The sequence below is a fragment of the Hyperolius riggenbachi genome, chromosome 4 (assembly GCF_040937935.1).
Source record: "Hyperolius riggenbachi isolate aHypRig1 chromosome 4, aHypRig1.pri, whole genome shotgun sequence".
Classification (NCBI taxonomy): domain Eukaryota; kingdom Metazoa; phylum Chordata; class Amphibia; order Anura; family Hyperoliidae; genus Hyperolius; species Hyperolius riggenbachi.
The window spans coordinates 120,068,750-120,191,886 of NC_090649.1; the positions used below are offsets into that span (position 1 = coordinate 120,068,750).

At 44.5% G+C, this 123,137-nt stretch overlaps 2 protein-coding genes across 4 annotated transcripts; one reads left to right on the forward strand and one right to left on the reverse strand.

The window, feature by feature from the left end:
• The first annotated feature begins 71,145 nt into the window (after window positions 1-71,145).
• LOC137571412 (sialidase-4-like) lies at window positions 71,146-86,230 on the forward strand. 2 transcript variants are annotated; one of them, XM_068280455.1, is made up of 4 exons: window positions 71,146-71,232; window positions 74,163-74,368; window positions 80,296-80,551; window positions 83,940-86,230. In XM_068280455.1, the coding sequence occupies exons 2-4, from the start codon at window positions 74,168-74,170 to the stop codon at window positions 85,040-85,042; spliced, it is 1,560 nt and encodes a 519-aa protein (XP_068136556.1). In that variant the 5' UTR covers window positions 71,146-71,232; window positions 74,163-74,167; the 3' UTR covers window positions 85,043-86,230. The 2 variants fall into 2 exon arrangements, with proteins under 2 accessions (XP_068136556.1, XP_068136558.1); XM_068280457.1 differs by lacking the exon at window positions 71,146-71,232 and having other exon boundaries at window positions 74,286-74,373.
• Window positions 80,269-111,978, reverse strand: TM4SF19 (transmembrane 4 L six family member 19). 2 transcript variants are annotated; one of them, XM_068280459.1, is made up of 6 exons: window positions 111,895-111,978; window positions 105,100-105,319; window positions 100,679-100,756; window positions 98,760-98,935; window positions 96,999-97,188; window positions 80,269-80,543 (listed from the first exon to the last, which is right to left on the reverse strand). In XM_068280459.1, exons 2-6 carry the CDS (start codon window positions 105,274-105,276, stop codon window positions 80,523-80,525), a joined length of 642 nt encoding a protein of 213 aa, XP_068136560.1. In that variant the 5' UTR covers window positions 105,277-105,319; window positions 111,895-111,978; the 3' UTR covers window positions 80,269-80,522. The 2 variants fall into 2 exon arrangements, with proteins under 2 accessions (XP_068136560.1, XP_068136559.1); XM_068280458.1 differs by lacking the exon at window positions 80,269-80,543 and having other exon boundaries at window positions 96,920-97,188.
• Window positions 111,979-123,137: the final 11,159 nt, after the last annotated feature.

The window sequence follows — 123,137 nt, forward strand, 5'->3', positions numbered from 1 at the left end:
CTCCTGTTCGTTATTGCTGTCTGTGTGACCCCTCCTGTCTGTTATTGCTGTCTGTGTGACCCCCCCTGTCTGTTATTGCTGTCTGTGTGACCCCCCCTGTCTGTTATTGCTGTCTGTGTGACCCCTCCTGTCTGTTATTGCTGTCTGTGTGATCCCCCTGTCTGTTATTGCTGTCTGTGTGACCCCCCTGTCTGTTATTGCTGTCTGTGTGACCCTTGCTGTCTGTTATTGCTGTCTGTGTGACACTCCCCCTGTCTGTTATAGCTGTCTGTGTGAACCCCCCCCCCCCCCCCCCTCCATGTCTGTTATTGCTGTCTTCTGGCTGCACTCTGACTCTCACAGGAGGGAAAGATGTTTGATCAGCAGTCACTGTGGGTTCAGGCTTTGCTTCAGTGTAAAGGATGTGGTGTTAGAGGGGGTGTTAGAGGGCAGAGGGGGCTGTAAAGACAGCACTATTGTAATCTAAAAATGGACATTTACAGAAAAATATACTTGGAGAATGATTATCATAAAATTTGCACTATTGTATATAGCAATGGAATACAGTACTATCTCTGGTGTTCCTTCTCTGCCCACTGCTCTCTCACTTTCTCTCCTCCTCTCTTGCTGTCTCTCCCAGCATCTCTCGGACCGCCTGTTCTGTTTTGCTTTTTCTGGCAACAATCTCTGCCCATTCTATCTGTTCACAATCACTTTATTTCACCATCTGCCAATGTATTTATGTAGCAGTAACGTCTTCTGCAGCACTTTACAGAGTACATAGTCATGTCACTGATTGTCCCAATCTAATCCTACCATAGTCATAGTATAATGTCCTACCATATTATTATTATGTATTTATTGATACAGAACTGACAGAGAAAGGGGGGCGCAATTTCAGTGTTTGCCATAGGCGCTTTATTACCAAGATACGCCCCTGCATCTCCCATCCGATTCATTTCTCTGTACAGGAACGACACTAGATGTACAGGAGCAGCCTCCAAGACAAATAACTTTTCAAACTCAGATAGCTCCACTCTATAGTAAGAGGTTCTCTCCTTCTCCGGCAAAAAATGCTTCAACTGTGCATATCTCCAAAAATCAAATGAAAATTGCCCAAATTCCCCCCGCAACTCATTTAAAGATTTAATTTTCCCATTCTTCAAAATATCCCTCAAGATCACCCCTCCTCCATACCCCATAATCCAAAAAACCCTTTCTCCTTACCTGGCGGAAAAAAAGAGAAACCCTCCAATGGTGACAAAAGAGAAATTCCCCCAGACCAACCCCACTTTTTATTAATTCCATCCCAAACCTTAATTATATTTTTAATCCAAAAGGGAGTTAATTTTGGTAACTCAATAGACGCCCCTGGAAGCCAAACAACCTTTGCCAAATCCAATCCAACCAATTTGTTTTCAATATTAACCCAACTTTTCACTCCTCCCCCATACGTCCAATCAAAAAGTCTAACCAGAACACATATATCATAATACAACTTTAGATCAGGAAGCCCCAGTCCCCCTCTTTCTTTAGGACTAACCAAAACTCTACATGCTAATCTCGAAGACTTCCCCTGCCATACAAATCTTATAAAAATTGATTTCAAGGACCTGAAAAAAACTGCAGGCACACAGATCAGAATCATAGACATACAGAAAACTAGCCTAGGTAATACATTCATCTTAATAATATCTATACACCCAAACCATGAGAACCTCTTCCCTCCCCACCCTTCCAAATCTTTTTTAATTGAATTGAGTAATGGGACATAATTAAGGCAATACAATGTTGTCAAATCACTAGGTAACATTATACCCAAATATCTAATTGCATCCGTTCTAAAAGGAAATGGAAAATTACTCTTTACTAAATTCAAAACCACTGGGGCCAATGACACATTAAGCGCCTCAGATTTAGAGACATTAATCTTAAAATTTGAAAAAATTCCATATCTCTCAATTTCCTTAATCAAGTTAGGTAATGACACCAGTGGCTCCGAAATATAAAATAATATGTCATCTGCAAAACCGACATTTTATGTATCTCTTCTCCAACTACTACTTGTAATGATCTGCTTAGCTGGCTGCACAGGCAGACAGTTGTTTGACCATTCCTCTAGTCTGTGGGCTGCAGCTCTCTGGAAGAGAGACCTGTCTTTTCTTTGCAAGTTTCTGACCTGCTCTGCTGCTGAGGAATTTGCATACATTTGTTATGCAAATCGCCTAGCTGCCTCCTTTGAAGGCTGGCAGTATAAAAGCCATGTTCTCCCAAAATCCTTTGCTGGTCATCCTTCATGATTTGTTTCTGATGAACTCTCCTAGAGTATCAGCCCTGTTGGTTTGCTAAAGTTTATCTTAGAGTAATTCTTGGGACTGCACTAGGCAGCTCCTCTAGTACAGTCAGGTTGCTTATCTGTTTTGTCTGTGTTGCCTCTCTGCTGCGATTGTCCTGTCGCCAGCGGTGGTCGACAGGAAATCATTCTGTCTGTCTGGGGGTGCTAACCAGAGCAGCGGTTGCTACTGGTAGCCCCTTCTGTTCATCTGTTTGGATCGCACTAGCCTCTAGCGGTAGCGGCTGTGGATCCTTCTGATCTGTGTTCCTGCTTGTACTTGGATCACACTTGCTCTGGTGGAAAATAGCCGTGGATCCTGCTAGTTCTGTTTCTGTACTTGGATCACACTTGCTCTGGTGGAAAAGAGCAGTGGGTCCTGCTAGCTCTGTTTCTGCACTTGGATCACACTTGCTCTGGTGGAAAAGAGCAGTGGATCCTGCTAGCTCTGTTTCTACACTTGGATCACACTTGCTCTGGTGGAAAAGAGCAGTGGGTCTTGCTAGCTCTGTTTCGGTACTTGGTTCACACTCGCTCTGGCGGAAGAGCGGTGTATCCTATCTACCCTATTCCTGTTTTCCGTTGGTTTGTCTGTCTTGTACGAACGCTTGCTGTAGGCTCGGTGAGGTAACCGTTAAGCAAGCGTTCGCATTCTCTATTTCGTGTTTGTGTGTCGTTGGTTAGTTATGGTGGCGTGCTTGTCTCTGTTGCGCTTTTCGTGCGGAGACCGCGCCGTAAACTCATTCTGTTGCGAATGAGTGTGGTGTTTGCGTTTAGCTAGCGTTTGTTATTTTCCTTGATGTTCTGATCATTGTTGTTTGCTGTGCCTTTGCTACTCTCGTGTTCTGTCCTGCTTGGCCTTGTGTCACTATTTGGCAATCGCCATTCTTGCGGTTGCGTTCTCGCTTTGTTTCTGCTGATGTGTGTTCACCGTCGCTGGGTGGCGACTAGATTGGTGGACACGCATTCGTCCTGTCTCTGTGCTCTTTCTCTTAGAGGGCTATCGTGCCCTACTTTGTCTTTATCTGTACAATTCCCATCTGGCATCTGTGGCCATGCAGAGGCTGTGCTCGTCTGCACTCCATGACTCCATCTGCCGGTGGGAATTGCCCTCTGCTGGTGCATTGCACCTAACCTGGGTTCTCCAAATTACACGTTTGTGGAGGATTTCCGCTGTGTCAGCGCGCATCTTGTGCGCTGACCTCGGAAGTAGAAACCCGCAAACGTTACAGAATGACCAGCCAAACCGAAATTCCCAGGGTAGAGGGAATGCTCGATTTGCTTCAGATTTCATTGCCTAAGGCAAAGGCATATGTGGATCCTATTATAGGTAGGATCATACATTATATTAAAGCAGTTAAAAAATCTGTGCATGTTCCTGAGCCCAACCCATATGAAGATTACCTTGATACAGGTTTGTTTGAACCTCCATTTGCTCCATGGGAGTTGAGAGCTTTGATGGAGGAATTTGAGTTTGATTGGAAGGCCTTTTGCGATTTTTACATCGCAAAAAGCGAAGATATTCTAAATGATTGTCTCGATTCTATGTACATTTTGATTGATTCTGATGAGTGTGATGAGTGTTTTGTGGATCCGGTGATTTGTGTGTGGCAGACGATTTTGGATGAATTGCACACACACCAACCAATTGATTCCAATAAAGAGACACCGTTGTCACATGATTATTCCTGCCTTTCTGGGGTAAAGCAAGTGAGTTTAAACACTGTGCGACCTGAAATGAATGGGTGTGCCTTGTTTGTGGACACCTGTGTGAATTCTGATAGATCCTCTTCTGTTTGTTTGGAGTTTGAATCTGTGCGATCTGATGCCTGTTTTTCACATAATCCTGCTATGGAGAAAATTCCTAAACCATGCAGCCTCAAAAGTAACCCTTTGAAAACCTTGCAGTCTGCTCCACAGATTGCGGAGGCTTGCGCTTTGGAAGCGTCAGTTTCGCAACCTAAAGCGATCTTGGATTTGCAAATTTTGCATTCTGTCTCCTCGGATTCGACATTTTTAGTCGAGTCTAGGGGTGAGACAGCGCTTTGGTTTTGCGAACCTGATACTGAGGAAAGTAATGATTTTCCACCCTGTACTCTGGATGAGTCAATATTGCCTTGTACAATATCTCCTGCAGTGACCCTAGAGGCTCGTCTAGGTGTTGCTACTATTCTCACCTGTTTCTCTGCTATTTTAGAATTGCAGTCTGGTTTGACTGCTATGGAGGATTCTGCCTGCAGTGAAACGAAACTCAGAAAGTCAGAGCTAGTTTCATTAGATAGTCCTGTGTATCCTTGTCTTGATGATGAAATTCAGCCTCAGCTTATGGTGGAACCATTCCTGGGACATCTGCCCTGCCTGCAGGAGGTATTTAATGTTCGGCCCTGTAACATGGATAGTTCAGAATCCTTCTTAGAAAACTTGGAAAATGACACTTCTGAGGTCTTGTTTGATGATTTGGAGGTTTCCAAGTCCCTCCTAAAGGGTGCAGAACTTCTAGGAGATGCCTCTTGCCCCCCAGATCCATCTGAGGTTTTGCCCACTTCAGTAGGCATTGCTGCTGTGCTGACTACCTTTGCAGCTCTTGTGGAGCTTCACTCATGTGTAGTCAATGATGAGTTTTGGTTAGATGATCATGATATTACAGTCACAGACATTTCTGAGTTTAAGTCCGAGTCTTCTTTTGAAAGACCAGTACCTGTGACCTCTACTCGTGATGATTTTCTGCCCGGTCCTGGTTTTGGTCTTGTCATGTCGGACTCTGAGGTTGGCAGTTCCCCGACATGTCCTGAGGTTTCTCCTGTGCTGGTGTACCCCGATGTGCTCTGTGACCCAGAAAGCCCAAGTGTGCCTCGGTTACATGCATGCTCAGATGCTTCCTCGGTGGAGACATCTTCTGATATTGCCTGCCTGCTTGCATGCCCAGAAGTGGTCCCTGAAAGTCCTGATCTTGATGGGTGTCCTGGTAATTCTGAATCCGGAATAATCATAGGTTCCATAGGGGTTCTTGGTAGTTCTCCATGTGAGCCTGGTGAGTGTTCTGGCCTCTTGGGATCTCTGCGGAGCTTCAAAGGGTTCTGGGAGATTCCGGGAGAAATTTTGCTTGGTACCCTGGATAGGATCAACAGTGGCTTTTGTGTTGAAAGGGACACTTCGAACAGGTATTGTGGCAGGTTTGGTATTTTCGGACGCTCCCTGGAAGGTGGTGGGTATTGTCTGGAGGGTGTCGATGGCTTCTTCTCTGGCATTCACAGTCCTGATGGGTGTTACGCTGAGACTTGTACTACTGATGGGCATGTTTCGGTGGCTTCTGCTTCCGATGAGGTCGGTTTCGGGTGGACTGACTCTGGAATTGGGCCTTGTCGGGCTGTCCCGACCTTCATGAGTCTTCAGTTAGAGTTTTTTGGAAACGCCAGTTTTAAGAGACGTCTGGAATCCGTCCCTAGAGGGGGGGGGGGGTACTGTAATGATCCGCTCAGCTGGCTGCACAGGCAGACAGATGTTTGACCATTCCGCTAGTCTGTGGGCTGCCGGTCTCTGGAAGAGAGACCTGTCTTTTCTTTGCAAGTTTCTGACCTGCTCTGCTGCTGAGGAATTTGCATACATTTGTTATGCAAATCGCCTAGCTGCCTCCTTTGAAGGCTGGCAGTATAAAAGCCATATTCTCCCAGAATCCTTTGCTGGTCATCCTTCATGGTTTGTTTCTGATGAACTCCCCTAGAGTATCAGCCCTGTTGGTTTGCTAAAGTTTATCTTAGAGTAATTCTTGGGACTGCACTAGGCAGCTCCTCTAGTACAGTCAGGTTGCTTATCTGTTTTGTCTGTGTTGCCTCTCTGCTGCGATTGTCCTGTCCCCAGCGGTGGTCGACAGGAAATCATTCTGTCTGTCTGGGGGTGCTAACCAGAGCAGCGGTTGCTACTGGTAGCCCCTTCTGTTCATCTGTTTGGATCGCACTAGCCTCTAGTGGTAGCAGCTGTGGATCCTTCTGATCTGTGTTCCTGCTTGTACTCGGATCACACTTGCTCTGGTGGAAAAGAGTAGTGGATACTGCTAGTGCTGTTTCTGTACTTGAATCACACTTGCTCTGGTGGAAAAGAGCAGTGGATCCTGCTAGCTCTGTTTCTGCACTTGGATCACACTTGCTCTGGTGGAAAAGAGCAGTGGATCCTGCTAGTTCTGTTTCTGCACTTGGATCACACTTGCTCTGGTGGAAAAGAGCAGTGGATCTTGCTAGCTCTGTTTCAGTACTTGGTTCACACTCGCTCTGGCGGAAGAGCGGTGGATCCTATCTACCCTATTCCTGTTTTCCATCCGTCTGTCTGTCTTGTATGAACGCTTGCTGTAGGCTCGGTGAGGTAACCGTTAAGCAAGCGTTCGCGTTCTCTATTTCGTGTTTGTGTGTCGTTGGTTAGTTAGGGTGGCGCGCTTGTCTCTGTTGCGCTTATTGTGCGGAGACCGCGACGTAAACTCGTTCGCTGTTGCGAATGAGTGCGGTGTTCGCGTTTAGCTAGCGCTTGTTATTTTCCTTGATGTTCTGATCATTGTTGTTTGCTGTGCCTTTGCTACTCTCGTGTTCTGTTCTACTCGGCCTTGTGTCACTATTTGGCAATCGCCATTCTTGCGATTGCGTTCTCGCTTTGTTTCTGCTGATGTGTGTTCACCGTCGCTGGGTGGCGACTAGATTGGTGGACACACATTCATCCTGTCTCTGTGCTCTTTCTCTTAGAGGGCTATCGTACCCTACTTTGCCTTTATCTGTACAATTCCCATCTGGCATCTGATACCGTGCAGAGGCTGTGCTCGTCTGCACTCCATGACTCCATTTGCCGGTGGGAATTGCCCTCTGCTGGTGCATTGCACCTAACCTGGGTTCTCCAAATTACACGTTTGTGGAGGATTTCCGCTGTGTCAGCAGCCTCGGAAATAGAAACCCGCAAACGTTACACTACTCCATGGATATCCTCAGATTTCCTAACGATACACAAAAAAACCTCTAACGTCAGAATAAAAATAATGGGAGACATAGGGCAACCCTGTCTCGTCCCATTAGACAAGGAGAAGGCATCCGACAGGGCACCATTTGCTCTCACCCTCGCAGTTGGATTAAAGTAGAATGCACCAACCCACCTTAACATATTTTCTCCAAACCCCACAAATCTTAAAGTGGACATGATAAAATCCCAGTTTACCCTGTCGAATGCCTTCTAAAAAAATTTTTTAAATCATGTAGCTAGCCTAGCGCTAGCTACATGATAGCCGCTGTGCAGCGGCATCCCCCCGCCCCTTCTGATCGCCTCCGGCGATCAGAGCAAACAGGAAATCCCGTTCAGAACGGGATTTCCTGTTTGGCTTCCCCCGTCATCCACATCATGGTGCACGGGGGAGTTCCGATCCACCCCTTAGCGCTGCCTGGCGCGTATAGGCCAGGCTGCGCAAGGGGTCTGGGGGGGGGGCAGTGCGGGGCGGCGATCGGTTTGTACACACAGCAAGCAAAGAGCTAGCTGTGTGTACTAAAAAAAATTATGCAAATTGGCCCACCAGGGCCTGAGAAATCCTCTGCGGTGGCTTACCCAAACTCAGTTCGGGCTTACCGCCAGGGAAGTTAATAACTGAACTTAGCCATGGCTTAATTCTTTCCACCAATATTTTTACAAAAACCTTTATGTCCAGATTCAACAATGAAATGGGCCTATAACTTTGACATAAGGCCGGATCTTTTCCATCCTTATGAATAACAGTTATATGCGCCTCTAGCACATCCTTAGGTAACACTTTACCATCTTTAAGAGAATTAAAAAATCTGCACATATGAGGAATAGAGATGGCCCGAACGGTTCGCCGGCAAATGGTTGCCGGCGAACTTCCGTGGTTCTGCGGTTCTGGCACACAGAGTTGGGTCAAAGGTCCATCTGACCACGGATGCCTGGTCTGCAAAGCACGCTCAGGCCTGCCAGAAGACTAAGTCAGTCCCCACACACAGCATCTCTGCCTGCACGCCGTGTGACTGCCTGCCCCAAGACTAAGTCGCTCCCCACACAGCATCTCTGCCCGCAGGTCGGTTGACTGCCTTCTCCGTCACCAACAACAGGGTCCAGGACTCCAGGTGGATTCCTGAATTTTTAAGGCCGCTGCTAGCAGTGGCCGCTATAATAATATTTCTGAAGCGTGTACATGCCTGCCTAATTTTTCTGGCTGCACTGCAGCTGCAACAACAAAACAAAAGGCATGTACATGTGCCAATTCGTGATCATTACCTTGCTGCGGTGAAGGGGCTTGCGTATCACAATGAAGCAATGACCGCCGGCCGTTGCTTCATTGTGGACAGACCTAATTTGATGAGCTGGACAGTCACTGTTCTGTCATTCAGCTACCTCAGCCCGGTGACCATATGGGCTGGAAATCCACCATCACCTGCACTCTTGTCATGGTGCGCACCAGTCCAGCACGGCCGTCACTACACAAACAGCTGTTTGCAGTCATTGCATACCTTTCACTGCATCTTTGACTGCACATTGTATTATACCTGGCAGTCAGTGCATACCTTTCACTTGAATGGATGGCAGACTTGCCCTCCATAACAGATTCTCGTTAAAGGATTTAAAGTTGATTCATCTCATATACAGCAGTGCCTCGAAAGTCCTCCTGTATTGATATTTTTGGTCACTACCTCGGGACGTGCATGCCATTCCTGCTGCCTTCCTTGGATGTGTGGTAGCTGTTCCTGCTCCTTTGCTCACAGCGTGCCTGCTGCCTTCCTTGGATGTGTGGTGGTGGTAGCCGTTTCTTAGGCTCCCACTCCAGACCGGAATCGAACCAGGATTCCCCGGCCATTACCCGTGGTCACCATGGTACTGAGAAAGTACCATCGAAAGATTCACACAGTTGAATGAATGCCTTCCATAACACATTCTTGGCAAATGCTTTCGATTTGGTTCGTCTTGCGCTGGGTCAAGGGTCCATCTGACCACAGATGCCTGGTCTGCAAAGCACGGTCAGGGCAGGTACATTACTTATACAGCAAATGGGTCCTTACTTGGATGTGTGGTGGTGGTGGTAGCCGGTTCTCAGGCTCCCACTCCGGACCAGAATCAAACCCTGATTCCCCGGCCATTACCCGTGGTCACAATGGCAGACTTGCCCTCCATAACAGATTCTCGTTACAGGTACTGAACAGCCAGCAGAAAATGTAATTTAAAAAAAATATATGTAAGCTTTAACAATGGTAGAGAAAGAACCATGGAAAGTTGATAAGGCAGTCAGACATTACCTGATATCACTGAGGAAAAGTAATCTCGCCATGGTTCCCACCAGTCTCACATGGCCATCACAACACAAACAACTGTTTGCGGTGCGTTACACGGTGAGTTTAGTGTGTCAGTGTGAAGCAGTACTCTAATTACACTCCCTGATTGATGTTTACACATGCAAGATGTTTTAAAGCACTTTAGGCCTGCAATTTAGCAATCAATGGGATTTCTGCCCTTAAAACGCTGCTTTGCGTCAAATCCAGAATTTTCCCCGGGACTTTTGGCGACTATCCCACTCATCCATGCAAAAACTCAGATGTCAGACCGCTTGAAACATCTTTTTCATCACTTTTGTGGCCAGCATAAGTGTTTTTAGTTTTTAGTTTTCAAAGTTCACCTCCCCATTGAAGTGTATTGCGGTTCGCGGAAGTTTGCGCGAAGCGAACTTTTGCGGAAGTTCACGTTCGCGGTTCGCGAACCAAAAATCGGAGGTTCTGGCCATCTCTAATGAGGAACCAACACCTCGCCAAAAGTAGAGAAATATTGCTTAGAAAAACCATCTGGGCTAGGTGACTTGCCCAACTTCATAGCTTTAATCATTGCTAATGCTTCATCTTCAGTTATTTCCTGTTCCATTATATACCCATTTTCCTGCGTTATCTTGACCATACCAGATTCTTCTAAATATTCCCACCTGATAACATTTAGTTAAAGCATACCTGAACTAAACATGGGTAATACAGAACTAGTTCTATTCATAACTTGTCTGTGTTTCCTTTTTTATGTTCTTTTTACTGAAGGGGTTATAAAATGCACATCTATGCAATTAAGGTAGTTGAAAAGGAGTCATTTTCAACCACTTCTCAAACTTACTACTCTAGTGCCCTCCACCATAAATAACAGAGGTTCATAAACCTAAGCAAACCCAGATTACAAGGTCAGCAAGTTTACAATGCAAGATCCCATGCTGATGAAACCATAACCAAGGATTGAACTTCATCCCAATCAGTAGCCAATATTGCCTTTCCCACGAGAAATCTTTACCTTTTCTCAAACGGATTATCAGGGGGCTCTGTGTGGCTGATATTGTGGTGAAACCCCTCCCACAGCGTGATGTCAGCACTTAGGTACTGACATCACACTGTGGGAGCCTTGTTGCATTGTGGGAAATAAAAGCTGCTTCCAACGCATACATGCAAAAAAGACGTCGGGAAAAAAGGGTGCGTGGTGTAACCGATAAGCGGTAATAGCGTTTATAAAAATATTGTGTTGTATTTCGTTTACAATAATGTTTTACAAATTAAAAAACGTTTAATTATGTGTATGAAATCAAAAATTGTGAAAACGATAATCTTCCTTGTTTAAAAGTGAAACTTATAATTACGTTTGTTAAAAAACGATAATATATGTATAATCGTTATAATTGTATAATATTGTGAATAACCTTCATTTATCGTTTCTTCATGTAATAAAATCAGAAAATATTGTTTATAATGATGAAAAAAAAATATAAGTACATTCGTAATAACTGTTGTAAAACATTAGTAAATATTACTGACATTTTACTACAACTAAATATAACCCTACTCTCACACAGAACCCTCCCTGTACCTATCCCTAACCCTTAGACCCCGCTGGTGGTGCCTAACCCTAAATCCCCCCTGGTGGTGCCTAACCCTAAGACCCCCCTGGTATTGCCTAACCCTAAATCTCCCCAGGTGGTGCCTAACCCTAAGACTCCCCTGGTCGTGCCTAACCCTAAGACCCCCTGGTGGTGCTTAACCCTTAGACCTCCCTGGTGGTGCCTGACCCTAAGACCTCCCTGGTGGTGCCTAGCCTTAAATCTCCCCGGTGGTGCCTAACACTAGAACCTCCCTAGTGGTGTCTAACCCTAAATACTGGGATTTGATAAAACGCAAGTTTGAAGCCTATTGAATGCCTCCTTCGTATTTACTACATAGAACCGTGTGTGGAGTGGTGACCCACAGAGGGATTGTGCACCGGCAACATAGACCTGACTAGGCCTATTCCACAGGGACTCGCTGCAGTTTGCTTGTTGTAACCCTAAATACCCCCAGGTGGTGCCTAACCCTAAAACCCCCCTTAGTGATCACTTTATTGTGTGGATAATAATTTTTACAAAATAGTGACTGTAAAAATATATTACAATTTACGTAATGAAACGCTTTATTATGTGAATAATAATGTTTTACAAACAGTAAGGGATAAAATTGTAAACAACGTTTTAGTTAAATACGATAAATATGTTTAGTATTTTTGTAATCGTTATTCATCACGGGCGCATTTTGTAAACTTAAATCATCACAAGCGCAGTTTGAAAACATTAATAATCTCTGGGCGCCGTTTGAGAACGTTAATAATCTCCAGGCGCCCTTTTTTCCTGTTCAGCGCCCATCAAACGATATTCATTATGGGAGTGAATGGCGGCGCCCTTTTTATCCACTTGCCTCATGCACCCAAATTAACTGCCACAGCTTCCAACTGCCAAAAAAGCAGCATTTTCTTCCACAAACATTACCTGCCAGCAGTAAAGATGTCACCACCAGTGATACATTTCAGAATGTAAATCAGGGAGAGGAAAGATTGTACAATGGGCAAACACTGACTAAATCATGATAAATTATTATTGTAAATATTAAGCACTTTTTTTTATTATGTTATTTTCACTATAGTTCCTCTTTAAGTGTCTATCTATGAACTCTGAGAGCTAATAGAAGCTGTGAATTACAAAAGGAATACTGCATCTCGGCAAGGCCAGTTAAGCTGCTGACATTTTCAGGGTTTGGAGAGACGGCAGCCATGCAGCATTTATATAACCTCCCCACCTGCCAGCATTCAAAGGTCCACTAGAGAGGTCAAGACCACCATCCCTGTCCCCCCCTTTCCAGTGTGCATCTCCCTGGGAAGTCCTACATCTCTGCCCTGCTTTTGATGCATTAGTGCAACTAGGTTATTTTCTTGGGGTGGGGTGAGACCAATTAACCTAACTATGCATGTGTATGGGTTGCTGTGTCAAGCAGTGCATACTACCACCCCTTACAGAATACCATCCACTGTGCGATATAAGGTCACCCAGTGAGTGGTGAAGGACAGGTAGAATCCTACTCCATTCCTGGTTGTCCAGCTGTCCATGGTCACATGGAGTTAACTAGAAACAGACGCCCGTATGCATAGCTTTTTCTCCAGAGTTTTCTCCAAGGTGATATTTTCACACTTTGTCATAAAATGCCTTTTAAACCACCAGCAAGCAACAAAATACTCAAAATAATTTTGCCAGTACTTTTTTTGACAACTTTTGGGTACTTCTTTAATTGTAAAATGCTTAAAGAGGAACTCCAGTGAAAATAATGTAATAAAAAAGTGCTTCATTTTTACAATAATTATGTATAAATGTTTTAGTCAGTGTTTGCCCACTGTAAAATCTTTTAAATCCCTGATTTATATTCTGACATTTATCACGTGGTGACATCTTTACTGTTGGCAGGTGATGTAGCTGCTGTTTGCTTTTTTGCAGTTGGAAACAGCTGTAAACAGCTATTTCCCACAATGAAACAAGGTTCACAGACAGGAAACTGCCAGGAGTACCACGGTCCTCAGAGTTTACTGTGGGAGGGGTTTAACTACAGTATCAGTCATACAGCGCCCCCTGATGGTCTGCTTGTGAAAAGGAATAGATTTCTCATGTAAAAGGGGGTATCAGCTACTGATTGGGATAAAGTTCAATTCTTGGCTGAGTTTCTCTTTAAGGCCTTGTTCACATTGCGTTCGGCTCGCATGTCCGTCCGTGGTGGGCTTTTCTTTCTGCGTTTGTTTAAGCATTTTCCAACGATTTTCTGCGCATTCGCTCATTTTCGTGGGCGTTTTTGTAAGCGCTTTTGCAGAGTGCTTCCATCTTTTGATCTGGAAAAAAAATCTGCAAAAAATAAATACAATGTATTTTTTTTTAAACGCTCACGCAATCGCTTGCCAAAGCGATTTTGTGAGCGTTTTGAGTTTTTCCTATACCTTCCATTGAGGCAAATCACCTCAAAAATGGCCCAAGCACCCCTATTCTAAGCGGATCGCAAACGAACCGCTGAGATATGAACCCTGTAATAGAGAATCATTGCACAAGCGCTTTCAGGGCGATTTTGAAAATCGCCCACGGTTAAAATTTTACAAAAACGCTTATAGTGTGAACAAGGCCTAAAAGTTATTTTAAAGAGCATTTGAAAATTATCTCCTGGGAAATAACTCAGGAGAAAAAAGTCAATTGCATATGGGCCAGAGAGTCCTAATGCCCGGGAGATGCTCTCCATACCATGTAGACTTAAATTCAAGAACACTTTTGCAAGACTGCCGGAGGCATTCTCGCTCATACCTAGTTATATCTACCAAAGCTGGCTACGCTGATGATTCAAAAAGTTAATACATTTTGTATTATACATGTATTCCGTGATTTTTTGATTTTTTTTTTTTACTTTAGGTTATGTGTTCTATACGTTAATTTCAGAATACAATGATACATTCAAACTCCTTGCAGATGTTGACCTGGCTGGGATTTGGATCGGGGACCCAGCGCTGCAAGGCAAGAGTGCTATCCACTTAGCCACTGTGCTGCCCATATCAGCATCAGCATCAACCTCAACCACAACCACTTCTTATTTATATGACAGATTAGCACTGGTTTTACACTGCTCTACCAGTATGACATTTCTAGAATTCCTGCAAAACTAGTGCAAAAGTCTTCTTATTTTGTACGTAAAAGTTTTACTCTCAGGACACATGCAGATGTTAACTGTGATTAAAGAGAACAAGGAAGTCCAAACGCTCTCCCCCTGAAATAGTACTCACAGGTGCTGGACCTGGTAGGCCACATACATGCAATAAGAGGAGAAGGATTATTATCCGCAGATTCGTGTGAGAACTAAAACCAGCATCTTTACTGGTAAGCAGACAGACATAACCATGAAGACATCCACAGAATAACTGATGCATATCGGGCTCACAGTCTGCCCTTAAGGGATAAGACCCCATTTCTCAAGCATAAAACATATACTCAGATATACCACTCCACCAATTCAGCAGGGAAATCGAAAGGAGTGTCAATACTATTGCACAAGAGGTTGAACTTTGAACTCCTAGATACATTCAAAGATGATGAAGAAAGATTCCTTTTCCTAAAAGGGAAAATACTTGGCGACCTGGTCACAATTGTAAATATTCATGCCCCCAATGTAAAGCAGTGCCATTTCCTGGATTCTACTTTTTTCATGCTTAAAGAGACACTGTAAAAAGAAAAACGTCCCCTGGGGCCTCGGGAGGGGGAAGCGTCCGGATCCTAATGAGGCTTCCCCCATCCTCCTCTGTCCCACAAGGCTCTCACTGCAGCCCTCCGAACAGCGGCCCAACAGACCCGACAGCCTGTTCAATATTTACCTTTCCAGGCTGCGGCGGGGGCGCTGTTGTGGCTCTTCTGACGGAGATAGGCGGAAATAGCCGATCTCCGTCGGGTTCGCTCTACTGCGCAGGCACAGGAGACTTGCGCCTGTGCAGTAGAGCGGCCCGACGGAGATCGGCTATTTCCGCCTATCTCCATGGGAAAGAGTGGATACTGCGCCTGTGCTGGAGCCAAAAGGTAAATATTTACATCGCCGCTGCTCCGGGAGGATTTTCGATGCCACTGTGGGACCGAGGAGGATGGGGGAAGCCTTAATAGGATCCGGAGGCTTCCCCCACCCGAGGTGAGTCCCCCCCAGGGGACGTTTTTTCGTTACAGATTTTCTTTAAGGGATTCATGGAAGGGAGACTGATCTTAGGAGGAGTTCTTAATGTTCCACTAGAACCAGCTTTAGACTCTTCAAATGGTACCTCTTCTTTACCCTTCCAAACACTCCAAAAAATCATAACACACTTACAATCCTTTCAATTAATAGACTCTTGGAGAATGCTAAACCCCTCAGGAAAAGACTATACCTATTATTCAGGCTTACACCAAAAATACACTAGGATTGACTATTTTCTGATTATACAGAGACTTAGAAAGACTCCTGGACTCGGAGATTGGGACACAGACAATATCTGACCATGCCCCAGTACACACAAGACTAAGATGGGGACTTACTACCCCAGCTCAATGGCTCTGGAGATTGAACCCAAGCCTGCTCTCAGACAAGGCCACGATATCCAAGATCAAAGACACCATCTTAAACTACTTTGATGAAAACAAAACAGCAGATCGTAACCCCATGATGGTGTGGGAAGCACATAAACCGGTTGTAATGGGGATATTAGTTAAAATTGGGGCCAGACAAGAGAGGGAGGATGGGATCAACTTCCAGATTGATAAGATCAAAACCTTAGAAAACAACCACAAAAAGACCATGCTCCCCACTGATCTTGAGGAATTGAGGAGGAAAAGAGAACAATTACTAAAATTACTGTATTATAGGGCCCAATATGTTTTTGATGGGGAAGAAGACTCAGTATGAGGAAGGGTACAAACCTGGCAGATTACTTGCTAGACTGTTTTAAGAAACAGGAAGACAGAATTGCAGGTCAACGCGATATGCAAAAAAGATCAGACCAAAACCCATAGATTGTCAGAGATAGCCCAGAGATTAGCAGAATTCTATTCTAATCTTTATAATTTGCCCACCCCTACATCATCTGTAAATAGGCAGGAGAAAATACAAGACTTCTTGAGCAAATACGGATTGCACAAGTTGGAGGCAGAGGACATTACACTTCTAGAGGAACCACTGACAAATGACAAATTCTTAATAGCTCTGAAACAAACAGCCACAGGAAAGAACCCTGGACAGGACGGGTTTACAATAGTGTTGGGCGAACACCTAGATGTTCGGGTTCGCGAACGTTCGCCGAACATCGCCGCGATGTTCGGGTGTTCGCGCCGAACTCCGAACATAATGGAAGTCAATGGGGACCCGAACTTTCGTGCTTTGTAAAGCTTCCTTACATGCTACATAACCCAAATTTGCAGGGTATGTGCACCTTGGGAGTGGGTACAAGAGGAAAAAAATATTTGAAAAAGAGCTTATAGTTTTTGAGAAAATTGATTGTAAAGTTTCAAAGGAAAAACTGTCTTTTAAATGTGGAAAATGTCATGTTTCTTTGCACAGGTAACATGCTTTTTGTCGCCATGCAGTCATAAATGTAATACAGAGAAGAGGTTCCAGGAAAAGGGACCGGTAACGCTAACCCAGCACCAGCAGCAGCACACGTGATGGAACAGGAGGAGGCGCAGGAGGAGAAGGCCACGCTTTTTGAGACACAACAACCCAGGCCTTGCATGAGGACAAGAAGCGTGTGGATAGCATGCTTTTTACCGCCATGCAGTCATAAATGTAATAAAGATGAGAGGTTCCATAAACAGGGACCGGCAACGCTAACCCATCACAGATGGTCATTGTTCATGTTACTTGGTTGGGGTCCGGGAGTGTTGCATAGTCGTTTCCAATCCAGGATTGATTCATTTTAATTTGAGTCAGACGGTCTGCATTTTCTGTGGAGAGGCGGATACGCCGATCTGTGCCGATGCCTCCGGCAGCACTGAAACAGCGTTCCGACATAACGCTGGCTGCCGGCAAGCCTGCACCTCTATTGCGTACATTGCCAGTTCGTGCCAGGTGTCTAGCTTCGATACCCAATAGTTGAAGGGTGCAGATGGATTGTTCAACACAGCTACGCCATCTGACATGTAGTCCTTGACCATCTTCTCCAGGCGATCGGTGTTGGAGGTGGATCTGCACGCTTGCTGTTCTGTGGGCTGCTGCTGCATGGGTGTCAGAAAATTTTCCCACTCCAAGGACACTGCCAATACCATTCCCTTTTGGGCACTAGCTGCGGCTTGTGTTGTTTGCTGCCCTCCTGGTCGTCCTGGGTTTGCGGAAGTCAGTCTGTCGGCGTACAACTGGCTAGAGGAGGGGGAGGATGTCAATCTCCTCTCTAAAGTCTCCACAAGGGCCTGCTGGTATTCTTCCATTTTGACCTGTCTGACTCTTTCTTCAAGCAGTTTTGGAACATTGTGTTTGTACCGTGGATCCAGAAGTGTATAAACCCAGTAATTGGTGTTGTCCAGAATGCGCACAATGCGTGGGTCGCGTTCAATGCAGTCTAGCATGAATTGAGCCATGTGTGCCAGAGTCCTGCCAGAATCCTCATCATCCTCTTGTGAGCGTTGTGATAGTTGTTGTGATGCATCATAGTCGTCACCTTCTTCCTGGTCTGCTTCTGCTGACCATTCGCGCTGAATTGTGGAAGTCCAACGTGCACCGCTCTGGCCCTCGTCAGTGGTGGCATGAAATTCCTGCTCCAACTCCAGCTGTTCCTCCTCCTCTTCTTCGTCATAGCTGCTGGGGCCAGCGTTTCCTGAGGCGGATGGCCTGATGTTGGTACCATCACGCTGATCGTTTTCTCCTTCAGATTCCCCCAGTTGCATCATGACAGCTGTTTCCTTGATTTTCAACATTGACCTCTTCAGTAAACACAGCAGTGGTATGGTAATGCTGACTGAAGAGTTGTCACTGCTCTCAAGCAACGTGGACTGCTCAAAATTTTGGAGGACTTGGCAGAGGTCCAACATGTTGGCCCAATCGGATCCACAGAAGCTTGGCAGCTGTCCAGATGCGCCTCGGTACTGCGCCGTCATGTACTGGACCACTGCACTCTTCTGCTCGCAAAAGCGGGCTAGCATGTGCAGCGTAGAATTCCAGCGCATAGGGACATCACACAGCAAGCGATAGTGGGGGAGATTGAAGCGCTCCTGCATCTTGGCGAGTGCCCCCGAAGCAGTACTGGAATTTCTACAATGTTTGGCCACTCGTCGCACCTTCAACAGAAGATCGGCCACGCCTGGGTATGTCCCCAGGAATCGCTGAACTACTAGGTTCATCACGTGCGCCAGGCAAGGGATGTGTGTCAGCTTAGCCAACCTTAAAGCGCGAATGAGATTACTCCCATTATCACACACAACCATGCCCGGTTTCAGGTCCAGCGGTGCCAGCCACCAATCCGTCTGTTCCTTTATTCCCCTCCAAATTTCCTCCCCTGTGTGCTGCTTATCCCCAAGGCAGATCAGCTTCAGCAACGCTTGCTGACGCATGCCAACAGCTGTGCTGCACTGCTTCCACGATCCTACTGCTGCTGGTGCTGGGTTAGCGTTTCTGGATGAGGTACAGCTTTGAGATGCGTTGGAGGAGAAGGAGTCAGAGAGGTAGGTGCTGCTGTTGTTATCCAGTGGGAGGGACGGCAGTGCAGCTGTTTGCGGCGTGGGCAACACCCGTGCCGTAGCAGGTGAGGAATCGCTGCCAGGCTCCACAAGGTTCACCCAGTGTGCGGTAAGGGAGATGTATCGACCCTGGCCGAACGCACTCGTCCAGGTGTCAGTGGTGAGGTGAACCTTGCAGGCAACGGCATTCTTCAAGCTTCGGGTTATTTTGCTGACCACGTGCTCATGCAACTCAGGCACTGCAGAGCGCGCAAAGTGGTAGCGGCTGGGAACCACGTAACGTGGGATGGCCACTGACATCATGCCCTTGAAGCTGTTTGTCTCCACCACTCGATATGGCAGCATTTCGCAGGCCAGAAGCTTGGCTATGCTGGCTGTTACTGCCATGGCCCGGGGGTCATTTGCTGGCAATTTCCTCTTGCGATCAAACATCTCCGAGACAGACAACTGAATCGTAGGGCTGCACACTGAAGGGCTGTTGGTTGTTGTGTTTGATGAACACTGAGAGACCTCAAGAGCACTACTCCGGAAAGTGACAGTGTCAGCGTCTGATGTTTGTGAATGTTGTGAACCACGCAATGGCTGGGCTACTGCTGCTGCTGAGGCGGGTCTGGTGGTGAGTCTGGTGACCCCAAGGGAGGCAGTGTTGCTGGTACCCTGTCCTGCCGCGTTTGCCCACAGAGTGGGATGTTTGGATAGCATGTGGCGGCTCATGCTGGTGGTGGAGAGGTTGTTAATACTTTCCCCCTGCTCAGGCGGGTCTTGCACACCTTGCAAATCGCCATAGTACCATCCTCAGTGCAGTCTTCAAAGAAAGTCCAGACTTTGGAGCACCTGCCTTGCTGGCGATTTCTGTTTGCGCCTCTTTTGCCTCTCACTTGAACTTCCACGCTTGTGGTGCCTGAAATCGCGCGCCGCCTACCTTGTGGCACAAGGCGAACTCGTGCAGCAGTGGGTTCTTCAACAGACTCATCTGTGCTGCTGCTACGACGGCGATGTTCTCGTTCACAAACAAAATCTGGGTCTATGTCCACATTGTCCATACCCTCCTCTTCCATCTCCTCAAACTCGTCATATGTCATTGTGGGGGCCGCCGCCGTGGAGTAGAGCTCCCCAGAACAACCTCTGCGCAGCTCACTCCAACGTCGTTTTCCAGATCTTGTTGTCGGCCGACCTCCTGCAATTGCAACCCCTCCTGCCCAACTTGCTCTGGGATTTGGGTTTCAAAGTCCTCGGACTCGCCTTGCATTTCAGTGCACGGTGCATTTCCCACAGTTAATGGTTGTGAATCCGGGCACAACATTTCTGGCTGTTCCTTCATTGACCTTTCAAAGGTGGAAGTTTGTTGGGCTGGGAATAGCTCCTGCGAATACCCCATTGTGTCCTGAGGTAATTCATCGGACTGGTTATCTGGCAGTTGTGTGCGAGGTGTCGCTGCCGGTTGTGTCAACTTTGTGCCCACTGGCTCCTTGTAACTGGCTGAGGACTCGGACCTCGTGCGTGATGTGCTGGTGCTGCTTAACCCACTGCTGGACGCTTGAGAGGTCATCCAAGTAATTATCTGGTCCTGTTCTTTTGGATTTGTGAGGGTTGTTGTCCTGGACAACATAGGCGGTATTGAGTGGGTTTTCTTGGGTGCTCCCCTGTGGCCTGTACATGAACCGTCAGGGGAAACACCTCTTCCCTTGCCCCTCCCTCTTTCACCGGATTTCTTCCTCATTTCACTTATCCTTAAAGTACACGCTGACTGGCAGCAGTACAGTGGCAGTACAGAAATGCTATACAGTGGTGGGTGAGCGGTGTACCACTATTCCCAGAGCACAATGCTATACAGTGGTGGGTGAGCGGTGTACCACTATTCCCAGCAGCGACACAGAGCACAATGCTATACAGTGGCGGGTGAGCGGTGTACTACTATTCCCAGCAGACACAGAGTGGCAGTAAACAGAATGCTATATAGTGTGGCTGAGCGAGGTACACAGAGTGGCAGTAAACACAATGCTATATAGTGTGGCTGAGCGAGCGGTGTACTACTATTCCCAGCAGACACAGAGTGGCAGTAAACAGAATGCTATATAGTGTGGCTGAGCGAGGTACACAGAGTGGCAGTAAACACAATGCTATATAGTGTGGCTGAGCGAGCGGTGTACTACTATTCCCAGCAGACACAAAGTGGCAGTAAACACAATGTGGCAGTAAACACAATGCTATATAGTGTGGCTGAGCGAGGTACACAGAGTGGCAGTAAACAGAATGCTATATAGTGTGGCTGAGCGAGCGGTGTACTACTATTCCCAGCAGACACAGAGTGGCAGTAAACACAATGCTATATAGTGTGGCTGAGCGAGGTACACGGAGTGGCAGTAAACAGAATGCTATATAGTGTGGCTGAGCGAGCGGTGTACTACTATTCCCAGCAGACACAGAGTGGCAGTAAACAGAATGCTATATAGTGTGGCTGAGCGAGGTACACAGAGTGGCAGTAAACACAATGCTATATAGTGTGGCTGAGCGAGCGGTGTACTACTATTCCCAGCAGACACAAAGTGGCAGTAAACACAATGCTATATAGTGTGGCTGAGCGAGGTACACAGAGTGGCAGTAAACAGAATGCTATATAGTGTGGCTGAGCGAGGTACACAGAGTGGCAGTAAACACAATGCTATATAGTGTGGCTGAGCGAGCGGTGTACTACTATTCCCAGCAGCGACACAATGACTGGGGGGACCCTGGCTAGCGTGGCTGGAGCGCGAACTACCCTGCCTGCCTACCCAAAGCTAAACCCACAGACAAATGGCGGAGATATGATGTGGTTCGGGTATTTATTTACCCGAACCACGTGACATTTACCCGAACCACGTGACAGTTCGGCCAATCAGAGCGCGTTCGGGTCCGAACCACGTGACCCATTCGGCCAATCACAGCGCTAGCCGAACGTTCGGGGAAAGTTCGGCCATGCGCTCTTAGTTCGGCCATGTGGCCGAACGGTTTGGCCGAACACCATCAGGCCGAACTCGAACATCACCCGAACACTGTTCGCCCAACACTAGTTTACAACACAATATTATAAGACATTCCAAGATGATTTAGCTTCTCACTTCATTGCAGCATTTAATAATATCACTAATGATAAAAAACATTCCTCAGAACTTCTAGCAGTCCACATTACGGTTATACCGAAAGAGGGAAAAGACCCTTTGGCCTGTGAGAGCTATAGACCAATATCTCTGTTAAACGTAGACATTAAATTATTTGCAAAGATATTGGCCAATAGACTTTTGCCACACATCCCGTCCTTAATTACAGTGGGCCAGGTTGGTTTTGTCCCTGGACGTGAGGCCAGAGACAATACTATTAAGATGTTAAATATCCAGCATTGGCTTTCTCGGCATCGGGTCGAGGGAATGCTTCTCTCCACCGATGCCGAGAAGGCGTTTGATTGAATTTCTTGGGACTATATTACATGGCTCTTGGCTGATCTTGGTCTGGGGACCAATATGCTGATTAGTCTGTTGTACAGTGATCCCTCTGCACAGGTTAAAGTCAATTGTGTTCTCTCTGAAATGGGACCAGACAGAGATGCCCCCTGTCTCCAATTATTTTTATCCTATCTCTGGAGCCATTTTTGAACGCGAAATGGGCAAATCCATCTATTCACGGAGTGCAGATTGGGGAAAAGGAGTATAAGATGGCAGCATTTGCTGATGATATGCCATTTTTTATCACTCAGCCCTTAATCTCAATACCTAATTTGCTAATGGAATTAAAAAATTTGTGGCTATCTCTAACCTAAAAATTAATTTCACAAAATCATTTGGGTGAAATATTACCCTTCTCCCCAATGTTTACACTCTATGTCAACAAAACTTTCCCTTTAAATGGGCGTCAGAAAGTTTTACATATCTTGGCGTGCAGATCCCTTCGAAAATGTTAGATGTATTTAGATTGAACTTTGACAAACTCATGCGTACTACTAAGCATACTCTTGAGCATTGGGTTGGAAAACCCTCTCCTGGTTTGGCCGAATAGGGAGTATCAAAATTACTATACTTCCTCGCATACTGTATTACTTAGTTACTTTACCGATTTTTATTCCCAAAAAATGGTTTCTTTCTCTGCAAAGTCTTATCTCCAAATTCATCTGGGTAAATAAACCTCCCCATCTCAAGCGTGAAAAACTGACTTACCCCAAAGATAGTGGTGGAGCGGGTCTTCCAGATTTTTGGCGTTACTATCAAGCGACTCTATTGACCAGAATAGTCGACTGGCATTGTAATGAAACTAATATGGACTGGGTGCAGCTTGAGAGACATTTCTTTAACTTTGATATAGCCTGGCTACCCTGGAATTCTGAGAGCGATCAACAGCTTTTTACACCAATTTAAAAATGCACCCTCTTATTTGGCCGACTCTCTCTGGGTTTGGAAAATGTTGTAGTGAGACTAAGCTCTTCTCTGTATCGGGCCCTCTTTCTTCAGCAAGGCTCAGGAAAACCTTCCCACCGGGGAATGCTGTAGATTTTTTGCCATACCTCCAAAATCTACATGCATTGATGGTGAAAGATTTATGGGTTAATAACAAACCTATCACCTTTGATTCATTATCCAAAGACTCCTCTCAAGCTCCTCCATTTTGGCAATATTTGCAACTTAAGAGTTTTAATGCGTAAATCCATAAACTTCACTAGGAGACTTACTGACTTTGAAAAAATAATTCTACAAAAGACCCCACAAATCCATGTGGTTTCCAAAATGTATTATCTCCTCTTAGACCGGGTTCAGGGACAGAATGTGTTGTTTAAAGATGCCTGGGAAAACCGCTTGCAGATCACAATTGAGGAAGAGGATTGGGAGAAGGTTTGCATTATAATAATAATAATAATAATAATCTGAACATTTGTATAGCGCTTTTCTCCTGTCGGACTCAAAGCGCTCAAGAGCTGCAGCCGCTGGGACGCGCTCAAGAGGCCACCCTGCAGTGTTAGGGAGTCTTGCCTTGAACTCCTTACTGAATAGGTACTTGACCTAGCCCGGATTTGAACCCTGGTCTCCCACGTCAAAGGCAGTGCCCTTAACCAGTACACTATCCAGCCACTGCCATTATGACACATAAAAGTTCTCTTAGCGTACTGATTCAAGAAATTAATTTCAAATTACTATCCCATTGGTATAGAACCCCGGCCCTCCTCCACCGGTTCCTTCCTTCGATTCCAAATCTTTGTTGGAGATGTGGAGAATCACATGGTGATCTACTCCACATTTGTGGCACTGTAGTAAAATTATCCCATTTTGGAGACAGATACATGCCCTCATTAAAGAAATTGCTAGTGAAAATTTGGAATGGAAACCTGAAGTTTTCCTTTTACATTTATCTAGAGAAAGCCTTAGAGCTTATAAGAAATCCTTGGTTAACTACCCTGGCGTTCTATTAAGATCGCCAGGGTGGCTGCTGCGCAGTATGTTTTGATTTTTTTTTTAAATCATGTAGCTAGCCTAGCGCTAGCTACATGATTCCCCCCTCCCTGCGGCGTCCCTCCCTGTCCTCCGATCGCCGCCGGCGCTTATGCCCGTCCGGAAATCCCATCTCTGAGCTCGTCAATACCGCTAAGATGGTTAAACATTTGCTACACGCAGCCAAGACATGTATCCCTCTGAAATGGAGAGCTTCTGAACCTCCCTCAATCTCTCTCTGGTTCAAAAAAATAGAACAAATTGCCAAAATGGAGGAGCTGATACATTCTAAAGAGGAAAAGTCGGAGAAATATATAATTATGTGGACACAATGGACCATTGTCAATGGTTTGTCTTCCAGGATAGCAATACTTACCAAGCCATTATTCCTTCTCCAGTACAGCGGCCCATTCTCCATGCCATTAGAACTTTAGGTCCTTTCCAATCCGCTGTAGCTAACTGATTGTCCCCTGGTTCAGAATATTACACTTCCTATCCTCTTCCTATAAGAGTATGATAACTAGGATTAGACTTACCTATAACTCTTCTTGAATCAATTCTGAGGCTCCCCAGAATTGGTGACATGTTTGACCTTTGGATCTGGCATCAATATTTCATTCTGGTTCTTTCTCAATCTCACATATATTAATGTTTGATACTACACCTTACTGGTTTTATAGGATCTCTCATGAAAATTGTGTTTCCTGCTTTACCCTATGCTATGTTGATAAGCTTGTTTATGGTGGACCACATGATGTGTACTATGCGGTCATATGTTTCATTCTATGTGAAATTGACGTTGATGGATACTTGACTTTGTTATCAATGAAGATAGTTTGAAAAAAAAATCTAAGAGATCTTTGAGCAAGATGAACATCCTTTTTTTGGAATCAACCAATGAAATGTGCAACTATACAGTACCATCTTAACCACTTAAGCCCAACTGGACGAGATTTCTCGTCCAGTTGGGCTGCGCGCACTCCCGCGGGTCGCGCGCGCTCCCGCGGGCCCCCCCGTGCGCACCCCCGCTGCTGGCCGCTAGATTACCGATCAGTGAAAGGGATTATAAATCCCTTTCGCTGATCGGACCCCCCCGGAGAAAAGCCGACAGCGTCTCTTCAGATGCTGCGGCTTTTCTGACCTCTGGGCTCCTTTCTTCTGCCTGGGAGCGAGATCGATCGCTCCCAGGACTTTTTGATTCTGGCCATCTTGTGGCCAAATAGCAAATTACACCTGTAAAAAAAAAATTTCAAATTAAACATATAAATATATTAAAAAAAAAACCTGTTTACCTCCCACACCAAAAAATACCCACATACAAGTTTAAATAAAAAAAAAAAAAAAATTACAATAATAAAAAAAAAAAAAAAAACATAAATAGTTACCTAAGGGTCTGAACTTTTTAAACATGCATGTCAAAGGAGTATATCAATATGATTTAATAAATTATGGGCTTCTAAACAGTGATGGATGCAAAACGGAAAAAATGCACCTTTATTTCCAAATAAAATATTGTCGCCATACATTGTGATAGGGACATAATTTTAACGGTGAAATACCCGGGGCATATGGGCAAATACAATACGTGAGTTTTAATTATGGAGGCATGTATTATTTTAAAACTATAATGGCTGAAAACTGAGAAATAATGAATTTTTTCCATTTTTTTCTTATTCTTCCTGTTAAAATGCATTTACAGTAAAGTGGCTCTTAGCAAAATGTACCACCCACAGAAAGCCTAATTGGTGGCGGAAAAAACAAGATATAGATCAATTAATTGTGATGAGTAGTGATAAAGTTATTGGCAAATGAATGGGGGGTGAAAGTTGCTCGGATGTAAAAAAATGTCAACCCTTCGGGCTTAAGTGGTTAAAGGACTTTCGAGGCCAAAACGAAAAAAAAGTTAAATACCTGCATCGCATATGAAGGCACAGAGGACGCCGTCCGCGCCCTCCGTGCTGTTCCGCCGGGTCCCTGCTCAATAGCCCCCCGGGCCGGCTCCTGACCCCACGGCCCGGGTCGGGCTCTCCTGCCTCCACAAACATGGCCGCATGAGCTGGCCGCGCAGCTCTAGGGCCAACTCCCCAATCCATGCTACAGGAAACAGCCTGTAGCGTGGATCAGGGGGTTGGCCCTAGAGCTGCGCAGCCGCACTCGCGGCTATGCGGACTGCGCAGCCGCGGCCAGCTCATTAAAGCTCAGGGGTGCCTCCCACGCATCGCACCCGGGGGGGGGGGGGGAGGAAAGGCGCAGATGGCTCACCCAGAGAGGACCATCCACCACCCACCCACCTCCAAAGGAGAGAAATGCAACGTTGCCAACAACAAGAGGATGTGTGCATCACCAAGTGAAACCTGACTCATCTGGCTGCAAACTCCCTGTTTCATGGGGGCATAAGGGGCCTAACGGTAGTGCCCCTGTTAATGTGCAGTATGTTTTGCGTGGACTAATCCCCACAACTCCCTCGATTAATAGTACATTCCAACATCATCTAAACGATCACAGGAATACTAGATCCATATGTTTTCCATCAAGATAAACAAACATTAGAGCAGCACCTAATGAGTGAGTATTGCTCAGGAATATTGTCCATAATCATAATCGGAATCTTTATTTCCCCAAGCACGACTGGGTCGTGCCCGGAATTGGGCTTGGCACATACAAGATTCAAGTATAGGATAGGATACACAAAACGTCAAAAGGAACAGAGAACCAGTGTGGCATAATTCACAAAAACACATCAATTTAAAAAACACAAAACAAATTTAACACAGGAACTTGAGCGCTGCTATTTACAATGTGCATCAGTGCAATCATGATATTATTTGACCTAAAGTGTGGGGGGCACTGTGGCGGAGGGAGTCAAAAGAAGAAGCGGTGTCCTGGGTGTAAAGGATCGTTGGCGATCCTCAGTGCTCTGGAGCTCAGCTTGGAGTTGTAGAGGAGGTCCAGAGTGGGAAGTGTTTTCCTGAATATACTCTCCACTGATCGGATGACTCTCTGTAGTTTGAGTCTATCACTGGCGGAGGAGATTGCATACCGGATCAAGATGGAGGAGCAAAGGACAGATTCAATTGTGGCGGAGTAGAAGCTCATCAGAAGTTTTTGGGTTATACCAAACTTCTTCAGTTGTTGGAGGAAGAATGGCCTCTGCTGGGCTATAGCCATATGATAAACTGCAATTCAATAGTCCCTGTAGATGCACATAGATGTCTGGCAAACAGTATGACAAAAAAAAAGTCTAGCAAGATGCCATGTTACCAACAGCAAGGGACAGACACTACTCTGTGTGCATGGGTAAGAGACTTCCTAACAGGCAGGACACAAAGGGTTAAGCTTGGAAGCTGCTCACCTGACGTGAGAACCACTGACGTAGGAGCTCCGCAAGGGTGTGTTCTGTCCCTACTCTGTTCTCACTCTAAACAAACCTTTGTACCTCATCCATGGACTCTGTCAAGGTTATCAAGTTCGCAAACAACACAACCATCATCTGCCTCATTGATGGAAATGATGAGAGCGCCTACCGCAGTGAGATTGGAAAAATATGCAGCTGGTGCAGGGACAACAAGCTTGTCCAAAATGCGTCAAAAACTGTTGAGCTAATCATAGACTTCCGGAAAAACCCCTCCAGTCCACACTCCACCCCATTCTCGTTGATGGGACAGAAGTTTCTAGGGTATCGGACGTACGTTTCCTTGTCACAACTATTTCCGCCGAATGGGGGCATAACAACACCAAGATCCAGAAGAGGACACAGCAGCGGTTATTCTTCCTGCAACAACTGAAGAAATTTGGGATGTCACAGGAACTTCTCACCAGCTTCTACACCACCACCATACAATCAATCCTCTGCTCGTCCATCATCATGTGGTATACAGGCGCCACCTCCAGTGACAGGTACAAACTCAAAAGAGTGAATGGCACTGCGGAAGGAGTCATTGGATCTACCCTGCCACCTCTCGACCTCCACCATTTGACCAGAGTGTAGACAAGAGCCACAAAGATCTCACCGGCCCCCTTCAACCTGGGCAACCAGTTCTTTGAGCTCCTCCCATTGGGCCACCACTACAGGACCATCCCCTCTAGAACCACCAGGCGCAGGAAACACCTTCTTCCCCCAGGCTCTCCTCTGGCTGAACTCCAGCCCTCCCCATCAGCCCCCCTTGCAGATCCCATCGACTGAGCAGTTATGTCTCCCCCGCGATCGCCCTGACACTCCAAGCACCGCATGGGTTCAGTTCTCTTCTTCAGCACTCTCCTAACTTCTCCTGCAATTTTTTTTTCCCTGCCTGATTATCCTCAAATGATGTGAATGACTACCTACATGTACTAGTTTTTTTACTTTTATTGCTATTGTGTTGCTGTCCTGTTTCTGTTTTGTATTTTTTGTGATTGCTTGTTCTGTTGCCAATGCCATGTATACCACAACCAATTCTGGGTATGACAACCATAGTACTCAGTGAATAAAGGATTTCTGATTCTTGATAAGTTAATTGGCTTTCCCTTAAAGAGACTCTGTAACAAAATGGTGAGCCTTATTTCTTCTATCCTATAAAACAAAAGAAAAAACAGGGCACCGAGAGCCCAATAGTGCAATATAGTTTTAACAGAGAAAATCTGTCTAGATAGTTCGTGCAGAAATATACTCACAAAAAAGGGTCACCAGCAGGCAACCACTTGAAAGGCAGGTGGGGAGAATTGGTACCCGACCCCACTCGGGTATAAAAGTCGCTCTCTGTAGACAGGAGAAAAAAGGGGGCGTACCCCTCCACCAAGGGTGGATAAGTAATATGTATCAAACGCAGATAGAACAGAGGCGCCAAAAAGAGTAAAAACACTATTATTTAAAAACAGTAAAAAGAGGGAAGGTAAGGTGGACTTACCTCCCTCTAGCAGTGGAAAACAAAACTCTGAGGCAGAGTAGAATGCATTTATTAAACAGTGTAACTCCTAAAGATGCAACGCGTTTCGCGGGCCACAGCACCGCTTCCTCAGGCCATACAGGAGTTCAAAAAAGCTGTATCCAATCCAAGTATTGAATGAGCAGAGGTGCTCATTCAATACTTGGATTGGATACAGCTTTTTTGAACTCCTGTATGGCCTGAGGAAGCGGTGCTGTGGCCCGCGAAACGCGTTGCATCTTTAGGAGTTACACTGTTTAATAAATGCATTCTACTCTGCCTCAGAGTTTTGTTTTCCACTGCTAGAGGGAGGTAAGTCCACCTTACCTTCCCTCTTTTTACTGTTTTTAAATAATAGTGTTTTTACTCTTTTTGGCGCCTCACTTCTATCCTATAAGTTCCTATAGCTGTTCTAATGTGCTCTGTCTTACTGCAGCCTTTTCTAGTTGCACAGTGGCTGTGTTATCTCTGTTATATGATCTAATCTTCTCTCCTCTGTCGGGCTCAGGCAGTCAGGCTGGAATGTGCTGTGCTGCTTGTGATTCGATAGAAGCTATGCACACCCTCTCCAGGCCCCCCTGCACACTCTGTATGACTCACACACTGAGCTACTCTCTTGCTATGTCTTTTGTTTGTAAACACTGCCTAAAACTGGCAATTACAAGCCAGGATTGCAGCAGGGAGTGGCAGAAACAGCACAGAGGGGCCCAGGAGAACATAATGAATAGAATGGTATGCTTTTTATTGTAAGAATTTTACAGTACAGATTCTCTTTAAATTGGCCTTAGACCACAATACATACTCTAAACTATACATACATAGACATATGACTATGATAGGGATTAGATTGTGAGCCCCTCTGAGGTACAGTTAAATGACAAGACTATCTACTCTGCATTGAAGATATCAGAGCTATATACAGTAAATACCAAACAATAATAGAAAACATAATGTTCATTTACCTTCTTTTCATTGCTAAGTCACATCTAATAGTTACATCTCCATGAGAATTGCTGTTGACGGTTTTGGATAAAAACCTTACCCTCCTGTCAATCCTTACCCTCCTCTTATAATGGTGAAAAGTCTCTTCATCTGTAACTAACGTATGTCCCCAATTAAGTGACAATAAAGCCACTGATGACTGGATAAACCAGTTTAAAAAAAAAAGGAACGGATATGTTCACTTTGTTCCATATCATTCATGTAAATATGCAGCACACAAGAGAACCATTCATATCTGCATATGGGGCAAACAAGAGAACCATTCATATCTGTGCATTTAGCTTGGAAGGTTGTTTATTGGCATTACCTGAGTTTCATTGTTCAACTCTGTGTCACTGTTGCATCCTCTTATGAGAAATCGCCTCTACTGTTTTGTAGGCAATGGACGGGTCCTTCTGGCATTTCTCTCCTTTATTTTGTAGAAAACCTCCATACATTCCATTATTCTCTACCTTCTAATGCTCCTTAGCGTATTTCTCTCCACACCATAGATTTCTCCACGCCCTGCTCTATCTGATTGGACATTACTCTATAAGCTATCGTACATGCATAGATGGCCAAATGGACTGTTAAAACTATATGGTGCTTAATAATTAACATGACAAAATGCTCTATCTGCTGAGAGATGACTCATTCAGTTGAATCATAGCCACTGATGGCCAAATGGCATATTTAGCTTAATTATTAACATGGCAAAATATATATTACTTTCAGTGCCTTGATTTATAGTTTTGTAATAGGCTTATATGACTTTATATAATACTTGTAAACAAAGTTTACATTACACTAACATTTGCCATTTTTTTTAAAACACATTTTTTATTTTCTCCCATCAAAACAGTGAACAGAGAGTAAACATTTGTACAGTCTGAAAAGACATAATATCAGATATGCATTGCATTAAGCATCTCTCATTGTAAACAATTAACCCTTCAGACTTTGACAGCTGTAAATATCTTATCCCCCTCCTCCCCCCTAACCCCCACCAACCCCTCCCATCTGTCATCTCTGAGGATTTTCAAATTTGTGAAACTGATTAAGAAATCTCAAGTCTACCCAAAGATCCTTGTAGTTGTTCCATAAGATACCACTTAGTGTATGCAGGGGCATAGCAATAGGGGTTGCAGAGGTTGCGACCGCATCGGGGCCCTTGGGCCAGAGGGGCCCTGGAGGGCCCTCCCTCAACTACAGTATTAGCTCTCTATTGGTCCTGTGCTCATAATAATCATTTCCATAGATACTTTGAATAGTGGTAATTATTAACAAACTGTTCCCCATCCCCTTCATGCACCTCTGACACTGTAGCTGTCCTTGGCAGGTTTTGGTGCACCGTATCAATTGCTATGTATAAAGTGCTTGAGGGGCCCCATTGTAAAACTTGCATCGGGGCCCACAACTCCTTAGCTACGCCACTGAGTGTATGTGAAATGTCCCATTAGTTCTCTTATCTGGATATCATTGTGAGAGGTAAGTATACAGCGTTTCCATTTTTTAAAGAAGCTTCCAGGCTTTTTATCCTTATGATGACGGCTTCTAGCTTGTCTTGATGAAAGAGATGATTTAGCTCCTCTTTAACATCCCACACTGTAGGTGCACTGGGGTAGATCCATTTGTTGAAGATCACCTTACGTGAGGCTATGATAATTAAGTGAGCCAGCTTGCTTGGGACTGATGCAGCCTTGCCATTCTCCCCTGAGATCTGAGGACTGGCATCGAAATAATTGAACTAGAGCAATAGAGGAGATTGATCTAACTGCACATTACATACTGTTTTAATACAGGTGATAACATTTTGCCAAAATGTACCAATCATCGGGCACAACCAGAGACAATGGTATAGATCCGCATTTTGTAAAGAGCACTTGGGGCATTTCAGGGAATAATGCGAAGGAGGAGACTGATATTTAATATTGAAGGCATATTTTGCCCCATGAATTAGATTAAGTTGGGACTCTCTCCAAGTTTCCCCTGGAATCAATTTGTGAACCACCCTATATCCTTCTATGATCTTTTCCTACAATTTTTTTAAATTTCTGAGGTAAAGACTTTTGAGGGGTATGGAATAGTCCTGCCAATGACCATGGATCAGTGAAGGATGCTTCTAAGGGATAATTAGAGTATATGCTTGTTTTATTTAACCAATCTCTCACATATCTAGCTAAGCAGGCCAGATTATAACGGCGTATGTCTGGAATTGCTAGACCTCCCTAACCTCTGAGTAATGACAATTTGGAAAGGGCTATCCTTGATTTGTTATTCCTCCACAAGAATCTGGAAAATGCTCTATTTAATTCCTAGATATCCGAGTGTTTCAAAAGAAGGGGAAAAGTCTGGAGTGGGTATAATAGCCTACCGAAGCTGACTGATTTGATAAGAGCCGCTCTGCCCATTAGATTTATTTGCAAATTTTCCCAACTGATCAGTTGACGTTTTAAATCAGCAATCAAGGGGGTATAATTTAGAGATTACAGAAGGGTGGGATCTTTATGAATTTTTATACCTAGATATGTGATGATTGAGTGAACCTTCACTGGAAGATGAGTCAGTCCTGATTTAGGGGCAAGGGGGGACAAATACATTAACTCACACTTTGACACGTTGACCTTGAATCCGCTTGAAGCACCTATTTCACCAATCAGCCTTAAGGTTATTTCCAACTGGGATTCTGGATCTCTCAAAAATAATAAAAATATCATCGGCGAACATGGCCTGGGAAACCACCGCATCCCCAATTTCCATGCCTGGTATAGATTTGTCTAGAACCCTAGTTAAGGGCTCTAGGGCAAGGTTAAAAAGTAAGGGGGGCAATGGACATCCTTGCCTTGTGCCCTTCTCCAGTTTAAAAGTTTCTGATAGAAAATCTGGGATATATACACAGGCACATGGATCTGCGTGCATGGCATTGATCAAATTTCTAATATTTCCCATTATGTTCATTTTATCTAAGACCTTGTCTAGCCATGTCCAATTAACATTATCAGGGGGGCTTGGACATTCTTGATAATAGGGGCCCCATTTTGTTACCATATTTATAGAAGTAAAGATCTCTATAAGATTTCAAATATCTTTCTCTAAGTCTGAAATTTGTGTCAGAGGTCTTTTTTGCAGACAGCCATTTCAGACGTGTTTCTGGGAAAGGGTTATTAAGAAATGCTTTATGTGCGCTGCGCAGTTCCTGCATGGCGGACATATAAGCCTCATGTGATTTCTTTTTTTTCCCGGCTACATAGCTAATTATTCTTCCCCGTAAAGTAGGCTTGGCCACTTCCCAGAACAAAAAAATATCTTTTACATGTGAGATGTTATCATCCTTATACTCCCACCACCACTGTAGTAAAAGTTGAGTGAAGTCCTCATCCTCGTAAAGGTAAGGGAGAAATCGCCATATAATGTCTGAGCCTTTAGGGACTACTGGGGAGAATGTCAGCTGTACAGGGGAGTGGTCTGAAATCACAAGATCTAGAATATCTGCTGATTGTATCTGGGACATTGCCGAGGGCAACACCATAAGATAGTCTAAGCAGGACCAAATGTTATGAGGTGTTGAATAAAATGTATATTCCTCACCATCTGGATGTAAAGATCTCCAACTATAGCACAGAGATGTGGAGGCTATATATTCATTGAACACCTGTGACTTAGAAACAGTGAGATTTCTAGGTGATGTTCTTTTGGATCTATCCTCACTTAAATTGCAAATGGTGTTAAAGGGACACTTAAGTCAAACAAAAAAAATGAGTTTTACTCACCTAGGGCTTCCAATAGCCCCCTGCAGCTGTCCGGTACCTTCGCCGTCTTCCTCCAATCCTCCTGGCCCCGCCGGCAGCCACTTCCTGTTTCGGTGACAGGAGCTGACAGGCTAGGGACGCGAGTGATTCTTCGCGTTCCCAGACACATTAGCACCCTCTATGCTGCTCTATGGTATATGATATATGCTATAGCAGCATAGATGGCACTATTGTGGCCAGGAACGCGAAGAATCACTCGTGTCCCCAGCCTGTCAGCTCCTGTCACCGAAACAGGAAGTGGCTGCCGGCGAGGCCAGGAGGATCGGAGGTAGACGGCGAAGGCACCGGACATTTTCAGGGGGCTATTGGAAGCCCCAGGTGAGTAAAACTCATTTTTTTTTGTTTGACTTAAGTGTCCCTTTAAAGTCCCCCTCCTGGATAATTTTAGTATTACCCAGCAAGAGAGTTTCAGACATTATCTCAGTGAAGAACGATTTGTCTTCTTTGTTTGGCGCGTAAACATTAAAGATGATTACCTCCTGCCAGACGCAACCTGAGCCACAGCCATCGCACCTCTGCATCTTTCCTACTATCGATAATTTCCCCATGTAAAGATTTATGAAGTAAAATGAGTACCCCAGATTCGAGTCCTTGAGATGCTGATCCGAAAACTTGACCCGCCCATGATTTTAGCATAAATTTGAATTGATCTGTAGATAAATGACTCTCTTGAAGTAGAGCTATATCGGCTTTTAGCTTTTTAAGGTGGCGTAATATAATCAAGCATTTCCCAGGCGACCGAAGCCCCTTCACATTCCATGAGGTAATTCTCAGAGTCATGTGGTTAACTGGCTGTGGATCAGGTCGCGCGGTATTTTACTTAACACAGATAACACAGCAAACGTATAAACCCAGAGATGACAGATCCCACCCAAAACCCACCCCCCTGAACTCCCCTATAGCTACTATTAGTTCCAGAAAAAGGGCTAGACCGCCCTGGTACTCAAATGCAAGAGTCAGTATCTCTGTAGCAGAACTATAGCAAGATAGCAAGAAAAAATAAGAACAAATCAAACCAAAACATAAGTACTCGACTCCCCTTCTTCCCTGGATGACTTCCTCATCCATATAGCTCCAGAGTCGGACCTCCAGCCAGTTCCTGATCCTTTATTAGGATCATACACAGTACTCCATATAGCGATAACATTCAAATTCAAATAATTAATAATCTAATTAATTAAATGATGTAACATAGTAGATAGGATCAACACAAGTGAGTTAAAGATTAGGGAACATTAATTTTTCCAGGCAGCGCCCCTGCCAAGTTGAACTTAGTAAAATAGCGATCGTTTCAGAGTCAGGCCGGATCATTATTGGATTTACGAAGGAAGGAAAGGGCCTCAGTAGCTGAATGAAAAGTATGGGTATTCTCAGTGGCATTCAGTGTCATCAGTGACTTTCAGTATGGCTGGGTATTGTGGGGCAAACTTCCATCCCTTCTGGATAGATATATCTAAGTCTCTGTATGCACGGAGAAGATCATTTTTTTCTGTAAAGTCCAGATATCTTGCCAGGACCAGGCGAGGGGGGCATTTATCAGCCGCAGTGCGGGGGGGGGGGGGCATTCTATGAGCTCATTCTACTTTACAGCCCCGTTTGAATCCCAGCATTTTAAGAAGAGTAGATGAACAAAAATCATGTAGGGCCTGTGCTGTGATAGACTCAGGGAGCCCCACCACCCTTAAATTATTACGACGTGAGCGATTTTCAAGATCCTGGAGCTTTTCTTTCATTTGCTTATGCTCTTCTTTAAATTTTTCATTTCCCTTATCTTCTTTGGCCGTGTCATCCTCTATTCTCTGGATGCGTGCTTCTGCTTGATCTATACGCTGGCTATGGACTTATAGCTTGTAACTCTGGAGCTAGCTTCCACCACTGCTGCTGCTAGCTTTTGATAGTCTATACCCTCTCTCTCCCTCTTACCTGGAGTTGCTGTTTGGACATCTCCATAGTCCCAATCCATTTGCTGCTGCTGGTTATCGGGCTCCCATGCAGGGGAATGTGACTGCATAGGCTGTGAGGGAGAGGGGGTGGCGGCCATGTTGGGACTTGTGAGGCACTTTCTCCATGTTCGGATGCTGCTTTTTCGTTGACCGCGTCAGATATCGGTCCATGGATCAGGTAAGGGGCGGCTACACACTCCGGTCTGCCTCCAGGTGAATTTGCAGGCTTGCGGGTGCACTTTGGCTGCGATGCGGATCACTGGAGGAGATCGCGGCTAGCGGAGCTCCGGAGTCAGCCTCCTTCCTTCCAGGCGCCGGAACCGGAAGTCATCAACATTTGCCATTTTACTAACAGGTGTCTTTCTTTGTAATTGCTGCTGGCAATAAATGAAAAAAGGGTTGTTTTTTTCATTCTTCTGTAGCTGTCTGTTTAAACAACAGAAAAATACTAAAAAAATTGGACTGCAAAAAAAGAAGAAAAAAAAGGAAAAGTTTTAAATCCATAAAAAGGTATGTAGTTACATTAAAAATGAGTACCTGTAATTTAAAAACAGATAGAATGCATATAGGAGTGCCCAAAACAGAAGTCTCTGCAGGCTCCTAATATAACTCAAAGATAAGAACAATCTATAGAAAGGCAAGGCACACCCAAACATAAGTCTGGTGTAAAAATACTTTGCTTGTCAAATATACATAAGATAATGGCCTCAATTCACTAAGCTTATCTCCTGTCTTTAATAACTCTTCTAGAGTTGTTACCATGGTGATAAGGCATGCAGTATTCAGGAAACATTTTACCTCAGGCAAACCTAAAGTTAACTCTTCTGTCTTTAAGTTAACTCTTTAATCCTTAAAATAACTCCAGAGTTAAAGACAGGTTGTTCATTAACTGCGTGTGAAAATAACTACAGAGGAGGTAACTTAACTACAGAGGTAAGAACTACAGAGGAGGCAAATTAACTACAGAAGAGGTAACGTAAGGCATGAAGAGATAAGATAACTCTCTTACTGTGTGGAGGTAAGTTTTCTCTAGCCTTATTATCTCCAGCATGATCTTAGTGAATTGAGGCCAATATATCAGAAATCACCACACACTGGGGCGTAGCAATAGGGGTTGCAGAGGTTGCGACCGCATTGGGGCCCTTGGGCCAGGGGGGCCCCGAAGGACCCTCCCTCAACTACAGTATAAGCTCTCTATTGTTACTGTGCTCATAATAATCACTTCTATAGATACTTTGATTAGTAATAATCATTAACAAACTGTTCCCCATCCCCTTCCTGCACCTCTGACACTGAAGTTGCCATTGGCAGGTTTTGGTGCGCCGTATCAATTGTTATATAGAGTGCTTAGGGGGCCCCATTGTAAAACTTGCATCGAGTCCCTCAGCTCCTTAGCTACGCCACTAACCACACAAATACATGTATGTAGTAAAGAATACAGAGGCGCCAGCAGAATAAAAGTAGTATCAATTTAAAACCTAATAAAATGTTTGGCAGAAGCGCTACACCAGTATATACAACTGAATTGTTGCTCCTACCTGTATATGTTTTTTTGCCTGAAGAAGCGAGCTTAGGACCCGTGAAACGTGTAGCAAACTGTGTTTTTTTCTGTTAGAGTACAAATTAAATGTAATGTTAATCATACAAATTGGTTGTGATGATTGTTGGGTAGGTAAGCCCACCCTTGCCACCCACATTTTATTTGGTTTTAAATTGATACTACTTTTATTCTGCTGGCGCCTCTGTACTCTTTACTACATTATTATCCACCTGGTGGATGGGTGTGGACACCCCATTTTCCTTCTACGGAGAGCGACTTCTTAGCCTGAGCGGGGACAGGTCTAATCTCCCTGCCTGCGATACTAGTGGTTGCCTATTCCCGGCAACCCAGACTTGTGAGTATAACTTATCTTACCTACTATTTGTGCCCATTGTTACCAGTAATACACTATTGGGGGCTCTCGAATGACCCTTCCTCTCTCTAAATACATGTATGTGTATAAGTAAGATGGTAACATGCAATACATGCATTTAGGTAAAAAATGCTAAGAGTAAACTGCTGTAGATCACTAAAATATCTATGTAAAACAAAATGAGAATGCACAATGCAGTGAGACATTTATAGACTAATGTGATAGACTAACATATACACTGAGTGAGCAATAAATTAGAGACACCCTCAGGGGCAAACAGAGGATTTTCAAGGGGGAGATTCCTGAAAGGTCTGCCTTTCACTCACAATACAGTATAATAATATGGTAGGACATCATGCTGGGTACATATAATACAATATCCCGTCCGACCAACTGACCGACAACGGGATCTATCAGGAGCAGTTTGGATACAGATAATAATGAGGACAGCCAACATTGCTAATGAAGGTGAAAGTGAAGCATTCACACAGCAGGGCACAGGGCTGTGCTTATACCTGACTCTGTTAAGTTCCTCAGAGCTGCTCCATGCTCTGCACACACACTGCTGCTCCATGCTCTGCACACACACACTGCTGCTCCATGCTCTGTACACACACTGCTGCTCCATGCTCTGCAAAAACACTGCTGCTCCATGCTCTGCACACACGCTGCTGCTCCATGCTCTGCACACACGCTGCTGCTCCATGCTCTGCACAAACACTGCTGCTCCATGCTATGCACACACGCTGCTGCTCCATGCTCTGTACACACACTGCTGGTCCATGCTCTGCACAAACACTGCTGCTCCATGCTCTGCACACACGCTGCTGCTCCATGCTCTGTACACACGCTGCTGCTCCATGCCCTGTACATACGCTGCTGCCCCACGCTCTGTATACACGCTGCTACTCCACGCTGTGTACACACGCTGCTGCCAATGCTCTGTATGCATGCTGCTGCTCCACGCTTTGGACACACACTGCTGCTCCATGCTCTGTACACACGCTGCTGCTCCATGCTCTGTACATAGACTGCTGCTCCATGCTCTGTACATACATTGCTGCTCCATGCTCTGTACATACACTGCTGCTCCATGATCTGTACATACACTGCTGCTCCATGCTCTGTACATACGCTGCTGCTCCATGCTCTGTACACATGCTGATGCTCCATCCAAAGTCAACTGTAGCAGGGAAAGAAAGGGGGCGGGGCTGTGAGCTGCAGGCACTGCACCAGCCCTGGTCTGAGGGGGGATTCTGGGCAGCTGTAATTCTCCCCCCCCCCCCCCCCCCGCGTTTGCCTTTGCCCCTCGTACTACGAGATGGTCCACCTTTAGCTCTGATCACAGCCAATATTCTTCTTGGCATGGACTCTACACGATGCTGATACTGTTGCTGAGCAATGTTGGCCCATGTTGACATAATGGCAGCTCTAAATTAGGTCAGATTGGATGGTGGCCTTCTCAAGCTTTGAAGTGAAATGGACGCCCAATTGCAACAGATCGGCTGTTAATGGCGGATCATCTACAGTAATTCTTAACTGGATACTAGCTAGCAGGTGCACGCCGAGGGGGTTAGAGTTAGTCACGGGGGAGGGAAGGGGGAGTAGTGTTAGGCATAAGGAGGGTTGGGGTTTGGCATTAGGAGGGAGGGGTATTATTAATATTATTTTTTGGATTTATATTGAGACAACATATTACGCAGCGCTGTACAATAAATGGGATTACAGACAATGATAACATGGGTGACAGCAAAATACAGGTAATAGACAATAGATACAACAATACAGGTAATAAGCAATAAGATACACAACACAATGCAGATAGTAATACAATGCCAGATCATACACTGGAGTGGTAGTGGTACAAATACAAGTTCCCATAATTCTGGGTAAAGTGCTCACAGTCAAGTATGATACACAAGGGGAGAGGACCCTGCCAAAGGCTTACAATCTAGAGAGAGGGGTTGGTGACACGAAGGGAGGGGGTGCATCAAGAAGTTCTTGGCAGAGAGGGTTAGGGCAGTGTTGAGTTGAGGCAGGCCTCCTTGAAGAAGTGAGTTTTGAGTGCTTTTTTTGAAGGTGCTGAAGGTGGGGGCAAGCCTGATGGGCAGTGGGAGAGAGTTCTACAGGATGGGGGTAGCTCAATTGAAGTCCTGTAGTCGTGCATGGGAGTGCGAGATGTGTGGGGTGGTTAGGAGGAGGTTGTTGAAGGAGCGAAGTGGGCGGCCATGTGTATATCTGCTGGCCGGGTCAGAGATGTAGGTTGGGCAGGACTTGTGTAGATTTGTATGCCAAACATAGGATCTTGAAGCTGATTCTGAAGCGAATTGGAAGCCAGTGAAGGGATTTGCATAGGGGAGTTGTGGAGACAGAGTGGTGGGAGGATTAGATTAGTCTGGCTGCTGCGTTCATGATGGATTGTAAGAGGGCGATGCAGTTTTGATGAAGGCCTGACAGGAGGGAGTTGCAGTAGTCCAGGTGGGAGATGATGAGGGCATGGGCAAGGAGTTTGGCAGTGTCTAGAGTCAGTAAAGGCTGGATCGTGGAGATGTTGCGAAAATGAAAATTGCAGGCCCTAGCTACAGTTTGGATGTGGGCGGTGAAGGAGAGGGCTGAGTCCAGGGTGACACCCAGGCAGCGGGCTTGTGTGGTTGGACGAATGATTGTGCCATTGACAGTGACGTAGAGGTCTGTGGGGGGTGAAACAGCACGGGGTGGGAATATTAGGAGTTCAGTCTTATCCAGGTTTAACTTTAGGAACCTGGCAGACATCCAGGATGTGATAGCTGAGAGGCAAGAGGATACCTTCTCCATGGTGGTGGTGGAGAAGTCAGTAGTATGGAGGTAAATCTGGGTGTCATCTGCATATAGGTAATAGTTGCAACCCAGAGAGGAGATGAGTTTTCCGATGGAGGTGGTGTAAATTGAGAACAGCAGGGGACCAAGAACAGAGCCTTGGGGGACCTCAAATGAAAGGGAGATGGAGGTTGAGGAGGAACCATTGAAGGAGGTCTTAAAGGAGCGATTTGAGAGGTAGGAGGAGAACCATGCTAGGGCAATGTCTTGGCTACCCACAGATTGCAGGGATTGGGGAAGCAGGGAATGGTCAACAGTGTTGAATGCTGATGAGAGGTCTAGGAGGAGAAGGATAGTGTATTTTCCTTTGGCATTGGCAAGCATGAGGTCATTGACGACCTTGGTGAGGCGTCTAGTGAGGGTTTTTTAAGTAGGGGAAGTACAATGGCCTGTTTGAAGTCAGAGGGAAAGGTGCCCTTGGAGAGGTTAAACTGAGAGGTGAGGACAGGAGCCAGAACAGGGAAGTGAGGACGGAGGCAGTTGGATGGCACAGGGTCTAGGGGGCTGGAGGTGGCGGGAGAAGTGGCTAGGAGGCGGCTGACTTCATCCTCTGTGACAGGAGTAGTAGGAGTTGAGGCAGGATTTACTCCATTTGCATTCATAGGCACGTGTCTGTTTTTGGAGGTTGCGAGTGTGTGCGTTGCGGCAGGGCTGGGGGTTGATGGGACTGCTGGGGCGGAAGACGGGGGATGCAGTAATGTCTAAGGCTGTTGAAAGGGCCTGGTTGTATTGGGCCACAGCGTGGTTTGGGCAGGTAAGGTTGGGGAGGGTGGATGTGAGGGAGTGGAGGGGATTGGCTAGTGCAGTTGGGTCTAGGTTATGCAGATCTCTCTGCCAACGACCCGAGGGTGGTGGAGGGGGGGAGCATGATGGGGAGATGGAGAAAGTGAGAAGGTGATGGTCGGAGATTGGAAGGGTGTGATGTCCAGGTTAGGGAGGGTGGCGAATTTTGAGAGAATGAGGTCGAGAGTGTGGCCAGCGTGGTGGGTGAGGGACTTGGTGTGTTTGGAGAGGCCAAGGGAACTAGTGAGGGAGAGTAGTTGAGAGGCTGCGGTGGAGTAAGAATTGTGCATGGGAATGTTGAAGTCCCCAAGTATGATAGTGGGGAGGTCAGAGGAGAGGATATGTGGGAGCCAAGAGGCCAGGTTGTCCAGGAATTGTGTAGTGGAGGTGGATGGGTGGCGGTAAAGGACTGCAATGACTGCCGGAAGGGGATGGTAGATGCTGATAACATGTGTCTCAAAGGCAGGGCCAGGCCGAGGCATAGGCTGGAGAGGCTCCAGCCTCAGGGCGCAGTGTAGGAGGGGCGCAGAATTTATTCAGCTGTCATTCCTAATTGTGTTTGAAGCAGAAAGAAATAAGAAAAGGGGATACATGGCAGTGACTGCAAGCCATATAACTAGAGATTACGGTGTTGGGGAGGTTGTGGGCCCTGTGGCGCCTCTTAGTCTAATAGCAATCAGTGTGTGATGGCTGGGGTGGCAGGGATGGAGGGGCGCACTTTGGTGTCTCAGCCTTGGGTGCTGAAGGACCTTGTCCCGGCTCTGCTCAAAGGAGGTAAAGGTTAAGGATAGGAGGTAGCGTAATGACACGGAAAGTGCAGGATGGGGAGAGGAGCAGACACACCCCTCCCCCTGACCTGTTGTCTGGTCTGGGGGTGTGACTGAGGTGATGCCCCCCATAGGAGAGGGCTGCTGCTGCAGCAGAGTCAGGGGGGGTGAGCCATGTCTCTGTGAGGGCAAAAAGGATAAGGGAATTGGAAAGGAAAAGGTCATGGATTTCAGTGAGTTTATTGCGGACTGATCTAGCATTCCAAAGGCCGCAGGAGAGGGGTTGTGTGCTTGTGAAAGGTCTGGATGGGAATGAGGGAGGAGAAGGAGTGAATGTGAGTGTGGGAAGGAACTGTTGGGAAGGTGGAGACTGGTTTAAAGCGGGGGGTGCAGGGAGTCAGTGATGGAGTGGTGTGGGAGTTGCATGGGGGTGGAGGGAGGAATGGGAGGTCAGGATAAAGTGGGGTGGGGGTGGCAGGTGAGTGCGTGGGGTGGGATGTGGGCAGGTGGTGGAGGCAGAGTGGGGGGCTCGAATTAGGTAAGCTGATCTTAGTGAGGAATAGGTGGTGAAGGAGCAGGTGGAGGAAGAGCATATTGTAATATGTAGGTAGTGGAGGATGGGGAGGAAAGGGTGTGCAGAAAGGTGGAGGAATCATGGAGTTGCAGAGTAGGGATGGATTGTTTGTGCAGAACAAAAAGCGATCCTTAAAATGCGAGTCGACAGAACGTCAGAGCTGACTACACAGAATCCTTATATATACACACACAAACACAGGGTTAGTGTAAGAATGGGCACTGGGTCTGTTAATAGGAAAATATCAGTAAGAACAGACTATTTCAGTATTAGCATCACCTGGCGTCCAACTTACCAGGCAGCAGGGCCATGCAAACACTTGCTGGGGACCCACTAATTTCTGGCTACACCCTGACTAGGTTCACATACGTGTCCATTATGCCCATTATTTAACCCCAGCTACAATCTGTTGTGACTATGCCCACTTCATTCTGCACTTGTCATTGGTAATATTTGCATATCATTGATATCTGCATTGATTTCTGCCTGTGGTTATTGATATCTGCAGGCATATTAATTTTTTTTGTTACTTACATTTTTACAGCTGTGTGTTTTTCTTTAGGGGCCAGTGTGACACTGTGACCTTCCTTTCAGCTGCAGTTCTGTACTAACCAGCCTTTTGCTGACGTAAAGATGGAAAAGGCAGGTGTGAACTCTCAAGAGAACTGCACACTACACTTGTTTTCAAAATTATTCAACCCCCAATGCTGTAAAGGGTTTTAGGGAATTTAGTGTACACTTGTAATTGTGTTCAGAATTAAATCTTACAAGGACTTTTTAAAGAACCAAATGCAACTAAAATGACATCAATTGTTTTTGTAATACAGTATTAAATGTTGTTGTTTTTTTGTGATTTCTTCTTGACACAATTATTCAACCCCTTAAAGACTACCACTCTTAAGAACAGAGGTTCATTCAAGTGTTTTCGATCAGGTATTGAAAACACCTGTGGATATTAACGAGCAGCCATCAAGCATAATAAGCACTAATTAAGCAGATGTAAAATGGCTGTGATACTCAGCTCCTTCTAGACATTTACTGGTGTGTTTATAAACATGGTGAAGTCAAGAGAATGGTCCAGGAAGACAAAAGAAGAGGTGATTTCTCTTCACAGGAAGGGCAATGGCTATAAGAAGATTGCAAACATGTTAAACATACCAAGAGACACCATAGGAAGCATCATTCACAAAATCAAGGCAAAGGGCACTGTTGAAACGCTACCTGGGGGCAGAAAGAAGATGCTGACTTCGACTGCTGTGCGCTACCTGAAGCGCAAAGTGGAGAAAAGTCCCCGTGTGACTGCTGAGGAACTAAAAAAAGATTTGTCAGATGCGGGTACTGAAGTTTCAGCTCAGACAATAAGGCGCACACTGCGTAATGAAGGCCTCCATGCCAGAACTCCAGGCGCACCCCCTTGCTGTCTCCAAAGAATAAAAAGAGTCGACTGCAGTATGCCAAAAGTCATATGGACAAACCACAAACGTTTTGGGATAGTGTTCTGTGGACTGATGAAACAAAATTAGAACTGTTTGGGCCCATGGATCAACGCTATGTTTGGAGGAGGAAGAACAAGGCCTATGAAGAAAAGAACACCTTGCCTACTGTGAAGCATGGGGAGGGTCAATCATGCTTTGGGGCTGTTTTGCTTCTGCAGGTACAGGGAAGCTTCAGCGTGTGCAAGGTACCATGAATTCTCTTCAGTACCAGGAGATATTGGATGAAAATGTGATGCAGGGGGTGTGGTTTGACGCTCGAGCAAGATGGCTGCGTGAGAGAGAAGCTCCTCCACTGACCCCTCTCAAACGGCCAGTTGCACTAATCATACGCAATGCAGAAGAACCAGAACAAACCTACAGGAGCCACTAAACACTCCGGTGACCAGGGAACTCCTTCGAACCGGCAGATTGCAAACAGTTTCAAACCTCAGAAAACAGGGCCTACCGCAACAATGGCATCCAACATGGCGCCTGCCCTGGCTGAAACTCCTGATCCGAGCACCGCAGCACAGAAAGAAGGTACCCCGGCGGGAGGAATAGTGGCCTGCATGCTTAAAGATATCCCTACTACCTCTGTTATGCAGGATATAGCAGTTGACATAAACGAACGCTCACCGCCGCCATCTCAGACCTGAAGGAGGAAGTGACGAGCATTGCCTCCAGGGTAAGCTCCCTGGAACAGAATGGCGCAGATTTTATAAAACAGGTTGGCTCGTTACAAGCCTCTTCCAACAAACAGGATCACTACATGATGGAATTCAATAGAAAGCTCGAAGACCTGGACAACAGAGGCCGGAGGCATAACATTAGGGTGTGAGGCCTCCATGAAACCGTAGCACCAGAACAAGTAAGACCTGCTTTACTGTCCATCTTTAACAATCTCCTTATTAGAGACTCTGACTCTCCTATTGTTATGGATCGTGCTCACTTAGGTTAAGGAGGTTTGATGACAAACAACCTAGAGATGTAATCTGCTGTTTCCAGGACTTTAGTTTAAAATAAGAAATCATACAAAAAGCATTTGGACAAGATGCAATATACTTTAATGAGTCAGAGATAAAGCTATTCCAAGACCAGTCGCCTATTACTTTACAGAACAGACGAATACTTAAACCTCTCCTGGAAGAACTAAGACGACGCAATATTGTTTACAGATGGAGGTTCCACTTCTGCTTATCGGCCACGAAAAATGGAAAGACAGCTAACCTATGCCTCCCGGCAGATCTGCCCGAATTCTGTCAAATACTACAACTGCCGGGGGGCGGAGCTGACCATGGTTCCGTGAGGACGCAGATCTCTTGAGCTCCGAGTATAGCACTCAATATACTAGGGTATGGAGAAACAGAACAGCCCAAAAAACTCCACGAAGACTGCCGCTCCAAAGGCACCACGAAAGACGAACAAAACTAGCCAAGCCCAAGCTCCTGGCACGCCGTCGGTCTCGAAATTTTTCGCCGGACCGGTGACAAGACAGGCAGACAAGATGGCTGACCAGGCCTCGCAGCCAGCAGAGGCGGACAGATCCCCCACGCAAGACAATATGAATAAGAACTTGGAGGACATCTGGGCCTTTCTCAAGGACTTACCCACGAGGCAGGATATCTCCCGACAGACGGATCTTATCCTTGCCACCACGCGCTCCGAGATATCGGCGCTCCGGGAAGACATTACGGGCCTGTCCACCCGTGTGACGCACACGGAGACGGACATTGAGGAACTCCAAAAGGAATTAAAAATCTTGAAGGAAGCCTCATCTAAGCAAGCATCGCTCACTACCCTGCTTAGGGTGCAGCTAGAGGACCAACAAAATCGAAACAGACGTAATAATATCAGGCTCCGCGGTTTGCCAGAAGCCACGCGCGCAGAAGACCTGGCAGACACAGTTATTGCCATTTTTGAGAAAATCTTGGGACACACTCCCTCACCTCCGATCCGCCTAGACAGAGTCCACAGAGCACTGCGAGCCATTCCAAAGAACAACGCTCCTCCACGAGATGTGATATGCCGTGTGCATCACTTCGACATAAAGGAAACCATCATGGCGGCTGCAAGGAGATGCGGGGCAGTGGACTTTGATGGAGCCTCAGTCACCTTATTTCAAGACTTAGCTCCGACGACACTCGCCCAACGCCGTGCTTTGGGACCGTTACTACAGAAGCTCCGGGAAGCAAGCGCCATATACCACTGGGGTTTCCCCTTCCATCTCCACGCCAAGATAGGCCAGAGGTCAGCCATCCTGCGTTCACCGACCGATCTCCCCGAATTCTGCAAATCACTAGGAATAGCGTCGGTCGCCCTACCGGAATGGGACCCAGACCTAATCTTCCTCTAGGGGCCCCAACGCCCCCGGCGAGACTCCCAAGAAAACCGTGAGACACTGTGAGTATGTTCCACTCATATACCATCCATAGGAACACTTGTCTTAGCTTGGCTTCAGCCTTGCCGCATACGACAACACTTTGGTAAAGTTACTTCCCCACTTGAGACGCTCTTTTTGAACTCATACTTACCCACCTAAAAACAACTAATATGATCGCCCTAAAAAATCCCTTTTATATGTTCTTCACCTACAGCATAAGACATTTTTATACTGTTTTTGCCGAATGGGAGGAATACACCTGGTCTATGCAGATTAAGGACTATTTGCTCCTGAGCTTGCCGCAAACTGTACCTAGCCACTCTCTGTGATGGTTGTTAGAAATCTCACTTTCCTCATCAGCACTGCAACTAGATGCATGAACAATATAGAACAAATATCTGCTATAATGGAAACCATCTTTCTCATATATGCTTTGCTATGTTTGAATTATTGTGCTTTATTACATCTGCCTGACTCTCCTCCATCTGCTTAGTTATATATGTTTTAAATAATATTGCCTTGTCTGATGGCCCTACTGCCATTAAGTTATATAAATCTAGATTTGCACGATGCCAGAGATAGAAATACATACCTAACCCTGCTTCCGCGAGGAGGCTCATAACAAAACAAAACAAAAAAAACAAAAAAAAGAGATCTCCAGCCAGTATGCTCATCCATATATTGCTCGGAGACTCTACCCCTGGCGCCATGCCACTCTCTCTCCCAACCATTGTGGCCACCACGGCCAACGGAAAAACTTTAATGATTAATCTATCATATATATGCCTACTTTTATTTGCAAATACGTCGAGGAATCAATCTCGACCAGACCTTCTTTGTATATACTCTATCTCTTTCTTCTATACTCTATGTTTCTTAACTTTCTATTTTCTCCCTTCAATAGTGCTGACCACCCCCCTGCGACTCAATAATGGGCCTATTTTTACATTCGGATTCCTTAAAATCCAATCGGTGAACATCCGGGGACTGAATACTCCTGAAAAGCGCAGAACTCTTCTGCGAGAATTACACAAACAAAAAGTCCATATTGCATTCCTGCAGGAGACACATTTCAGAGCAGACAATGTCCCAAAACTTACAGATAACCATTTTAACATGGCCTTTTTCAGTTGCTCGTCAGAATCCAAATCTAAAGGTGTAGCTATTCTGCTCTCTAAAAATTTCCAACTCAATCTCCTTCAGGAATGCAAAGACTCAGCAGGACGTTATCTTTTTATAAAAGGTGAATATCAATCTCGTAAACTCACATTGGGTACATTTTACGCCCCCAATGGAGGGCAACCAGCTTTTCTGGAGAGGGCTCTCGAAACCCTGGATGGGTTTGCTGAAGGCAGCATCATCCTAGGAGGTGACCTGAATATGGTCTTGGATCCCTCCCTTGATAATTCTCTTGAAAGGAGCTCCCTCCCCAGCAAAGCTATCAAAACCACTAAAACCTCCCTAGCCTCTAGACAATTGCTGGATATATGGAGAATCCAAAATCCCTCCTCCAGAGACTACACCTATTTTTCACACCTACACGGTAACTATACTCGCATAGATTACCTTTTCGTATCCCAAAACCTATTATCCGAACCTATAAACACAGATATTAACCCAATGACTCTCTCGGACCACTGCCCAATCACCCTAGAGATTGGCCTCCGACCTAAAAACTGTATCCCAAAGCAATGGAGATTTAACATCTCTCTTCTGCAATCCCCTGAACATAAACAAACCATTCAAGCAGCAATCTCTGACTATTTCAAATTAAATGACACCAATGACACCAACCCTTTTACGCTATGGGAAGCTCACAAGTGTGTCCTCAGAGGAAAGATAATACAAATCTCTAGCATACTGAACAAACAGAGAAATTGCATCATAGAAGATTGTCTACAAACAATCCGCCAATTGGAATTTAAGCATAAATCGTCCCTCTCGGAGGCCGACCTAACTAATCTGCAAAATGCCAGAGAAAAATTAAGACAAATGTTGTTCCAAAGGGAAAAACTCATAGCATTAAAATGCAAACGTAATTTTTACGAATATAGCAATAAATGCAGCAGGTTGTTGGCCAGGTCTCTGAGAGAGCAATATGCCTCCACACATATCTCTAAGATACAAGATAAGCGTGGCATAATGAAACGCAGAGCTGAATCTATAACACGGGTCTTCCGTGATTATTACTCTACACTATATAACTTAAATCCAACAGATAAGAAAAATGATAAACTTACAAAGACTACACTTATAACAGAATACCTGAAGGATTCAGGCCTCACTTCGCTCCCAGAAACGATTATTGAGGACCTTGAAACTCCGATATCAGAAATGGAGCTTAGGCAAGCACTAAAAGAATCGCAGACAGGCAAGGCCCCGGGCCCCGACGGGTTTCCCTTGGAGTATTATAAAAACTACAGTAACAATCTCTGCCCCTACCTCCTCAAAGCCTTAAACTCCCTCACTGCCACAGAAACAACTCAACCACTCCTACCACGAGATATGCTCTCAGCCCACATCACAGTCATCCCAAAAACGGGGAGGGACGCCACTTTGTGCTCTAACTATCGCCCCATATCCCTATTAAATGTCGATCTAAAGCTTTTCGCTAAAATTCTCGCTAATCGATTAGCCCCCTTTATAGGAGATATAGTACATCCGGATCAAGCCGGGTTTATCCCAGCTAGGGAGGCACGGGACAACACCATTCGCTCTATAGACCTACTAGACTGGGCCACTAAATCCAATACCCCAACACTCTTCCTATCAACAGACGCTGAAAAAGCGTTCGATAGAGTCGACTGGGAGTTTATGGAATGCACTTTAAAGCATCTAGGCCTCGGGCCACTTATGCTATCCTGGATTTTATCATTATACTCTCAGCCTAATGCCAAGGTACGAGCGAATGGGGTTGTCTCTGAATCTTTTACTATATCAAATGGCACCCGCCAGGGATGCCCCCTATCACCCCTAATCTTCGCCCTCACGCTTGAACCTTTCCTATGCACAATTCGAAAGAATCCAGATATCAAGGGACTGTCCCCAGTGGAGTCGGAGCACAAGGTGGCGGCCTACGCCGACTACCTTTTATTTTTTTTGACAACACCTCACATATCCCTCCCAAACTTACTTAAGGAATTCAATAGATTTTCACAACTTTCAAACTTTAAAATTAATACAGATAAATGCCAAGCCATGAAAGTCTGTATCCCACAACAGCAATACCTTTTATTATGCCAAAATTATCCTTTTAAATGGACCCCCCAGGCTATCCATTATTTAGGCGTCTATATCCCATCTACTCTATCCCTCCTGTATAAGCTAAATTTTCCACCACTTATACAAAAAATTAAAGCTGATCTACAGAGATGGAACAAACCACAATTTTCATGGCTGGGGCGTGTTAATATTCTTAAGATGAATACCCTTCCAAAAATATTATACCTATACCAAGCCCTTCCCATTATTCCGCCTTTGGAACACTTTAGGGACCTCAAAACAACTTTTACTAGATTTATCTGGAATACAAGACCCCCTAGAATTAAATTTGCCACACTAACTCTTCCTAAACTACAGGGGGGCCTTGCGACTCCAGACTTCAGAAAATATCATGCTGCAGCAGCACTTACTAGAATAGTTGACTGGCACAGGAACGCTAAAAACAAACGATGGGTCTCTCTAGAGGGAGACTTAATGGGAAAGAACTTACTCACCTACACCTGGTCACTAAACAAACCACAAAGTAAATACATCTCGATACAATCTACACTTACAACTTTTTACAAATTCAGACATAATCACGAAATTTCCCCCTGGCCATCTCCTTTAATCCCCATATTAGATAACCCGGGGTTCTTGCCTGGCTGCGACCCACGGAGCTATATATGCTGGCGGATGAACAATCCGCTTAGATGCTATGACCTAATTCAAAAAAATACCTGGACTCCACTGGATACACTCCAAAATAAACTAGACAACCCCTTTTTAGATACATGGAGCCTAATACAGTTCCGACACTTTCTGCAGTCGATGGGCACAAGAGAACAATTGTCCAGAGACCGGTCTCCATTTGAAAACCTCTGTATGGGTAAGGGACCCCTCATGAGAACTCTATCTGAGATTTATCAACTCCTTGTCTCCGACCTACAGTGGTCTAAGACATTAAGACAAAAATGGGAATCAGACTTGCACTGCCAGTTCACTGATGATCAGTGGTCAAAAATCTTATCCCTATCTCAGAAAACCTCAATCTCAGCTCGAATACAGGAATCCAATTATAAACTTTTTACAAAATGGTACTTAACACATGCCAGACTATCTCAGATATATCCTGACGCTGATCCTCGGTGCTGGAGGTGTAAGGGAGATAATGGCACCCTGCTACACATCTTTTGGGAGTGCCCCAACATCAAACCTTTCTGGACCAAGGTCCAGCAATATATTAAAACACTTACTGATGGAGATCCTAAAGACGACCCTTCTTATTATCTACTAAATAATACTCACCGACCTTCAAAAATATACAAAAAATCCCTCACCAAACATTTAATTCAAGCAGCTCGTATGTTAATTCCTAAACACTGGAAATCACAAACCACCCCATCGATTGCAGAATGGTTCACAGAGATACAATATATCGATCGTATGGAGTCCATGACCCATGCTCTCCACGGTAGAGAAGAACAATATTCCAAAACTTGGATTCATTGGCACATCTTCGTGGAGTCAGTTGAATACAAATCCCACACTTCTTAAGATAAGACTTTCCCTTTGAACTTAATCCCCACAGGATGTTCCACCCCTTAAAATCTAATGATATGCTGAAGCGCACTCTGTGCGTCACTACAGATTTGGGCCGTGGGGCGGGTGGTCTGCACTATCTTTCTTTTTCTCTATATGACCCTTTCCTTTCTTTCTACATCTTTTCCCTCTCTCTCCTCTCTCTTCTTACTGCTTATCAGCCTCCTGCCATTGCAGGAACATATCTTAGCAAACTGATCCACTTTCCTTAGTAAGGTGCTACACACCATTAATGAAGATATATCTTTAAGCAATCTATCTTAATTAAGCATAGAAGTAGAACTGCTACCCTTTACTCAGTGTCGCTAGAGAGACTGGTGTGAACATAATGAGAGACAGGCGTATGATCCCTTTTGGGCCCTGTCTCTTATTTTAGCAATACTTGGATACTCTCTCCACCCATCTGGGGACACTGTCAACTTAATACCACCATTTAGTGATGATGTACTATGTTAGCTTTATAATGTTTGTTAGACCTCACAATACTTGACAATAGCTTCTCTTTATTATGGGCGGAGCTGGTTAGCCGCCCTGCACATCTTTGTTGGTATACGCCTTCAAGTCGTGAGATACAATAGCCTTATATCTGTATTAGCAATTTTGTGATTGTACCATAATATATATGGATGTCATGTGCCTTCCTGTTCTTTGAAATTTCAAAAATAAAAGAATCTTTAAAAAAAAAAAAAAATACTACAACTGCCGACCTTGAAGATCCCTGATTGGTATATGGATGCTGTTCCGATTCCCCCTCCTGATCGGCGTAGATCGAGGCAGCAATCATCGCTCCTTCGCTCCACAGTTCGTGCCACTAACTCAGCCAAAACATCTCCTCAACACCAACAAGAAGACATCAAGATGCTGCTATTCCCCCCCACACACACACACCTTTTTTTATTCTTTGTGCAGCAGTAAACTTTAACTCTAAGTTGCACGGACACCCTTTTGGATTTATCATAGGGTGCTCAAATTTCTGATCATTGGCCCACACTAACTCAAATGGTTATGCAGTCTTCTTTAACTATCTACAGTTTATCCAGACTGAAACATCATGGGCTAACTCCATATAGGTTACTTTGTATTATAACATGCACTAACCAACTCTTTAATTTATTTAGGTTGATCATCTGTAGCATGCTTTACATATATGCTGATATACCTATACACAACTATTGAGGGGGAGTTCCTTTGTTTCTGTGTGTGTTTTTTCTCCCCTCACTTGTAGCATCTTTGATGTTCTGAGTTAACATTGTTCTCTTGCTACTTAATAGGTTATACCTGGTTACAAACATTTTTGTGTGTTAAATGGTTAAATGTTCTATGTTCTCCCTTAAAGCGGTTTAACACCCAGCATTACAACTTTGCTTTAAAAGATTGCTTACAGCTTACAAAGTATTATGCCAGATTTTTTTTTAAGCAGAAATTCACTGAATGGGTTAAACATGACATTTTAGTGTTGGATTTAACTAGGAATCCCCCGTTCTTATCTGTAGTTACAAAATGTATCTTTATTTGGAATACAAATAGACCTTTGAAAAGCCTGCTGGGGAAGCCCTCTTTGTTCTCTCAGAGCAGTGTTTGTTTGTTACATTGTAGATAGATACATTCGTAACTAAACAAGCAAGCACAGAGGAGAATTTCTAGCTAAATGCAGCACTAAAATGCCATTCAGTGAATTTCTGCTAAAAAAAAAATCTGGCATAATAGTTTATAAGCTGTAAGCAATCTTTTAAAGCAAAGTTGAAATGCTGGGTGTTAGACCACTTTAATAATAACTGCAATAAGCTTCATAAGTTAAGCTACAGGCCGTGGAGTTCGGTGGAATGTGAATGTTCTCACTCTCCTATTGCTTGTTCTAATTCCCATCCCCACTCAGTGTGTGTGATTTGAAATCACACCACTGACTCTCTTTGGACTTAGTGCTCAGTCAGTATCCTATATATAACTGACTGATCCGAATGTATTTCAAATCCCTGATCCTTTTTGCTCTGCTAATAGTGTCTATCCTAATAAGGTTGCCCTTACACGTCATTATCAGCATGACTCCTCACTCATGTCAAACTCATAAAGACTTGGGGCCATATGCAATTCACGTTTTCACCTGAGTTTTCTCCTAGGAGATAATTTTTCATCTTCTATTTCAAAAATAACTTTTCAGCACTTTTCAACTAAAAAAAGTACCAAAAAATAAATGAAAAAGTACTATCAAAATGATGTTGAGTATTTTCTTGCTTTCTGGTGGCTTAAAAGGCATTTTATTAATAAGTTTAAAAATATCACATAGGAGAAAACTTAGGAGAAAAAGTTAATTGCATATGGGCCCTGGTGTCTTGGAAAATATGCTCTTTCAATGTCCATGGACTCAATACTCCCCAAAAAAGAGCTCTTCTCTTTGACAAATTGCACAAACAGAATATATCTTTAGCTCTTTTACAAGAGACACATTTCGGATCAGACTCTATTCCTAAAATGTCCAGTAAAAATTATGCAACCCACTACTATGCCACCTCTCCACTCTCTAAATCCAAGGGCGTCTCTAATCTTGTTCACAAGTAATCTACTTTCCTGAAATGAGATATGATGATTGACCCTGAAGATCGTTTTATTTTTATAAAGGGAACTATTGAATCTAGAGATGTCACTGTTGCCAATGTGTATGCACCTAACACGGGACAAGTAAGCTACCTGCTAAAAATCTTAAACTCTCTGCAATCTTTTGCCAAAGGAATAATTATCTTTGGTGGCGATCTAAATATTCCTCTCTTACCCCTGATAGACATGTCAACAGGCCACACAGTTATCCCTTACAAAGCCCTCCAAGCTCTTAAAATAAAGCTTAAAGAACTTTCCCTGGTAGACTCCTGGCGTCTTCTCCATCCCCAAGGACGTGATTATACATATTTTTCAAACCCCAACCAAAGATACTCTAGAATAGATTATTCTTTCATTTCTCAACCTGACTTAGATGCTTTATGTAGTGCTTCAATAGGCATATTGACATCTCAGATCATGCTCCTGTTTTCTTAAATCTAACGTTTCCTATACCTAGACAGGGACAGTTCCATTGGATATTAAACCCTCAACTGCTGACAGATGATGAAACATGTGATTCAATATCTAAATCACTGACTAACTAAAGTAGTTGCTTTAAAGAAAATTTAAACTCTGACGTTTCCCCCTTGACAGTATGGGAGGCCCATAAGGTAGTTATCAGAGGCGAACTTATACAAATAGGAGCTAGGAAGAAAAAAGAATAACTCGCAAAATACTTGCACTTGACTTCCAAAATTCAAGCTTTAGAGCACCAACATAAACAATCCCTTTTACAAGCTACACTGCATGAAATAACTCTTCTTAGAGAAGAACTACTAAACTTCCTTCATAGGAAAGGTAGAAGGAAATTCATGCTGCAAACCAAGCTATTTTATGAATATGCTAACAAAACAGGACCTCTTTTGGCCAGGCTTCTTCGGAAAAAACAGGTTGCCCGCCAGGTTCACAAAATTAAAGACAATTCTGGTAAACTCCAGCACTCCTATCCAGACATAGCAAAAGCTTTTTGTTTCTATTACTCTCGGCTATATAATTTGAACCCTAGTTATACTGATATTGAAGAATGGGAAATTGAATTAACCAAATTCCTCTCCAACTACGGTCTTTCACCCATTGACCCAGAAATAGCCAAAGAACTAGACAGGGAGATTTCAGTATCAGAATGTCTAGCAGCTGTGAAATCTCAGAAACCTGGTAAAAGCCCTGGCCCAGATGGCCTAACTTCACAGTATTATAAAACTTATTCAGCTATTTTGGCTCCTGCCTTCACAAAGGCACTATCCAGCTAGTGGCTGGTTAAGGGCTCTGCCTCTGACACAGGAGACCAGGGTTCGAATCTCGGCTCTGCCTGTTCAGTAAGCCAGCACCTATTCAGTAGGAGACCTTGGGCAAGTCTCCCTAACACTGCTACTGCCTATAGAGTGCGTCCTAGTGCCTGCAGCTCAGGCACTTTGAGTTTGCCAGGAGAAAAGCGCGATATAAATGTTCTGTGTTTGTTTGTTAATAAACTACCCACTGGAACTGTCTCCTCTAGTCAATTCCTTGAAGTCCACATCACAATCATTCCCAAAAGTGGCAAAGACCCTAGTCTTTGTCAGAGCTACTAGCCAATATCCCTGCTGAATCTTGATGCAAATATCTTAGCAAGAATATTGGCCGTACGCCTGCAGGAGATTGTGCAGGAAAAAGTAGGGAAAGACCAAGTTTGATTTGCATTGGGTAGAGAGACCCGTGATAATACCTACAAAGCGACTGGTGTTCATTCGTGGCTTTCTCGGCATTCTGTGGAGGGTATGTTTCTCTCCACGGATGCCGAGGAGGGCTTTGACAGGGTGGCATGGGATTACATGTTTGCTGTCTTGTCAAACTTGGGACTTGGTCCTACTATGATGTCATGGTTTACTCTAATGTATTCCAACCCTAATGCGTCTTGGTCAATGTTGTCAGAACCTTTCCAACTGAGGAATGGAACGCAACAGGGTTGTCCCCTGTCACCCTTGATATATGTGTTGACTCTGGAACCCTTTCTGAACATGGTTAGAGCAAACAACAATATTAAAGGTGTCACTATAAATAGCAAAGAATATAAGATTGCAGCATTCGCTGATGATCTTTTATTTTTCATAACTGAACCTGCAAAATCTCTTCACAATCTTATGATTGCCTTCAATATCTTTGGTCATATCTCAAACCTGAAAATTAATTATTCCAAGTCATATGCTCTCAATGTTACTCTAAGCCCTCAAACCTTAGAGGCTTGCAAAAAATTGATTCCATTCGGATGGGACCCGGAGTCAATCACATATTTGGGCATAAAACTTCCAACCAGACTAGAAAACCTTTTCAAACTGAATTTTGCACCAATTGCCCAAAATCTTTCTAAACTATTCAAGGAGTGGAAAAACCTGTCCTCTCTTTCTTGCTTTGGTAGGGTAGCAGCTGCAAAGATGACTGCACTGCCAAATTCCTCTATATTAGCCAAGCACTTCCAATACAACTGCCCTCTTCCTTCTTTAAGGAAATCCACAAACAGCTTTGCCAATTTATCTGGGCTAAAAGAAAATGTTGTATAGCTGTGAACACTCTGAGACGATTAAAACCAGATGGAGGAATAGGCCTTCCTAATTTTAAGACTTACCACTTGGCTGCTCAACTCTCTAGAATCATTGATTGGTCAGCACATGCAGAAACAAAAGATTGGGTTAAACTTGAACAGGCTTTTGTAACACCTGATCTTGCAGGTCCATGGAACTCTGATTTAACAGCCCAAACAAGGGAAGCCCAAAACCCTCTTATCAATGCGACTATCAAAACGTTTCTCACTACTTGCAAACTCCAAGCTCTATCTAACCTACTCGGCCCAATGACTCCGATACTACACAACCCAAATTTTCTACCTGGATTGGATAAAAACTATTTAAAGGGTTGGGTACCTCAGCATACCCCACACTTGGGTGACTTTATAAGCCAAAACCAAATGATAGAATATGAAACTTGCAAAACCTTAACTTCTCCCACTCCGATTTCCAGCTGGAAATATAGACACATTTCTCACTTCCTTAAGTCTAATGAATTTGCCCCTGCTCTCAGAAAACCATATACCCCTTTTGACCAGAAATGTAATTCACCAGGCCCACACCGACATGTCGTGTCCTGCCTATACAACATCCTTAGCCTAACAGACACTCAAATCCTTCTTCCTTTTCCAAAGGAATGGCATCATGTCTTAGGCAAGGAATTTACTGATGAGCAATGGGAACAACTATTTCTTAAAGCACATAAAACCACCTTAAATACCTATGCCCAAGAACAAAATTATAAATTCCTCACCTCGTGGTACCGAACTCATGCTAAACTACAGAAAATATTCCCTTCCTCTTCCAATCTCTCACATTCAAAGGAGCAGAAGAGAAAAAATCGGCACCAGATGCAATGACAGGCAGAAACTTGGAGGGGGTTACTGGGAATTCCTACATGTGCCTCCAGCATACAGCAGCATCCAACAATCCACAGAAGAGGCAAGCCGGGCACCAATAGTTTGCAATTCACCAGTTTATTTCATCCCATCCATAGACATGACACAAGCAACAAATAGCTGGTCTGACAGCCGTTTCGCAAGCTAAAACTGCTTGCTTCCTCAGAGACCATTAGAGCTGAATGACACACACATTTAAATACCCAACAAATGTAATCACAGATTAACGATTGAATGTACATGGGAGGGAGGGACTCACCGCAGCTGTAGCCGATCCGTTGCCGAGCGGTTTCCGTATTGGGATGCCGCCCCGAGCCTCCGGCGTGCACTGCGGGAAGTATCCACCCCTTTCGGGGATGGATCGAGCAGGAGTTTCCTCCTACTGGCGTCACCGCTCCAAATCACGGTGACGTCACCAAGTCCCGCGTACTTCTTGCCAGGAGGTATCGACGAGCCGGACAATGCGCTTCATGCTAGTTAGTTGCCATGACAGCGCAGCACAGCAGGTCGGGTCGTCCTCTATCCCTATAAAACAAGATAAAAAACATATATAACAGGCATAATTACCATAAATAAACATCCATAGAAACATTTATTTTTAAAAAATTCTCTTTTTAAATAGCGATATGGCTGAGTGATCTTGTTCTTTGGCAAAAGACATAGAGAAAATCTTAGAACATTGGAAGAAGGAAGGAAGGTTATTTTTACTGTATACATATATCAATACATACACAGAAGCTGAACAACCCTGCAGCCCAAGAAAAACATCCCCCACTTATACCATACACCTCCGTGCGGTCAGCGCACAGGAAGAGGAGCAAAATGACAGATATATATATGCTGGGGAAAGAGAGTCTCAGGGGACACTTTGTCCTAGTAAGCAGTTTGAGAGTTAAATTTAAGTTTTAGGTTTTAGGTTCAAATTTAGATTCCTTATCTGTTAATGGGGGGACCTAAAAAGGGGGGGGGGGCCAAGTTGGGGCACCTGGGGACATTATTTAATCAGTGACGATCTAAGAAGCAATGCAACTCGTTGCGTTCATTGAAACCCAGCCCCCCCCAGGTATCTGTTAGGGAGATCAATCTAGCTTCCTCTCTTCGTAGGAACGTTTCCCTGTCCCCTCCTCTGTGTGGCACATCCACCCATTTGAGTCCAAAAAATCGTAAACAGTCGGCATTACCCCTATGTGCCTCTCTAACATGGGAGATTAAACGGGAGGCACCTTTTCCTGTTTCAATTGAGTGGTAGTGCTCCTGAAACCGAGTGCACATTTGTCTTGTCGTTTCCCCGACATAAAATCGGCCACATGGACAGACCACAGCATACACTACAAACTTCGATCTGCAGTGCATAAACTAATTTATCTTCAGGGTAGCTCCACCCAGGTGGCATGTTTTCCCCTGGATGAACTGATTGCAGTGCGTGCAGTTGTGGCAGTTGTAATTGCCTACCGGACGCAAACGTTCTAACCAGTTTAGCTCCCGTGGCATTGAAAATTCGCTGCGCATCAGTATATCCCCTAACGTGCGCGCCCTGCGGAAAGATATTAGTGGTCTGTCCCCCAGTGCCGACTTCAAGTCCGGGTTCTCTCTCAGGCTAGCCCAGTTCCTGAAAATACTTGTTTTGATTTTATCTGCCATTGGGGAGTAGTCAAAAACAAACGGAACAACTTGGCTCTGTTCAGTCACAGGGGGTGCCCCCCTCCTTCTCCTCTTCTCCCCCTTACCTCTAAGTAGGGTATCCCGGGACGCCCCATTGGCCCTATTATAAGCTTCCACTAGCAGTGTAACTGGATAACCTCTCGCCAGCAGTCTAACACCTAACTCTTTACTTTGTTGCTCAAAATCGCCCTGCTTGCTGTTGTTCCTCTTTAATCGGAGGAATTGGCTGTAGGGGATCGAGTCGATAACATGGCGTGGGTGGTAGCTGGAGTATAAAAGAATGGAATTGGTTGCTGTCTTTTTTCTAAACCCTTTGCTCAACAATCTCCCATCCTCTGGAAAAATCACTAAATCCAAGAACTCCAGCTTATTTCCCCCCCATACACCAGTAAACCTCATGTTGAGATCGTTGATGCAGAGCCACTCCACAAACTCTCTGAACCGAGCTTCACTATCCCTCCAGACCAACAGGACATCGTCCATGTACCTGGACCAGGAGACGATGGCGTGGCGAAAGGGGTTTCGGGGGCTATATATATATTGCTCCTCCCAAAAGGCCAGAAAAATATTTGCAAAGGTAGGGGCCACAGACGTCCCCATCGCCACGCCGGACGCCTGCCTGTACCAGGAACCATTGAACATAAAGGCATTATGGGTGAGAACATAGGAGAGACACTCCCCCACATAACTTGCCCAGCCTGTGTCCTTACCTTGGTCCTCAAGGAACTTCTCGATTATCTTGACCCCACAACTTTGTGGGATCCGTGTGTAGAGGCTCTCTACATCAATCGATGTCAGGTGATAGTCGTCTTCCAATGTTCTAAGATTTTCTCTATGTCTTTTGCCAAAGAACAAGATCACTTAGCCATATCGCTATTTAAAAAGAGAATTTTTTAAAAATAAATGTTTCTATGGATGTTTATTTATGGTAATTATGCCTGTTATATATGTTTTTTATCTTGTTTTATAGGGATAGAGGACGACCCGACCTGCTGTGCTGCGCTGTCATGGCAACTAACCAGAGCCGGGACAAGGTCCTCCAGCACCCAAGGCTGAGACACCAAAGTGCGCCCCTCCATTACTCCCACCCCAGCCATCACACACTGATTGCTATTAGACTAAGAGGTGCCAAAGGGCCCACAACCTCCCCAACACCTTAATATCTAGTTATCTGGCTTGCAGTCACTGCCATGTATCCCTTTTTCTTATTTATTTCTGCTTCAAACACAATTAGGAATGACAACTGAATGAATTCTGCGCCCCCTCCTACACTGCGCCGTGAGGCTGGAGCCTCTCCAGCTATGCCTCGGCCCGGCCCTGCAACTAACTAGCATGAAGCGCATTGTCCGGCTCGTTGATACCTCCTGGCAAGAAGCACGCGGGACTTGGTGACGTCACCGTGATTTGGAGCGGTGACGCCAGTAGGAGGAAACTCCTGCTCGATCCATCCCCGAAAGGGGTGGATATTTCCCGCAGTGCACGCCGGAGGCTCGGGGCGGCATCCCAATACGGAAACCGCTCGGCAACGGATCGGCTACAGCTGCGGTGAGTCCCTCCCTCCCATGTACATTAAAATCGTTAATCTGTGATTACATTTGTTGGGTATTTAAATATGTGTGTCATTCAGCTCTAATGGTCTCTGAGGAAGCAAGCAGTTTTAGCTTGCGAAACGGCTGTAAGACCAGCTATTTGTTGCTTGTGTCATGTCTATGGATGGGATGATATAAACTGGTGAATTGCAAACTATTGGTGCCCGGCTTGCCTCTTCTGTGGACTCTTCCAATCTCTGTTGGAGATGCCAAAAAAACAATGCTGATCTAAAAGATATAGCCTGGAAATGCCCTACAATTAGTCCGTTCTGGGTGAAAATTCATGAATTAATAAATAAAATTACCAGTGGTTCTCTTCAATTCACACCAGAAACATTTCTACTTCCCGCCTCACAAGACCACTTAGAAAACTACAAAAAAACATCAATCCCTCATCTAATAAATGCTGTTCAGGACCTAATTCCAGCTATGTGGAAATCTTCCTCAATTCCAACTACTCTTCAATGGATTCAGAGAGTTGAGCGGATCAAGGAGGTCAAAGAGGCCATTTTGATAGATCATGATAAAGCAGACAAAATCACACTCCTATGGGCAACATGGTATGACTTTCAGGATTCTGACACGTACAAGCTAATCAAACAATCTGTTTTATAAACCCGTTCTCTAGATCAATAATCCAAGACACCAAGTATGAGACACTAACAGATGCATTAAAGACTGCCTCCTATCTTCCAACCCCTATCAAGAAAAGTGTGGGGATTCCTTTTTTTTTTTAGAAATACATTTATCATACGTTTCATTACCCTAATGCTAGGACCCTACTCCCTCTTGGGATACATCCGAACATACTAGATTTATTCTAATATTTATTCTAATAATTAACTATCATCTGTATGCGGATGACACCCAGATCTACCTCCACACCCCTGACATATCCACCACGACCATGGACAAGGTCTCCTCCTGCCTATCAGCCATCTCCTCCTGGATGTCCGCTAGGTTCCTGAAACTAAATCTAGACAAAACGGAATTTATGATCTTCCCACCCCGGCCATCCACGACCTCCCAGATGTGCATGTCACTGTTAACCACACTACCATTCGCCCTACCTCTCAAGCCCGCTGTCTGGGTGTCACCCTGGACTCCGCACTCTCCTTCACTTTCCACATCCAAAACCTCACAAAGTCCTGCAACTTCCACCTTCGTAACATCTGTAAGATTCGCCCTTTCCTGACCTCTGCCACCACCAAACTCCTCATCCATGCCCTCATAATTTCCCGCCTTGACTACTGCAATGCCCTGCTGTCTGGTCTCCCTATGACCCGAACAGCCCCACTGCAGTCCATCATGAATGCGGCAGCCAGAATTATCCACTGCTCCCATCGCTCCACCACGGCAGATCCCCTCCTAGAATCCCTCCACTGGCTTCCTATCCAGTCCAGAATCAGATTCAAGATACTGTGTCTGACCTACAAATCTGTCCACAAAACCTGTCCAACCTACATTTCCGATCTTACTCAGAGGTACACACCTAGCCGCTCACTCCGCTCTTCCAATGAACTTCGCCTAACCGCCCCCCGCATCACCCAGTCCCATGCACACCTCCAGGACTTCTCAAGAGCTGCTCCAACACTATGGAACTCCCTACCTCCACCCATTAGGGCAGCCCCCTCCTTCAACATCTTCAAGAAAGCCCTCAAAACTCACCTTTTCACTCTGGCCTACTACCCCTCACAAGTGCTCTAAACCCACAGCTGAACTCTGGTCCCCTACCATTCGTGTCCTTACCTCTCCCTCTAGATTGTAAGCCTTTGGGCAGGGTCCTCCTCCTTTTGTGTCCTACCTGATCTTGCACCTCCATTACTGTGAACCCATGCTATGCATCTGAGTGAACCTAACTTGCCTAATCTCCATGCTCGATCCGGTGACTGACTAAGCATTACCTGGTACTCATACTATGGTGTGTGATCTGGTTTTCTTGTATTCCTGTATTGTCATATTGCTGTATGTCACCCCTAAATATTGTCTGTAACCTAAATTAATGTTCAGCGCTGCGTTATATGTTGGCGCTTTATAAATACAATAAATAAATAAATAAATAATAGGATGCCAATTTTACTATAAAACTATTGTACTGCTACAATTTTCAACAACTAAAATTGACACCCTTAAGCCTTGATTCTTCTTCCTGATACCAATGTACCTTTTGGATTTTCTTAGTACAACTGTTAAAACTATATTGTGCTTATAGATGTTAAAAGTTTTCTATATTCTTGCTCAAAATGTTGTCAACAAAAATATTCTTATTTTAGGCCTTCAATAACATTTATTGAAACAGAAAATGGGATGCAGTCCATCACAAACCTGATGCTTGGGAGACGTTGGACCTTTCAACAGGACAATGATCCCAAGCATACCTCCAAGTCCACTAGAGCATGGTTGCAGATTAAAGGCTGGAACATTTTGGAGTGTCCATCGCAGTCACCAGACTTATTATTTATTTATTATTTTATTTATTTATTGTATTTATAAAGCGCCAACATATTACGCAGCGCTGGACATTAGTTTAGGTTACAGACAATATTTAGGGGCGACATACAGCAAAATGACAATACATTAATACAAGAAAGACCAGATCACACAGCACAGTATGAGTACAAGGTAATGCTTAGTCAGTCACTGGATGGGAGCATGGAGATTAGGCAAGTTAGGTTCACTCAGATGCATAGCATGGGTTCACAGTAATGGAGGTGCATGATCAGGTAGGACACAAAAGGAGGCGGACCCTGCCCAATGGCTTACAATCTAGAGGGAGAGGTAAGGACACGAAAGGTAGGGGACCAGAGTTCAGCTGTGGGTTTAGAGCACTTGTGAGGGGTAGTAGGCCAGAGTGAAAAGGTGAGTTTTGAGGGCTTTCTTGAAGATGTTGAAGGAGGGGGCTGCCCTAATGGGTGGCGGTAGGGAGTTCCATAGTGTTGGAGCAGCTCTTGAGAAGTCCTGGAGGCGTGCATGGGACTGGGTGATGCGGGGGGCGGTTAGGTGAAGTTCATTGGAAGAGCGGAGTGAGCGGCTAGGAGTGTACCTCTGAGTTAGATCGGAAATGTAGGTTGGACAGGTTTTGTGGACAGATTTGTAGGTCAGACACAGTATCTTGAATCTGATTCTGGACTGGATAGGAAGCCAGTGGACGGATTCAAGGAGGGGATCCACCGTGGTGGAGTGATGGGAGCAGTGGATAATTCTGGCTGCCGCATTCATGATGGACTGCAGTGGGGCTGTTCGGGTCATAGGGAGACCAGACAGCAGGGCAATGCAGTAGTCAAGGCGGGAAATTATGAGGACATGGATGAGGAGTTTGGTGGTGGCAGAGGTCAGGAAAGGGCAAATCTTACAGATGTTACGAAGGTGGAAGTTGCAGGACATTGTGAGGTTTTGGATGTGGGGAGTGAAGGAGAGTGTGGATTCCAGGGTGACACCCAGGCAGCGGGCTTGAGAGGTAGGGCGAATGGTAGTGTGGTTAACAGTGACATGCACATCTGGGGGGTTCATGGATGGCTGTGGTGGGAAGATCATAAATTCCGTTTTGTCTAGATTTAGTTTCAGAAACCTAGCGGACATCCAGGAGGAGATGGCTGATAGGCAGGAGGAGACCTTGTCCGTGGTAGTGGTGGATATGTCAGGGGTGTGGAGGTAGACCTGGGTATCATCTGCATACAGATGATAGTTAAAACCCATGGAGGAGATAACCTTGCCAATGGAGGATGTGTATAGGGTAAACAGTAGGGGGCCAAGGACCGAACCTTGGGGGACTCCCACTGAGAGGTGGTTGGGGGTGGACGAGGACTCATTAAAGGCGGTCGTGAAGGAGCGGTTGGAGAGATAGGATGAAAGCCAGGACAGGGCGAGATCGTGACTACCCATGGACTGGAGGGACTGGAGGAGTAGGGGATGATCTACTGTGTCAAAAGCTGCTGAAAGGTCAAGGAGGAGGAGAATAGAGTATTTACCTTCAGCTTTAGCTAAGGCAAGGTCATTGACCACTTTGGGGAGAGCAGTTTCGGTTGAGTGGGCATGCCGAAATCCAGATTGCAGTGGGTCTAGCAGTGAGTTGGCATGGAGGTACTGGGTCAGGCGTTTGTGAACCAGACGCTCAAGGAGTTTTGATGCAAAGGGGAGGAGGGAGATAGGACGGTAGTTGGAGGGTAGCGAGGGGTCGAGGGAGGGTTTCTTGAGCAGGGGTAGTACAGTGGCCTGCTTGAAGTCTGAGGGGAAGGTGCCTGTGGATAGGGAGAGGTTGAACAGGGTAGTGAGAACTGGGGCCAATTCCGTGAAGTGAGGCTGGAGTAAATCAAAAGGAATGGGGTCAAGGGGGGAAGTAGTGGTATCGGAAGTCTGCAGTAGGTGGATGACTTCCTCGGTGGTAGTAGGAGTGAAGGATGTGAGGGGAGGATAGGGTGGAGGAATAGCTGGTTGGGAGGGGGTGGGAGGTGAAGATTGGAGATTGGATATCTCCTGGCGGATGGAGACAATTTTGTTGGTGAAGTGAGTGGCTAAATCCAGACTTAAATCCGATTGAGACTTAAATCCGATTGAGAACCTCTGGTGGGACTTAAAGAGGAACTCCAGTGAAAATAATGTAATAAAAAAAAAAGTGCTTCATTTTTACAATTATTATGTATAAATGATTTAGTCAGTGTTTACCCATTGTAAAATCATTTAAATCCCCGATTTACATTCTGACATTTATTACATGGTGCCATTTTTACTGTTGGCAAGTGATGTACCTGCTGTATGCTTTTTTTTGGCAGTTGGGAACAGCTGTAAACAGCTATTTTCCACAATGCAGCAAGGTTCACAGACAGGAAACTGCCAAGAATACGTATTTCTTTGTGGGAGAGGTTTCACCACAATATCAGTCATACAGCACCCCCTGATGGTCTGTTTGTGAAAAGGTAAAGATTTCTCATGTAAAAGGGGGTATCAGCTACTGACTGGGATAAAGTTCAATTATTGGTCGGAGTTTCTCTTTAAAGAAAGCAGTTGCCGCGCGCAAGCCTAAGAATGTGACTGAACTGGAGGCTTTTGCCCATGAAGAATGGGCTAAGATACCCGTAGATCGCTGTAAGACACTTGTGTCAAGCTATGGTTCACATTTAAAAGCTGTTATAACTGGAAAAGGATGTTGTACTAAGAATGAATGTCACTTGGGGGTTGAATAAAACTGATAATGATGTGAACACAGAAAAGACATTTGTGGTTATTTCATTATAAATGTTATGTTAGATTTGTCTGACTTACAAGTGCCTCTTTGATTTAATTGTAAACAAGATGACTGAAATGATCAAAATCAATGTCAAACTGGCCAAAACACTCAATTTCAGTTGGGGGTTGAATAATTTTGAACACAACCGTATTTAGGGACAACTATATCAAGGGGAAAAAAATGATTCCATGATTTATTGATTTGCCATATCGCCTTGGATAAAAAGATGGTCACTTCAAGTCACTAACTGCTCTCAGTGGAGCTCACTCTCAAACCACTACTATAGTCATAGACTACTATTCCTAACATAAAATGTGGTAACTTTTTTTTTGGGGGGGGGGGGGGCATTAACTTGGAAACAGGAAAAAAAGGGCGCATATGGCTAATGGACAAAAAGGCTGTAGTGCATTTTGCATTACAGCGTATGGTGCACCCTTTTTGCCCAACAAATAGCTGTGGCAGGGATAATGATAACAAAACTTTTCGTTTACAGAATTTGTTCATGACAAATATCGTTTACAAATTCGTTTTGACTTTCAGTTTAACTTATTTTATGGTTTTTAAATTTCACTTTCAGGAGTATAATAAGTAAATTTTCGTTTTCACTTATTTTATCGTTTTAAAATTCTTTTTTTTAAGTTTAATGCGCTTTCAAGCTTATCGTATTACAAATATATTGCTTTTGGTATTAAACTTGTTTTCAGAATTATAATGCGTAAATTATAGTTTTCAGATTTATTATCTTACTAATATATCGCTTTTAATGTTACCGTTATTTTAAGATTTTTAATGCCTAGGTGATTGTAAGGATATTTATTCTAGTTTCCAAGAGAAGAGACCCAGCACCGTCTTCAAATGTATTTCAAGCTCTTTATTTTTAAAGCATCAAAAGCATTAAAAAGAGCAAGTCTATGCAACGAATTCGAGAGGAGCCTCCTCTCTTTATCAAGCCGACAAGCCCTCTGAATATATACAACTTCAAACGGCTTTAAATAGTGGTTGCTCCACTAAGGAGCCAATCAAAATGGTCTGGATGCCCTGTCGTCAACCAATCAAACTGTAAACCCTCCCATCCAGCAGAGGACCTGATGGGGAACTGCATCTATTTTTATGCTCCAATCACTTTAACCACTTGCCGACCGCACAATCATACCGTGCGGCGGCAAAGTGGTAGCTAGAGGACCAGCGACGCAGATCTGCGTCACCAGGTGCTTTCCTAATTAATCAGGAAAGGCCGCTCGCGGGAGTGGCCGTTTCCTGTCAAATCACGGAGCGGGTCTCCGTGAATAGCCTGCGAGCCGCAATCAGCATATGTCTCCTTTGTTTACATTGTACGTCGCTGCTGCGCAGCAGCGCCGTAAGGCAGATCGGCGATCCCCGGCCAATCAGCGGCTGGGGATCGCCGCCATGTGACAGGGGACGTCCCTTCACTGGCTGCACAGGACAGATAGCGTCCTGTGCAGCCCGGATCACCGGGGATGACAGGTAGGAGAGGGAGGGGGGGGGGAATTTCGCTGCGGAGGGGGGCTTTGAGGTGCCCCCCCCCCAGAAACCTCAGGCAGGCAGGAGCGATCAGACCCCCCCTGCACATCATCCCCATAGGGGGGGGGAAAAGGGGAGCGATCTGGTCGCTCTGCCTGCACCCTGATCTGTGCTGGGGGCTGCAGAGCCCACCCAGCACAGATCACTAAAAACAGCGCTGGTCCTTAAGGGGGGGTAAAGGGTGGGTCATCAAGTGGTTAAAAAGACCTCTGGAGCGCCGACCAATGAGGGCAGAGCATGTCCTGAGTGAAAAACGTCATATAACTGACGCACGCGTAAATCTGCAATGGAAATACGCATGCGTGTATAATGATGCGTACGCGTAAACCCGTATGTGTGAAAAATCCGGAAGCGTAAATCGTCTTAGACACAGACGTTACAATCGAATTACCTATACCGGTAAAGCATGAAATTTGCATTTTCAAGGGCAAAAATGGACATGATCCGTTCTCCTTATTGGTTTAATGTAAAGAATGTAATTCACACAAAAAATTAAGAGAAAAGAGGGAAAAAAAGGAAAACATGTCAATAAAAATGTTTGCTCGGAGTCTGGTGGCCAGTGGCCACCCAAAGCAGCGGCCAGACACCAAACGTCACAAAAGAACAAAATAATAATTATCCCACCCTCCCAGACTGGTGTCCACTGATAACGGCGACCCGTCTGGGCTGGCAAGAACATTAAAATAACAATTCTCTCCCGACTGGCGTCCACAAACATATGGCGGCCAGTCGGGAGAAAAACAGGTTAAAAGCAAAAAATATTAACACACCAAAATACTTAAAGGCCCGTCCGGACTGGCGGCTGCATCCCAACAGCAGCCAGTCCAGGCCGGCCAACAACCAAAAATCACCTCTCTCGACCGGCGGCCACCACTATGTGGCGGCCGGTCAGGAAGGATTGGAAAAAAACTAAACAGAACCGGCCTGAGAAGAAGACTCCAGGCATCCAGACCAAACAGTTATCAACAAGAAATCTATCCTTAAATACATGGACCCAACTCACACTCCTGGTTGAGACCCCCAGGACCAAGGGCTTCCTAATCCAAAATAGCTCTCGTCCCTCATGTGGAAGAGGGACAGAGTCAATCACTTGGACCCTCAATTGGCTAACATTATGGCAACAGACAGAAAAATGGCTAGCACAGCTCAATTGGCTAACATTATGGCAACAGACAGAAAAATGGCTAGCACAGCTTGTCCTGACGTGCCAGAGCGGATAGCTGATTTATGCGCTGAGGCTATTTATTCTATTACAGATAAATTACCTTTACTATTCATAATATTTTTAATGTGCACGTGATTGTAAGTGTATTTATTCTTCTATTCGTGTTATTTGTAGTGAAGTATTTTACAGTATCAAATATATTATTGTTTCTATGTGTGTAAGGGTGTTTGTGCAGTAGGGATGGTTAGGTTTAGGCACCATCAGGGGGGTGGTTAGGGTTAGGCACCACCAGGGGGGTTTAGGGTTAGGCACCTGCAGAGGGGGTTTTAGGGATAGGCACCACCAGGGGGGTTTAGGGTTATGCACCACCAGGGGGGGTCTAGGGGTAAAGATAGGTACAGGGAGGGTTCTGTGTAAGAGTAGGGTTAGGTATTGTTCCAGTACAATATTTGTAACATATACAATTTATTAAACTATGATTAAACTATGCTTATTACCACCAAGGGGGGGGGGGGGGGGTCTAGGGGTTAGGGATAGGTATAGGGAGAGTTCTGTGTGAGAGTACAGTTAGGTATAGTTGCAGTAAAATACCTGTAATATCTACAATTGTATTACTATGCTTAATACAAGTGTAAATATTGTTTTTGTTATAGACGGTATTTTGCCATTTCACTACCATTAATTCAACATATTTAGCACTTGATTTTTGTTTATAGTATAGAAACAAAAAATATTGTTTTAGATAAAAACTTGTATATTCTGCGCTCTTTTTTCCAGACGCCCTTTTTGTATGTATGCAATTAACTTATCTGTATGCTCTTGGAACGTGGCAGGAAACTGTAAAGCCTGGAGGAATGTAAGCACTGGGAGAATATATGAACTTACTGCAGATAGTGTCCTGGCCCAGATATGAATCTGGGAGTCATTTCTTCAAAATAATTGCACTTTTCAGATTGCCAGATTTTTAAAAGTCTTTTTCTCTCTATATGGAACCATTTTGAAGCTGAAGCAGCTTCAAACAAATTCTGTGATAATGCTTTAGATAAAACTATATAAAAGCGTTTAGAAGGACTTCATCTTACTGTGCGGAGTTAGAAAAATGTTCAGTAGCACTTGGGCACTACAATCACCAAGGACTATTTTTTCCATTAACTAGCGCTAGAGTCAAGGAGAACAGTTCCTAGTACTCCGTTCAAAGAGAAACGCTAAGCTCTTTAAACATTTCCAGACACATTACTGATCCACCTCTGATGAGATGCACTTTAATGCAATCATGGCTGGATTTGTAGCAAAGCAACAAAGGCCCAAGCCTAGAGCGGCAGGGGAGGAGGGGTGACCGCCAGCACACAGACGCCCTGCTTTTTCTGCACATTGCGATTGTCGACTACGGACTTGGCGGCCAGTGGAGTGGAGCATAGCAGAGCAGGCTGTGATAGGGACTAACTCACCTCTCCAGGCTTTCGCTTCAGCACCTTCATTTTCCCTTCCATCCATCAGCCACTGTGCGCCACTCATTCTCCAGCTGGCATTTGATGAAGAAGGCTGGAGAGTGAGAGGCACACAGCGGCTGATGGAGAAGATTCTCCTCTGGAGAGAAGCCTGGAGAGGTGAGTCACTGCTGCAGCCTGCTCTTCAGGGAAGGGGGAGTGTCATCTGGCTGCCTATACTTGTGGGGGGAAGGGGGGTTTCAATGGTTGAGATGCTTTTTTTCAGGGGTGGTTAGTCCCAGTGAGCCTTGGTCGGTAAACAGTACAGATCCAACCCTGAACACAATATTTTTACTTGAGGCCTGGTTTCGCTTGCCCACAAAGCCTGGCCATTTTATACACTTGTTCTATGCCTGTGTTTGGGAAAGTAGGTATGTGTCAGCAAATCAGGTAAGAGCAGAACCCACACACCAAACACATCGCTCCACCCATGGGTGTTCTACACACACATCTCAGCAAACCCCCATCTCCAGTGGCGTAGTTAAGGAGCTCTGGACCCTGGTGCAAGTTTTACATTGGGGCCCCCCAAGCACTACATAACGATTGATACGGTGCACCCAAACCTGCCAAGGACAACACAGTGTCAGAGGTGAAAAAAGGGGATGGAGAACAGTTTAATGATCACTACTATTTAAAGCATCTATAGAGGTGATTATTACCAGCACAGGACCAATAAAGAGCTAACACCGCAATAAAGGGAGGGCTCCTCAGGGGCCCTTCTGATCCAAGGGCCCCGATGTGGTCACAACCTCTGCAACCCCTATTGCTACGCCACTGCCAATCTCCCTTAAATTGTAGTATTGGTTTCTCTGATCATCACAACTTAGCATATGTAGAAAAGAGCAGAAATAAGCAGCGCTCAGATAAATGCAGCTGTGACCAGAGGACACAGTGTCAGCCAGTGAGTGCTGACGCTGGGGGGATTTCTGGGTCACTTGTAATGTCCTCTGTCAGCGTGTGTCATCACATCTAGGTTTGTAGGTAGAAAGCCCTGGAAGAAGAAACAGCACAGCAAACATGAATAAACAGAAACCAGAGAGAAGCCAGTGGCATGAAGAGGAGAACACGGACCTAGAGGCCCAACCACACAGGTAATTATCACAGGAGAGACAAGCATGTCTACAGAGCAAACTCAATAGAGAAGCACACGATGGTAAATGAGCCATATAATGAGTGCAATGAACGGAAGAATGTTGTGCAGAATTGTGTGTGAAGATATATGGTGATAACAGCAGTTCTAGGAAAAGAGCTCAGTGTGCTGTACAGGGTAATAAGAGAGGTGTATAGGGATTAGAGTTTAGGGGCATAGGCTGATAAGACAGGTGCACCCATTAGGGCAGCCCCCTCCTTCAACACCTTCAAGAAGGCCCTCAAAACTCACCTTTTCACTCTGGCCTACCACCCCTCACAATTGCTCTAAACCTACAGCTGAACTCTGGTCTCCTACCTCTCGTGTCCCTACCTCTCCCTTTAGATTGTAAGCCTTTGGGCAGGGTCCTCCTCCTTTTGTGTCCTACCTGATCATGCACCTCCATTACTGTGCACCCATGCTATGCATCTGAGTGAACCTAACTTGCCTAATCTCCATGCTCCCATCCAGTGACTGACAAAGCATTACCTTGTACTCATACTGTGCTGTGTGATCTGGTTTTCTTGTATTCCTGTATTGTCATATTGCTGTTTGTCACCCCTAAATATTGTCTGTAACCTAAATTAATGTTCAGCGCTGCGTAATATGTTGGCCCTTTATAAATACAATAAATAATAATAATGGTAAACAGTGAGAAGAAAGAACTGTAAGGAATACAGTGCACAGGTACAAGGTGGTAAACGAGGGGTGTAACAAGGAGCACAGGAGTAGGATGGAAAGAGACATGTATAAGGAATAAAGTGAAATTGAATTGAATAACGTGTACGGGTATAGAATGGTAAGAGAAATGTATATGTTATGCAGTGTACTGGTACATTGTGGTAAGAGAGGTATAAAAGAAATATAGTGTACAGATACAGGATAGTAAGAGAGGTCTGTAAGGAATGCAGTGTACTGGTACAGGGTGGTAAAAGAGGGGTATAAGGAATGGGACTAGATTGTGAGCTCCTCTGAGGGACAGTTAGTAACAAGACTATAAACTCTGTACAGCGCTGCGTAATATGTCGGCGCGATATAAAATACTTGAATAAATAAATAAATTAAATAAATGTACAGATATAGGATGGAAAGAGACATGTATAAGGAGTAAAGTGAAATTGATTTGAATTGAATTGAATAACGTGTACGGGTATAGAATGGTAAGAGAAATGTATAAGTTATGCAGTGTACAGGTATATGGTGGTAAGGGAGGTATAAAAGAAATACAGTGTACAGATACAGGATAGTAAGAGAGGTCTGTAAAGAATGCAGTGTACAAGTACAGTGGTAAGAGGTGTATAAAGAATGCAGTGTTCAGGGTAGTAAGAGAGGTGCATAAGGAATGCAGTGTACAGGGCAGTAAGAGAGGTATATAAGGAATGCAGTGTACAGGGCAGTGAGGGAGGTAGATAAGGAATGCAGTGTACAGGGCAGTAAGAGGGGTATATAAGAAATGCAGTGTACAGGTACAGGATGGTAAGAGAGGTGTATAAGGAACAGTAAGATGCGTATATAAGGAATGTAGTGTACAGGGTAGTAAGATGCGTATATAAGGAATGCAGTGTACAGGGCAGTAAGAGTGTTGTACAAGGAATACAGTGTACAACCACAGCTCTAAGCACTTGTGTGTGTAGCTACAACAAATTATTCCGACAAGTCTGTCGAAATTAAAGGGGTTCTTTCGCGAAAAAAGTAGGCAGTTAAAAAATCTGACAGAACTGACAGGTTTTGGGTCAGTCCATCTTTTTTAAGGGGGATTCTCAGGGCTTTCTTTGTTTTCAACAGCATTTCCTGAACAGCAGTTTAACTGCCAACATAGTAAGATAACAGCCAGCCTCCCTACTCACTTGCACACTATTTTGTCAGTTAGACTTTGCAACTGTTGTTCAGGAAATGCTGTTGAAAACAAAGAAAGCCCTGAGAATCCCCCTTAAAAAGATGGACTGGCCCAAAACCTGTCATCTGTCACATTTTTTAACTGCCTACTTTTTTCGCGAAATAACCCCTTTAAGTTGCTGTTGATGTGACAAAACCTTCCTCCCTCCCCTTCCAGAATAGCATTGTCCAATGTTCTAGATGATATGTTTAATAGTCAGTTATTTCATTAAAATGATAAATAAGAAAATTCATTTGTTTTCCTCTATACTTTTCATACTTACTCCTGTGTCCTGTACTTCATTCTTCAGATCTGCATACGTCTAGCTCAGGCATGGGCAAACTCGGCCCTCCAGCTGTTACGGAACTACAGGTCCCACAATGCTTTTGCCTTTATGAGTCATGACTGTGGCTCCTGCAATGCATTGTGGGACTTGTAGTTCCTTAACAGCTGGCAGCCAAGTTTGCCCATGCCTGGTCTAGCTTCTGATGCTATTGCTTTCATTTATTTTCCTTGTTTTAGATTTGGGGTGTTTGTGTTATAAAGTATTGGGCTCTTGAAATTAAAACAGATTGACTTCAGAGGTGTATCTACAGGAGTGCAGGTATGGCATGTGCCATGGGCGCTGCTTACTGGGGGCACTGTTCTATATTATCCTTGGTGTTCCATACAGATTCTAGTTTTTATTTGAGGGACATTCTGCTGCATGGTAAATCTTTTGGGGGGACAAGCTGCCTTACGGTTACTTGGGGATATGTATAGGCTGACCTAATGCCATATTCCATTGTTCTAGGCCATGCTTCACTTTAACATGGATTCCAATTCAAATGAGACTACACGTTAAAATATTTGGACGGGTGCACCCCCGTTTGCCCTAGCCGCTGTACTCCCTAGATATGACTCTGATTGACTTTGACTATAAATCATCATATTGAGGCAGAGTGAAAACACAGCTTGCATGTGTGCTGATTCGCAGGGATCCACTGATTGATTAACCTTTATTTCCTATCAATAAGGTGCTATGGGATCTCGCCACCTGCCTGCGCGCACAGTCTTATATGAGAAGGAAAAGAATGGCGTCACATACCGCGTACCAGCCCTCCTCTACATCCCACGCTGGTCAACTTTACTGGCTTTTGCAGAAGAAAGGCTGAGTGCAGATGATGCCCATGCCAACTTGCTGGTACTTCGTCGTGGCACTTTTCACCGCAACTATGTGGAGGTCAGGTGGGATAATAATACTCTATTGCTAGAACAATGAATACAGAATGTTTAAGGCCCCTTTTTACACTTGGGCAGTTTCCTTGAGTTGTGTTACCCTTTCTGCACACAGGGTAACGCAACACCAAAGAAAGTGTATGGGGTCCTGTATACTAATCACGTCACGCCAGAAATACCAGATTCACCGCTGACCAGCAAAGTCAACAGCATGTTACCGTACGACTTCAGCGGAATGCATTGAAGTCAATGAGTGACACAAAAATGTAAAATTTGTTGGTGGCGGCAGTGCGGTGCACATGCGAAGAACAACACAAATTCAACAGGGAAGCCGGGTATCCCATTGATGTACTTTCTATCCAACAGGAAGGGGAGAAAAGGGTGGCGCTATGCATACGACCCCATTGGCACACTCTCCCGCAGGGTCATATGAATCAATTTTTTGGGGAGTTGCCGTGTGATTTGAGGGGGCGGGGCCAGGTGTAAAACAAAATAAAAACAGCTTTAAGGTTTTCAATGAGACCACTTAGGCCCAGTGCACACCAAAAACCTCTAGCAGATCTGCAAAATACTAGAGGTTTTTGAAGCAGATTTCAGAGCAATTCTAGGCATGTATTCTAAACATGCCTAGCGTTTTCTGGAGCGTTTTTGTGTAGCAGATGTCATATATTGTTACAGTAAAGCTGTTACTGAACAGCTACTGTAACAAAAACGTCTGGAAAACGGCTCTGCTCTAGCGTTTTTCAGAGCGGTTTTCCACTTTCCTATACTTTAACATTGAGGCAGAAACGCCTCACAAATCTAGAAAATGCTGCAGCCCCCGAGTTTGCGTTTGTGGAAAAAATGAGCCGCTCTGGTGTGCACCAGCCCATTCACTTTCATTAACCAAGCAGTTTCCCCCCTGCAAGCATTTTTAAAAACGCTTCAGAACCGCTCTGGTGTGCACCAGCCCTAAGAGACATCTAAACTTTCTGGGAGAAAAAACAATCTCTCCTTATTTAGGCAAGCTATTTAGGTGAACAGAATTCTAACTGGCTGTGCCTGCAGATGAACTGCAGAGGGTCTGCAAAGGGACATTTGGTTGTGGAATTCACTAAGAGGCAGGGGCGCCTCTAGGCATAGGCAGTACAGGCCATTGCCTGGAGTGTCATTGGTCCTGGGGGGCGCCATTTTTCTGGATTAAACCCCACACCCAAATCAAGCCCAACCCCCAAACTAAGCCCCACCCCATGTGTGACGCCAGGCGACGCCCAGTTGGCCAAGACGCAATCGCGGTCGGTTTGCGACACAAATCGTTAACTGAGATGTGATGTGTAATCTCCCTCTGACTAGGAACAGATGGGAGGTTTGGTTTTAGCTGAGAGAATCGCTGTAAAAGCCGGGAGGAATGTAGGCGAATCTGGAAGATTCGCCGTCGATTTTTCCGATTTCTTGGTCAGATTTGCCAGTCGTGCAAGCGATCAGAAAATGACTTCTTTGTGGTTTTTTTTTTAAACCAGAGATCTGTCCCCCTGTGAGCAAAGCATTACCCTCACCCCTCAGGAATGTCGCACGTGGCCAGATTCCCTGCAGGGACCAGCTCATTCCCCCCACAGCCAAATGGCTCCATGAAAAGAGCCAGGAAGCTGGCTTCCCAGGGGGCCATGAGAAAGCAGCCGGGGCGGCACCGATAAGGACAGATATGAATGCATGTGATGTATGGTTTCTTACCAATTATATGGAGACCGTATATCGCACAGCTATGAAATTCATATAGTCTTATTCGTTAAAGTCTGCCCAACGTCCGGATATAAAATTCATGGCAATATCTCGTCCAGTTATTGCGATATGAATCTTCTCTGGAATCTGAGAAGCTACCCAATTCACATCTGATATCATATTAATCTGTATTTTCCGACAAGTATGAATCTGTTATCCACCTAAATATGACATGTATCGTTTATGAGTTACGGCATTTTATAAGTTTAAGCCTAAAATCTCTCACAGGGAATGAACTGTCATTGGTGGGTAATTCAGAGGGTTGCCACGCCCCCAAACCAGCTTCATCAAAAGCACATGGCCAGCAGGCGGACCTCAGTCCTCCAAATTCCATCTGTATGAGAGTCTGTCTGCTGCCAGCCAGAGGACACATGGCTAGCGGCCATCTTGTTTGGACTTTGCTCTGATCTGAAACAAAAGAATTTTGCTGAAATTGAAACCAAGGACTTTATGATTTTCCCTCAAAAGGACATCTCTCCATAAACTTTAAGTATCAGTTTTTTCTCTCTTTTTTTTCATACTGTGTTATCTCATGTCTCAATAATTGTTGATTTTCATTATTTTCTGTATAGATTAATTATTCATATTGCATATTTAATAAACAACGTTCAAACGTCCTTTATTATTCAGATACCCTATTATTCAGCTATACACAGAAACTGAACCCAGACTTCTGGAGAGACGCTACTATTGTGTTGTTGGCAGCTAGACAGAATATAGTGTGTTTAACCGTTTTATTTGCAGGACTAGAAATAGCTAGTCAGTGGGTGCTTCTGTCCCAGGAAAGCAGAAGTGGTGGCAGTTATACCCTGAACTAGTGTGTAAGTTGTAACTACCGTACCTCACAGGCTCCCTTCTGGTCAGGCTGCTGCCTAAATTCTGTCGGTTTCTGCCCGCTGATCGCGACCACAGCTTGCATGGTCTGTGTGCTGAAACCGATTGGAAGGCAATTTGCGGTCTGGCCACTAGGGGCTCTGTGGCACCATGGGTGTTCTATTACTTGCTTCTGCTTCATCTACTTAGCGTAAGTTGCAGGCAGCTGCCACCTCTGTGCCTTGTGCATCCTTCTTTCCCCCTTTATGCCTCCTTCTGTCCCTTTTGTGCCTCCTTCTGTCTCCTTTGCCTCCTTGAGTCCCTTGTGCCATGTCTGAACCCCTGTTTGTCCTTGTGTCTCCCTTTGTGCCTTCTACTGTCTCTATGTGCCTCCTTTAGTCCCCCCTGTGCCACCTCTGCCTCCTTCTGTCCTCCTGTGCCTCTTCATGTACCCTTTGCCTTTATGTGTCCCCCTGTGCTACCTCCACCCCCTGTTCCTCCTTCAGTCCCACTCTGCCTCGTTCTGTCCTCCTGTGCCTCCTTCTGTCTCCCTTTGTGCCTCCTTCTGTCTCCCTTTGTGCCTCCTTCTGTCTCCATGGGCCTCTTCAGTCCCCGTGTGCCACCTCTATCCCTTGCACCTTCCTCTGTCCTCCTGTGCCTCCTTCTGTGTCTCTTTGTGCCTTCTCCTGTCTTCCAGTGGCTCTTTCTGTCCCCCTCTGCCTCCTTCTGTCTCCCTGTGCCTCCTTACATCCCCCTCTGCTGTCTTGTCTCCCCATGTTGTGCTTCTTTCTGTCCCCTTTGTGCATACTTCTGTCCCCCTTTGTGCCTCCTATTGTCTCCCTGTGCTTCCTTCTGCCCCCCTTTGTGCTTTTTTCTGTCCCCTTTGTGCCTCTTTCTGTCCCCTTTGTGCCTCTTTCTGTCCCCCTGTGCCTCCTTCTTTCCTCCTGTGCATCCTTTTGTCCCCATTGTACCTCAATCTGTCCCCATTGTGCCTCAATCTGTCCCCATTGTGCCGCTTCCTGCCCCACTTTGTGCCTCCTTCTGCCCCACTTTGTGCCTCCTTCTGTCCCCCTATGTGCCTCCTTCTGTCCCCCTGTGTGCCTCCTTCTGGCCCTCATGCCTTCTTTTGTCCCACTGTACTTCCTGCTGCCCCTCTGTGTACCTACTTCTGTCTTCCTGTACCTTCAGCTGTTCTCCTTTGTGTCTCATTCTGCCCCCCATTGTGCCTCCTTTTGTCTCCCATTATGCCTTATTCTGTTCCCCTGTGCGTCTTCTTCTGTCCCCTTGTACCTCCTTCTGTCCCCCATAGTGACTTTTTTCTGACAGTCGTGCCTACTTCTGTCCCCCTGTGCCTACCTATGTCCCCCTGTGTGCCTTCTTCCTTACATGTAGTTTCTTTCTTACATGTATTTTATGGTGGAACGCTCCCACAATAAGTGTAATTTCTGGTGGAACGCTGCCGCATTACAATTATTTTCTGGTGAAACATTGCCGCATTACAGTTATCTCCTGGAGAAACGCTGCCGCATTACGATTATTTTCATGAAGGAACGCCATTTGGGCGCCACAGGTTTTTTTGCCTGGAGTGACAAAATGGCTAGAGGCGCCCCTGCTAAGAGGTTTATAGTATACTCTGGAAATATGACTGGAATTAAGCGTCTTCTGAATCATCAGCCATGTCTGGAAAAGCATAGCTGACTCTAGACTGAAAAGTAAATGGAATTTATATGACAAAATTGCTTGTGCAGCACTGATATGTCATATCTCTCAATAAAAGTGTAGCTTTTCTTGAATTAGAAATACCTTGTAGTACATTTATTTCACAGAATGATTTCTCTGTTCAGAGGATATCCTTGCCTGGTTTTTATACTGAAGTACTAGACATCATCTAGCACTGCCGTTTGATGCGCCACCTCAAGATATAGAAACAGGCCCCTAGGTGGCAGCAAATAAATCAAAACTCAAAAGCCATTTTTATGGCCAAAAATTAGTGATGGTGAATGTGATGCAAATCATTCTGAGCCTATGCAAATTTTGTATGCAAATGTATGCAATTTGAAATCCTGTCAACTAGCCCATTTTTTAAAGTGCATACATTTGCATACAATTTTCATAATACATAATCAATTCAGAATTATTTGCATCAAATTAACCATCCCTACCAGTGATAAGCCCTCCCCTATATGTTGTTACCTGAATAGTAGATCTTATGACTGTGGGTAGCTTCATCATTGATGCTTAGAGAGCTGCCATGGATTTCTATCCTCCTCAATATTTTGCCTGTTAGGCTTATTTCACACTGCAAAACGCAATCGATAAGCACCTAGACCCCTTCCCCACTTGAACGCATCAGCAAAGGGAAGTGCTGACGCAATGCACGCCACTTCCATTCCGATGCCATCTCCAGCAATGTGATTGCAATTCTATTTATTACAATGTCTGGAAATCGCAATGCGCATATTTTTGTCAGCAGTCATGCGTTACGATTGCACTGTGAATCTCAATGTATGGTTTCCCTGCGAATTGTGCTGCCACAAACCGCAGCAAACATGTGTGGGGAAGCAGCCTTCGTGATAGCGAATTTACAATGCAATTTAAATTTTCAGAGCGATTTTTAAAGGAATGTGCATTTGTGTACATTCCATTCAGCTGAATTGCTCGGAAAAATGGTACATGTAGCAAGGTTTCAAAAATGTAAATGCTGCTGTAAGGGCTCATTCACACTTACGATCGCAGAACGCTAGCGAATAGCGCTAGCATTTTGCGGCTGTGATTTTTATGCAATAAAAGTGTATTTTTCACTGTACTGTTTTGCGATTTTTAAGCGATCGCGATTAGCATTTCGTTAGTATTGTAATCGCTATTGCTCAAAGATCGCAAGAAAGCGCTGAATGCACCACGTATGCGTTTGCTGATAATCGCAAATCGCCGGCGATTGCGGAAGTGAGATTACTCCCTAAGGCAGATATCCACTGTGCCTACTTCTTTACTTCTATTTACAACTAGATTACTGATTACTACCATATACTTTTTATTGCACTAGCACTTTAAAAAGTGCTTTTGATCTCTGGTGATTTGGTGGCTAGTGGTAAATGCCTGCTAATCGCCCGAGTGTGAATGGGCCCTAAGAACACCCTCATGGAGTGACACTGCACAAGTGCTTTGAAAATCACTGGCGATTGGCAGGCGCAGCACAATGACCCCCTGCCGAGTGAACAGGTCCCTATTGTGAAGCCACAAATGTAACAGCATAAAATGAAAACTAATGAGCACAGAACAAGTAAAATGTAGAAATAACTTAAATAATTTACTTAAATAAAACGTTTACACGAGTTCATATAAACACATTCTGTTTCCCAGTGGGAGGACATGTGTGCCGTGGACAGAGCCCGCCTGCCTGGACACCGCTCCATGAACCCGTGCCCAATCTACGATGACTTTACTGGCCAGGTCTTCCTCTTCTTCATAGCTGTCCGGGGGAATACAAGTGAATCCTACCAGATCGTCACTGGGCACAACCTGGCTCGCCTGTGCTACGTAACCAGCACCGACCAGGGAAAGAGCTGGAGTGATGTCACAGATCTGACTCACACGGTGATTGGGGAATCCTTAAAAGGTACAAAAAATAAATCATATGTCAATGTAATAAATACTGTGAGCAATGTAAAAGAAATGTAAAACTGCAATTTGTGTAAGTCCAAGTTCAGCACATTTTTATATACAATTAATAGAATGTTGATTTATATAAACCAGGCCTGATAATTCTATTACAGTAAGGCCCTGCTCACACCCGGGCACTTTCAGCCCGCGTTTTGCGCTTTGCTGATCTACGTCGATCAGCAAAGCACTGTAATACATAGTTACATAGTTATTTGGGTTTAAAAAGACATACGTCCAGAGGTCGAGTGGGGCGTGGACGCGTGTGGACGGCGTCCACTTACTATTTCCCGAGGGTGGACGCCGTCCACGCTGGCATGTGTGGAGGGAGCAGCGCAGTGGAAGGAGAGCTGTGAGCAGCGGTGGAGAAGGGGGCCATGTCCCCCCCTTCTCTCACCTCGGGGCTCTCCTTCCCTCGCTCTCCCCTCCACAAGTAATGTGCGGGCAGCCGGCAGCGGGCGGGACTTACCTCTACTCGTTCCGGCGCCGGATCTGTGTGCCGCTGCTCTGGTCTGAACCAGACCAGACTTGCGGCATGCAGATATGGTGTTCCCGACGACGAGGAGAAGTAAGTCCCGCCCGCTGCCGGCTGCCCGCACATTACTTGTGAAGGGGAGAGCGAGGGAAGGAGAGCCCCGAGGTGAGAGAAGGGGGGGAGATGGCCCCCTTCTCCACTGCTGCTCACAGCTCTCAGTCTTCTCTGCACTGCTCCCCTCCTGCTGGGGGGGACACCTGGCTACCTATTCTGGCACATACCCCCTGACTACATATACTGGGGACATATACCCCCTGACTACATATACTGGGCACATATACCCCCTGGCTACATATACTGTGGACATATACCCTCTGACTACATATACTGGGCACATATACCCCCTGGCTACATATACTAAGCACATATACCCCCTGACTACATATACTGGGCACATATACCCCCTGACTACATATACTGGGGACATATACCCCCTGGCTACATATACTGGGCACATATACCCCCTGACTACATATACTGGGCACATATACCCCCTGGCTACATATACTGGGCACATAAACCCCCTGACTACATATACTGGGCACATATACCCCCTGACTACATATACTGGGGACATATACCCCCTGGCTACATATACTGGGCACATATACCCCCTGACTACATATACTGGGCACATATACCCCCTGGCTACATATACTGGGCACATATCCCCCTGACTACATATACTGAGGACATATACCCCCTGACTACATATACTGGGCACATATACCCCCTGGCTACATATACTGGGCACATATCCCCCTGACTACATATACTGGGCACATATACCCCTGGCTACATATACTGGGCACATATACCCCTGACTACATATATACTGGGCATATATACCCCCTGACTACATATACTGGGCACATATACCCCTGACTACATATACTGGGCACATATACCCCTGGCTACATATACTGGGCACGTTTACCCCTGCCTACATATACTGGGCACATATACCCCTGGCTACATATACTGGGGACACATACCCCCTGGCTACATATACTGGGGACATATACCCCTGGCTACATATACTGGGCACATATACCCCTGGCTACATATACTGGGCACATATACCCCTGGCTACATATACTGGGGACATATACCCCTGACTACATATACTGGGCACGTATACCCCTGGCTACATATACTGGGCACGTATACCACTGGCTACATATACTGGGGACAAATACCCCTGGCTACATATACTAGGCACATATACCTCTGGCTACATATACTGGGGACTACTATACTCATGGCTACTTATACTGGGGACACCTATAGACCTGGCTACCTATGCTGGGGGTACCTATTTTGGGGGAACTGCTGTCAGATTATCTGCATTTTTGTGAAACCGCTGTTATGTATTTTGGGGAACTGGCTGCCAGATTATGTGTATGTTAGGGGAACGGCTGCTGCCAGATTACGTGTATTTTGGGGAACAGCTGCCAGATTATGTGTATGTTACGGGAACGGCTGCTGCCAGATTATGCGTATTTTGGGGAAATGCTGCCAGATTGTGTATGTTTGGGGGACCACTGCTGCCAGATTATATGTATTTTGGGTGTTCCGCTGCCAGGTTTCGCATATTTTGGGGAACTGCTTCCAAATTGTGTATGTTGGGGGAACTGCTGCTGCCACATTATCTATTTTGGGGGAACCACTGCCATATTATCCGTATTTTGGAGGAACTTCTACCAGATTATGTGTCTTTTTGGTGAAATGCTGTCAGATTACATCTATTTTGGGGGAATACACTACGGCAGAGCTCAAACTTCCCCGGCAGACCTGTTCCTTTTACATCACTGCTAAGGTCATGTATATTTTGCCCCACCCATGACCACGCCCACAGTATGCTTGACCACGCCCGTTTTCTAGGTGAGTCCACTCACTTCTTTTCCCAGGACTAGACTCCTGCATACGTCCATCGACTTCAACTAGAATATAAAGTACAACACCCACCTGCACTCTCACATATCCCTGTTGATCCAGAGGAAGGCAAAAAAACCCTTACAAGGCATGGTCCAATTAGCCCCAAAAGGGAAAAAAAATTCCTTACCGACTCCAAATGGCAATCAGATAAAATCCCTGGACCAACGTCACTGGGCATTACCTAGTCATTATGGCCATGGATGTTTTTCAACACAAGGAAAGCATTTAAGCCACCTTAAAACGCCAATAAAGAATTTGCCATAACTACTTCCTGTGGCAATGCATTCCAAATTTTAATCACTCTTACTGTAAAGAACCCTTTCCTAGATAAATTACTAAAATGTTTTTCTTTCATGCGCAGATCATGTCCCCTAGTCTTTTGCAAAATCCTAGGGACAAAAAGCTTTCCTGCCAAGCTTTTATATTGCCCTCTGGTGTATTTGTACATGTTAATTATATCCCCTCTAAGGATTATTTTCTCCAGACTACACAAGGGCTTTTGAATCTCCAGACTAAATAAACCCAGTTTATCTAACCTTTCTTGGTAAGTGAGATCTTCCATCCGTCTCACTAATTTTGTGGCTCGTCTCTGCACCTACTGTAAAACTGCAATATCTTTCCAGTAATGTGGTGCCCAGAACTGAATTCCATATTCCAGATGCGGCCTTACAATTAAAATAGATGGGTTATTAAATACACATAAAAGAAATGTTGAGATAACCAATCTGGTTCAAATAGCCATCAAACAGTTGATTCACAGGGGATTATTCCATGAATAGAAGTCCATTTATTTTCTGAGTGAAACATTCATCACTGCACATAGCAGATTGCCATGTTTACAGGGCATAATTTTTTAATTCGTCTTCTTTTTTAGAGTGGGCTACCTTTGCTTTGGGGCCAGGCCATGGAATCCAACTAAAATATGGACGTCTCCTCATTCCCGCTTACACCTATCACATTAAATGCCGAAATTGCTTTGGCAAATTTTGCCAGACTACACCACGTGCCTTTGCCTTTCGCAGCGATGACCATGGAAGGTCCTGGAAAGTTGGACAATTTATACCCAATCTGCACACAGTCGAGTGTCAGCTGGTATCAGTGGATGAAGCGGATGGAAGTAACGTCCTGTACTGCAATGCCAGGAGCTCTCTAGGATTCCGAGTACAAGCTTTGAGCTATGATGGAGCCATTGAATTCCAGCCTGGACAGTTAGTAGAGAGGTTAGTGGAGACCCCTACTGGGTGTCATGGCAGCGTCATTGGATTTCCTGCTCCACTGACCTTGCCAAGATGTAACACAAATGGTCAGATCTGCTGCCAGACTTGCAGCACACAGGTTTTAGCTAAAGTAGCAGAAGTAAAAAGCAGGGGCAAAAAAACATTACAAGCACAAGAAGAAACCCGTGCATCTGAAAACAGGCTAAGCCAGTGGCAACCGAAGTATGGAAGAAGCATCAGTCAGCTGATATTCCAAAAACCAATACTACGGGAGGATGTTTGGAAGGAGAATTGTTATGTAAGCGTGGGACTGCCATCTATGTTAAAGTTAAAAGATGAACAAGTGAAAAGTCAGACTCAATACAAAGCTGACCAAACATTCCAAACCCCAACATGGGTGCTGTACTCCCACCCCACCAGCCCACAGTCGCGTGTGAACCTAGGAGTTTACCTCAGTCCTTATCCCAAAGATGCTGATAGCTGGAGAGGTCCCTGGGTCATCTATGATGGACCTAGTGCCTACTCTGACCTGGCATATATAGAGGTAGTTCCTAGTGAAGGTGGAACCAGAGTGTTACCACCCATAGTTGCCTTTGCTTGTCTGTATGAAAATGGTATAAAGTCTCCTTATGAGCAGATATCATTCAGCATCTTTACCCTGTATGAAGTCATCCAGAACCTGCCACCCAACCCTAGTGATTTCAATCAGTATCAGTCCTTCAACAAGTCAAAAAGAAAAACAAGTTGTAAAGCTTCATAAAAATAAAATACTTCAAGCTATATTAGGTTTCTGCATACCACCTTGTTTTTCACGTCATGTAACTAAAGAATCCACTAAATAATTCTTGTGACCAGGGGCGTAGCTACAAATCATGGGTCCGCCTCAGCAAAATTTTGATGGGTCCCCTTAATGTTAACAACCCTTCCTTCTTGGTGACCCTCACAGCCTGGAAGCCCATTTTGCAAGGCTCATAAAATAAGCGAGGCCATCAGGATCTTCACACCCATAACATGTGTGGCCACAAAAACACCTGATCTGGCGTATCAGAGAAAAGGAAGGTTGGTAGCTGCCCCCCCACCCCCCACCCCACTCCTCTGGGTTCCCCTGCAATCTCCCATCTACTTACACATGTCTGCCACTCAGAAGGGCTCACAGTCTAGTGGCTTTTCCATAGTGTAGAAACCAGTTAGCCTATCAGTTTTTTGGGGGTGTGAGAGGAAACTAGAGTATCCCATACAAGCTCCATACAAATAGTGTCCTGGCTGACATTCTAACATGGGACACTAGCAGTGTTCACAATGTAAACATATTAGTATAGGAGAAGCATATTTTTCTTTCATTCTTTGAAATGCAAATCCATAGTCATTATCTTCTCAGCTTGCCTTGGCTTTTAGAGATGAGACTTGTAGTCAGATTTTTCTATACAACAGGACCAGATTTGCATGACCTGAAGTGTAAGTTTGCATTGGGTTAATCAAGTTTGGAAATTAATGATGGATTGACTGACAGCTTTATCATTTTGCATGGGGCTAATCAAATAAGCTGTCAGGTGAGAACCAATCCGTGGGCTGCACATCATTGTAGACACCACAGGGGATGCAGAGTCTGCTACGATATCTTGGCTTCTGGAACAGAGGGGCCACCTAGGGCTTCAAGGTACACATGCATACACATTGATTTTGACAAGTGTATGTATTCCATTCATACTTGATAAAAAAAAAAAAAATATTGATCACTCTGGATGGAAAGATCTCGCTTAAAAGAAGGCAGTCGTGTGCATGGCAGTCGATTTTGGGGATGGCCGATACACCCCCCAGGCCATCCCCCATCTGAAATGTGCTCCCCAGGGCTATGCAGAGTGTTGGCACCTGTACACCGGGGCACTCCTCCTGTCCCTTCTCCATCCCTTGTATAGTTTTATAAGGACATCATTTCTTCAGGGTACCTCGAAAAACGATTGCAGTACAAAACTGGATTCAACTTTATTGGCACAAAAAAATACAAAAATAGTGCTTTTCATAAAAACTGTCATCCAGGTATTCAATCTTTATGAGTGTCACAAAACAGCAACAGGGCAAAGAAAAACCTTCACAAGACTGAAAAGGTATATTATCTGGCTTGACGTAATGAGCAGTTATAGTTTTAGGCAATTACATGTTTTTTTTTCAGGGCAAAATATGCCCATCATCGCGTGCATGAAAAAAGGGCGTCGTGAGAAAAAAGGGCCCAGCTGGACAATGAAATGGCGCCGGTTATTAACAAAATCTGATAACGATAAACATCGTTGTCAAACTTGGTTAACGATAAATACCATTGTAAAAACAGACGGGAAATAATAACGAACAATATTAACGTTAAAAATCGTTATGTAATTCAACAATACAGTTTAACCCAACCCTACTCTCACACAGAACCCTCTCCTGGTGGTGCCTAACCCTAATAACTCACCCTGGTGGTGCCTAACCCTAACCACTCCCTCTGCAGAAACACCGTTTACATATAGAAACATATAGAAACGATATTGGCCTCAATTCACTAAGCTTATCTCCTGTCTTTAATAATGTTTCTAGAGCTGCCACCATGGTGATAAGGCATGTAGTTTTCAAGAAACATTTTACCTCAGGCAAACCTAAAATTAACTCTCTGTCTTTAAAGAGACTCTGTAACAAAATGTTAAGCCTTATTTCTTGTATCCTATAAGTTCCTATACCTGTTCTAATGTGCTCTGTCTTACTGCAGCCTTTCCTACTTGCACTGTCTATGTAATAAATCTTATCTCCTTTCCTCTGTCGTGTCTGTCGGGCTAAGGCTGGAATGTGTGGAATGTGCAGCACTGCTTGTCATTGGCAGAATCTTTACACACCCCCTCCAAGCTCTGCATGAGTCACACAGTAAGCTAGTTCTCAACCTATGATACTGTGGTTAGAAGCCAGTTTTTTGTTTGTAAACACTGCCTAAAACAGTTCATAACAAGCCAGGATTGCAGCAGGGAGTGGCAGAGACAGCCTCGAGGGGCACAGGAGAAAATAAGGAATAGAATGGTATGCTTTTTATTGGAAGAATATTAGAGTACAGATTCTCTTTAAGTTAACATTTCAGTCCTTAAAATAACTACAGACACCTGGAAAGACCATTCACTGAGGAACAGTGGAAGAAAATGACTAAAATGGCAAGCAAGTCATCTATATCTACAAGGGGCCAGGAAGCAGGATATAAGATATTTGCTAGATGGTACCTCACCCCGGAGAGGCTGAGTAGGATGTTCCCAGGTACCTCAGCACAGTGCTGGAGGTGTGGAAAGGAAAAGGGAGATATATTACATATTTTTTGGGGGTGCAAAGAAATACGAGAGTTCTGGGAGGCTGTGAAAAACTATACTTCCCAAATAACGGGGGAGGAGCTCCCGGATGACCCCGCCTTTTTTCTACTACATAGCAATGAGTGGCCATCAAAGAAATATGAGGGGTCTTTGGTGGGGTTCTTGATTAATGCAGCAAGGACCCTCATAGCAAGGCATTGGAAATCGACACAAGGCCCAAGTGTCTGGGAATGGTTTGTGGAACTGGAAAGGGTCTGGAAAATGGAGGAATTAACTAGTTTTGTACATGGAGATACAGGGAGACATGAGGAAAGATGGAGGCAATGGTTTGAATTCAAAGCCTTAGATGAATATGACAGAATAAGGAGAAAATCGGAATGAGATGAGACCCCTGGGGTTTTGATGGACAGGAATTAGGAAATAAGGAGAAGTTAAAGTAAGAACGAGACGGACTGACCCTTGGGGGGGGGGGGGGGGGGGAGAGAATGGAGGCTTGAATGGTGGGAACTGGCACTTGCGTGTGGGGGGCATAGGAACTTAAGATACGAGAAAGGTCACATAAAAGACACAGTGCTATAAATTAATATCCATGGTGGAAGGTATGACATTAGAATGTGAAACAGATCTATAGGGAAGGGGAAGGACACCTGTTGTGCTGGGGGCACGCCGTTCAGTTTTCTGTTGGATTCTCCTGGTGGATTTGCCTGCGGCATGGAGAGGGGCTATTTGGCGGGTGGGTCTGGGAGGGAGTCTGGCGGAGAGTTGTGTGGTGTGTACTTGGCATTATATTGTAAGCGAGTGATAGATCACTGTGTATAGGAAAAATATGGAGACTATTTTCTTAGATTTTTTTTATTTTTTTTACTGTACTTGTATGCTATTTATATTTGGGAAAATTTGAAATAAAGATATTTAAAAAATAAAAAAATAAAAAAATAACTACAGACATAGACAGGCTGTTAATTACCTGCATGTGAAAATAACTACAGAAGAGGTAACTTAACTACAGAGGAGGTAACTTAACTACAGAGGAAGTAACTTAAAGTGAACCTCCGGACTAAAAATCTACTCAGCAAAACAGAAAAGGCTTGGTGTTTCTTTAACAGTTTCACTGCATCAGAACTTTGTTTTTCTAACCCAAGCATCATTTTTAGCTGCATTTTTAGCTAAGCTCCGCCCCATCAAAGAAATCTGCCTGGGCGTTTTTTCCCTGATGCTGTGCAAAGCATGATGGGATTTCCTATGTTGTTATTCACGTTGCCTAGCAACTGGGTGGGGTGATCAGCACACAGGACAGTTGGAACTGTGTCTCATGCTCTCTGTCACATCCTTTCAACCAAAAAGATGGCTGCCATCATGAAATCAAACATTTGCCTGTTCATTTAAAACAGAGTGGGTGAGAGATTATATTACCTATCGATTTTAATTAACATAACTAATGTAACTTAATGACAGTATGTTTGTTTAGGCTGGAGTTCCTCTTTAACTGTAATACGCACAAAAATATATGGGTTACTGGCCACCTTAGTATGCAAAAGTGTCAAATACTTTATTAATCCAAACAAGGGAAAACATTAAAAAACGCTCCAAAAATACTCATGTGGATAGAATACTCATGATGCAATGTTAAAAAAGAGTGAATAAAAGCTTTATAGCTATCAGATTCAGCATGAAATCATGTTTCCAATAAATATATGCACATATATAATATATCCTATGCACACATCATTCATCCCGCGCTTACATACTGGTGCCTAATGCGTGATCACGATTTTTGGTGGGGGCCCCCCTTAGTAAAGTCTCTGTGTTTCCACTGGACTCCAGGTATTGGCTACAGGAGGTGAATATCAAATCCTGATCCTGTTCAATACAACCAGGGCTATAGAACCAATTCCTTGAGAGTATCACAGTTCATATGGCCAGATAGATAATAAAGGGTAGGTCTCACCAAGCGTGTGCACCGGCGTCTCCTGCGCCTCTCCAATGCATCAAGTGTACAGCAAGCGGCTTCTTATGATGCTTAACCACTTGCCGACCGCCCACAGCCCATGGGCGGCGGCAAAGTGGACGCCTAAAGGACCGCAATACGCCTTCAGGCGGCGCGTCCTTTAGGCATGCCGGGGGAGCGATCGCGTCATTGATGACGCGCGCTTCCCCCGGCAACTGGCTCCGCCCACCCGCCGTAACATCCCGCCGGCCGTACGGAAGCGCCGGCGGGATGTTAACCCCGCGATCGCCGCATACAAAGTGTATAATACACTTTGTAATGTATACAAAGTGTATTATACAGGCTGCCTCCTGCCCTGGTGGTCCCAGTGTCCGAGGGACCACCAGGGCAGGCTGCAGCCACCCTAGTCTGCACCCAAACACACTGATCTGCCCCCCCCCGCCCACTGATCGCCCACAGCACCCCTCAGACCCCCCCCTGCCTACCCCCCAGACCCCTGTTTGCACCCAATCACCCCCCTAATAACCCATCAATCACTCCCTGTCACTATCTGTCAACGCTATTTTTTTTTTTATATCCCCCCCTGCCCCCTGCCCCCTCCTGATCACCCCCCCACCCCTCAGATTCTCCCCAGACCCCCCCCCAGACCCCCCCCCCCCTGTGTACTGTATGCATCTATCTTCCCTGATAACCTGTCAATCACCCGTCAATCACCCATCAATCACCCATCAATCACCCATCAATCACCCCCTGTCACTGCCACCCAACAATCAGCCCCTAACCTGCCCCTTGCGGGCAATCTGATCACCCACCCACACCAATAGATCGCCCGCAGATCCGACATCAGATCACCTCCCAAATCCATTGTTTACATCTATTCTCTCCTCTAAACACCCACTAATTACCCATCAATCACCCATCAATCACCCCCTATCACCACCTGTCACTTTTACCTATCAGATGAGACTCTAATCTGCCCCTTGCGGGCACCCAATCACCCGCCAACACGCTCAGATTGCCCTCTGACCCCCCCTTATCAATTCGCCAGTGCATTAATTACATCTGTTCTTCCCTGTAATAACCCACTGATCACCTGTCAATCACCTGCCAATCACCTATCACCCATCAATCACCCCCTGTCACTGCCACCCATCAATCAGCCCCTAACCTGCCCCTTGCGGGCAATCTGATCTCCCACCCACACCATTAGATCGCCCGCAAACCCGCCGTCAGATTACCTCCCAAATGTATTGTTTACATCTATTCTCTCCTCTAAACACCCACTAATTACCCATCAATCACCCATCAATCACCCCCTATCACCACCTGTCACTGTTACCCATCAGATCAGACCCTAATCTGCCCCTTGCGGGCACCCAATCACCCGCCTACACGCTCAGATTGCCCTCAGACCCCCCCTTATCAATTCGCCAGGGCATTATTTACATCTGTCCTTCCCTGTAATAACCCACTGATCACCTGTCAATCACCTGTCAATCACCCATCAATCACCCCCTGTCACTGCCACCCATCAATCACCCCCTGTCACTGCCACCCATCAATCAGACCCTAACCTGCCCCTTGCGGGCAAACTGAACACCCACCCACACCAATAGATCGCCCGCAGATCCGACGTCCGATCACCTCCCAAGTGCAGTGTTCACATCTGTTCTCTACCCTAAACACCCACTAATTACCCATCAATCACCCCCTGTCACTGCTACCTATCAGATTAGACCCCTATCTGCCCCTAGGGCACTCAATCACCCGCCCACACCCTCAGAATGCCCTCAGACCCCAGCCCTGATCACCTCGCCAGTGCATTGCTTGCATCTATTCCCCCCTCTAATCACACCTTGAGACACCCATCAATCACCTCCTGTCACCCCCTAGCACACCTACCCATCAGATCAGGCCCTAATTTGCCCCGTGTGGGCTCCTGATCACTCGGCCAAACCCTCAGATCCCCCTCAGACCCCCTTCCGATCACCTCCCCAGTGCATTGATTGCATCTATTTTCCCCTCTAACCACCCCCTGAGACACCCATCAATCACCTCCTGTCACCCCCCTAGCACTCCTATCCATCAGATCAGGCCCAATACAACCTGTCATCTAAAAGGCCACCCTGCTTATGACCGGTTCCACAAAATTCGCCCCCTCATAGACCACCTGTCATCAAAATTTGCAGATGCTTATACCCCTGAACAGTCATTTTGAGACATTTGGTTTCCAGACTACTCACGGTTTTGGGCCCGTAAAATGCCAGGGCGGTATAGGAACCCCACAAGTGACCCCATTTTAGAAAAAAAGACACCCCAAGGTATTCTGTTAGGTGTATGACGAGTTCATAGAAGATTTTATTTTTTGTCAAAAGTTAGCGGAAATTGATTTTTTATTGGTTTTTTTTCACAAAGTGTCATTTTCCGCTAACTTGTGACAAAAAATAAAATCTTCTATGAACTCGCCATACACCTAACGGAATACCTTGGGGTGTCTTCTTTCTAAAATGGGGTCACTTGTGGGGTTCCTATACTGCCCTGGCATTTTAGGGGCCCTAAACCGCGAGGAGTAGTCTAGAAAACAAATGCCTCAAAATGACCCGTGAATAGGACGTTGGGCCCCTTAGCGCACCTAGGCTGCAAAAAAGTGTCACACATGTGGTACCGCCGTACTCAGGAAAAGTAGTATAATGTGTTTTTGGGTGTATTTTTACACATACCCATGCTGGGTGGGAGAAATTTCTATGTAAATGGTCAATTGTGTGTAAAACAAATCAAACAATTGTCATTTACAGAGATATTTCTCCCACTTAGCATGGGTATGTGTAAAAATACACCCCAAAACACATTATACTACTTCTCCTGAGTACGGCGGTACCACATGTGTGGCACTTTTTTACACCCTAAGTACGCTAAGGGGCCCAAAGTCCAATGAGTACCTTTAGGATTTCACAGGTCATTTTGCGACATTTGGTTTCAAGACTACTCCTCACGGTTTAGGGCCCCTAAAATGCCAGGGCAGTATAGGAACCCCACAAATGACCCCATTTTAGAAAGAAGACACCCCAAGGTATTCCGTTAGGAGTATGGTGAGTTCATAGAAGATTTTATTTTTTGTCAAAAGTTAGCGGAAAATTGATTTTTATTGTTTTTTTCACAAAGTGTCATTTTCCACTAACTTGTGACAAAAAATAAAATCTTCTATGAACTCACCATACTCCTAACGGAATACCTTGAGGTGTCTTCTTTCTAAAATGGGGTCATTTGTGGGGTTCCTATACTGCCCTGGCATTTTAGGGGCCCTAAACCGTGAGGAGTAGTCTGGAAATCAAATTCCGCAAAATGACCTGTGAAATCCTAAAGGTACTCATTGGACTTTGGGCCCTTTAGCGCAGTTAGGGTGCAAAAAAGTGCCACACATGTGGTATCGCCGTACTCGGGAGAAGTAGTACAATGTGTTTTGGGGTGTATTTTTACACATACCCATGCTGGGTGGGAGAAATAACTCTGTAAATGGACAATTGTGTGTAAAAAAATCAAAAGATTGTCATTTACAGAGGTATTTCTCCCACCCAGCATGGGTATGTGTAAAAATACACCCCAAAACACATTGTACTACTTCTCCCGAGTATGGCAATACCACATGTGTGGCACTTTTTTGCACCCTAACTGCGCTAAAGGGCCCAAAGTCCAATGAGTACCTTTAGGATTTCACAGGTCATTTTGCGAAATTTGATTTCCAGACTACTCCTCACGGTTTAGGGCCCCTAAAATGCCAGTTCAGTATAGGAACCCCACAAATGACCCCATTTTAGAAAGAAGACACCTCAAGGTATTCCGTTAGGAGTATGGTGAGTTCATAGAAGATTTTATTTTTTGTCACAAGTTAGTGGAAAATGACACTTTGTGAAAAAAACAATAAAAATCAATTTTCCGCTAACTTTTGACAAAAAATAAAATCTTCTATGAACTCACCATACTCCTAACGGAATACCTTGGGGTGTCTTCTTTCTAAAATGGGGTCATTTGTGGGGTTCCTATACTGCCCTGGCATTTTAGGGGCCCTAAACCGTGAGGAGTAGTCTGGAAATCAAATTCCGCAAAATGACTTGTGAAATCCTAAAGGTACTCATTGGACTTTGGGCCCTTTAGCGCAGTTAGGGTGCAAAAAAGTGCCACACATGTGGTATCGCCGTACTCGGGAGAAGTAGTACAATGTGTTTTGGGGTGTATTTTTACACATACCCATGCTGGGTGGGAGAAATAACTCTGTAAATGGACAATTGTGTGTAAAAAAAATGAAAAAATTGTCATTTACAGAGAGATTTCTCCCACCCAGCATGGGTATGTGTAAAAATACACCCCAAAACACATTCTACTACTTCTCCTGAGTACGGCAATACCACATGTGTGGCACTTTTTTGCAGCCTAACTGCGCTAAGGGGCCCAAAGTCCAATGAGCACTTTTAGGCTTTACAGGGGTGCTTACAAATTAGCACCCCCCAAAATGCGAGGACAGTAAACACACCCCACAAATGACCCCATTTTGGAAAGTAGACACTTCAAGGTATTCAGAGAGGGGCATGGTGAGTCCGTGGCAGATTTCATTTTTTTTTGTCGCAAGTTAGAAGAAATGGATTCTTTTTTTTTTTCTTTTTTTTGTCACAAAGTGTCATTTTCCGCTTACTTGTGACAAAAAATAATATCTTCTATGAACTCACTATGCCTCTCAGTGAATACTTTGGGATGTCTTCTTTCCAAAATGGGGTCATTTGGGGGGTATTTATACTATCCTGGAATTCTAGCCCCTCATGAAACATGACAGGGGGTCAGAAAAGTCAGAGGTGCTTGAAAATGGGAAAATTCACTTTTTGCACCATAGTTTGTAAACGCTATAACTTTTACCCAAACCAATAAATATACACTGAATGGGGTTTTTTTTATCAAAAACATGTTTGTCCACATTTTTCGCGCTGCATGTATACAGAAATTTTACTTTATTTGAAAATTGTCAGCACAGAAAGTTAAAAAAATCATTTTTTTGCCAAAATTCATGTCTTTTTTGATGAATATAATAAAAAGTAAAAATCGCAGAAGCAATCAAATAGCACCAAAAGAAAGCTTTATTAGTGACAAGAAAAGGAGCCAAAATTCATTTAGGTGGTAGGTTGTATGAGCGAGCAATAAACCGTGAAAGCTGCAGTGGTCTGAGTGGAAAAAAAGTGCCTGGTCCTTAAGGGTTAGAAAGACTGTAGTCCTCAAGTGGTTAATGTGACGGTGTATGGAGAAAAGTAAAACCGTCTTGCTCATCTGTATGTCCCGCTTGCTACTCCAACTTCCGTGAACGGGAACAAATAGGCCACGCTCAACCATGGAGACCAATGACGGAGGAGGCTATCCGGGCAAAAGGCATCATGTTCACCAGAGCGTGGGAGAATGGCGGAAGTCAAGCTGCGTAGCTCCGCCCACCTCTTTAACCTATTGGGGACCGCCGCAGGTTGAATCAACGTCTGGCAGGTGGTGGTACCGTTCTGACCGGACGTTGATTCAACGTCCACGCTAAAGCACCACTCCCGACGCGTCATATGACAGCTGGCATCTCCCCCTAGTGATCAGCAGCCATCGTGTATGGCTGCTGATCACGTGAACACTACGATCGCCGTCGGATCGTAGTGATCACTCTGACAGCGGCGGCGGCAGGGGGGAAAAGAAGAGGATCCACTCACCTCCCTGCCGTTCCAGCGACAATCGGCGCCCCCCTCTGCTCTGGCTGGCATCTCTGCTCCGTCTGACGTCAGCGCCAGGTCCCGGCTTGATGACGTCATCAAGCCGCGACCCGACCTGAGCGTCATTTGGAGCGGAGATGCCGGCTGGAGAAGAGGTGGCTTCAGCGGCTCTTTGCTGGAGCCTGAAAGGTAAGTGATGGCTGCCAGCTACAGGGGAGACACTTGACACCATGGGGGGGGACACTGCCCAGCCAGCCACAGAGAGGATCCGGACGCCCGACCCCCCCCCCAATCGCGCGCACCCCCCTCCACCACAAAATGCCTTAAGGGGGGTTAGGCGGCCAGTCCCGAAGTGGTTAAGGAATGAAGAGATAAGATAACTCTCTCACTGTGTGGTGGTAAGATTTTCTCTTGCCTTATTATCTCCAGCATGATCTTAGTGAATTGAGGCCAATATCTTTGATAATGTAAAATCTGTACATACAAACAAAATAATATGATAGAAACTATAACGTTGCAAGCTTTTAAAACGATAACATACTTTAAAAACTTTAATGTTCTAATGTTGTTAACAATATTTATCGCGGCACCCTTTTTTCTGCTTTTTTCGCCGTATTTACGATAATTGCATTAGAGTCTGTGGCAGCACCTTGATTTTGTTGCTAATTGGGTTTATGAGAATTTTATATACACAAAGGCCTGATGATTCGGGATTTTGCCCGAAACAAACATGTGTCATTGCCTAAAACTATAACTGCTTATTACGTCAAGCCAGATTATATACCTTTTCAGTCTCATGAAGGTTTTTCTTTGCCCTGTTGCTGTTTTGTGATACACATGAAGATTGAATACCTGGATGAGAGTTTTTATGAAAAGCACTATTTTTGTATTTTTTTGTGCCAATAAAGTTGAATCAAGTTCTGTACTGCAATAGTTTATTGTGGTACACTGAAGAAATTATGTCCTTATAAAACTATACTGGTGTCGAAAGTGGATGTAGTGCACTACTCTTTGAAGGAGTTAATGTTATTTGCTCTTTCTATTGAAAGGAGCCTTCCCAATGTTATATTCATACAACTCTTCTCCATCCCTGCCAGGGCACTGTACCACCATGAACCAACAGCATGTACATTACGTGACTACGTCTATTGAAAATCTGTTTACAGTGTACAGCAGTAATGGATCCCTTTTTGCTCAGATTTTGATCAGTGAAGGATCTTTTGGCCAAATCTGAAGGCCATCTGCCAGTGTATGGTCACATTTACTTCATCCCCTTCATTTGATCATAACTGGTGCCGCAGCAGTGGCAGTGGTCTCTTCTATATGTGCGTTGAAGAGGGGTAATTATTCCCTTACCCTGATTAGACCTGTCTCATACTCAGGGCTAGTGCATCCATGGGGTAAGCTGGGCAATTGGCAAGGCCCCAAGCTCCTTAGGGGTGCCAAGTCAGGGACTGTGTTGGTCACAACACCTTTACTATCAGTTACAAGTAAGTACTAATATGTGAAGGGCCCAAAGATCATTTTTACCCAGGGTCCCATTTTAAGTAAAACCATCCTTGCCATCACTGTGGCATAGAAAGTAGGTTTTGGTGCTCTGCATCATGTGACTGTGATATAGACAGTGTTGGGGGAGGGGCCAGGGTAAGATTCTCAATGGCTCTGCAGCTACGTTACTGTGGCACATGATCTAGCAGCCATCTTTGTTTTTGTAATACAAACCTTTTTCTGGTCACAGTGTCCAACAAACACACCAAGGATTGCATTCACCAGCTGGGATAGGCACAAGACTATCTCCAATAAGTTGACTAGGCCCAGGGAGACGTAGAAATGTGAGTTCCAGGTCTCTATATCTGGCGGATCAATGCAGGACAGTTTTAAGGATGATTTTTCAGGAAAGGAGATTTCTGTGCTGCAAAAGTAATAAGAGATCAGTTGTAACAGCGTTCCATTTAGTAAATGCAATGTAAGTAAAAGGTATATTTATGACATATGATTTTACACAACTTAGGCCCAGAAACCACAGTAGCTTATTGGTTACCAATAATTTTAAAGGGACTCCGAGCAGTGCAGAAACTATGGAAAGATGCATATCATTTTAAAGCTCTCTTTCTCCTCTTTCCAATGATATATAAACCACCACCCTACGTTTTTTAGTTTTCGCTATTTTCGCGATTGAAATTGCCGCGACCGCGATTTCGATCGCGAAAATAGAGAAAACTAAAAGGTGTAGGGCAACGATTTAGGTGTCGTCAGAAAGAGGAGAAAGAGAGCTTTAAAATGATATCCATCAAGCCATAGTTATATTGTATTACACAGGCCGACACTTTCCCCAGTGTCAGCAGCTCCATTCTGCTGAATGCAGCTGCTGACTTTGACAAAAAGTCGCCCTGTGTAATACAATATAACTATGGCTTGATGGATATCATTTTAAAGCTCTCTTTCTCCTCTTTCTGACGACACCTAAATCTTCGCCCTATGCCTTTTAGTTTTCTCTATTTTCGCGATCGAAATCGCGGCTGCGGCAATTTCAATCGCGAAAATAGCGAAAACTAAAAGGCGTAGGGCGGCGATTTATATATCATTGGAAAGAGGAGAAAGAGAGCTTTAAAATGATGTGCATCTTTCCATAGTTTCTGCACTGCTCGGAGTCCCTTTAAGGATGGAATCTTGGGGCTAATTGAGCTAAGATGGAGAACCTTGCCCTGGTTATGGCAGAACATAATGACAATTCCCAAAACATTAGTAAATTAGCGTTTGTGCTATTGCGCCTATGTGTAGCACCCACAGCTGTGCTGGATTTATTACAAGTGGAGACTTCTGGAGATGACTTCGAAAATTAGGTCCATCAAATCCTTGTTTTGATAAATATAACTTTACATTTCTGATGACCCTTTAGATTGTAAGCTTTGCCAGGGCAGTGCTCGCTCACCCTTTTGTGTAGTGGAATTTGCTCAAGGCCCGATTTATACTTATTTTGCCCCAGGCCAAGTAGCTCCTCATCCATGTGCAGCAGTGCCCCTCCCATTCCATGTGCAGCCCCCTCTGCAGTGTGCAACCTTCATATATAAGCCTCTCTCTTTCATGTGCAGCTCCCTTGGGCATCAGCTTCCCCATTTCATGTGTTGCTCTCCATTTGCACCCTTCTCTTTAATATTTTCCCCTTGGGCTGCAGCCACCCAAGGCCTGGACCTTTCTGGCCTTTTTTGATCATTATGTTACATTTGTCATTGTAATTACTAATTACTATTGTCTACCAATACTGTATTATGCACTACCAATGTCTATATTTGGTGTATACCATTGTCTGTATTTTTATGTACCCCATGTTTGTTTCCTACTCTGTACAGCACCATGGAATATGTTGGCACTTTATTAATCAATAATAAATAATAAATCAATAGTAATAATAATTACTGAAATTGTGTAATTGACATACAACAAACTCTAACAAACGTACACAGCCACACACATAAGCAGTACCTGGTAGTGAGGCCTGAGAGATCAGGGCTTATATAGGGATAACCCCATTCTAGTGCTGCTTCACCCTCCACCTGATGCAGACAGTATGGGCCACTTAGTAATCCAGCTGCAGAGAAAACAAAGGAAACTGCAGCTCCAACCAAGGCTAGGATGCAGAACAAACCAGACAACAGCATCTGAAATGGGAAGAAAACAGGATAAAGGGGAATGTTACTGAATTAGAAAAATAAATAAAATCATCCATATATTAGCATCGGGTAGCATCCCTTCCTTTTTCTAATTTGAATTGAAATGTTCACAGTACTAGTACACCTTCAGCACAAATACACCTAATGTATGATGACAGTATGAACAGTACATATATGCAGGGGCGGCTCCAGAAATTTTTACAGTGGGGGTGCTATGCAGGTGCTGGATTCACTGCTAGGGGGCTGACTTGTCTGAATAGCCATAAGCACAGAATACACCTAGCGGTTCAAATTGAACATACTGTACATGGGCAGATTAATTCAAACAATGTCCTTAGTAGACACTGATAAGAACTGTGCAAGTTTATAAAACAATTCAAATGGAAATGCAAATGATGCAAATAGGGCAAACACCCCTAACATGAACTACAGTATGACTGGTATGCAAGCAAGATTACACATCCATGTATTAGCAGAATCCATGTGTTTGGCATTAATGTAAACCCTGAGATGATTGGGAGAAATAGTTTTTTACTTATCTGTGGGTTCCTCCAGCCCCTTGAAGTCCATCTGTTCCCTCAATGTCCTTCCAGTTCCCTCCATTGTGCTGGAGAGTCCACAATCCAGCTGGGTTGTGGGCCACTGCACATGCTCTGTTCCAGGCCGCACACTTCCTCCATTGTGCTCCCATGGCTGGGAGCTTTCTACGCAAGTGCAGTAACAGTCTCAAAGTGCACTTGTGGAGAATGTTCCCGGTAATGGGAGCATGATTGGGTGGTGCGTATGGCCTGAACCCTACATGCACAGTAGTACGTGACTCAGCCGAGTCATGGATTTTATGACGCTGACAGCAGCAAAAGGGAGGGGACCTGGACAACATCGAAGGGGGCTGTAACAAGCCACAGGTAACATGTAACTGTGGTTTCATTGGTGTTTCAGTGCATATCCTCCATCAATTGCCTAACTACAAGGGCTGTCTTGAAGTTGCAGCCATTTTCAATTAATTGATTGAGAGAACATTTTATTTTTTTTTATTTTATACACGCTGTATCTTCTGATTATTTATCCTCATAATCACCTCCTTTATTTAAGCATTTATATATTTTTACAAGGCTTTCAACCCCTTGCTGTAGTAGCATCACACTCCTCACCTATGAGTTGGAGGGATTTGATTTTTTTTTGGGGGGGGGGGGGAGTTCATGTTAATGATGCTAAACAAACGGTTACCAGAATTCTGCAGTCAAATAACAAGCAGAGCAGGGAGAGATTAACCTGACAGTTGCAAGCTAAATTACACAGAAAGAATATCTTGCATGGCAGATAAAAGCAAACGTCTGTTACTTAGAGGATAACCCTGGTATGACAGATTCCTATACTGGTAAATTCCCCTTCTGATGTCCTTAAACTGTAAACTTCCCCTTAACATTATCCATTTCCTGATGCCTGACTTACCCCTTAACACTATCCCCTTCCTGACACTTAACCCTAACCATCCCTAATGTTAAGTCTTTCTTAATGCCTACCCTAACTTCCCGCCTTTTTGTTTTCGATAGATATTAGGATCAATATTACAAATGACCTAAAGTAAAGCACAATGCAATCATTCTTTTTTTGTTTGTTTTAGTAGAAAATACATTTAATTAGTAGTTCCTATTTGTACAATAGACAAAAAATAGGGTCAACTGAGAAGGAAGAGGAGACAAAGGGATTTGGTTCCCAAGGAACACTTACATCAAAGCATGTTCTACAGCAGGAGACACTTTTCACCTTAAACCCCACCATTGTGGTCTGAACTCCACCCAGAAGCACCTTAAATACAGAAAAGAGTATGAGGAATACACGTGTGACAAACCATCTATATTGCATTTAAAGTGTACCCGAGGTGATATGTGACATGATGAGATAAACATGTGTATGTACAGTACTAAACATATTAATAACCAGGGTGTTTTACTTGTTTTACTTTGTTGCCTGAAATAGTTAATTTTTAAGGCTGGAAATGACAGCTTCTGTCTTGTCAGGAGCTTGTCAGGAATATAGTAAACATCGCTGATAAGCAAATTACAGCCATAAAAGTTTTTTGTGGCAAAATACATTTTCTACATATTTCTGAGAGTAGATGGAGAGAGAAAGGGCCAATATAGTTCATGTATTTTCATTTAGGGACACTTAATAGACTGCAACTGAGCAGAGACAACAAAACATTCAATCGACTTTCTAAATGTTTAAATATAAAATAAAATCCTGGGATGTCTTAAAAAGTCATTTTTAGGAGTAGGAGGATAAATATAATTGTTTATCTCATCAGTTTATTTTCACCTCGGGTTCACTTTAAGACATATCTGAAGTCTGTAAAGTAGAACCAGAGGCATGATTGTTTTTTAGATTTGTGTAGGCACTTAGTTGCAGAGCTTTTCATACCTGTGTGGCAGCTCATTGATTAGCTGAAGATCACTAAAGGCCGAGTCAGACAGGTGCTCGGTCATGGTGCGTTCAGCTGATGCTTAACACTTCTCTGTAAATGACCAAAGACGTGTTTGGCACCTGTTCCCATTGTTCGTAAACGCATCACGTTTTGACCCCTGCAGAGGGACACGGTCGATCTTGGATGCTACATGTAGTGTTCAGGTCGAAATGACACGAGGGAGATGACAGAATTGAGTGAGGCATTTGCATGGACAGGAAAAGCCAGTGCCTATTTTTAAAAAGAGCTGTCCATTCATTTGAATGGTTTCATTTGAAGGTCCACCATTTTCTCTCTGTACGTGATCTGCTGATTTGCAAAGTTTTAATTTGCTATTATCACTTCCTGCTTCAGCACATGATTGTGACCAGCAAATCAGAGGCTTACAAATCTATCACCTGATCAGACAGATCACATGTTTCTCCACGAGTTCTCCTACACTGTTTACAGAGGACAATTACCCATTTCCATCCTTGTCCCTTAATTAAGCCTAACACAAAGATATTATCGTTTCTATGTGTAAAAGGCTGTTTCTGCAGAGGGAGTGGTTAGGGTCAGGCACCACCCGAGCAGCGGTTAGTTTTAGGCAACACTAGGGGGGTGGTTAGGGTTAGGTACCACCAGGGGGTGGTTAGAGTTAGGCACCACCAACGGGGGGGTTCGGGTTAGGCACCCCCGGGGGTTGGTTAGGGTTAGGCACCACCAAGGGGGGTGGTTAGGGTTAGGCACCACCAGGGGAGTGGTTCTGTGTGAGAGTAGGGTTGGGTTAAGCTGTATTGCTGAATTATGTAACGATTTTTAACGTTAATATATTTTCGTTATTATTTCCCGTCTGTTTGTACAACAGTATTTATCATTAACCAAGTTTGAAAATGATGTTTATCGTGATCAGATTTCGTTATCCTCCGGCGCCATTTCGTTATTCAGTCGGGCCCTTTTTTCACGGTGCCCTTTTTTCATGCATGCGGCTACCCTGCTGATCCTCTGCCTCGAATACTTTAAGCCATAGACCCTGAAAAAACATGGAGCAGATCAAGCATTAATGTCAGATCTGACAAGATTAGCTGCATGCTTGTTTCTGGTGTGTAACAGACACTACAGCAGCCAAATAGATCAGCAGGGCTGCCAGGCAACTGGTACTGTTTAAAAGGAAATAAAAATGGCAGCCTCCATATTCTTCTCAATACAGTTGTCCTTTAACCTTCCTGGCGGTAACCCCGAACGTAGTTCGGGGTAAGCCGCGCAGGAGGTTTTCTCAGGCCCTGCTGGGCCGATTTGAATAATTTTTTTTTTGCTGAACGCAGCTAGCACTTTGCTAGCTGCGTCAGCAGTTCGATCGCCGCCGCCCCGCGCTCGATTGCCGCTATCTGCGTCACAAGACAGCCCCCCCCCTAGACCCCTGCCCTGCCTGGCCTATCAGCGCCAGGCAGCGGCAAGGGGTGGATCGGGACTCCCTTGGACGTCATGACGTCCATGACGCCGGTGACGTCATCCCGCCCCATCGCCATGGCGACGGGGGAAGCCCTCCAGGAAATCCAGTTCTTTGAACGGGATTTCCTGATCGCCTATCGCCAGAGGCGATCGGCGGGGCTGGGGGGATGCCACTGAGCAGCGGCTATCATGTAGCGAGCCCTCGGCTCGCTACATGATATAAAAAAAATAAATAAAAAAAACGGCTGCGCTGCCCCCTGGCGGTTTTTAATATACCGCCAGGAGGGTTAAGGAACCTCAAGAGAACCCAAGGCTGGCTTAAATTTTAAATGAATTCCTAAGCAAATTACTTTTTGTTTGGACTTCCACAAACAAAGGCCAGGCATCTTCAATCACTCTAAAGGTGGCCATACACTGGTCAATTTGCCATCAGATCGACCAACAGATAGATCCCTCTCTGATCGAATCTGAAAGGGATCGTATGGCTGCCTTTACTGCAAACAGATTGTAAAACGATTTAAGTATGAAATCGGTTCACCATCTGTGGAGCTGCCGCCGCCCCCCCCCCCCTGCATACATTAGCTGATCCGGCCGGCGCGAGTCCCCCGGTCTCCGATGTCTTCTTCTCCGCACTCGGCTCCAGCTCACTGAACTTCCTGCTGGGGGAAGTTTAAACAGTAGAGGGCGCTCTACTGTTTAAACTTCCTGCCGGGACAGGAAGTGAAGCCAGCCGGAACCCGGTGCCCAGCGGAGAAGAAGACAGCGGAGACCAGGGGACTCACGCCGTCGGAGCAGGTAATGTATTGCCGCTACCGTCGGTCGTCGGGCATTCGAACGCCGCTATTGACGCACTCTCAACCTGCCGGCGATCGAGCAAAATCTTCCGCACGGACGGCTCGACGGGAATCGACGGGAACAATTGATTTTGGATGGAAAGCGATCGTTCTGTCAGCGTTTGCGCATCGATTTCACAGCAGATTCGATCACAGTGATCGAATCTGCAGTATATCGGCGGGAAAATCGTTAGGTGTATGGATCCCTTAAGTATTCTTTTCCCCATTGTCTCCCTTTTACACCAATGCTGTTTGCTACAATTTACATATATGTTACTGATAACATATTTTCTCAAGATATTAATTTTAGTGCATTTGTTAATAAATGAAAAAAAGTCCTTTTTTGCCTATTTACATGTATTGAGTATCGCCGACGCTGACGAACTTGCCCTCTGAAGATATGTTACCCAGAGAAACCGAATTGTTTTAGTAAGATTAGGTTGTGTTAGCCCTTTTTCTTTCCCCAGACTTAGAAGAGTCACAAGGGACTGATTCCTTTTTTTTTTTTTTTAAATTTATAATAGATTCGGAGTTGGCAACTGTGCGTAGTAAATTGATTGTGCGTTCACGCATTCTCTCCTAGCTTGTGTTTTTTCAATTCCAGCATGTGTGGAGCAGATTGAGAGGCACTTAGCGGTCTAGCCAGTGGTGAAGGGGGGGGGTGACAGTGAGTTCCGTAACTCACAGTGCAGTGCAATGGAATTACAACCAATGACCATGTGTAACTCTAAGGGTGCAAGTCCATTACAATGTGTGTGCAATCATGTGTCTCCACTCTCTACAAACCATTGGAGCTTCAAAGGTTGTTGTGACGGAGAAAGCCAATATGTACAGTCCACCTCCATCACATAAGGAGGCTTTTGTCAAGGCTAACAACATAGCCACCACCACGCGGCTTTATACTTTGCATATGTATGAGCAATTCAATTTGTCATCAGAAGTTACAAAATGCAGTTGTAAGATACAGTTGCATAGTATATGGCATAGTATGTGGCAATGGTGCATACCAGCATTATAGCCTAAAATTACATGGTCTTTCTCAATACATCTATATTACCTATATCTTGGGGAGTCTATAAAGAAAGATTTGTACGACTTCAGAAGAATGACTATAACAGTTTGTGAAGGGGGGGGGGGTCCCAAAAGGGGTGGACTGGTCTATAATGCTGCCCACAATTACCTTTCATAGCCATGCTACTGTCTTTATTTTATGCACAAATATAACAGCATGAACCAAGTGCAATAGTGAAAACAAGTATCAGAACATGCTCATTTATCACCTCACTTTGTGAATTGTGAAGATCCTAGAGAAGGGAAGATCTGCAGAACAATCACTCCAACATTCACTGACACCCATCCGAGAGGCAAAGATTTGCCATAAACAAACAATTCCATGAGCTGCTGTAATGCTTTATTTTACTCACCATTAATCCCCCTGCCCACACTCCCGGCATCCTCATAGCATGGCTGCTGATCTGCTTGTTTCTCAGGTATGACCCATCCAGGTTGGGGAAGAGGAGGAAGAGGTTCAGTACCACAGAGAGCAGAGCCAAGGCAATCAGGCCGAGGCCAGTAAATCGGGAGCATTTCCCTATGCACATATTCTTCCGGATGATGATAATAAATGTGTGTATCTTTTTATACCTACAATAAAAAAAACTCTCAACAGTTAATTTATGTTTGATTAATCACACACACACACACACACACACACACACACACACACACACACACACACACACACACACACACACACACACACACACACACCACAAAAACATAACGATGAGCACTGACACTGCGGAAACCCTCCACAAGCGCTTGGAAAAGGGAACCCAGCTTTGGTGCAAATGCACCTGTAGAGAGGAATTCCAACCGGCAGATGGAGCTGTGGAGTGCAGAGGAATAAACCCTCTGCACAGCCACAGATGCCAGATAGAAATTGTACGAAATGAAGCAATACAGGGCAAGATAGCCTCTTGAGAGAGAGTGAGCACAGAGACAGAATGTATGTATGTCCACCAATCTAGTCGCCACCCGGCGACGGTTGACATACAACTGCGAAAACCAAAGTGAGAAAGCAATCGCAAGAATAGCGATTGCTAATAGAGACACAAGATAGAGTAAAGGCAGATCATAGGATGAATAAAGACAGAACCAATAACAAACTATAATCCAACACGAAAGAACAGACAGGACTAGCTACACGCGGTCACCACACGTTATGCGCAATAGCGACAAAGCGCGTGCAAGGCACGGTCACTGCACGTTAAGCACAACAGCGACAAAGCGTACCAACCCTGACTAACAAATGAAACACGAAAAAAGAAAACAAACAAAGAACGCGAACGCTTGCTAATTGGTTGCCTCACCCAGACAACAGCAAGCGTTCGTTCCGGACTAGACAGATAGAAGGAGTAACCAGTAGCAACCGCTGCTCTGGCTACATTCCAAGACAGAGTACCGAGAGATCCACCACCTCTACCGCTAGGGCGAATGCGATCCCAACAGACAGACAGATGGAGCAACCAGTAGCAACCGCTGCTCTGGCTTACACTCCAAGACAGAATACAGAAAGATCCACCGCCTCTACCGCTAGGGCGAATGCGATCTAAACAGACAGAGCGATTCACTGTCAGCCACCGTTGGAGCAAGTGCAATCGCAACAGATAAGACAGAACTAGGCAATACAGATAATAAACAACCTGAATGTGCTAGAAGGAATGCTAGTGCACTCCAAAGGATAACTACTCTAAGACAATATTTAGCAAACAATTAGCAGAGGGGCTGAAACTCAAGGTAAGTCCAGCAGAACCAAACCTTTATGACCAGCAGGGAATTCTGGGAGGAAATGGTATTTATACTGCAAGCCCTCAAGAGAGGCAAAGCTATCAATAGCCAGATAAGTGAATGCAAATCCCTCCCTGGAACAGCAAGTCTGAAACTTGCAGAGTGAAAAAAGGTCTCCTTTCCAGGGACCTGCAGCATGCAGACCTGAAAAATGGTCAAAAAGCTGCCTGCCTGTGCAGACAGCAGAGCAGATCAATACAGTGCTGTAGAAAATCTCAGCACTACATTAATACATATTTTTAATAATTATGCAAAAAATAATCAGTCACAACATTAATACCCTGTCATGTTTGAAAATTCAAACAAATATTTCAAAATAGAATTCAAATTTAAATCCAAGAAATCCTGACAGACTGACAGTTTTAAAAACTGGATATTGATTTAGTTTACCTCTATCATTGCATTAACCACCTGTGATGTACTTTGACTCGGTGAGTTTTCTATAGCAACTGTAAGATACATCTGTACTTTATCTGTCCTTTAGAGCAGAGTTCCCCAACCCTGTCCTCAAGGCCCACCAACAGTACATGTTTTACAGGAAAACACACACATGCACAGGTGGGGTAATTAGTGTTGCAGCAGAGCTGATTAACTACCTCTGTGGATTTCTACAAAGCATGCACTGTTGGTGGGCCTTGAGGACAGGGTTGGGGAGCACTGCTTTAGAGAGTACCAGAGCTCAAAAAACAAGCCCCATCCGCCTGGATCGCTCTCACGCCGCTGTCCTCTGATGTCTGCAGCTCCGGTACCAGGTCCCTGCACTTCCGTCAGTCGGAGTCAGTCTAACGTAAGAGACGTGCGCTGTTTGCGTATCTCTCCAGTAGCCGTTTGAGAGATACGTAGAGGGCGCACTTCTCCTGTGTGCCCCAGGTATGTATAAAATCTTTTTATTTTTTCAGCTCTGAGTCCCTTTAAGTGCCCTACAAAAAAGAAATTGCCTAACTATACCGGAATTATTTTTGTCACAGATAACTTTGTAGTAACCATGGATATAACTAGTCATGAGATTGCCCCTTACCTTGTGTGGTGTCATATACCTTGCTGGGGCCATATAGCATGTGCAGCCACCATAACTACTCGTTCTCCCCATTACATGTGGTGTTGCCACCAGTTCCTAGTGGTAGCATAAGAAGAACTGGATACACAGGAATAGCACAATTACTGCAGTACTATACTGTACAGTGACCATTGAAAAATTCAAAGCGCTAACGTTCCTAATATACATTAACGCTTCCTTGGTGGGAGCCAGTTCCTCTGCCTTTCTATGGAACTATATAACTATGGAAACTATACAAGCTCCATGCAGAATACTGTCCAGGCTGGAACCAGAATCTTGGTCTCCAGAACTGCAAGACTAGAATGTAAACCCTTGGCTAACAAGACACTCAGCTATGTATCGATAAATAAAGTTCAGCTATAATCAGCATTTTTTTTTAGTTTTCAAATAACTTTTATTGAATTCTTGCACAATAAAAATAGCACAAAAATCTTAGATGATTGCATTTTAAGATACAGGGCCATATCCTATTCTAGGTGATAAGTAGCTTACAAATGCGAGCTACTTATCACCTTGCCATTGCGCAAGGATTACCGGCAAATCCCATTGCCCATTTCCTTCGCGTGATGGCCGATCGTCAGAGAGCATTACTCAGGCGAAAGCTTGAGTGATGCACCCTTTTACCGGGCGATGGGAAGCGAGGTTTACGTTATGGTGCTGTCCTTCAGCACCACGGCCTTGCTCCCCACACATGCGCATTCGCCCGCCGAACATTGCCTCCATCTTCTGCCGCTGCATATGCGGGTCTCCTTTAATAAGGAGACCCCAGAGCCATTTTGGCTTAGACAGCGGACCAATGGGGAGCCCAAGCTTCAGATTCAAAGATGCTTTGCCTGGACTCCTATGCACACAGTAATTACAGATACATTGTAATTACGCAACGGAATTTGCGGCGAGAGGCGTCGGGTGATTAGCGGCGGTATGTATCTTTACAGGGGTGCCTGGCAGAGCTACATTGGGGGCTTCCAAGATGTGCGGTGACCCAACGGGGTTCTCTGGAGGTCTCCTTATTAAAGTCGACCCCCAGATGCAGCAGCAATAACGTGCGTTAGCTGGTTTAGATCTGCTCTTTGCTTCCAGGAGACATGAAAAGGGTAATTGGATAACGTGTAATGGCTCATACACACGGGGCACAACTGTCACCACAAACACGTGGCACGCGCATGTTGCGGCGACAGGTCCCCCGTGTGTATGAGGTGCGCGCCATGAACCGTCGCTAGTTAGAGCTGTCGCCAGGCGATTGACGTGGCCAATCGCCTGCAACAGCTGTCGCTGCAACTGTCGCTAGTCCACCACGCCTACTGCGTGTGTATGCGGACTAGCGACAGCAGCCCATGCACATTGCACGGAGCTTCTGGCGGGGGGGGGGGGGAACCTTCGGCGACAGCTTCCGCCGCATCTCTGTCCCTCTGGGCGCCGTGTGTACGGCTGCTGCACAGAGGGACCTGGCGACGAACTGTCGCTGCTTTTTTTTTTTTGTCTCTTGTGAGACATTTGTGCCTCATGAGTATGAGGCTTATTCAATTCACTTTTTCTCCTAAGTTTTGTCCTACATGATATTTTCACACCTTACTAATAAAATACCTTTTAAAGACAGCAGCAAGCAAGAAAATACTCAAAATAATTCTGATAGTACTTTTTTACCTACTTTTTTGTAGTTTTTTAAATTGTAAAATGCTGAAAAGTTAAAAGAAGAAGAAAAATGATCTCCTAAGAGAAAACATTGGAGAAAAAGAATGTAATAATGGCCTATGGCCCCTGTGCAACTCACTTTTTCTCCTGAGTTTTCTCCTAGGTGATATTTTCAACTTATCAATAAAATTGCCTATTAAAGAGACACTAAAGCGAAAATAAATTATGATATAGTGATTTGTATGTGTAGTACAGCTAGGAAATAAAACATTAGCAGCAGAGTCATAAGTCTATTATTGTTTCCAGTACAAAAAGAGTTAAGAAACTCCAGTTGTTATCTATGCAAAAGAGCCATTGAGCTCCACGACTTTCAAAGTTGCAGAGAGCTCTGTCTTCTGAAGCTTGTTATCTCAACTGTCAGTTACTGTATTGTTTTTTTTTCCTGCACAGGACAGGTCAATAGTTCACTGGCCTGCTCTGTAAAATCATTTAGACTGCTGAGTAGTGTGTAAACTGCAAATATTAGAGAACGATGCAATGTTATACAAAAACACTATATAACTGAAAATAAAAATATGAGAATATTTCCTTTGCTACTAATGTTCTAGTAATTATCCATACTACACAGCCAATTCATTATATCATAATTTTTTCGCTTCAGTGTCTCTTTAAGTCACCAGCAAGCAAAAAAAACCTCTGACTAATTTTGATAGCACTTTTCCACCTATTATTTTTTGTTTTTTTTTTGTTTTTTTAATTGTGGAATGCTGAAAAGTTATTCTAAACAGAAAGTGAAAAATTATCTTCTAGGAGAAAAGTGAATTGAATAAAGGCCTATGTCTTCACACAGAAACCCGTATACACACACATACAGCATTCAGTATCACCCTATGGCCCGTATGCAATTCACTTTTTCTCTTAGGTTTTCTCCTAGGAGATACTTTTTCATCTTCCATTTACAATAACTTTCCAGGACTTTGCATTGGAAAAAGTAACAAACAGTAGGTGAAAAAGTACTGTTAAAATTATTTTAAGTATTTTTTTTACTTACCGTACTTGTTGTTTAAAATGCATTATATTAACAGGTTTGAAAATATCACATATGAGAAAACTCAGGGAAAAAAGTGAATTGAATATGGGCCAATGTGTTTTAAACTCCAAGCAAGCAAGAAAATACTTAAAATACATTTTGATAGTATTTTTTTACCAACTTTGGGGTACTTTTTCAATTGTAAAATGCTTAAAAGTTATTTTAAAGAGAATATGAATATTATCTTCTAGGAGATAACTCAGGAGAAGAAGGGAATTGCATATGGGCCCATACCTTTAAAAAAACAACCATCATGTGGTCATACTTACTACCTTATACTATTACCTTTTTCTCAACTACATTCCCAGCATTGTGTTAATCATTGAAATTTCACATTAAGATGAATTAAAAAAAAATCGAATGTAATCAGAAAGTAATTGTCGATTGTTCCCATAAATGGTTTGATTTGAGCACCTTTTCACATCAGATACGATCGTAAAACCAACATTTGGACAGACAAAATTCTTTAAATCAATCAATCAAAGAATCGTTTGACATTGATTTTCTCCACATACAACATGATTTTCTGTACAATTTGATAAAAAAATCTGATCGAATGATCATATCTGAGGAAAAATTGTACCGTTTAATGGGTTCCTTCATTTTAGAAAGTCCTTTGAATGTTCTGAGAGCCGGATCATCAAAAGGCAAATCTAGGCAGTTGCCTAGCGCCTGGAGAGAGTCTAGGGGCTTGGTAGACGCTAATGGTGGCCACACATTTTACAATTTTTTTGTTCGATTTTACCCCAATTGGATTAAAATGATCAATTGTGTTTTTTAATTAAATCGATCAGAAAGTTTGGAAAAATCTGAATGGTGTGTGGAAGGTTGTATGAAAGTGATTCAACCTAATTTTAAGTTTACAATAAAGGATAAAAACTTTATTTGTCAAAGTGACACATTAGATAGAATGTATTTCTTCTCTGTAATAAAAGTAGTGTTATTGATTAAAATACGGTAAATGAGGAATAGATTTGTTAATGTAAGGTACATTTTCTAAGGCTGTTTTTGTTGTGTGCCTTTATACACATCAGTGATGGCACAGAGAACACCCAATACACATTTATAAATGAAAATATATTTATTATTACATCTGATTTATATCTTTTATTCGATTGTTTTTGTCGTGATTGTGTCACAATCGAATACATGTGTGTGGTACATTGATAACAAGAGTCTAATTTTTCATTCCAGCAAAAAAAAAGACGTAAACTTTCAAATTTAAAGATTATTAAAAACATTGTAATGTGTGTGGTCACCATAACCCTCACTAAACCTTACTAAAAAGCCAGGTGACCATCAGTGGTGGGCAAAAATTGCCATCTTGCCTAGGGACCATGTCATCTTAACCCTTTTCTGTTCCTGGTGAGGTTTCAGAACTTTCTGACACCCATCAGAGCGGCAGAAAATGATTTACATTTTCTCCATTCTTCCAAGCAGCTGAAGCTTTATCCATGGTCAGCATTGTATAATTTAGTCAAGCAGGTAGCGCAAATGTAATAGTGCAAGTGTAATGTCATTTCATCCTGAGGTCCTGAACAGTAAGCTGAACTATAGAGGAATATAACAGAGTAATAGATTGACATGTACCTGTGTAGTCACTGTGGAGCCTCTGCTGTTACCACCTGCTGTCACGACGGATGTTCCACAATGTTTTGGAGGGAAATTTTCCATGAAGCACAGAATAACAGTATGAAATACTTCCTCTTGCGTCGCCTTATATACAACAAAGCTTGACCACAAGATGCCAAATTTAGCAAAGAAAGAGGAATTGTAATGCTGTACACGGGCAAGAGGATGCCATCAAGTGACTCAGTCACATGGGCATGGGAAAAGAATTCTCACATGTCCATAAAAAGCAATGACAGGTATTATAGCATTTAGTGGGACTTTTTATATATTTGATGATTTATCTAATTTTTTTTAGTAAGCTCACACACAAGCTGGAAGATTGGCTTGAACTAGCACCGTTACCATTGTGCGTTTATTACGTACTAAACCTTAGGTTTAAGATACAATACTATTTTGGGGGGTTAACCCTCCTGGCGGTATAAAAAAATCTGCCAGGAGGGAGTGCAGCAGTTTTTTAAAAAATGTTTTTTCCTATATCATGTAGCAAGCCCAGGGCTTGCTACATGATAGCCGCTGCTCAGCGGCATCCCCCCGCCCTCTTCGATCGCCTTCGGCGATCTCCGATCAGGAAATCCCGTTCAAAGAACGGGATTTCCTGGAGGGCTTCCCCCGTCGCCATGGCGACTGGGCGGGATGACGTCACCGACGTCACTGATGTCGGGACGTCATTGGGAGTCCCGGGCCACCCCTCGGCGCTGAGTTACCGCCAAGGAAGTCACACAAGGTCGATAAAATTGCAGTACGCAGGGAACACACAGCAATTATACCAGTACTTCCAGCATACCTTGCGCTGTGCAGTTAGCACACCCTGCGTTACCAAAGTAATACAAGGTATTGCGCTACACTACTTGATGGACATTACATGAATACACACCTTTGTCATTTAAAGTCACAATTGAAATAACACCAGCTAAAGTTAAAGCGGACCTGAACTCAGAACTTCCTCTGTGCTCTAAAAGATAAACAACAGCATAATAGCCTTTAAAGAAAAACATTACAGCTGATACAAATCCTGCAATAAATCTGCAGTGTGTCTACTTCCTGCTTTCATGTTAGCAGACATATTGTAAACATCCTGTGTTTACCAATTAGCTCTCTGCCATGGCAGTCAGCAGACTTAGCTGAGAGATTTCAAATTCCAACTTGTACTTAGTCACTGATGAGGAGGAATTAGACAGGCTAAACTCTCTAAATACAATACATACAGGATGCATTTCTCTATGTTTTAGCCCTACATGGAAACGAGCCCTTAAAGAGACACTAAAGCCGGCAGAACGAGGGTTTTATAACCCCCAAATCCTGGGCAAAAATCCACAACTTTCAAAGTTGTGGATTTTGCTGCCCGGGGAGGCAGAGCTTAGTGCTGTAGCTCTGCCTCCATTAGCGTCAATCCTCTGTTGATCGCCGCCTCTCTCAGTGAAAGAAGACTGAGAGGGGCGGGGAGAGGCGGCGATCAGCGGGGATTGACGCGAGTAGAGGCAGAGCTACAGCGCTAAGCTCTACAAGGAAGCGCTCCCCGGTTTTTGCCCCAGGGTTTTGGGGGTTATAAAACCCTCGTTCTGCCGCGGGAATGCAGCGTTTTAGCACTGGCCATATTCCTTAAGCTAAATAACAGGTAAAATCAAGTTTTTAAAGTGGCTTCAGTGTCTCTTTCAGGCTATGTACCCACTGCTGCACTTTGCAATAACAATAACTTTAAAATTAACTTGCAGTTTTCTGTAGGAATAACGTTTTTTATGCTCACTGCATGTCCCGATGTCCAGGAACGGTCCCAAAAGCACCCAAGTGGGTTCCAGGCATCATGGTTGCTCATTAGGTGTCTTCTAAAATGATTGTTATAAGACAAGCAGAAGGCATTGAACAATAGTGATTATTCTGGTTCTTCATTTAGTGATCTGGCACTATGGGATTCTCCATACCCCCATCTCCAGAAAGATGAGAAGGTATATTATTTGCACCAGCTTTAGGTCTCATTCCATGCAACTGCCTGCCCACTCCTCCCTGGCTACTTCCGATAATCGCATGACATCACACAACAAAGATGACCATGATAGGAGTGCTGCTATCAGTAATATACTGTACCTCTCCTGCTCTTCTGCTTGCTGCTGCACTACTCTGGCAGGAGATTGGACAAAATCTACTAAGGAAGCTTGGGAGGGGTGCCCCTTTATTGCAAGATGGTATGGAAAAGCAATTTCCCCTTCCCCCGGGGCAGCTGTGACTTTACCGTTGATTGAAGGGAATGTGTACTTATAATATAAATAAGCCAATTCAATTCAAAAATGCCCAGATCAATAACACAGTTTATAACTTATAACCATGTACCTGTCAATAGTTGTATAGAGTATAAACAACATATACGACAACAGTACACCAGCATTGCTGTGGTGCTGCCTAAGAAGTTATTCCCAATACAGAACACAAAATGAATGAACAGGAAAAAATATCTTCTATAGGTTTGCAATGCATTCTTGTGTATGTGCTGACCCAACTCCATTATACCCAGTGGGGATGTAAACACAGTGTAGGGCTGCAGGCACTGTGTTGGCTCATCACAGATTATTCAGTGGATTGCAACACACAAGTGGGAATCACAATATCCACTTTGTATAAGAAAGGTCTTTCCCTACAGATTGCCGAATGCATGCCATCGCTAATTGCAATCTCTAGCGTTTTGTATGAACGGTTTGCAAGCGATTTTATGAGCGTTTTCAGTAGCGATTTTAAAAAGTGTATTCAATTTGCCAGCGCTTGTGTAGCGATTAGCATTTTTAATTCTGATTGGTCCTTTCAATTAATTTTAATTTTGTTACAGTGTGCAGTAACTTCAAAACGCTAGCAAAATCGCTCTGTGCAGGTTTTGATGAGCGATTATGCCAGTGTTTATATACTTCACATTGCAGAAGCGCTAACACTAATCGCTAACGCTAAACGCGAAAAATGCTGCATGTCCTGCGTTTTGCGATTTAGTAATCGCAATCGCTCCAGTGGAATTTAGCCCATGCATTAACATCAGCTGAGCATTTAGGGAAATCGCTAGCGGTTTGAATCGTTCCCTAAATGCTCAGAAAATCGCTCTAGTGGGTTTGAGCCCTGATACTGGGACCGAGCCAGCATTGTTTGACAGCTCTCCTGCAACTCCTTCCCACCTTCCCTCTGCAAAGAAAACTACATGCATGACTGGCTTAGCTGCTCCTGGCTGATTGTTAATATCCGTGCCACGTACATGGAAAGAGGGCACCCGGAAAGAAGGGCCCCAGATGTAGCCAATAAACCGAATTTTACTTTTTAAATGGGGGTGCTTAATATAACCCATAAACGTGATTTCGTTTATAAAAGGGGTCCGGATGTAGTTGATAAATGTGATTTTGTCTATAAAAGGGGGCCGGATATAGCTGATAAATGTAATTTAATTTATAAAAGGGCACCTGTTTGTAGCCAACGAGGTTGATTCTGTTTATAAAAGGCACTGGATGTAGCCGCTATTAGAATATAACCCTAACCTAATCTCCCCCGACACCTTACCTTCAATCCCCATGTTGGTGCCTAACCTTAATCCCCCCCCCCCCCCCCCAGCGCCCAACACTGCCCCGGCGCCTAGCCTTTACCACGGTATTCAGTGAGTTTGTTGTAGCCGCAATTCTTGAATGACATGACCGGTGTTCGGGGTGATCAGTGAAGCTGCATTTTATGTAAAAGATACAAACGGTATTAAGTGAGATCATTGAAGCCGCAATTTTTTAAACGTAAAACCGGTATTCTCTGTGATCGTTGTAGCAGTATTTAATCATAACGATCTTCACAATGATATTCATATTCACAATGATCTTTGTAGGTGCAATATTGAAGATATAACTAAAAAAGAAAGATATAACCTGCATTTGGCTTAATCAAAATAACCAGTATTTTTGTGTGGATTATAGAACAAATAATTAGGCCAAAATGTAGTTGTGAAATATAGCAGTAATTATATTAAAGGACTACTGTAGGGGGGTAGGGGGAGAAAGAGTTGAACTTACCCGGGGCTTCTAATGGTCCCCCGCAGACGTCCTGTGCCTGCGCAGCCACTCACCGATGCTCCGGCCCCGCCTCCAGTTCACTTCTGGAATTTCCAACTTTAAGGTCGGAAAACCACTGCGCCTGCACGGCCGTGTCCTCGCTCCCGCTGATGTTACCAGGAGCGTACTGCGCAGGCGCAGACCGTACTGGGCCTGCGCAATACACTCCTGGTGACATCAGCGGAAGCGAGGGCACGGCCACGCAGTCGCAGTGGTTTTCCGACTTTAGAGTAGGAAATTCTAGAAGTGAAACCAAGGCAGGGCCCGAAGCATCGGTGAGTGGCTGCGCGGGCACAGGACCTCTGCGGGGGACCATCTGAAGCTGCAGGTAAGTTCAACTCTTTTTTCCACTACCCCCTCTACAGTACTCCTTTAAGGGCATATAGTGTAAGCGTAATTGAAATCAGTTCCTTTATTGTAACCGCAAACATTTTCATGATATAGCCGATATAAAATAACAGACGCCCTTTTCACCACTTATAGCTGCTAATCGGGGCACATAACATTGAAGTTTATGGCTGCACCCTTTTCAGCTGATACCATCGGTGCCTGCTGTGCAGAGAGACGGGTGCTTTGCATGGCTGACTAGATTACAGAGAAAATGTCACAAGTCACATGTTAAAAAAAAAAAAAAACTTCCATAAATAAATGCTGATATAATGGATGATTAATACAGCTATTACAAATTAATAAATGTAAAAAAAATCTAACTAGTTGATGCCAATGTATTACAGTCAGGGACGTGTATTTGTAGGATAGAGAAGAGGCATTCACACTACATACATTGTATTGTGCAACTATGTGGCAGTCACACAGGCAGTGAGTTCACATGTGGCATTATTGAGCAACCCTACGTGCGTATTGTGAATGCACCCAAAGAGCTGAGTGTTGTTTCATAAGAACTCATAAGAAGTTGTTATGAATGTGCACATGAAAGTGTTATGTATAATAATTTTGTTAGTAATATATTGTAATGCTATGTAATGCCGCAATTTGTATATCGGCATGCCTCAACGCCCGCAATTTTATCAGGCACCTCAGTGCACCAAAATTTACATGCTTTGCCGCACATTGCGGCTTTTTTTTTTTTTTTTCAAAGATTCTTTTATTTTCAGGAATGTTTTCCAGTATAAACAACATACATGAATATGACAAGTCAAAGCTGTTAAAGGAGTGAACATTTCCAGTCATATATTCTGTAATGATCGCTGCTGCAGCAGCTATTGCTGGAAGTAGTGCTGCAGCTCAGGCAGTTCTGATGTCTTTCCATGCAAGCTGCATAGCGTTGTCTGTCTTTCCCTGCTGTCGGCTTGTGACTGATTATCATTCACCTGTGTGGGAATCTGCATGTCTGCTCCCATTGGATGACCTCAGTATAAAGATCTGCTTCCTGCAGGGTTTCCTTGGGTTTTCATAGCTTCAGTGTAAGCCAGTCTTGCTGTCGCTTTAGCCCCCGATCGTGTTTCTTGTTATAAAGATACTTTGCTGGTCTTTGCATCATATATTGGTTCATTGCCAATATATATGCATACCAGCACGTTTATTATTTTCCTTGTATTTGTGTTACGTTAATACATCAGTGTCGCTGATGTATACGTACACGAACTGTTTATATCTTGTGTGCAGTTAGTCAGCTTCCAGCACGTTTTGGTAGGTTGCGCGTACCGTGACCACCCGTGCTGAGGTAGTTACCCTGCTCCTGGTTCTGTTTGTGGATTGCGTTCATCTCTGCGAAGAGATAACGAATCCTTCTGAATCCTGTTCTGTTACTGTTTGTGGATTGCGTTCATCTCTGCGAAGAGATAGCGAATCCTTCTGAGTCCTGTCCCCTGTATTACTCCAGTCCTAGTCAGCGTTCCTGCTTATGTCATATATCGGTTCATTGCCGATATATACATATGTTAGTCAGACGTTACAAATGGTTTCATTGATAGCTGTAATTGTAATACGCTAGGAAAACATACTTATTGTATATTTATCTGTGTTACGTTCATCTATCTTAATCCTGCTATTTTCTGACTATCCTGTCCTGTCTTTGTGAGGCACGCCATCGCCGCATCGCATTGGCTGCCTCATTCCAGTCTGTCTGGTTTTGGACGCTTGCTGTCGCTAAGTAGCCGCTAGCTAGCAAGCGTTCATTCTGTCTACCTGTCCTGATCTCCTCAGTTCTGGTTTATGCGCTCAGCGCTACTTTGCGCTGAGACCTTATAACGAAAGCATTGTTTGTGGCTGTCAGATCTGCACCGGCTCTGTGCGCCACAATCTCCTATTGGAGTCAGTCCTCCCCTCCACTATACTAGGGATAGCCTGTTTCCTGGTGCTAGTGTGTGTACCTCCTCCACGCCAGCTCATGCGTTGCATGCTGACTGTGGAGAATACACCACCAAGCCTTACATTATGAAAACCCCATTACCAATCCCCATTGTGGGGGGGATTCCCAGAAAGTATGACACTGTTAATTATGGTTCCTGTTCCTTTAAGAAATTTGAAGAACTTAGCTCTGAAACAGAAAATGAGTTTTTCTCTGAATGTGCCAGGTTCCTGACCAATCCTGATCTCCAAGCGACTCCTGTTTCAACCTGGGCACTCCAACTAAGTTATATTTTGTTTAAAGGGGAATTATTCCAGTGGGCATTTGATGTTCTCAATCATTCCGATTTGAAAGAGAGACCACTGGAATTTCTAGCGTTTGTGATCCATAACTGGTTGCGCATAGATCCATTGCCTTTTCCTCTTAATGAACTCCTGGCAGCAGGCCAATCAGCTGCTCCTTCAATTGCTTGCAAGAATGAGCAGCAAGCAGAAAGTGTTACTGATAATTTTCCTGCAGCTGTGAATAAATCACCAAAAACCGCAAGGTCAAAGGCAAAACGCAAACGTTCTAAGAAACGTGTCCAATCTGCAGAATCGTTATCCTTAGCGACTGAGACCTATAATGAGATTCTGCCATTAACAGATAATGAAATGCAATTGTCTTTCAGGGGAGTTAAATGGACTTATGAAACTACTAATGAACTTTCCTCCCTGGCTAGGGAAAATAAAGATTTTTGTTTAAAAGAATTATCTGAGTATGATTATGATGAGATATTACAGAGTATTGAACAAATCAACTTATTTGTGAACCAAGGGAAGTTTGCATACACTACAGTTCAACACTTGCTACAGGTATTGGAGATTCTTAAGAATAAGGAATCTGCCAATCACCTGCTAATTAACCCTATACATGTGCCTGCCACAATCATATCTGCAAACCATGATCTGCCTGTTAAGTATGCATGGGATCCTCCATTCGAGAGGGGAGAGATGGAAGCCCTGGTCTGTGAATGGAAGAATGATTCAAGTTCATTTTGTCAATTTTACAGTGCAAAAAGTGAAATGGTATTGAACGCATGCATTAAGTCAGCCTATAACCTAATAGAGGCTGGTGTGTGTAGGTATGACTGTGTGGCTCCCTTGATTGATGTGTGGGAACTGATTTTGGATGATTTTTATGTGACTCCGAATTCGCAAATTTGGCGTTCTGACCCGCCTGCTTCAGCACCTTTGGCTGATTCAGCAGGTGATTCGGAGCTCTTTTTGTGTGAAATTGAAGTTCCTGCAATTCCACCCTGTACTATGGATAACTCAGTGTTACTTCCCAGTAAAACAGAAGCCACTGATACATTCTTAACCTTGCCCTGCGCAAATTTCTCAGCAGAGAATCCAGAGGTCCTGCTGACTTCCGAGTCCAGCCTAGCCAGTACTCATGACTCTTTGTTTAGTGAAACAGACACCAGAAAAATCTTGCCTGTCTCTGCAAACACTTCTGCAGAAATTACCTGTGTTAATAAAGTTCAACTCCTGTCTGATCCAGCAGATGCCAATAGATGCACTACATCAGTTTCCGAGTCCCAGCAATCCTGTCTAGTAAACTCAGAACCCCAGCATCTGAATTTTCCAATTTTACAAATGAATGGTGATTCAGATGCGCAAACATTGTGTCTTGATCTTCCTGTTTCTACACCTCGCTCTAGTTTCGTGAATAGCTCAGAGCATCTGCTATGTGAACCTGAAATCGCAGAATTATTACCTTGTTCAGAAAATTTTCCAATAAATTTGCCCTGTACCATGAATTGTGCAGTAGATCTCTCCAATGAAACTCAGGTCACAGAATCATTATGCTGTCCAGCAGGTGCTTCCATGGTTTTGCCCTGCAATATGGACTGTTCAGTGATCCTGTCCAGTGAAGCTGTGGTCGCAGAGTCTTATGCTTCACCCAGTACTTTGGATACTTTAAACCCTCTAGCAGAGGAGGCTGAAGCACTGCTTACCTCAGTTGGTGTTGCAGTAATATTCACTTGTCTAGCAGCTGTTTTGGAATTACAGTCTGCTCTAATAAAACTTGATGAATTTCTGCCCAGCAAAGCAGAAGCCATTGAAATATTGTCCTCGTCAGCAATTGTGTCAGATACCTTGCCCTGTACACAGTCTGATTTAACCAATGTTGTTGAGTCCCTCTCCAGTGTTGTAACAGCCGAGGAACTCCAGCCCTGTCCTCTGAATGTTTCAGAAGTCTTGCCCTGTAACATGGATAATTCTGATTCTCTGGTCAAAATAATAGAAATCTCAGAATTTCAGTCCGGTCTGATGAGTGTTCCTGAAACCCAGCCCTGTATCCTGAAAGATTCTAGTTCTCTGGCCGCTGTGGCAGAGGTTCCAGAGTCCCCTTCCTGTCCAGGGAATTCCTCAGTTTTGCCTAGTCCAGTGGGGGCTGCTGCAATACTGACTTGTTCTGCAGCGCCTCATGAGCTCCAATCCAGTGTATTAAATGAGTCTCTGTCCAGTCCAGAGGTAGTTGTGGAGTCCCTATCTGGTTCAGTGCATACATCAGAAGATTTGTCCTGTCTTGTTAGTGCCCCTGAATCTGATTTGTTACTGACTTTGCTGGAATCAGCGACATCTAAGTCTGATCCTGCATTCTCGTGTAAAAATCCAGTAGTTGCGAAGTCTAGTCATGATGATTTTTTTTTGGCCAGTCCTGGTTTTGGTCCTGTCTTGGCTGACCCTGAGGCTCACAGTTCCTTGACATGCCCAGAGGTTTCTCTTGTGCCAGTGTGCCCAGATGTTCTTTGTGTGCCAGAATGCCCAAGTGTGTTTAAGGTGTTAGCGTGCTCTGATGCTTCCTTAGTGGGGACATGTTCTGATGTTGCCAGTCTGCCTGCATGCCCAGAGATGGTTCTGGTCCCTGAAAGCCCTGATATTGATGTTTGTCCTTGTGGCCCTGACTCGGGAATTGCCCTAGGTTCCATAGGGGTTCTTGATAGTTCTCCATGTGAGCCTAAAGGGCATTCTGACCTATGGGGATCTCTTTGGAGCTTCAAGGTGTTCTGGGAGATCTCTGAGGAAGCTTGTCCTGGTACCTTGGACTGGTTCAACAGTGGGTTTTGTGTTGGTAAAGACAGTACCGGTGGGCATTGCAAAGGCTTTGGCGTTTCTGAACGGTTCCTGGAAGGCGGTGGGTATCGCTCAGGGAGTTTCGGAGGGCTTTCTTCTGGAAATCATGGTTCTGATGGGTGTCACACTGGGGCTTGTAGTACTGATGGGCATGGTTCTGTAGGTTCTGGTTCTGATGGGTCCAGTCTTGTGGGGACTGATTCTGGAATTCGGTCTTGCCGGGCTGTCCCGGTCATCATGAATTATCAGTCAGACTGTTTTGTTGGAAATTTCAGTTTTGAAAAGCGTCTGGAATCCGCTTTTAAAGGCGGGGGTACTGTAATGATCGCTGCTGCAGCAGCTATTGCTGGAAGTAGTGCTGCAGCTCAGGCAGTTCTGATCTATTTCCATGCAAGCTGCATAGCGTTGTCTGTCTTTCCCTGCTGTCGGCTTGTGACTGATTATCATTCACCTGTGTGGGAATCTGCATGTCTGCTCCCATTGGATGACCTCAGTATAAAGATCTGCTTCCTGCAGGGTTTCCTTGGGTTTTCATAGCTTCAGTGTAAGCCAGTCTTGCTGTCGCTTTAGCCCCCGATCGTGTTTCTTGTTATAAAGATACTTTGCTGGTCTTTGCATCATATATTGGTTCATTGCCAATATATATGCATACCAGCACGTTTATTATTTTCCTTGTATTTGTGTTACGTTAATACATCAGTGTCGCTGATGTATACGTACACGAACTGTTTATATCCTGTGTGCAGTTAGTCAGCTTCCAGCACGTTTTGGTAGGTTGCGCGTACCGTGACCACCCGTGCTGAGGTAGTTACCCTGCTCCTGGTTCTGTTTGTGGATTGCGTTCATCTCTGCGAAGAGATAACGAATCCTTCTGAATCCTGTTCTGTTACTGTTTGTGGATTGCGTTCATCTCTGCGAAGAGATAACGAATCCTTCTGAATCCTGTTCTGTTACCGTTTGTGGATTGCGTTCATCTCTGCGAAGAGATAGCGAATCCTTCTGAGTCCTGTCCCCTGTATTACTCCAGTCCTAGTCAGCGTTCCTGCTTATGTCATATATCGGTTCATTGCCGATATATACATATGTTAGTCAGACGTTACAAATGGTTTCATTGATAGCTGTAATTGTAATACGCTAGGAAAACATACTTATTGTATATTTATCTGTGTTACGTTCATCTATCTTAATCCTGCTATTTTCTGACTATCCTGTCCTGTCTTTGTGAGGCACGCCATCGCCGCATCGCATTGGCTGCCTCATTCCAGTCTGTCTGGTTTTGGACGCTTGCTGTCGCTAAGTAGCCGCTAGCTAGCAAGCGTTCATTCTGTCTACCTGTCCTGATCTCCTCAGTTCTGGTTTATGCGCTCAGCGCTACTTTGCGCTGAGACCTTATAACGAAAGCATTGTTTGTGGCTGTCAGATCTGCACCGGCTCTGTGCGCCACAATCTCCTATTGGAGTCAGTCCTCCCCTCCACTATACTAGGGATAGCCTGTTTCCTGGTGCTAGTGTGTGTACCTCCTCCACGCCAGCTCATGCGTTGCATGCTGACTGTGGAGAATACACCACCAAGCCTTACATATTCATACAGATTCCCTGGCAGATAGCCAGTCCTGACGGGTAGTGAAAAAAGGTATGTTTTGACATTAGTATGACTAGTCCAGCACTTGATTGACCAAAGAGAGTTCCAATCCAATAGTAGATAGATGAG

Bases quoted from the DNA above. Each gene is read 5' to 3' on its own strand.
- LOC137571412 (XM_068280455.1), top strand. From the start codon at position 74,168: ATGGGATCTCGCCACCTGCCTGCGCGCACAGTCTTATATGAGAAGGAA. The intron at 74,369-80,295 runs GTCAGGTGGGAT...TCTGTTTCCCAG, and splicing joins TTCACCGCAACTATGTGGAG to TGGGAGGACATGTGTGCCGT. The intron at 80,552-83,939 runs GTACAAAAAATA...CTTCTTTTTTAG, and splicing joins GATTGGGGAATCCTTAAAAG to AGTGGGCTACCTTTGCTTTG.
- TM4SF19 (XM_068280458.1), bottom strand. From the start codon at position 105,276: ATGTGCATAGGGAAATGCTCCCGATTTACTGGCCTCGGCCTGATTGCC. The intron at 100,757-105,099 runs GTGAGTAAAATA...TCTGTATTTAAG, and splicing joins TGTGGGCAGGGGGATTAATG to GTGCTTCTGGGTGGAGTTCA. The intron at 97,189-98,759 runs GTACTGCTTATG...TTACTTTTGCAG, and splicing joins CTCTCAGGCCTCACTACCAG to CACAGAAATCTCCTTTCCTG.